The sequence below is a fragment of the Lemur catta genome, chromosome 16 (genome assembly GCF_020740605.2).
Source record: "Lemur catta isolate mLemCat1 chromosome 16, mLemCat1.pri, whole genome shotgun sequence".
NCBI classification, from domain to species: Eukaryota; Metazoa; Chordata; class Mammalia; order Primates; family Lemuridae; genus Lemur; species Lemur catta.
The window spans coordinates 1,819,967-1,958,259 of record NC_059143.1 but is presented as its reverse complement, the minus strand read 5'-3'; the positions used below and the strand labels follow the sequence as shown (position 1 = coordinate 1,958,259).

General features: G+C 52.8%; 5 protein-coding genes and 1 non-coding gene across 17 annotated transcripts; 2 read left to right on the top strand and 4 right to left on the bottom strand.

Annotated features, from left to right (window-relative positions):
• The first annotated feature begins 23,167 nt into the window (after positions 1 to 23,167).
• Positions 23,168 to 26,632, top strand: LTC4S (leukotriene C4 synthase). Of its 6 annotated transcripts, XM_045527735.1 has the most exons (5): positions 23,176 to 23,801; positions 25,257 to 25,356; positions 25,460 to 25,530; positions 25,607 to 25,688; positions 25,840 to 26,081. In XM_045527735.1, the coding sequence occupies exons 1-5, from the start codon at positions 23,744 to 23,746 to the stop codon at positions 25,967 to 25,969; spliced, it is 441 nt and encodes a 146-aa protein (XP_045383691.1). In that variant the 5' UTR covers positions 23,176 to 23,743; the 3' UTR covers positions 25,970 to 26,081. The 6 variants fall into 6 exon arrangements, with proteins under 6 accessions (XP_045383689.1, XP_045383688.1, XP_045383691.1 ...); XM_045527733.1 differs by having other exon boundaries at positions 23,168 to 23,801; positions 25,274 to 25,356; positions 25,460 to 25,688; XM_045527732.1 differs by having other exon boundaries at positions 23,170 to 23,801; positions 25,460 to 25,688.
• Positions 26,633 to 27,460: 828 nt separating this feature from the next.
• On the bottom strand, positions 27,461 to 37,705 carry MGAT4B (alpha-1,3-mannosyl-glycoprotein 4-beta-N-acetylglucosaminyltransferase B). The gene is made up of 15 exons (XM_045527726.1): positions 37,328 to 37,705; positions 31,628 to 31,813; positions 31,406 to 31,546; positions 31,184 to 31,317; positions 30,770 to 30,816; positions 30,443 to 30,556; positions 30,161 to 30,236; positions 29,884 to 29,998; positions 29,430 to 29,560; positions 29,130 to 29,237; positions 28,843 to 29,036; positions 28,395 to 28,473; positions 28,229 to 28,316; positions 28,015 to 28,127; positions 27,461 to 27,928 (listed from the first exon to the last, which is right to left on the bottom strand). Exons 1-15 carry the CDS (start codon positions 37,422 to 37,424, stop codon positions 27,905 to 27,907), a joined length of 1,647 nt encoding a protein of 548 aa, XP_045383682.1. The 5' UTR covers positions 37,425 to 37,705; the 3' UTR covers positions 27,461 to 27,904.
• Positions 37,706 to 44,057: 6,352 nt separating this feature from the next.
• Positions 44,058 to 44,161, bottom strand: LOC123622027. The gene has a single exon (XR_006729390.1). It is a non-coding gene; the product is annotated as a U6 spliceosomal RNA (small nuclear RNA).
• A 3,038-nt stretch (positions 44,162 to 47,199) lies between these two features.
• SQSTM1 (sequestosome 1) lies at positions 47,200 to 60,911 on the top strand. Its single transcript, XM_045527727.1, has 8 exons — positions 47,200 to 47,481; positions 49,743 to 49,838; positions 50,271 to 50,500; positions 50,592 to 50,733; positions 51,772 to 51,852; positions 58,048 to 58,262; positions 58,609 to 58,804; positions 60,050 to 60,911. Exons 1-8 carry the CDS (start codon positions 47,277 to 47,279, stop codon positions 60,205 to 60,207), a joined length of 1,323 nt encoding a protein of 440 aa, XP_045383683.1. The 5' UTR covers positions 47,200 to 47,276; the 3' UTR covers positions 60,208 to 60,911.
• LOC123621806 (MRN complex interacting protein) lies at positions 60,890 to 77,488 on the bottom strand. 2 transcript variants are annotated; one of them, XM_045527729.1, is made up of 8 exons: positions 77,391 to 77,409; positions 76,870 to 77,178; positions 74,362 to 74,421; positions 70,714 to 70,802; positions 64,964 to 65,039; positions 63,666 to 63,814; positions 62,911 to 62,995; positions 60,890 to 61,597 (listed from the first exon to the last, which is right to left on the bottom strand). In XM_045527729.1, exons 2-8 carry the CDS (start codon positions 76,906 to 76,908, stop codon positions 61,100 to 61,102), a joined length of 996 nt encoding a protein of 331 aa, XP_045383685.1. In that variant the 5' UTR covers positions 76,909 to 77,178; positions 77,391 to 77,409; the 3' UTR covers positions 60,890 to 61,099. The 2 variants fall into 2 exon arrangements, with proteins under 2 accessions (XP_045383685.1, XP_045383684.1); XM_045527728.1 differs by lacking the exon at positions 76,870 to 77,178 and having other exon boundaries at positions 77,391 to 77,488.
• A 5,241-nt stretch (positions 77,489 to 82,729) lies between these two features.
• TBC1D9B (TBC1 domain family member 9B) lies at positions 82,730 to 121,181 on the bottom strand. Of its 6 annotated transcripts, none has more exons than XM_045527724.1 (23): positions 121,006 to 121,174; positions 118,024 to 118,134; positions 113,363 to 113,481; positions 109,384 to 109,612; positions 108,250 to 108,508; positions 106,522 to 106,729; positions 101,427 to 101,639; positions 97,446 to 97,607; positions 96,872 to 97,022; positions 96,195 to 96,409; positions 94,585 to 94,702; positions 93,351 to 93,636; positions 91,769 to 91,898; positions 91,545 to 91,643; positions 90,688 to 90,756; positions 89,498 to 89,738; positions 89,077 to 89,142; positions 87,555 to 87,626; positions 87,254 to 87,304; positions 85,789 to 85,851; positions 85,147 to 85,253; positions 83,748 to 84,062; positions 83,356 to 83,635 (listed from the first exon to the last, which is right to left on the bottom strand). In XM_045527724.1, exons 1-23 carry the CDS (start codon positions 121,121 to 121,123, stop codon positions 83,498 to 83,500), a joined length of 3,540 nt encoding a protein of 1,179 aa, XP_045383680.1. In that variant the 5' UTR covers positions 121,124 to 121,174; the 3' UTR covers positions 83,356 to 83,497. The 6 variants fall into 6 exon arrangements, 5 of the variants coding, with proteins under 5 accessions (XP_045383676.1, XP_045383677.1, XP_045383678.1 ...); XM_045527725.1 differs by lacking the exon at positions 83,356 to 83,635 and adding an exon at positions 84,558 to 84,754 and having other exon boundaries at positions 83,977 to 84,062; XM_045527720.1 differs by having other exon boundaries at positions 82,730 to 84,062; positions 121,006 to 121,181.
• Between the last annotated feature and the right edge of the window lie 17,112 nt (positions 121,182 to 138,293).

Here is a 138,293-nt window from a genome sequence, read left to right as displayed (position 1 = left end):
ATTTAGTTTTCCAGCCTACTTAGTCTCCTCCAGTCTGGGACAGTTGTTCCTCAGGCCTTGTCACTTATGTCCTTGACATCAGCGACTCACACCTCCAGGAATGGACTTGTAGTCCAGGTGCGTGCTGACTGGTCCATGCTCCGAGGGCCTGCCCTCCCCCGGGGCTGAGGGGCCACTGCGCGGCCCGGGCACAGAGCAGCGGGACCACCGGCAGCTGCACCCTGAGGAGAGATGGAGATATATTGTTTGAGGGGACAGCTCAGGGGCTGCTCGGTGGTGAGACCCTGCGAGGACGAGGTGCCGTCCTCACACCCAATCCCACTGCCACGACACGGCCCTGCACGTCCAGGAGGTGCAGGACAGGGAGGGGAACCCGGGAATGGAGGCAGAGGGGGCTGTGCCGGCCGTCACCAGGACACCCACGGGGGCAGCCTGTGCTTATCCCTGCAACTTCAGGCTCTGTGGGTACGGAGGTCCTGGGTCTCAGAGGGAGAAGGTGTCCACCAGAGGTCAAAGTAAGACTCTCGCTAAGCTTTAAGGGACAGCTGCTGCCTGGTCCATTTGAGCTCCTCATGCCAAGAGTAAGGCAGCGAGTCAGCGGCCTGGCAGGAAGGACCGGCCCTGAGCGTGGGGGGAAGAATGTGCAGGGCCGGCACAGCCCCACCGCCACCCTCCTGGGGGCCGGCAGGGCCCAGGAGTTCAAGTGACATAAGACAGATCAACAGGAGAAAAGCACATAAACTTATTGCATGTACGTCGTACGTGGCACAAGAGCCCTCGCAAGGAAATGGAGACCCCAAGAAGCAGAGTTGCCACTCAGGTCCTGAACTGGAAAGAACAGCTCAGAAGGGAAATGTGCTGAGGCCGCGGGGCTTGGGCTGGGGCAGGTGACCGGTGGAGAAGTGACTAGGAAGGAGGGGCGGCGTAGCAGGATGTGTCTGTGCAGATTTCCCCGCTGTCAGCTTCTCACTGATGGTAAGAATGTAACTTTCCTTTGGGTGTCAGGAGGACATCTTTCACGTGGGAATTTCATCTGCTCTTAAGAAACAGAATGAAGGTCAGAGTGATCTTCCTGTACCTGCTGGTTTTGAAGTGCCTTTAATCCACGGTAGTATGCAGCATATTTGGGGTGGCAGATTCTTAACTTCTTCAAGTGCATCTGGCCCCAGGAGGTCCGCTGGGATGCCCCCTGGTACTCCCTTGCTCAGTTTTGAGAGTGAACAGCCAAGTGCAGCCTCCACGCGCGGACAGGGCGCTGGGATCAGGCTCAGACCCGCAGGTGCAGGGTCTGGGTGAGCGCGGCAAGCTGGGCGCTGGTGAGGAGGAGTCCAGACCGGGCGGTGCAGGGTGCAGACGGCGATGCCCGAGGCCGGTGGTGGTGGCCGGGCTGTGGTGCGTCCCACTGGCCTTCTGCTTTTGTTTCCCCGGGAAAAGAGACTAATCAGAGTCCTACTGTATGAAGCAAGTGGGTCCAGGCGGTGCAGGGCTGGGACTCTAGGAGGCGCTGGGGTGGGCTGCCCAGACCCGCTTCAGGTGGAGGCTCTCCTTCCCCAGCGGCCCTGAGTGTTGCTGGCTGAGGCCTCCCTGGTTCCCTGGGGTGGCCTGGCTGAGGGAGCTGCCTCACTCGAGTCGACCGCCCCTGCCCGGGGCAGCCACGTTCAGTGACTGCTCCTTGCAGGGCTGCAAAGGCTGGACCTGCTGCCTCAGTGTGGGACTCAGCTCTGAAGGCCGTCCGGCCGCAGGGCTCCCTCCGCGCCCGGCCGAGGCTCTGCTGCCACTCCCTGGCAGCTCAGTTCCTCCCTGGGCGAGTCCGGCTCACCTGAGCCATCTGCAGGTGTTCCCGCCCCCGCGGGCGTCCGCAGCCCTAGGGCGGGGCGAGGGAGAGCGGACTGCGTGGAGAGCTGCGGGACCGCCGGCGGGGCGAAGGAAGCAAAGCGCAAAGCAGTGTCTCGGTGCGCTGCCGTGTGCGTGGGAAAAGAAGGGGAAGTAAGATCCGTTACGTGTGTCTGTTCACGTGTGCAAAACGCAGCACGGGAAAGATGACCCGGAACCGGAGCCGGGAAGAGCGGGCCGCAGCACCGCTTTGAGGGACGCGTGGAGCCCTGTCAACGCCTGCATTCCCAGAAAAAGAAAACGAATAAAATCAAGAAGGACTAGAAGGGGGAAACCTAAAATTGAACATAAACAAACCAATCAACCACCCTGCATTGCACATAAATAGCAGGTGGACTACATGCGCTCAGGCTGAAGATAAAAGGAACTCTGAGCAAATGCTCAACTCCAGTGTGTAGGTTTCTGGAGGCCTGAGTTAGCAGTTCTTTTTTTTTTTCCCCCCCAGATGTCAAAATAGAGAAAAATTTTATTAATTCATTTAATGAGAAAACACCTTTTAAACTTTTGGACTATTGCTTAAAGAGTATTTACAGAACTATCTCACTTCAAAGCTTCTTTGCAAAGGTGAGAAGTAGCAATCCATACTCCAGAGATACACTTTAGGAATGAGCAAGTGATAAAAATATTTTTGACTTTCATAACATTTTCTTCAAGTCGTGATTTTCTGGAACGTTATACAGTCATGCACTGCTTCACAATGGGGATATGTTACAAGAAATCCATCAGTAGGCAATTTCGTCTGTGCAAACAGCACAGAGTGCACATACACAAACCTAGATGGCAGAGCTACTCCACACCGAGGCTGCCGTAGAGCCTGTTGCTCCCAGGCTGCAGACCTGCCCAGCACGTTGCCGTACGGAAGACTAGGCCAGTTAGCAGTTCTGAAACGCCTGTCCGTATGCCTGAGTCAGTAACGCTGCTGAAGATAAAGCTGGACCTTAGCTAAAGGCAGTGGAAACAAATTTTGTTCAGTAAGGGCTGCCGTAGGGGAAGGAACTGAGCTCCATTCTGTTTACAGAGGTCTTCAAGGGAAAGTGAGGGCATGGGAAGACAGGCAAGTGGAGCTCCCACTCGGTCTGACCACTGTGCCTGCCTCCCAGGGAGACTGGGGGACAAAGGCCCTGTCCTTCCTCCAGGTTACGTTCAAAGGACTGGGCTTGTCCTTGGAAAGACACTCCTGGGGTATAGAGGATCCATATACATCTCAAAGGCTTGGCTATTGCAAGCTTTTTAAATAATCCTCTAAGAAACAGAGGTCTAGGCCCGGCTACAACAGAAGGTGAGCGCTTTGTCAGCCTTGAGCTTTCCCAGACAGCAGCTCCAGCGGGGCTGGGTCAGCCCGCGGACAGACCTTCAGATGCTAGAAGCCATGCCCGGATTTGGTCACCTCTCAGTGCAGGGCTTGGATGTGGTCTTTCCCTGCTGAGAACCTCTGCAGTTCTCACCTTATGGTAGAGAAACTAGCAGACACCTTCTTAACGTCACAGTTAACATCAGCAGCAGCTGTGGGACAGAGTCACATCTGTGCTTCCTGACATAATGCACTGATCACCCCTCTGATATCTTGGTCAAATGTGCATAAATGGATTATAATCTGGCGGAAACCCCAGACAGCCCATATTGGTGGACTAATGCAAAACAGCGGCCCTGCACTCACGAAAGACAAGAAAGGCCCGTGAGCTCATGAACTTTCTCAGACTAAGGGAAACCAAGGAAGCTTGACAACTGAATACGATGTATAATCCTGGGGCTTCTTTTGCCATAAGGGCAGTATTGGGACAATTGGCAATATCTGATTAAGGTCTGTTGATTAGGTAATAGTATTTATTGTCTTAATATTAATTTGCTGATTTTGATGATTATAGTATAGCTATATACTAGAATGTCCTCATTTTTTAGGAAATACACACCACGGTATCTATGAATAAAGAGGTACTTTGCAAGTCACCCTCAAATGTGTGTGTGCATGTGTTTGTGTGTGCATCTGTGTGTGCATGTGTGTCTGTGTGTGCATGTGTGTTTGTGTGTGCATGTAGAGAGAGAGCGAAATCAAGTGTAGCAAAGTGATAGGTGAAAGGTTGGGAAACCTCACAAGGAGCTCACGGCGTGGGTTGGAGAAAGATTTTTCACACAGAGTTTAGGATAAAAGAAGTACAAAGTTTATTTATTTTCCCAAGAAAGAAAGAAGGAGAGGAGGAGTGAGTGGCCATAGCACATGAATTAAAGAACAAAAGTGCCGGGCAGTTGAGGAAAAGCTGTTTGGAGTTTTAAAAGGTAAAAATGGCTCTTTTTTCCCCTCTGCTTCAGTAGACTGAGAACAGAAGTGTCAGTGAAGTTGTTGCAGGTGTTCTTTATTTTTCTCTTTCTCTGTGAGGCTGGCTTGTCTGAGTCCTTGGAATCTGCTTTTTGGGAGGAACTGGGGCAGAGAGTTGGAGCAGCAGCTCGCACCCCTACTGTCTGCATGGGGCTCTTCAAGGTCGGGAGAGGACTCAGAGATAACAAGTTAGGCCACAGGTGTTTTAATTAAGCAAAGGGTAGTTGTGTTGTGAGTTTTCTTTTCAAAGGGGCAATTATGTGCTGTGAGTTTATTTCTCTTACTTTCTGTTAGTTTGTTTTCCTCTGTCAAGTTGTTAGTAAGGCCGCCTTTCAATAGGAGCCTTGGTGAAGTGTACATTGCAATTCTTTCTTGCAAATTTTCTTTTTTTTTTACCCCCTCACCAAGTCCCTGAAAATTTTCTTTAAGTATGAAATTGCTTCAAAAATTTTTTGAAAAAAATGCAACCCCAATTTGATGTCATAAGCAAATTAATTCCAAGTAGATTACAGATCTGAATGTGTAAGGCAAAGTTACCAAGCTTTATAAAAGAGTGTAGGAGAATATCTTGATGACCTCAGAGTTGGAAAGAATTTCTTAGAAAAGACACAAAAGAGCTAAACATAAATTAAAACATTGATTACCTTGTTACAGTCAACTTAAAGTCTTCTGTGCATCAAAAGACACCAGAAGGAGCCTAGAAACACAAGCCATTGGTCAAAGGGAGCCCCTCTCCTGGAGGCCAATTTTGGCCAATGTCAGGGACCAATGTCAGGGCCAATGTCAATGTACTGGAGCCACAGCCGTGGGTGACAACCCAGGAGCTTGTGTGTTCCACCCGGCTCCAGCCAGAGCGCCACTTCCACTGTGTGGTAGTGGACAGCTGCTAGGCAGGCCTCACTTTGCGACTTCTTGAATCCAACAGAACCAGCTCATGTGGCAGTCTGCTCTGGCCACATAATCACTTGGTGCCCCAATGTCCCAAGGTCGCGTTTTGTTTGTTGTATTTTGTTTTGGAATGATGTACACTGGGGAATCCACAGCCTCGCTCCAGGACCCTATGACTCTCTTACAGGGGCTTTTCCTGGAAATACTCATACCACATGGCCCTTTCTAGCACCAGGAGATCTGCTGGAGCTTGGGAACCATGCAAGAGGGCTGCCAGCCTTGCAGCCTGGCCCTGCCAAAAAGCCCTTTCTTGCTCTGGGCCCCACTCACAGCTGACAGTTTTCTGTGTCGCCTGGTAAATGGGTCATAGCAGGATTCCCAAATGTGGAATATGCAACCCCAAGAAGCCCGCCAAGTCTTGTGTTCCTTTTCCTGTGGTAAGAGGTCAACAGTGCTGTAACTTGAATTTACTTCCGAGGGGTGTCCGAGATGCTGCTGACTGAGGAGCTCACCGAGCATCAAGGCACCTGACTCTGAATGTTTGCAGAGTCCCCCACCGTCTGCAGCACATGGGTCTGACCAACACCTCCAAGGGACCTGGCACTTCAGTGAACATGACATCACTGAGATAGTAGCCCAGCGTGATGTCATAGGACATCCAGAGAGTCCAGTTTCCTCTGAAGTGGGACGAATTTAGATCATCCTGGGGCAAAACTATAAAACCGTAAGGCTGTCCATCCATGTGAACGTGAGCTGCTTCTAATCCCCTCTTCAGATGAGGATGGAAGGGGCGTTTGACGGCTGCACACGCTGTGCGCGAGTCTGTGTGAGTCGGCACAGCAGCGGCAGCGCGGGCTCTGCTGGGGGGCTGCAGTAGTCTGCTGCCCCTGCTAGGACCACCCACTTTTTTGAATGAACTGGGGATATGACAGGAACCACCACCGCGCATTCTTTCAGGATGGCGCTAATAATCTCTGTCTTTCCTCCCAGATGCGATATTGGTTTTGAATACACTCTCTCGGTGAGGGGGAGGGGGTGATGGTCTCAGGAGATTCCACTTGGCTTTTCCTACTCTGATACCTCTTGATCTATAGGTCAAAGAACCAATATGTGATTCTGCCTGTGCCGGAGGTCCCTGAGCCACCGAAGGCGCGAGGACTCCCTAGGAGGGCTCGCTGGGCTCAGCAGCGTTGTACTCGTGGCGGTGATTCATTATGACAGCAGGGTACAGAGCACAGTCGGCAAAGGGGGAAAGTCCGGGGCAAGCAGACTCGAGTTTCCAAGAGCCCCTTCCCTGTGGAGTCACACAGGACACCCTTAATCCCCCCAGCAATGAGCTGGGACAACACGTGTGAGTGTTGCCAAGCAGGGGTGTTACTGCTCACGTGGACACCCTCTGCCTGGGATGTACCGGAATTCCAGACTCCCAGAGGAAGCACGTGTTCTGTAGAAATCGGGCTGTCTGCCTGACCAGTTTAGGTGCAGTGAGCCATTCTCACCGGTTAATGGTGGGACCTTCCTGAAACCTAAGCTCCCAGTGCCAGCCAAGGGCCATCCTTGCAGGCAGGACTTTCCAAGGATAGCTGTCTCAGCCTGTCGTGTGGACTCCATTTTGCACCTTGCCTGCCAAGTATGACCATTTTAATGACACATCCAGGAACCAGGGAAATGACCCCAGGGGACTTGGACCCGTGGATTCCTTGTGGGATGGGGCTGGAACACACTTGGATTACCTGCCCCCCGAGTCTCCCTGCACCAGCAGGGACCTGTGATGGTGCTTTGGGTCCCTAAGTGTCAGCGTCAACTCGGTCTCTGTATGCGACACTCCTCAAAGATCTGGGTATTCTGCTTTCCCTAGTGCATGCCATTCACAGAGATGACGATGGGTGCTCTGGGGAGACGGGTGAGCATGGTTTAGAGCCCACAGTGGCCATCTCTGTGGTCTGGGATCCCCAGTGGGAGATACAGAACTGGGCTCCCTTGGAACAATGGGGGTGACAAGACCAGAAATAACAGGCTGGGGGCAGCACGGAACTGTCAGAGGCCAGGTGTCAATGAGGACCTTGATGGTTGGCAAGATCAGAATGGCAGGCTGTACAGGGGTGACCTGCAGAGCATGTGGTATTCCTTGGGACAAGACAGACGGGCAGCTGCAAGGGTGCACTGCCATTCCTACAGAACAGCCAAGAGTGGGGAAGCAGAAGGCCCGGTGAGCTGCCCGGGGACAGATGCATAATCACTTAGCCAGTTTCCAGACCGAGTAAGTTCTACAGCAAGTGCTTCCCCTGATCCTGCCCTATAGGGATCTACTCCCATTTACTCAGTTAACTGTTTTCTTACCATCAACTTTTTTTTTTTTTTGAGACAGGATCTTGCTTTATCTCCCTGACTAGAGTGTAGTGGTGTCATCACAGCTCACTGCAACCTCCAACTCCTGGGCTCCAGTGATCCTCCTGCCTCAGCCTCCCAAGTAGCTGGGACTACAGGTGTGTGCCACCACACCCAACTAACTTTTTAAAATTTTTTTGTAGAGACGGGGTCTCACAGTGTTGCCCAGGCTGGTCTCAAACTCCTGGCCTCAAGTGATCCTCCTGCCTTGGCCTCCCACAGTGCTGGGATTACAGGCATGAGCCACCTTCATACTAGCAAGTTTTGAGTTCTTTATATATTCTGGATACAAGTCTTTTATCAGATAGATGATTTGCCTATATTTTCTTCAAGTCTATGGCTTTCATTTTCTTAACAGTATACTTTGAGGAGCAAAAGTTTTAAATTTTGATAAAGTCCAATTTATTTTTTTCTTTACAGATTTTATCTTATCCAAGAAATCTTTGCCTAACCCAAGAGCAAAAAGACTCTTTCCAGAAGTTTTATAGTTTTAAGCTTTACATTGAGGTCAGCGATCTATTTGTAGATAATTTTGCATGTGTGAGATTTGTGTGTGTGGGTCCCAGTTCAGTTTTGGGCATACTCATGCCAACTGTCCTGGTACCACCTGTTGAAAAGGTTGGCCTTTCTCTACTACAGTCAAAATTCTCACCTTTGACAAAAATTAATTGTCCATGGGTTTGTTTCTGGACTCTATTCTATTCCACCGGTCTGTTGGGCTAATTTTTTAAATTTATTTTATTTTTATTTTTCATTTTTTATTTTTTTGAGACAGGGTCTCACTCTGTCACCCCAGGTAGAGTGCAGTGTATTGTAGCTCGCTGCAGCCTCCAACTGCTGGGTTCAAGTGATCCTCCTGCCTCCCCTCCTCCCCCCCACCCAGTAGCTGGGACTGCAGGTGGCGCCACCCGGCCTGGCTGATTTTTCTATTTTTAGTAGAGGTGGGTCTCACTCTTGCTCAGGCTGGTCTCGAACTCCTGTGCGGGGAGTCGGCTGCGCTCCCGCAAAGAGGTTTTTCCTTCCGATCAGGTCTCTCAGGCAAGGGTCATCGCAAAGGATGAAAAAATAGTAGGAAACAGAAATAAGAATAATAATACACAGAGCCAAAGACATAGTTTATAAAGGTTTATGAAAATAGATATAAGGAGGGTATCCAGATGGATATATTTCTTCCCGCCAAAAATATATCAAAGACTGAAACTCCACACAGGTGTTATATAGGGTAGATACAGGCTCCTGTTGCCCAGGGCAATGGGTTTACATACTAACAGGCAGTTTGCTTTAGGGTCAAAGTCTTCTAAAAGGCTACTACAGATCCTTTAATTAACTCTAGCTAGGGGAATAATGAGTTATAAAATCTTCTTGGGGCAAACTTCTAAGTTTTCTGATAAGGCTATTACTTTAGCAAAAAACAGAGACATCTTGGCTCCGGTGATTGTGTTCTTGGAGACAGAGATGATCTCAGAAGTCAACATGAGCTGTGCGTTCTGTTAATTACTTTAACTGCATGGTTCTGTCTGGGCCCGGCGTGGGCATTAGCATATCTCTCTGATCAGCTCTCATCTGGGGAGGGGGGGGGTCTTTGCAACCCATGGCCCTAGGCGAGGCCTGTCTTGTCTTTCAAAACAGGTGAGAACCATAGGCCCAGTTTACAGCTGTCTCTTTGAAGTGCAGCTGTTACTGACCAATGAGACGCCCTCCTGAGACGAGGCAGCTTTTGAACCAACACATTTATTTCTTCTTTAAGGCAAAGCCTTATTTGACTTCTGAAATCAAATCTTGTCTCCAGAAATACAGGGGGCATTTCTATAACTCAGTATTCTTAGGCTCAACACTCCTGAGCGATCTTCCCGCCTTGGCCTCCCAGAGTGCTAGGATTACAGGCGTGAGCCACCGCGCCCGGCCCTGTTTGCCTAATTTTACATCAATACCATGCTGTTTTGATTACCTTAGCTGTAACTAAGTCCTGTGCTAAGCAATGCTGTGCTGAGGGTGCATGGCACACCACGTGGTGTTTGGCTGGCCTGCTGGATGCACACACGGGACCCTGCTGTGCGGAGGCTGCAGCTGAGACCCGGAGGAGGGGAAGGACGCAGGGGAAGGACCAGGGCTGGCTCAGGACTTATGCACCAGGCATGGGGTGAATGCCAAAGGCACACTGTGCTGAGCATGATAGAGCCCAGCTCTCACGGTGCTGCCAGGCTAGTGGGAGTCCCTTAGCCCTCCCCTCCCTGTGACCTTGGGCACGAAGTTCCCATCTCTGAGCCTCAGCTGCTACATCTGCAAAACAGAGTTCCCGGTGAACACTCAGCAGGGCAGCGTGAAACGCCTGTGCGCTGCTCCCTGGCACAGCAACGCTTCACACGATGACTTTGTCGTTACCTTCGTCTCCACATCTTCTCTATGACAGACCCACGTTCTGGGCTCATCTGCTTTCTTACGGTGTTCCCTGTCCCACCCAACTTGCAGCAAACAGAAAGTTCCATCCAAAAGACCTCAGGGTGAGGAGGAGAACTTTCTGTGCTTTCCTCAGGGGGCAAGAAACCCCTGGTTGATGAGGGATCAGGTGGTGACGGCCTGTCCCCATCCCTCAGAAAGTGCCCTTTTGTTATGGCAAGTGTTATAGTGAACGGTCCCGAGGACAAATCGAGCAGTACACGGAGAGTCACAGAATCAAGGTTTATTTGCTGGTGGGCTCAGAGGGGTCTCGACACCAAATTCTGAGCCCCATCTACCCAATTTTTTCCATTTTTATTAAGTTGGGGTGATCCAAGGGGAAGGGTCTCAGATGACTAATGCCCGCCGGTTATAAGTTTAGTGTCTGCACCAGGCAATAGGATTAGTGTTATGTTGATGTGCCAGATGTTAGGTTAGTGATATGTTAATTAGTTTAGTAATATGTTAATGTGGGTTTTTTGTGAGGGGTGGGGGTCTCAGGCTGCTGCTGTGCTAAGTAATAGATGGGGGTTTTCCTTATCATTCTCCCCTTTGATGCACTTATATGTCTTATTACAGAGCATCATTTCCCAGTGGGGGATAGCCTTGTAAGGCCATTATGTGAGTTGTCATTCTCCAGGTTATAGTTGTTTTTATAAATTTAATAACTGTGTTGAGTATGTAGGGGCTTATAGTGAGAAGGAGAAGAATAGTTATTAGCAGCCCAGCCAGAGGTAGTAGCCATGAAGTTCATTGTTTTAAGTCAAAACCCCAGGTTTGTTTTAATTTTTTGTTTTTTTTCTGGATTTTTTTTTTAGCTCCCTGACTTTTGTGGTTATTACTCCTGTCTGGTTTATACAGTAGTAATACTCTTCCCCTAGGAATATATAGGTCCCCCCCTTTTTAGTAGTGAGTAAGTCTAAGGCCTGTCTGTTCTGTAAGGTCACTGTCGCTAGTGCATTTAGTTGATTCTGGAGGGACAGTAGGGAATTTGTTACTCGCTCTATGTCTTTATTTAGTTCTTGGGATAACTTGTGGTAGATGTTTAGGGATGTTTTTAGACCTCTTATTCCTGTTTTTATCCCAGCAGCAATTTCTCCCACTATGAGGACTGATGTTAGTAAGGCCTGCCTTTTCCGGGTGTTTGGGTGGGGGCTTAGTGCAGCTTCCAGTTGCTGGGTTTTAAAGATAGAAACATCTGGGGCGAGGAAGACCTGGGTATATGTCCCCGTCCAGTTTCCTGGGAGGCAGAGGTAGGCAATGTCTTTACAAAAAAAGAATATGTCATCCCGGGAGCAGGTGGCAGTGGCATTACTGGGTAAGGTTTGGTTATTTGTGTAGAGTTTACCCAGTATGAATTTTAATATTTTATCTTTTCTCGTGTTAGTAATGTAAGTGATATGTATGTGGGAAGTTATGGCTAAATGGACATTGTATGCTACGGGCCCATCAGGGATGTTTTGTTTGGGCCCAGGTTTAAGATACTGGAGTTCCAGCCCAGAGGCACAGGGATCCCAATATAGACTCGTTTCTGGAGGGGTAAACAGACCCAACATGAAGTATGGTTGGGTAGGGCCTGGATGGTCATATTGAGGAGCTGAGTTATTAGGGGAGAGGTTTCCAGGGGTTCAGTGATCTTTCGTATGCCGGTAGGATCTGGCCTTTTATAAGTTGCCTCTGTTACTGAGGCTATCTTAATTAGCTGAGTCCTTGTGTTTTTAACCTGTTGGATTTTAGCCTGCTCTTGGACTCCTCCCCCATCAGACATTTTTTAGTAGATGTAGTAAGTCTATTAAGTTGGTTTGCCCCTTGGGGCTATATAGGTTTGAGTATCACCTGTAATGGTGTCAGTCTAATATTTTTTTTCATTGTGGCACACCTGAGTCTCATTATAATATGTCTTTGGCATGTAGGTGTTAACTGTGAAATTTCCCGTGGTCCAGAAGCCTCGAGTAATTTCGTTAGTGGAGGGAATCTAAGTTTTAATATGATAAGTCTCAGGACAGGGTTTTTTTGTCATAGTTGTTAGAGTGAGTGCCTCAACCAGGAGGACTGTAGGGACTGAAGCACGAGCAGACATCTTATAATGAGCCAATATATCACAGCTAGAGATGTCCTCTGTAGTATAGTCTAATCTTCTGGAGTTATCGAGAAGAGTCTAATCTCCAGTACAGTCACTATAATCCCAATGAGGGTCAGGGCCAGTGGTCCCATTTATTCCTGTTTTGTCTCAGGTGTGGCTGTCCTTGTTGGCAGACGGTTAAGTTGGATTTTCAGTGGGTTCCGCTGGTCCTGATGTGCAGTCCAGAGATCAGTTTTGTTGTCTGGTTTGGCTTTTTTTACCCGGGAGTGGTGGATCCACGAAGTGATATCTGCAACTTGAATAGTAGTGGGAGTAACTAGTATCACAGTATGGGGACCCTTCCAGGTGGGCTCTAGGGGTATTTTTTTTTTTTAGTCCTTTATCTAGACTAGATCCCTAGGTTGGTGGGGGTGGACAGGGAGACTCAGGGCGATAGGGTATTTTTAGGAAAGTGTGGTGGATATGGCACATAGTTTTGGCTAAGGCTTGGAGGTATGTGTTTATATTTAATTTCCCTGGTTGTCTGATGTCTCCCCTTAATTGCTTGATGAGTGGGGGAGGTCTACCGAACAGGATTTTAAAGGGTGAATATCCTGTGGGCCCTGGTGTGCACCTGACTCTGAACAGGGCTAGGCTTAGCATGTCTACCCAGGATAATTGTGTTTTTTGACATAGCTTTGTTAGAGTGTTCTTGAGGCTCTGGTTTATGTGTTTTATTTTTCCTGAGTTCTGTGGCCTGTAGGCTGCATGTAGTTTTTATTTGATTTCTAGTGCCTTGGTGAGGGTCTGTATGACTTCCCCAGTGAAGCTTGGTCCGTTGTCACTGTCAAATGAGAGTGGTAGACCATACCGGGGGATGATTTTTCTCAGCAGAAACTTTGTCACTTCTCTAGTCTTTTCGGTCCGGGTAGGGACTGCCTCGACCCAGCCTTAGAAGGTGTATATTATTACCAGCAGGTATTTATAGTCCTGACATGGTTTTATTTTTGTGAAATTAACTTTCACATTCTCGAATGGAGAGGTTTTGGTGTATTGAATTCCTGGGGCGGGTCTCGGCCTGACCGCTGTATTGTTTTTAGCGCAGGTCTGGCAGCGGGCGCTGCCTATTGCCACAATGGATGGAAGTCTGGTGATGTGGTAGTACCGGGCGAGTAGTTGTGTTAGGGCTGTTTTTCCCAAGAGTCAGGGAACCCGGTCGGTCCTATTCTGAGTCGGCCCCAGTGAGACCGACGAGGTCCTGGGTCTCCGGCTCCTGCTGGAAGCCCCCGGGCAGGTTCCTGTTTGGCGGTGGGTGGATTTTTGTTGGGGCATTCATGCTTCCAGTGACCAAACTCTTTACAATAGGCGCACTGGTCAGGCTTCAGGGTCCCTGGTCTCCTGGGTCCTCCTTCCCGTGGTGGGCCAGGTCTCTTGGCTGGGTCAGGTCTTCTGAGGGCAGCGGCCAGGAGAGCGGCTTTTTGTTTTATTTTTCGGTCCTTCTCCCTCTGGGCGATCCGGTCTCGATTAACATAGACCTTCTGGGCCACTTCCGTCAGCTGCGTGATGTTCAGTCCTGCAAACCCGTCAAGTTTCTGGAGTTTCTGTCGGATGTCAGCGTAGGACTGTCCAACAAATGCAGCATTCACCAGCCGCTGATTTTCGGCCGCCTCTGGGTCGAAGGGTATATAGACTCGGTAGGCCTCACAAAGGCGCTCATGGAATTTGTTTGGTGATTTCTCTGGCTTCTGGGTGATCAGAGCAACTTTGTTCACGTTGGTTGGTTTTCTGGCTCCCTCCCGGACCCCGTGGAGGAGAGCTTCCCGATACCTTGCTAGTGCCTCTTGCCCACTCGGGGAGTTGAAATCCCAGTCCGGGTTGGTCTCGGGTGCTGCTCTCAGTGCCCACTGCTCCACGTCCAAGGTCCCTGCTGGAGCCTGGTCCTGGAGCCACTTCCGGGTCCCAGCTACAATCCGGCGTCATTCTTCCATGTTAGAAAGGGTCAGAAGGAGCAGTCTTCCCGAGTGGGACGGTGGGTCTGAAAGATGGATTCCAGGAGGTCAATGAGGGCCTGAGGTTTTTGGAGTAAGGCTGGTGTGGTGCTTCCAGTTCAGAAGGTCAGAGGTGGAGAAGGGCTGGTAGTACAGGGCTGGCTGCCCTGGCTGAACGGTCCCATCGTCTGTAACCTGCATCGGACCTCGCACCTCACGCAGGGGCATCTGGAGGCTGAAGTTGGGGCCTGAGCTGACCGTAGCCGGCGGGTGATGGGAGTGTCGGCACCTGGTTGGTCTGGAACTGGCGGCGGGGAGACTGACAGTGGTGGGCTGTCTTGGTGGATTTGGGGGCACTTCAGGAGGTGTCACCGTAGGGTTGTAGGGTGGTGGTGGTGGCTCCTCTTCAGGAGCTTCCTGATGGATGGGTTTGGACAGTTTGGAGCCTCTGGTCCTTTGGGCCACAAAAATCCTGCTCTGTCCCTTATTAGCACAGAACCGGACCCAAGGGGGCAGGGTCTGAGCAATCTCTAGCCATGAGTCTATGTGAGGAAACCGGTCGGGAGTCCCGGTCACAACTCTCCAAACTGCTCGCACTGGGGGAGGTCTAGGGTTCCTGTCGCAGGCCAGTCAACCCCGAATGCCGGCCATTCGTGTTCACAGAGGGCCCTAAGTCTGCTGGGACTCAGTGTGACTCCGTAATCTCCCATGAAACCCTTCTTAAAGTTCTTTAACATGCATTTAAGGACCGTAGGCTTAGACTCTACGCTACCCATCCTAGACCCTTGAATGGCGTCCTAGTTTAACAGACAAAAGGTGGGGGGTTCTCTCAGGTGTCCGCCTGGCTGCGTCCCCTGCGGGAACTTAGGCGCGTCTTGGCTAAGGTGTGTCCGTATAAACCCCGGGCCTGGTGGCTCCTTTTAGGGGAGTGAATCACCGTAAGCCGTAGGACGCCACACAGAACCGCAGGTGAGGACCACTCAGGTTCCGTAGCCGCAGCCGTGGGACCACAGACAGTCACTCTTCACGCACTCACTCAGACAGGCCGAGGTCACGCGTTCCCGCCCCGGGACTTCCCTGCACTCAGGAGGTGACCAAGCTCCTCTTCCGTCGTCTGAGGGGCCTGACTCGGACGGGTCCGGGACCTTAGCTGGTCCGCTGCCCCCAGCCCTGGCTTGACTTGTCCCTCTCTCCGGCGTGTCCGGGCGCGTTCGGGACCCCGCGGCCGGCAGCTCCCGAGGAGCGAAGATACTCCGCAGAAAGGCGGCTGGCTTCGAGGGGCCAGCGCGGTGGGTTTGCCTGGTCAGGGAACCAAAATGTTACGGCAAGTGTTCCAGCGGGTGTCCCCACGACAAACCGAGCGGCACACGGAGAGTCGGAGAATCAAGGTTTATTTGCCGGCGGGCTCAGAGGGGTCTCGCCACCAAATTCTGAGCCCCGTCCACAATTTTTTCCATTTTTATTAAATTGGGGTAATCTAAGGGGAGGGGTCTCAGGTGACTAATGCCCGCCAGGTAATAAGTTTAATGTCTACACCAGGCAATAAAATTAATGTCATGTTAATATATCAGATATTAAGTTAATAATATGTTAGTATACCAAGTGTTAAATTAATAATATATTAATATAAGTCTTTGTGAGGGGTGGAGTCTCAAGTGGCTACTATACTAAATAATAAATAAAAATTTTCCTTATCACTTTCACCCTGCACCTGCGGTTTTAAAGCTGTCAGTGATTAATGTCTAAGCCTAGGATGTCACCACAGGTTGCAAAATGGACGTTTTTAAATTCTTCATTCCTTCTTCATGTATCATCTAGAATTCTACAAAGAAAACATCTTTCCTTATCTATTATTTGTTTAACCTGACATACAGCACAGCAGGATAAGTATTTCTTTTCCTTTACTTGTCAACTTTCAGAAAGATGAGCTAGTCCTTTAGCAGCCTCCAAAGGTGTTCACAGAGGTTTTTAAGTAACATTATGAATTGATGAATGTCTGTATATTTAATGTTTCAATAAATCACAGTCATTCTTTATTGACACACTAAACAATATCCCTTCTATTCTCTGTTTTTAACAGCAACAACAACAAAGTCACAGGCTTTAAGCCCAGGGCAAATAAGAATGTCTAGCCAGAATTCAATTACATTGTTTTGTTTTCTACTTATCACAAATAATATTGATTTTATTTTAATGGTAGTGATATAGACTTTCTTTTAAAGGTTTAGAGAAAAATGTTCATAGTCCTCAACAAAGGCCACCAAATTGAACCCAGCAGTATAAAAAGGATGATACATCATGACCAAGTGAGAATTACACCAGGAATGCAAAGTTGGTTTAACATTCAAAAATCAATAATATAATAAACAATATTAATAGAATAAAGGAATAAAACCACATGATCATCCGAACAAAAGCATTTAACAAAACCCTACACCAGCGGGCACAGTGGCACCTGTCTTGGGAGGCTGAGGTGGGAGGGTTGCTCGAGCTCAGGAGTTCAAGGCTGCAGTGAGCTATGATGACACCAGTGCACCCCAGCCTGGGTGACAGAGTGGGACCCTATTTCTAAACATTAAAAAAAAATCCAACACCCTTTTATGATAAAACATAGTCAATGAACTAGGATTAGAAAGAACTTACTCTACAAAAGAACATTTTGTAGATAAAGGACATCTACAAAAACCTATAGCAAACATCATACTTAACAGTGAGAAGCTGAAAGCTTTCCCCCAAGATCAGGAACAAGACAAGGCTGTCACTTCTGCCACTTCAGGGTAGGGCACTCAAGCAGGAAAATGAGCAGATGTGAAAGGAAGAGGTAAAACTATTGGTAAATGACACAGTCTTGTGTATGGAAAATAAAAAGAAATCTGAAAAACTGTTAGAACTAATAAACAAGGTCAGTGAAAGGATACAAAAGCAACTCACAAAAATAAGTTATATTTTTACACATTTTCAGTGAATAATCTGAGAATTAAATTAAGAAAATAATTCCATTTACAACAGCATCAACAAGAATATAATTATTTAGAAATAAACATAAAAGGCCCGGCGTGGTGGCTCACACCTGTAATCCTAGCACTCTGGGAGGCTGAGGCGGGAGGATTGCTTGAGCTCAGGAGTTTGAGACCAGCCTGAGCAAGAGCGAGACCCTCATCTCTACTAAAAATAGAAAAATTAGCCAGGTGTGGCAGCACATGCCTGCAGTCCCAGCTACTCAGGAGGCCTTGGCAGGAAGATCGCTTTGAGCCCCCAGGAGTTCAAAGCTGCAATGAACTGTGATGAGAACACTGTACTCTAGTCCAGTGACAAAGCGAGACCCTGTCTCCAAAAAAAAAGAAAAAAGAAAAAGAAAAGAAAGAAAGAAAGAAATATAACAAAAGAAACGCAAAACTTATACTCTGAAACTACAAAACATTGTTGAAAAAAATTAAAGAAGATCTAAATAAGTGGAAAGACATCCCATGTGCACAGATCACGGATTTAATATCGTTAAGATGGCAATACTTCCCAAATTAACATGCAGATTTAACACAGTCCCTATCAAAGTCCCAGCTGGCTTCTTTAGAGAAATGGATAATGTGATCTGGAAATTCAAGGAATACAGAGCCAAAACAATCTTCAGAAAGAAAAACAAATTTGGAGGACCCACACATTCTGATTTCAAAACTTACTAAAAAGCTACATTCAAAACTCTGATGAAAGAAATCAAATGGAGAAATATTCTATGTTACTGGAAAGGAAGACCAAGTATTGTCAAGATGTTGGTTCTTCCCAATTTGATCTCTAGAGTCAATGCAATCCCAATCAAAATCCCTGCAAGTTATTTTGTGGATATCGACATCTGTAATCCCAGCCACTAGGGAGGCTTAGGTGGGAGGATTGCTTGAGGCTAGGAGTTCAAGACCAGCCTGGGCAACATAGTGACACCTTGCCTCCATAAAAAATAAAAAAATAAAAAAACAAAAAAATTATCCAGGCGTGGTGGCTCATACCTGTGGTCCCAACTACTTGGAAGGCTGAAGCAGGAGGATCGCTGGAGCCCAGAAGTTCCAGGCTGCAGTGAGCTACGATCACACTACTGCACTCCAGCCTGGGTAATACAGCGAGACTCTGTCTCTATAAAAATTTAAAAAATAAAAAATAAGTAAATAAAGTTTCTCTGGAGAAGCAGAAGACTCAGAATAGCCAGCTTGGTATTAAAGGAGAAGAACAAAGTTGGAGGGCTGACGTTATCAACTTCAAGACCTACTACAAAGCTGTAGTAATCAAGACATTGTGATATTGGTGAAAGAATAGACTATTTGTCTATGAATGGAACACAATAGAGCCCAGAAATCAACCCACATAATTATATTCAACTGATCTTTGACAAAGTTTCCAAGGCAATATGATGGAGAAAAGATAGTCTTTTCAACAAATGGTATCGGAACCACAGGATAGCCACATGCAAAAAAAGAGTCTAGACACAGACCTTCCACTCATCACAAAAATTAACTCAGAATGGACCACAGACCTGAATGTAAAAAGCAAAACTATAAAACTACTAAAAGATAACACAGGAGAAAATCTAGGTGACCTTAGATATGGCCATGACCTTTTAGATACACCACCAAAGGCACAATCCATGAAAGAAAAAATTGATAAGCTGAACTACATTGAAATTAAAAACTGCTGCTCTACAAAAGATACTACCAAGAGAAGACAAGTCACAGACTGGGAGAAAATAGCTGCAAAAGACATATCTAATAAAGGACTGTTATCTAAAATATAGAAAGAACTTTTAGAAGTCAACAATGAGAAAACAGACAATCTGATTAAAAAATGTGCAATAAACCTGAAACACATTTCGCTAAAGAGGATATGGAGAGGGCAAATGCGCCCATGAAGAGACGTTCCACACCACATGTCATCAGGGAGGTGCAAATGAAACAACGAAGAGATGCCACAACACACATGTGAGAATGGCCAAAATGCAGAAACTGACGACACCAAATGCTGGGAGGAAGTGGAGCAGAAGAACTCTCTTCACTGCTGGTGGGAATGCAAAATGGTACGGCTACTTTGGAAGAGAGTTTGGCAGTTTCTTACAAAATTAATTATACTTTTACCATATGATCCAGGAATCTTGCTCTTTTTTACTCAAATGGTTTAAAAATATACACCTACACAAAAACCTGCACACAGATGTTTATAACAGTTTTATTCATAAATGCCAAAACTTGCAAGCAGCCAAAATGTCCTTCAGTAGGTGAGTGGATAAATTGTGATGTATCCAGACAATGGAATATTATTCAGCACTAAAAAGAAGTGAGTGATTGAGCTATGAAAAGACATAAAGGAAACAAAAATGCACCCTGCTAAGTGAAAGAAGCCAGTCTGAAAAGGCTACGTACTGCATGATTCCAATCAGATGACGTTCTGGAAAAGACAAAACTACGGAGACAGTACAAAATTCAAGGATTGCTAAGGGAGGGGAAAGAAAAGAATGAGTAGGCAGCCCACAGAGGCGTTTCAGGGCAGTGAAACGATTCCATATGATGCTATGATTGTAGGAACTCGTCACTACAAATTTGTCCACACCCATAGAATGTACAACACCAAGAATGACCCCCTAATGTGAACTCTGGGATTCTGGTGATGATGCGTCAGCGTGGGTTCCTCAGTTGGAGCAAGTGCACCACTGGGCTGGGGGTGTCGCGAGTGGGGGAGGCCGTGCGTGTGGGGGGACAGAGAACATACGGGAACTCTCCATACTTTCTGTCCAACTTCGCTGTGAATCTAAAACTGCTCTAAAAACAAAGCCTATTTAAAAATAAAATAAATAACAAAAAACAAAAACATTGTCAAGTTTGTAAAACAAAGAACAACAACAAAAGCTACACTAACCAAGACAGTGTGACATAACATCAGTATAGACACATAGACCAATGGAATAGAATTTAAAGTTCAGAAATGAACCCTCACATTGATGGTGAATTGATTTCTGACAAGGGTATCAGGACCCCTCACTGGGGGAAAACAGTGTTTTCAACAAATGGTGTTACAACAGATGGATACCCACATGCAGACTAATGAGCTTGGACGCCACCTCACACCATACACAAACGTCAATTGTTAACACAAGCGGACATCAATGTCCCTTCTGATGTGAAGCACTGAGAAGGGCACATCATGTCTGGACATTCCTGCCAAAAAACGAATACCTCAGTCCAGTCGTGTGAAAACATCAGACAGAACCAGATTGAAAGCTGTTCTACAAAGGAACAGAAAGGAGTTCTTCAGGTGTCAAGATCACAAAAGGCGACAGACTGAGGACTGTGGGATTGTCCCAGATTGGAGGAAACTGAGGATGAATGACAACTAAATGCAACGTGGGACCCTGGCCCAGAAAAAGGACCCGATGGGATGATCACTGAAATGTGAGTAAGGTCTGTAGATTAGTTAGTACATGTTAACTTCCTCATTTTAATAATTACACTGTCATTATATAAGATGTGAACATTTGAGGAAGTTGGGTGAAAGGTATACAAGTATTCTTTGTGCTATTACATTAAATTAATTAATTATTTTATTTATTTTTGGAGAGTCTCCCTCTGTCACCCCAGCTAGAGTGCAGTGGCATCAGCAGAGATCACAGCAACCTCAACTCCTGGGCTCAAGCGACCCTCCTGCCTCAGCCCCCTGAGTAGCTGCGACTGCAGGTACGTGACACCAACAATTTTTCTATTTTTAGTAGAGACAGGGTCTCACTCTTGCTCAGGCTGGTCTCAAACTCTTGACCTTGAGCGATCCTCCCACCTCAGCCTCCCCAGGGTGCTGGGATTACAGGCGTGAGCCACTATGCCTGGACCCTTTGTGCTATTTTTAAAAACACCTTTATTGAGGTATAATTAATTTATATACGATAAAATGTGCCCATTTCAAGCATACAATTCAAAATTTTTAGTAAATGTACCAAGCTGAACACACATCACCACAAGCCAGTTTTCGAACGTTTCCATCACCCCAGTAAGATGTCTCGGGCCCCAGCCCCAGGCGACCACTGATCTGGTTTCTCTCTATAATAGATTTGCCTTTTTTAGCCATTTCAAGTAAATGGAATCATACAATATGTGGTCTTTCGTGTTAGGGACAGCATGATGTTTTTGAAGACTTTGTGCCGTTTTGGTGGGTCAGCTGGTGAGACTTGAATAAGATCTGGAGAACGCCTTGAGGGTATTGTATCGATGGTCCTCTCTTGTTTTACATAATGGAATTACTGTTGTATAAGACTTTAACATTGGAGGAAGCTGGGTGAAGGGTATATGGGGAGCGTGTACTGGTTTTGCAATGTTTTTGTGAGTCTAAAATAATTTCAAAATAAAATTTTTTTTCAAGCTCAGGGTCTGAGCTGTGCACTGCTTATGATGGTCCAGTGCCCAGAAGGTCCGACCTCTTTTCCAGGCGACGGCTCTGTTGACCGCTCTACCTTTCAGACGTCCTTGGTGAGTGGGCGTCTGGCCCTCTCAGGGCCTTGCGGGGGAGGGGGGGGGAGGGGGGGGGCGCGGCTGCAGTCACAAAGGGCACCCGCAGGGGCTGGGGAGGAGCTTTCACTTCCTTCCTGATTGTTGGTGCCTCCAGGCCTGGCCAGGAGGATGGAGGCTGGGTGGCCTGAGCCTGGAGGGCCTTGCCTGGCCCTTCTGTCCGCTGGAGCTGGCTCAAGCCCAAGCCCTGAGAGGCTGAGCAAGCTCAGAGGGAGGGAGGTGAGGACCCAGGGACCTGAGGAGGCTGCCGGGCCGAGACCCACTCCCTTGTCCTGGACATCTGCCCAGAGACTTCCTCAGAAGCTGCCAATGTCAGGCCTCAGCTTCCTGTTGCCAGCGCTGAGGGGACGAACTCAGTCTGGAGGATGTCCAGGCCTTGGAAAAAATGAGAGCTTGGCAGAGAGGAGGGCCTGGGCTCGAGCAAAGACACATGGACACACGGGCTGTGGACCAGCCCACGGCACTCGAGCACAGAGACACGCGTGGGTGTGTAACAGGGGACTGATCGGTACCCAGGGCACAGACATGCACGGCGCACGTGGACACTAATGCCCACGCCAGTGCCTGTGGCAGCCTGTGTCCCACCCTTCAGGCAGGGCTGGCTGGGGCAGCAGGGGCCGCAATCAGGGCAGGTTTCAGGGAGGAAGGTGACTCCATGCACACAGACAGGGCAGGAGGACGAGGATCGCTTTGCTCGCTGGCACTGTTGTCTCTGCGTCCCTGCTCCTAGGAGGCATTCGCTGCTTCAGCTCTTGGTCTCAAGTTGGGGCCAGGCATGGGCTCAACCCCTACCCTGAGGAGCTTGCAGGGTGCCCAGCAGGGAGCACGTGGTTTCCTGGGGGCAGTGGCCAGGTGGTGGCAGGGAAGGGTTGAGGGGAGCCCAGCAGGCAGCACACCCTCAGGCTGGGTGGCAAGGACAGAGCTCCCAAGGCCCCTGTGGCCCAGGACCCATCCCTGCCCCCAGCATCTGGCCTCGCCCGGGTATTGCCTGTGCACCTCTGTCAGTCTGGACTCTGCCAGCACCAACCAAAACCCACCTGAAGCTCACTCAAGCCAAAAGCAGAAGCGGGCATCTCACAACACTGGGAAGGCTGAGCTGCCCAGAGGAGTATCCAGGCCAGGGGGCCCAGGGCGTCATGACACGAGTCCTCAGCTGCCTCTCTCCTCTCCTCGCAGCCCAGCCCTATGTGGCTCCATCCTCCTAGGGTGGCCAGTGGCCAGCAGCCCTCAGTCTTCTCCCTCCCCACCCTGAGCTTCCTGTCCCTGAGTTTCCAGAACTGCACCTCGCTGTCCGGAGTCAGCCTTGGCTCACGTGTCCATCCCACAGGCCTGAATGTAGGGAGGGCTGGTGCCTCGGGAAGGCAGGGGGTAGCGGGTGTTACCCTGGGGGATGCTGGGCAGGCACAAATGGCAGGTGACTATTCTGGGGTCAGAGGCCCATCAGAGCGATGGCTTTGGCCATCCCAAGTGGGCTGATCCACTCTGCCAGCTGGGAGGCCCTGGGACCGGTGCCATTGCCATGGCAGGACAGCCTTTGTGCCTGGAGCCCGTGTGAATGTGAGACTGGGGGGCATCAGGTTTCCTGGAAGAAGCAAGAACTTGGTGGGGCCCAGTGTGGCTGGGGCGGGTGCGGTGGAGGGGGAGGGCTTAGACTCCATTCAAGGCCACAGGGATGGTTTGGGCAGGGAAGGACGCAGTCAGAGTTGCATGTGACAGAACAGCCCCGGTTGGGAGCGGGGACACAGATAAGTGTGTGGGGACACAGATAAGTGTGTGTGCACACGGGTGGGCGGAGGAGGCAGGGCTGGGAGTTGGTGAGCCTGGGGCCGGGAGTGGCCCCATGATGAAGGGGAGGTCTGAAGAGCCTGCTGGCACCTGCCAAGGGTGCAGAGCCTGTGAGACACTGGGCGTGGCTGCAGCTGGACTCACCCGGGGGTGGATGGCTTGGGCTCTGTCGGCACAGGGCTAGGCGTGGATGGGACAAGAACAATTGGGAGAAGTGGCCAGGCTGACCCCAGCTTACTGCTGTCCCACTCCCAGGCCTGGTTTCTGCTCTGCTGGCCTGGCTAGCTCCCCAGCTCCGTGTGGGCATGGTCCCCCCCGACTCCATGGAGACGGAGGCGGGGCAGGGAGAGTGCTGAGGCTATTCTTCCTCTCTTGGGCCAACCTCTAAGCAGCAGGAGATAAGAGCTCTCCAGCTAGCCCTTCCACACGCCAGCTTGGGCCTGCCAAAGCCACCGGCACCATGAAGGACGATGTGGCTCTTCTGGCCACCGTCACCCTCCTGGGAGTCCTGTTGCAAGGTGGGCTAGCTCCTGTCTGGGAGGTGGGTGGGTCTCAGACCCCTGTCGCTGGCCTTCTGCCCACCAGTCCCTGGGGAAGTGCTGGCCGGCCCGGGCCCAGGCAGAGGGCAGAGGTGGGGCCTCTAGCCCAGGCTCCAGTGCCAAGGCCCAAGCCCCTCAGAGCTCGGCCAGCACAAAGAAGCCTGGAGGAGGGCAGCGGCCCTCGGGGACCCGGGTGGGGCATGCGGCTGTGTGAGCTACAGGATGTGGGGAGCAGGAGGGTACCAGGAAGAATGGTCAGACAGCTATGGGCTTGGGGCAGCTGATCCCTGCCCTTTCCAGCTGTCCTCTCTCTGGGTGTCCCAGCAAGCAGCCTCCATCCCTCAGCCCTGCCTTCAAAGGCGCCCTCCCTGCCGGGACCATGTGGAGCTGGGCAGGGTTGGAACCCACTCTCCCAGCCCCACAAAAGGTGCCAGATCCGTGCCTTTCCCAGACTGAGCTAGAAGACATATTCCTGGACCAGACATCTCTGTGGCTTGGGGATGGCACTGCCCCACAGTGTGTGGGCTAGGATAAGGCGCAGCCTCCAGTGGGGGCCCTGAAGTGGCAGAACAGACAGGCCAACTTGACCACCAGCACTGTGCTGACCTAGCACTTGCAGTAGGATATGTCAGTAGAGAGCCTGGCACCAAAGGCACCAGGGCCACAGGACTCACTGGGAGATAGGCGGACACTCAGCACTGGGGCCGTGTGTGTGGGCCAGGGCCAAGAGACGGGCCCTTGCTCACAGAGAACCTTGAGGGCCAGCCTATCCCCTGCACCCACCCATGTTGGAGTGGAGGGCGGCAGAGCCCTGGGGTCCTGGAGTTAAGCTGGGAGAGTCCCAGCTGCAACCACCTGGCAGCAGGAGAGAGGGGATCTGTCAGATTTAGGCCTGGGTCCAGAATGCCTGAACAGAGAAACTGAGGCAGGTCCCCATGTCACAGTTTGGAGGCACAGGGACCCAAGCTTGAGTGACTTTGGCCTGGGTCCCTTCTGGTGGTCTCTGTAGGTGGGTGACCAGGGACCACAGTGTGTGTGTTTCCTTGCACCTTGAGCAATGCAGCCAGTTCTGTCCTCAGGCCCTGGTAGCACTTCCTGGTCAGGGACTCTGAAGCTGAGGCCTATGTCTAGAGAGCCAGAGCCGGGTATTTACCTGTGTTTTTCAAGTCAAATGATTCAGGGGCAAAGTCTCACGTGGCTCTTCCTGCGACAGGTGTCCCTGCGCCTGCATAACACCCCTCCCCCCGCGCACACTCACAGGGTGGGACAGGGCCTCTCTGCACCCCAGGCCTCAGCCCTGCCCTCCCCTGTAGAGTGCCCGCAGGGAGTTGGCGGGGAAGCAAGCAGGGGGGAAAGTGCAGGGCCAGGATGGAAAAGCCCTCCGGCCCCACAAGCTGCGGGGTGTCCAGACCTGACTCTCGCCCTCCGCCACAGCCTACTTCTCCCTGCAGGTGATCTCGGCGCGCAGGGCCTTCCGCGTGTCGCCGCCACTCACGACCGGCCCACCCGAGTTCGAGCGCGTCTACCGAGCCCAGTGAGGCGCGGCGGGATGGCGCGGGCGGGAGGGGAGGGCGCCGGGCGGTCAGGGTCCCGGGCCCGGCCCGCTAGGCGCCCTCACCCCACCCGCCCCGCCGCAGGGTGAACTGCAGCGAGTACTTCCCGCTGTTCCTCGCCACGCTCTGGGTCGCCGGCGTCTTCTTTCACGAAGGTCTGGGCGCGGGGCAGGGGCGCACGCACCGGAGCCCCCCGAGGCCCCGGGGCGTGCTCACCCGCGCCTCTCGCAGGGGCGGCGGCCCTGTGCGGCCTGGTCTACCTGTTCGCGCGCCTCCGCTACTTCCAGGGCTACGCGCGCTCGGCGCAGCTCAGGTGAGCACCGGGGCGGCCCGGGAAGGCCCGCGGGCCGGCTCCGCCGTTCGGGAGCGGGAGCGGGAGCGGGCGGGCCCCGGCGGCGGCCCTGGGGGTCCGGGCCGGGCTGGGGGCGGGCCGGGCCGCACCCCCCGCTGACCGCCGCCCGCAGGCTGGGCCCGCTGTACGCGAGCGCGCGCGCGCTCTGGCTGCTGGTGGCGCTGGCGGCGCTCGGCCTGCTCGTGCACTTCCTCCCCGCCGCGCCGCTCCGACGGCTTCGGACGCTGCTGCCCGGGGCCTGAGAAGACGGCGGCCGGCCCGGCGGCCGGAGGAGAAAAGCCGGCGCCTCCAGGAGCACGGGGAGGGCTGCTCGCCTCCCCTACCCAGTCTCTAATTAAAGTTGTCGCGACTGGCCCCCAGCTGCGTTCTCTGGGTCGGAGGGGTCGCGCGCTGAGGGTTGTGGAGCCCGGAGGGGCCCGGCTCCGGGCCGTGCCAGTCCGTGGGCACGCCGCAGGGGGCATGGGTGGGGTCGCGAAGGAAAGGGCCTCCCCCGGGGCCGGCTCCATCTGGTCTTCTGCCCTACACTCAACCTCTGCCGCAACACGCCCGGCCCGTGGCGCTTCTGCCCAGGGCACCGTTTCCTCCGGGGTCCCCCCACGGCTCCTCCTCCCCACGCTCAGGCTCCCTCCTCATCTCTCCCCTCCATCTGGCCCTCCCCTCCCCTGACCCGGGCAGGGACCTTTCCTGTCAGCACTGGTTCCCAGCGTAGGTGTTCGGGACAGCCCTCCGAGACCACTGTAGGAACGCAGTCAGTGACAGGTGCCCTCGAGAGAATGGCCAGGTGCCTTGGGGGACCAGACACAGTGAGGACTCGACCAAAGCATCTCTAAAGAAGTAACCTTCAGGCCAGGTGCAGTGACTTACACCTGTAATCCTAGCACTTTGGGAGGCCGAGACTGGAGGATTGCTTCAGATCAGGAGTTTGAGACTAGCCTGAGCAAGAGCCAGACCCTGTATCTATTGTACAAAAAATAGAAAAATCAGCCAGGCATGGTGGTGGCGCGTGCCTGTAGTCCCAGCTACTTGAGAGACTGAGGCGGAAGGATCGCTTGAGTCCAGGAGTTTGAGGTTGCTGTGAGCTATGATGATGCCACTGTGCTCTAGCCCAGGTGACAGAGCGAGACTCTGTCTCAATCAATTAGTCAATGTAAAGAAGTGACTTTCAGCAAGGCTGCGGAGGAACAGCTTCCCAAGCAGGGGCAACAGTGTGTGCAAAGGCCTGGGGTGGAGAGGAGACCCTAAAGGTGTCAGAGACCAGGGATCAGAGAAGAGCAGAGTCTTGGGGACCCAAGATGAGGACAGAGCTGAAACCCAGGAAGCAGGGGAACAAAGAGGTTGGGAAATGCCTTTGGCTTGAGGGGCAAAAGGAAGGCCTTGTCTCAAGCAGCTGGAACCAGTTGGAGCCAGATACTTGGGGCACCCACGGTGACATGGGAGAGAGCAGTGGGGGTTCCTGACAGGGCAGGGGCAGCTGTGGGTGCCTGGGCCCGGATTCTGGGTGGGCTCCACCCATGAGTTACTGACTGGCTGCCTCAGACCCTCCTGTGAAATGGGGGTGAAGTCAACAGAGATACTTGCTGGGAGCACTGGGACATGCCACCAGAAGTTGCAGCTGCTATGGGTGGGGTGGCCCGGCAAGGCTACTGGGCACAGGCCAGACACTTGAAGCGAAGCAAAGCAAAGCACAAAGGCAGAAGTGGAGTTGTCCAAAGCACTCGTGTTTGAGGCACACACTTCATTAATCCTTTATTACAAGTCACGCTCTTAAGAAGTATATGTGGACTTACGTGAAAAAATCAAATGTATCCAAGAATAAAAAACACAGCACAGAAAGTAGTATATGCATTCCAGTGTTCCCGCCAGAGACAGTGGGCGCCCAAGAAAAAGCTCTTCTAAAACGGCCTGACGGGAGCCAGCCGGGTGCGAACGGTTCCGGGTGGCGCGGGCCGGCCTCAGGCACAGTGTGGGGGCTGCCTGCCTCCTCCCCCGGCCCAGCGGGCTGGGCAGCACCAGCTCCTGGGGCCTCCGGGCCAGCGGGACCCCAGGCCGGCCCAAGCCCGCTCCAGGCACAATCCTGCGGCCGGGCGGCGTGCCTGGCCCTCCGGGGGCAGCAGCGACGACATCCCTGGAAACGTAGGCTCCAGGCTGACCCTCAGTGCACGCTCAGAAGACCTCCCTTAATCGGCCTTTTTCAGGAAGATCTAGAAGAGCCAGACTAAGGGTTAGTGGGGCCTGAGAGCTCTGCCAGGGCTTTGGGGTTGTGCCCTGTACGCTCCCTGCCCCTCACCTCACTCAGAATGACCCACACCGGCGAGTCGGTCTGGATGGAGAGACGCAGGGCTTCCAGGGGACCGAAGGCAGGGTCCACCTCACCCTCTGCCACACCCTTGTGGAAGGAGCCTGAGGGAGGGCAGTGCTGAGAGGGTATCCCCCAAACCCCAGCCCAGACGCTCAGGGCCTACACGCTCAGCCCAGCATCTGCTCTCCCCACCCCCACTCACCGATCTGGAGGTAGCCATCGGGGCTCCGTGGGTACCGGAGAGTGGCTGAGCGGCCTTCCTGCAGGGCTTCCTTGTCCGACTGGGGGTTCTGGGGACAAAAGGGGCTGAAGCAGGTGGCCATGGGGGGGCCCGACCGCAGTGCCCACCCGCACCCTTCCACACTCACATCAAAGGGCAGCACCTCCACAGAAGTGTTGAAGAGCTTGTCCTCTGGGTGCTCGATGTTCCCACTGCGGAAGAAGAACCTACGGCCAGGCAGGCCTGTGAGCTGCTGCAGGGCCGGCACTCCGGGCACACTGCCCAGGCCCCCGCGGAGCAAGGCCAGGCCCAGGCCAGGAGCACACCAGGTGGGCTCCAGGGCAGCCGTCAGGCTGTGCAAGGCAACCAGAGCCTCTCTCTGGGACCATGGTGATACGCAATGGCACTGTCTGATTTGTTATTTACAAGGTAGCTCCTCTCAGGAGCCCCAGTTTTCAGGCAAGTAAACTGAGGCATGGTGAGGATAAGTAATTTGCTGGGGGTCACCTAAAGACCTAGAAATTTGTGGTGAGGCCTATACCTGGTGGCCACCCAGCCCCCACCCCCAAAGCCAGCCTCTGGGTTCTGGCACTGACCGCTCCAGGCGCAGCGGCTGGAAGAAGCGGAAGCGGATGAAGTCCCCCGCAGCGGGGGTGAAGGCCCAGAAGAAGTCCTCGCGCAGGTAGGCCTTCTCCAGGGTGAAGTGCTGGTATGTCTTGAGGCTCGTGCTCACCTCCGCCGGCGGGTTCACGTGCTCCTTCCGCAGGGCCTGCTTCCCGAAGTCCTTGTCCTGCAGCCGCATAGGGACAGCGGTGCTGGCGTGGCCTCACCCCCACCCCACCCCAGCCAGCTCCACCCAGGGTGAGCGTGGGGCGCGGCCCACCTTCAGTTTCTGGATCTTGCCTGCCAGTGAGGAGTGTGTGCCCACATGCTGGAAGAGGGACGGCTTGAAGCGGATCCTCAGGTTGGCCTTCTGCCGGTCACAGTGCTTCTGCAGAGGGAGGGTGACACCCCAGGGCTCAGCTCGGCCTGGTCTCCCACAACTTGGCCTTGCCAAACAGCCACCAGGGCCCTCCCGTAGCCTGCAGTGCCCTCCGTGTCAGACACCGGGAACCAGTCCCTACTGGCCGCTGCGAGCCCCTGCCCTGTGCACCCTGCCTGCCTCTGCACAGGCCCCGCTCACCGCGTCCTTCTCGGGGTTGCAGACTTTCACCCACAGAATGTGGTCCAGGAGCCAGTCGATGGGCTTGTCCCGGTAGAACATGAGGATGAACTCCACAATCAGGCTCAGGTCCAGCGACTTAAACATCTTCCCTGGGAGTGGGACAGGGACAAGGGTGCTGGGTGGGCAGCGCTGCACTGCCCACTTCCTCTTAATCCCTGTGGGGGCCACTGGGAAGGTCCCACTCCCACAGCAAACCCCGTGGGTGGACTTCAGGTGGGCGTGGGCACAAGGGGGCAGGCAGGGACGGTGAACGGAGACACCCTCCATGCAGAGAGCAGATGGGAACAGGCCAGGCCAGGCCAGGCCCAGTCTGGGCAAAGGTTATCACAGCATGACACAGCATAGCACTGGGACCGGAGGATGGCAGAGAGGCAGAGCAGCTACACTGAAGGGCGTGGGGGGTGAGGCACACCAATAAAGCCCAGCTGGGAGAACTCCAGGATCATCCAGTCCTCCGAGGGCTGCTGAAGTGCGAAGTTCTTCATGGTGCTCAGGTAGTGAGGTTTGGCCACGATGTCATCCTCCAGCTGCACAGGCAGGCAGAGGGGCCAGGACTCAGGATGGGCGTGGTGGTAGGGACAGGCCATCACCCAGATCTGACCAGAGCTGGCCAGGTGCACTGCAGGACAGGGCTTAGTACCAAGGCCAATCAGGGACAGGGCAGTGGGGTAGCGGGTCCCAGGGCTGACCTGCACGTAGTAGACGCCCTTGGATTGCGCGTACATCATGAGGAAGCAGTAATCCAGGTTCTGTTTGGTCCTCCACCTGCGGGCCAGGGGCAGGGGCCTCAGGAGCTCAAACCCTCTACCTCCAGGGTGGCTGCTACAGAGATGCCACTGGTGGGCAGGCCTGTCCTCCCACCCTCAAGCAAGGGTCCTCCCAGGGAGAATCGGGAGTGCTGCAGGCAAGTGCCAATACACGGTTCTCAGCACAGGCGGGCAGGCTGCCGGGGTCTGGGGGAATGCTAATACCTGACTCTCTCCTTGGGGTCCCCAAAGGACTCGCGGAGGCGGGAGAAGTCAGGATAGAAGTGGGGGGAAGGGGAGATGACCTCTAGGAGTCCAGAATGGATCTCTGTGGCGAACCTGAGGGATGGGAAGGCCCAGTGGGTGTGCAGCCTCCAGGGGCTGAGGGACACTGAGCCAACCAAACCCTGTCCCCTTCTCCAGGCTCACCAGACACAAGCCCCCTCCCCCACAGAGGGAAGGCACTAGCATGTAGGGGAAGCAACACCTGCCTGCCCGACACCCCACAAAGACCCCTCCCGGCACCAGCTCTCTGGGGCGGCCAGTACTCACAGGGCCTTGATGTCCTCTGTCACTGCTGAAGTGTACTGTGGGTCAGTCTGTGGGGAGACCAAACACCCTCCTTTAGCTCAGCTGCCACCCCACATGGCCAGGAGGAAGGGGGGAGGGGCACAGGCTTCAGATGTGCCCACACGTGGAGGGAGTGAGCCCTGGTGCTGAGGGCCGAGGAAAAAGCCCTCGGGGGGACACAGGACCGTGGGCGGGGCATGCCGGTAACAGGCATCTCCACGAGGGGGCGCTAAAATGTTTCTTTCTTTTTAACTTTGTCTTGATAAATTGTGATGAAACTGACAATTGAACTTCTGATAGCTTTTTCCTCTGGGATGATGTTCTGTTTTTATTTCTCCTTCTTGTTATTTTGTGCCATGGTCTTCCTCTGAATGGCCCCTAGACCCGCGCACTCGCCTCGGCGACCAGCACCACGATGACGGAGTCCTCCTTCTCCTGCGGGCTCAGCTCGGAGATGAGCGAGTGCAGAGTGTCCGTCAGGTACGAGTGTACCTCACGCCGCACGCTCGGGATGCCCATCACCACCGACACTGCGGGGGCACGGAGGGGTGACACAGGGCAGGGCGCAGGGGACGGCCCCAGCACCTGCCTTGCACCCCTCCCTGGCCACGCCCCTACCTCCAGTGCGGCCCTGGCCCACGCGCACCGCCGGCTGCAGACTGCTCTCCTTGGCCAGCAGGTGCGGCAGGTGGTGGAAGACAGTGGGCAGGTGCAGCACGTGCCTGTGAGAGACGTTCCACGGCTTCAGTCGGGGGTCCTCTGGGTGGTCAAAAAGGGACAGGACAGATTAAGACAACGCAGCCAGCCTGGCCCCCCACCTTGTCCTGCCCTGGAGCTCACCTGTTAGGCGGCCCCAGGTGCGATTGCTGTCTCCGTCTCGCAGAGCCTGCCTCTCTGACACGGCCCTCTTGATCTCGTCCAGCACCAGGTTGAGCTCCTTGGAGCGCTTGAGGCTCTCCTGCTCAGCCGCGTGCAAACGCTCCCGCAGTGCCAGGAACTCCCGCTGGTAAATGTCTACCACGTCGCCTGCAGGCGGTATGCACGCCGTCACCAGGGGGCGGCCTAGAGCTGACCTACCGCCCACCCCTCGAGTGTGCCAGGGGGTGCATCTGGGCAATAGCCCATCTACTGTCTGTTCTCGTGCCTGCCACACAAGAACACCTGGAGTTACACAGGGCCACTCTAAAGTCGCACTGACACATGCTTGGGGGAGAAAAGCGTCCACCAGGGGGATTAGCACTCTTGCAGTACTCTCCCCGAGCCATCTGAGGCGGGAGCCACAGGACGGCTTCCAGCCCTAGGCAGGGCAATCCTAAGCAGGGGCCAGAACAGCCCAGACTGAGCCCTCTTTGCCCACTGGCTTCTAACCCCTCTTGCTTTTCACAGCACATGCTCCTTCCCGAAGTAGGGGGAGCGGATGCCCAAGGCCCCACCCAAGGCACGAGGATCACCCCTTCCTCAAGACTCCAGCCTTCCCCTCCCTCCCTTCAGCCCCTACCTCCCGGGATGATGTCACGGACAGTGAAAGGTGGCCTTGTTAATTAAGTAGCTAACAGAGGAAAATTAACTATCAAACAGAAGAGAAATAAACTCTCAGCATATCATTGCCCCTCTAAAGAAAGGGGCGTTTTCTAAAGAAAAACTCACTGCACAAGCGCCCCTTTGTTTTGTTTGATTAAACACCTGGGACCTCAATCGTTGTCTCTAAGAGTTTCCTGAAGAGGCCTAAGCGGACAGCAGGGGTGCGAGCCGCCTCCAGCTCTCTGCCTCAGTTCCTGTCAGGACTACATTTCAAGGACTTTGATAAGCTGGCCTCACAGCGAAGCACGCAACAGTTTCACAGCTGTTTTTGCTATCAGTTGGCCACAATTACTTTTTTCTTTCTCTTTGTTCCCAAATAACCTGAAACCTCCTATCCTCCCCACTTTCCTGTCGTGCCCTTCCCACCTTTGAGAAGTAAAATAAACTTTCTTTCCTAAAACTATTCTACTCCTTGCGTGAGAATTCTTTCTCCAGCCCACACCGTGAGCTCCTGGTGCATCCCCACCCTGAGACAGCAGCATCCCTTCGGCTCTCTGGGGACAGCCAACCTCCCTAGACTCCTACTCCCACCCTCCAAATAGACTGAGCCTGGGCACAGGGTCACTGTCCTCATGGCCATCGCTGGCTGCTCACTCGACCTGGCTCCGGGCTGGCAGCTGCAGTGGAGGGAGCCCACCCACCCCTTTGCTCCGAGGAGCAAACCAAGTTGAGAAACTAGCCCCGAGGTTGCTCAAGGAGAGTCAACAGCAGCAAAGGGACAAGCTCTGAATGCCCTGGTGCCTGTGTCTCTGGAGACCTGTGATGCACCTGGGCCACCTCAGAAAAGGATCCCCTTGCCAACCCCTGTCCCGCCAAGCCCACCCCCGGGGTGCCAAGCAACTGGCGGCACTGGTCTGGAGGGCCCGTGAGCCCGAGTCAGTAAACAACATCCCTGTGGTGGGCAGCCAGCAGTTCCTGCAGCCTCGCACTTGGCCTCACGCGTCTAGCCTTTGCCCTCCATCTGCCATTACATCGCCTCCTTTTCCGTGTCTAATGTCCACGCCTTCGCACATGCTGTTGCTTCGGCCAGAATCCCCTTTTGTCTCCGGGACCTAATGAAAACTACACAGTGTCTAGGGCCTGTTTCCAAGCTGTGGAGGAGTCTAGGAAGCCTTCCAGAACCACCCTGCCCCCAGGCAGCTCTTCCTTTCCTTGACCTCCTTGGGTTCACAGCCCCCAGTGTGCCCTGGGGTGCTGTTGGGCCCCCTATGCTCTGTGCACCAAAAGTCACAATCAAGGCAAAGTTCGGTCACTTCAGGACACACCTCCTTCCCAGCTGGGGCAAAGGTCTAAGTGCTAAGTCCCAGGGCAAGAGGTAGGGGAAGCCCAGAGGAGGGAGAGGCTTGGGGGGAGGGGAGCCAGGCAGATCCTCCCTACCCACACCCTGCCTAAAGGCCAAGGCAGAGCTGGGGGCAGCCCCTGGGGGAGGGAAGGGAGTCCGGTTACCAGATCTGTGGTCTGTGAGGCTGAAGCTGGGCTCCAGGCTGGGTTACCCTGGAAACCTGATCCCCAACCCTCACCAGTCCTCCTCTCTCAGTAACAGCCCACAGGGACACTGCTGACAGGACCAGGAGTACTGAAGGTGCTGAGGCCCTGGAGCCCTCAGGAGGGAGCTCAGAGCTCTGGACCTGCCTGGACAGCAAATCCCCACCCACCCACCTACGGCTTTGCCACCCACCCCCACGCAATGGAGCCACTGAGTCCTCTAAGGATTGTGGTTTGTGGATTGTGCCACGGGCCTGTCCAGAGCGGCCTCTGTGGTGGGACCACTCTGTGAAATGAGGGGAAGGGCAGAGGGCTCCCTGACCCCGGCCTTCTCTGTGCCTTACACAGCACAAGTCTGCTCAACATCAGCTCGTCCAGGTGGACAGGCCAGTAGGCAATGCTGCTCTGAACCACCCTGGGCACAGCCTGCTCCCCACTGTGGCCTCCCTTCCCCCGGGGGCCTCCCTTCCTGCCTAGGTCCTTTGTTTATCAGGAGGGGACCAGACCCCTGGGCTCCTGTCCATATCAGCCCTTTTGTCATTTCCTTGAACACTGAAGGCCCTGTCCCTGCGAGGCCCCCAGCTTGACCTTGATCCTGGCTTCCCTGATTGTGGGTCCACTCTGTCCTTGCCTGTCAAAGCCAGAAACTCAAGCTCTGTGACTGCTTCCCCGTGGGGTGGGCCTCATGCCAGGCTTTACCAGGCCACGCTGACACCCCATACCCTTCGTGAGCTGGGAAGGATGGCAAGTATTGCAAGTGGCAGCCCAGGAGCCCCTGGCCCTCTGGGCAGGTGGGCTGTGGCAGCAGTTCCTGGAAGCTGGGGCTGGAGGGACTTTGGCTTCTCCTTCCATCCACACCTCCCCACCCCAGGGAGCTGTGGCGGGGCTGACCCTGGGAAGGGCTGTAGCTGCAGTCAGCTACTGGGAGATGCCCTGCAGCAGTGAGGACTGGGGCCTTTATCACCCTCCTGCCCAGGGCAGGGTAATTGGGACACCCCCCGGCCCACAAACCACAATGTTTCCCACTGGTTCCCTGTTGCTGGGGGAGAGATTAAAGACCAAGTGGGGGCACAACCCTTGCACCCTGTTCTGAGCGAAAGGGAACAGACTCCGAGGGGCACAGGCAGGTGCCAGGCCCAGCCAACGGTCTGCCATTCACCTGCAGGTGGGTGGCAGGTGTTCGCCTTTTCTCTGGGCCTTGCACGCTCCTGGGGGTCACACAAGGCTGTCTATCATTGCTAAGGTGCAGGCCCAGGGTGGAGGACACTCTGGATACTGGGGAGGGCTGTGTGGCTGAGGCCTAGGGTTGCCCCCCAAGGGTCTGCCTCCCTGGGAGTGGTCCTCGGCAGGTGCTTGGACCAGGCCTACAGTTTGCACACTGGCAGAGCTGCTTCACAAACTTAGCAAAGCAAGGCAGGATGTGAAATTGGGCCCCAAATCCTCCTCTAAGGCCCATCTTGCCAAGGTCTAAGAGTCCTTCCTGGGCTTGACCCTGGGCTTCCAGGATGCCACCTGCTCCCGCTGAACCTTCCTCTCTGGTTCCTGCCCACCTCCTCCATTCTCCGAGAATTCTGGTTCCTTTGCCTTTCTAATAAGTACTGGGCCTGCTCCTGAGACCTCTACCCTCGGCAATCTGGATGCCAGGATCCCATCTGGCTTCAGACTGGCTTAGTCTGGCTCTGCCAGGGACCTGATACAGTTATGCACGTATAAGAATGAGATGGGTTCACATAATAGCCCAGACTTCTGGCTTCTCTTGAGGCCTCCAAAGACCTGGCCCTACTGGCCCCCACAGGAAGAGCAAGAGCCTTTCAAAAAGACAGGCCCAGATCACCCCTTCTCCATGCCTCCCTGGCTCGTGGGCTTCCATCCCCTAGGGGAAGGACCCTTGCACCTAAGCCCCTACCCACCTCTGGCTGGGGGTGCCCTCCTGCTCCCCAGGCCCTCAGAAGCCAGCCTCCTGATGCCTCCCCCAGCACAGTAGGCCCTAGATGGAGCCACTTGTAAACCCTCACTCTGCCGCTCCTTGAGACTGGCTCCCTATGGCCAGCTGGGCTTCCAGAGGAACACTGGTGGGGCCCCTGATACCAGCCTGAGGGCGTATAGCTGCTGCAGGAGGCCCAGGAGCTGTGGGACTGGGTGCAAGGGGTCACTACCCACCCACACGGATGGACGTGCCCCAGCTTTCAGATACGGCCCACCTGGGCCTCCGTTCCAGCCTGCTTTCATGGCCACTCTCCCAAGTGCTAGAATGCCCTCCTGCAGGTGAGACACTCTACCTGTAAAGAACTCTGTCCCAGCCATGCCCTTCCCTGTACCAGGCCCTAGCAGTTTCCCCGAGTTCCTGGGTTGTGGAGGCCCAAGGGATTCTACCCCAAGGACAAAGTGCAGTAGATTGGGCTGGGCTAGCATGAGCCCAGTGTGAGTAGCAGGGCTTGGGGGACCAGGAAGGCTCCCGGTCCTCCCACAGCCACATATGCTGTTAGGGAACAGGGAAGGAGTGGTTGGAGAGGGGCAGAGGGTCAGCTGGCCCAGCCTGATCCTGCTTAGGCCTCCAGCAGGAAGGCAGAGAGGCAGGAAGGAAGCAGCTCTTCCCTGCACCTCCTGTGCTTCAGGCTGGGTGGACAAGAGCCTCAGGCCCCACTCGGCCCAAACCACCCCTACCACCAGCAAGTGACTCCAGCCAATGCTGGGGGCTGCTGGTACCCTCCACCCTCAAGTGTGCCAGCCAACCCCAGAGGGCCTGGTGAGCCTGGGCAAGCTTCAGGGGCAGGGAGGAGTAGGAGTGGGGGTTGGCCCAGTGAGGCCATACAAAGTAAGTTTCGAGGGCAGGGGCTGGGCTGGCTGCTCAGGAGGCCTTCACTCATTCCACAGGCCGGAAGCCATAGGCTTCCTGGGCGCCCAGGCACCTGCTGAGGAGTCCTCTGGCCCGCTGACATGGAGGGGGCTGCAGGGGGCTCCGAGGAGCACCACAGGCAGGAGGAGCACCGCGGTGGACTCGGGCTGGGGTGGACAGGAGGAGTGCTGGACGGAGGGTAGTGCCTGGATGTCTGGCTGTCCCCTCACACCTGTGTAACACTGTACCTGCTCCTGCCCAGGTAACTGGAGCTGGCGCCCTGGGACTACCTGGTCACAGCTACCTCTGTGACCTTGTGTCTTGCCCCTCTCGGAAAACTCCGTGAGTCCTCAGCTCGTCAGTGGCAGCCACCACCCAGCATCGGGATAACTGTGCCCACGGAGGCCGGTCCCAAGCAGCCCACTTGGCGGGTTGGCCCAGTCGGGCCGGAGAATTTCGTTATTCCGGCAGCAAACAAGTGGGGGCGAGGATGGGAGGGGCATCTTCCCTCGCCGCCCGGCGGGGAGGGGGCGCCTGCGTCGGCTTCCGGCCGCCTCCCGCGGCCGCGGCCCAGGTGCGCCCAGGTGCGGGAGCGGGCGCGGGCGCGGGCCCGGGCGGCGGCGGGGGTGGGGGCTCACCTTTCTGGCCGCTGAGAGCTGCGTACCAGGAGAGCGAGAGGAAGGCGCACAGGCAGAAGAGCAGCAGCGTCAGGAAGGTGCCATTGCGGAGCCTCATCTCCTCCGGTGCGCGGCGGGCGCCGGCGGGGCCGAGGCCGCATGGCCCGGGGGACCGGGGCCCGGGCGCGGGGGCCAGGAGGCGACGGGGGCCCCGGCCCCGGGGCGCGGAGGGGCTGGGGGCCCGGGGCCGGGCGGGGATGCAGCCGGGCCGGGATGCGGACCGGGCCGGGGACCTCGCAGGCTGCTCCTCCCGGCGCGGGACACTGGCGGCCTCGCCTCCGCGGCCGGGCCGGGCTGAGCTGGGCTGGGCGGCGGGAGCCGCGGCCCGGCCTGGATCTGGGGCCGCCGCGGAGTCGACAGCGAAGGGCGGGGCGGCCCGGATTTAAAGGGGCCGCAGCACCCGCCGCCGCCACCATCGCCACGAGGGGGCGGGGCAGGGGACCGCGGCCCGCGATCCCGGTCGGCTGGCTGCGGATGGCGGCCCTCGCGTGGGCTCTTGTGACCCGGGCTGTGGGCCCACCCGGGCTCCAGCCTCAGGTAGGTCGAGGCTGGGGCCATCGCTAGTGCGGGTCTCTTGCAGTGGAGGCGGCGCACCCCGGGCCCCCCACACGCCTTCTCCGTAACATCCTCCTTGTGACGCCCCCCCCAGACCCGGGCCCCACTCCTCTTCTCCTGGGGACCTCAGGCCCTTCCCTAAGTCCGAGGGGGTCTAGGAGGTGGGAGGGGACAGATAATGGCAGGAACTGGTGTTGCCTCCGGCAGGGTCACTCCGCCGGGAGTGGCCGCTGCTTCCCCGACGCCCACGGGCACTCCCTGGACCTTTGTCTCGTCTCCGGGATGGAGGCGTGCTGGACCCCGGGTGGCGCTCCTGCGTACGTTAGGAACAATGGGCTGTGTTCAGGAGTAAAAGCCGGCTTGTGTCTGTGTAGAGCAGTGACCGGCCCCGGCCCCGGGTGGCTTCCCGGTGCCAGGCGCGGCGCGGGTGGGGCAGGCCGAGCCCCCTACGGTACCGCCGCCCCGCGCCGCGCTCCACTGATGGCCGCTCACGTCTTCACTCTTGTACTAACTGCAGGCTGTCCCCAGACCGTGTGGAACTGGGAAGGGGTCCAGCTCCGCCTCTGGGCAAGCATTTGGCGAGCGCCTCCCGGCCTCGCCGCCACCCCGGCAGCCCAGCCCGCACCTGGAGAGCAGGATGGAAGCCCAGGGCCAGGCTCGGGCTCCGTGGGGTCTGGACGTCACCCCTACAGAGACACTGTCGCTAGGAGCAGGGGCGCCTAGCCAGCGCCGAGGCAGGCTTTACCCTGGGGCCGTTAAGGCATAGGGCTCCATTCTTCAGAGCTCGGCACTGCTCTCTGTACTTGCTAAGGAACTTTCTGAGCTAGAGACCCGGCCTTGTTGAAGTCTTCTGGAGGAAACTGTACTATTTTGTGTTCCTGTGTTTTCACAGATGTCTTCTATTTGTGGCAAAGGATAATGGTTTTCATTTGGATTGTGATATAAAGGGTCTTGAAATTTTTTTAAATAAGTGTTTAACTTTAAAAGTGAGTTTATTTAAGGAAAAATATTAAAATTATTAAACCAGTAGACATGAAGGAGATGTTCTACCAGCGACCGAGTTTGGGAACCTCTTCTGGGTCCCCTCCTGCTCCACACTCAGTGGCTCTGGGGCAGGAGGAGCTGGGATGAGGGGTGGGGAGAGCCTGATGTCCCAGTGCCAGGGCCATTTACCCCGACCCTTACTCTAGCCCATTCATTCCCAACCGTCTCTCTTTGAAACAGAGGCAGCAGTTGTTTTCTGCTTCAGTAATTAATTCATCTGGGTCTGCCTGCAACCTAAACTCCCTGCACTTCCAGGCAGGTAAGCAATGCCTGTCACCTGTGCTAGGAGTGGGGCACTCCTGCACCTCAGGACAGCGACTCCTGCCTGCAGGCAAATGGGCACACAGAAGTCCTGTTTTCTCTCCAAACCCCAGCCTGTGGGCCTTTCCTTCTTTGTCCTTCCTGCTTCCCACACAGTGAAATGCCCTTTTGTGTTGGGATTACCTGCCAGCCCCCAGCCCACTTTGTCTTCCTGGAGATTTCCTGAGACAGCCCTTGGAGGGGCCGCTCTTTCTATCCTCCTTAACCTGTGGTCCAGGCACTGGGAATTGGGGCGGTCCAGGAGCTGAGGTGAGAAAAACCCCCATCCTTATTTTCACTAACCTAATTGAAACTTGTGTGAGTGAACAGCAAAGTCCAGCGGAATTAACAGTCCCCGTGACTGTCATGACAGATCACAGGGACTTCCATATATTGCTCTACAGGTGTTGCAGACACTTCAAAATAGTGGTTACATTCACAATAGTAACTTTGTTTCTGGTACTTATTAGTTCTGCCTCTAGATCTTATAATTTTATAAGTTAATAAAGAATCACAGATATTTATATATCACGAACATGTTTTTATATTTTGACATTTGCATTTCAGTTAAAAAAATTTTTTTGGTAATGCAATGCATTTCAAAACATGGTTCTGAGTCCTTCATCTTCTGCAGATACTAAGGGCATCCCTGGCACAGTGAGTTTGGCAGCCCTGCCCTGAAGCCTCACCTCATCGAGCTGATAGCCCTTTCCCTAGATGCCTCAGTCCCTTGTTCATTCATAACAGGTATTCTGTGTGTCCACCGTGTGCCCGACATGCTTGAGTCACTAGTGATACGCACAGTACAGACACACGTTCGCAGAAATCCACCTGGTCACTGCCTTCGCACAGTCTTGCCCACAGCCACTGCACCCAGTGCGGGAAAGGCCAGGTCCATGGGGCTCAGAAAGCTTGTCACAGGGACATCACCATGCCTGGACTGGCAGATGGCCTCCGGGGCAGTGAGGGTAGCAGTAAGACCCAGGGGAGAGGAGGAGGAGCTTTGGCATTGGCGGCCAGATGGCCCAGCATAAGCAAATGCCCTGTTAGAGGAGCCTGGCACGCGGGTGAGTGCTGGGAGAGAGGGCCCCTGGGGCAGACCAGGGCTGGCCAGGCCGCACTGCATGCAGGACTGTGCACACCTTGTCAAGGACCTGAGCTTTGACCTTTGGAGCTCTGCATAGGGTCCAAAGCCGGAAGAGGAGTGGGGGCTGGGACTGTACTTGCATTTTGAAATTATCCTTTGTAGGCCAGGAGAGGGCAGGTGAGAATAAGAGAGGAAACAAGGAGGACAGGGAGGGGCTGTTGTAGGTAAGTGAGTCCAAAATACACCACTGCAGCATAAAAATTATTTTGAGCTGAAAACATTTGAGAGTAGACTTTTTACCTGAACAACTTTATCTGCCTGAAAGTAAGGCCTCCCAAAAGAACTCAAGTGTCAAACCTCCTCCCTGGGAGCAGCCAGGGTAAGATTGACTCTTATCCCTGTAGAAGTCTGCCACCACATCCAAACAGACTGTCGCAAAACTATTGTTATCTTTCCGAAAGGTCATATATTTTCTCATAAGTGCCCTTCTCCCCTTCCTATTAAGTTGGTATATGAGTCCCCAAATTCTAACTACCTAGTAAATGAATAAAAATCCTGTCTTTTCTCTTTCTAATCTGTCTTTTGTCAGATCAATTCACAGGCCCCCATACCCGGAACCTGAGAGGGTAGGGGGAAAGTTTTTCCTCCCTGACATAAGAATCTAGGAGAAAGATGGTCTGGAATGGGGTGGTGGTGAGGGGGATTGGAGATGAAAAGTAGATGGACTCAGAACAATCTTTGAAGAATGTACATATCATTGAAGTCAAGAACATGTACTAGGGAAACAGCCCTTCTGGGTTCATTATTCGGCCTCTACCACTTAATAGTTTCATGACTTTAATACTTTTTGTGCCTATTTACCTGGGAGTAAAATAGGGCTAATAATGCGATAGGATAGGCTTGATTATGCCTAAATTTCACAACCCTAAATTTCTGTGATTAAAAAAAAAAATTGTTTTTTTTAAGAGACAGGGTCTTGCTCTGTCACCCAGGCTAGAGTGCAGTGGTGTGATCTTAGGTACACCAGCCTCAACTTCCTGGGCTCAAGTGATCTTCCTGCCTCAGTGCCCCGAATGGCTAGAGCTACAGGTGCACGCACCACCACGTCTGGCTAAATTTTTATTTTTTGTAGAGATAGAGTCTCCTTATGTTGCCCAGGCTGGTCTTGAATTCTTGGCCTCATGTGATCCTCCTGTCTTGGCCTCCCAAAGTGCTGGGACTATAGGCGTGAGCCACCACCTCCACCACTGCAATTTAATAAAGTTATGCTTAGGTGGTGTGACTGTGCCTGTATTCCCAGGTATTTGGGAGGCAGTGGTGGGATGATCACTTGAGCCCAGAAGTTTGAGACCAGCCTGAGCAACATAGCAAGACCCTTGTCTCTAAAAAAAAAAAAAAAAAGAAAAAAAGATATATGTACTTCTCAAAACTGTATATCCTTCAAGGGTCCTCTGGGGGCTGTGCTGTCCAGGCTAGAGGAATTACCAGGGCAGCATTTCAGGCTTCCCTGGCAAGCAGACAGAGAGTTCTGGAAGCTTTGGCGTTGGCAATAAATAAGCACTCTGGCCTGTGGGTGATACATGGCTCTTCTGTCTCAGGTCCTTGGCCAGAGCTAATCACATAGTCTTACCTCAAGGGAACAGGTGAGTTAATATATACAAAATATTCAGAATGTTTCCTGGCATGAATGATGTGCCACATGAGTGTTCTTGCTGTTATTACTATTAATATTAAGAAGTACAATCAACAGGAACTGCAGGTGGTTTGAGGGAGAGGGCATGGTCATAGCTGACTTCCAGGTTTCTGGCCTGTGTTGTGGTGACCATCACTGCCATTGGGAACAGGTATGAGGTGTGAGGAGGTGGTGGGTCAGTACTCTTGGATACAATCGACCAAAACCAAAATCAACAGGCCTAAGCCATCTCATGATCCACCACTAGGCTTGCCCGGGATCCATAGCTTGGATGCTGAGATCAAGCTTTGATCTCTTGCTCAGTGTGGCTCTAGCTTCCAGCCGGCCAGCTTTTAATCAGCTAGCTTGGGTCACAAGTCCACTCCCTACCCAGGGAGCTACAGTGCTCTGGTGGGCCAACCTTGGGTCACCCTACCCTCAATGGTAGGTCGTGGCCCAGCACGGGTAGGGATTGCGCTTTTACTACTTTTTTCCAAAGATTACCCCAGACTGAACTACTGCAGAGCATCGGGGCTACACGATGTGTGGATGTGCGGCACACACTGTGTCTGACCTTCACACTCGACAGCCACACGTCCCACAAATGCTACCTGAGCCCTGCCAGGCCAGGGACACCAGCAGAGCAAAGAGCGTGCTCACAGTGGGAACACAGGGACGCTGGTCAAGGGGGTTTGGCCCAGGGGGAAGTGGTGGGAACTGTGTGGGGTGCGGAGCCCAGAGCTGAGGTGGGGGATTGGTAAGCACCTGCGGCAGGCGGCAGGCGTGGGAGAGAGAAGACAGAGCCCCAGGGAGCAGGCTGTGCATGGAAACTTTAAGAGCAGGAAAGGGTTAGAACCTCAAAATCATATAACTTTTCCAGAGTTTTCGAAGGGGGTAGGCTGGGGAGGGAGAGGACCAGTGCACTTACTTAGAGTGCAGCCCCGACCTGGCCTGCAGCACCCCTCTCCAGGGGACCCCAAACCCCCGACCTGCTCTGGACAGGACTGGACAGGACTGAGGCTTCCTGGAGAAGGCCACACTGCCCTCTCCTGCGCCTGGTCTTCCCCACCTCTTTTTTTTTCTATATATTTTTAGTTGTCCAGCTAATTTCTTTCTATTTTTAGTAGAGATGGGGGGTCTCACTCTTGCTCAGGCTGGTCTCGAACTCCTGAGCTCAAACGATCCACCCACCTCTGCCTCCCAGAGTGCTAGGATCACAGGCGTGAGCTACCAGGCCCCGGCCTTCTCCACCTCTTGAACTGCTTTTCTCCATGGATCACTGTGTGGTGTCCTCAAGGCCCTCCTTCCGACTCCTCCTGGCTCCTCCTTTGCCTTTCCAGAACCTTCTCAGGCTGGCCCTCTGCTTGTGGGGCTAGGTCTCTGGCCACGGGGTGGTGAAGGGAGAGGCTGGTGACAGGCAAGGCCATCAGATCCTGGACCCTCTTTGGAGTCCCCTCCCTGCAGCTACAAGGCGCCCCAGACAACAAGGCAGGGATAGGTCCCACTCCATGCGGAGGGACATGCGGAGCCGTGGCCTGGACCACTTCTGACAGGTCTGAAGAGTGGCACCAGGTGGGCTCTCCGGGCGCTTCGGGGAGAGTGAAGCGCCTGTTGGCCTTCTTGGTGGGACGAGGAGTCCCACCCAGTGCCTGCCTCAGACAGGCCTGGCCGGCAGACACGCTTAGCCCAGCCTCCCCTGGGTGGCTCAGGCCCCCTTCCAGTGACTGCCCCCGGCCCTTGGCCTGAGCCCGCTGGAGAGGCCTCCCGGCGCCGCCGTCCCATCAGACGTGAGAGTTTCTGCCGGTGGGACCTCTGGCGCTGAGCTCCCTGACAGGTACTTGCTGACGCGGCCCAGCGGCAGGCCTCTGCCAGCCTGTCTTCTCCCCACTTGGCGCTGGTGAGAGAGCCGTCTCCACGGCCCTGCACACTGTCAGGCAGTGTCGGCTGCCCCTCAGTGAGCCTGGAGGGCCCAGGGGTCTTGTCCCCGCCCCGCGGCAGGGAGTATAACAATTTTTTCTTTCTTTTTCTTTTTTTTAAATATGGAACGCTTCACGAATTTGCGTGTCATCCTTGTGCAGGGGCCATGCTAATCTCTGTATCGTTCCAATTTTAGTATATGTGCTGCCAAAGCGAGCACAGGAGTGTAAGAATTTATTTGGAGAAATGCCCCCAGCACGGGCAGCCAACCCCCAGAACAGCTGCTCTGGCCTCCAGCGGCCGTGCCAGAGGGTTTCTGGTGCCCCCACTCCGCAATACCTTGGCATAGCTGAATTCTCTAACCACATCTCTCTCTGCCTTGAGCACCTTTTCCTTTAGAAAGATGTTTCCAAACCTCTTGTGGGCATACTCCCCCACTCCCTTGGCCCTTGACACCCCTTGCCTGGGCTGTGGGCTTCAGCAGGAAAGGGCTAAAAGGAGGCGATGTGCAGTGCTTAGGGATTTTTCCAAGAGGGAAGGTCAGGGAAGGCTCCACTGAGGAGGTCACATTTAGGGTAGGATGATGCTTTGCAGGGCAGGAGGGGAAAGGGTTTCAGATGAGAGCAAGAGCCTGGGAAAAGTCCCCAGGTGGAATGAGTTGGCATGATGAGGAACAGAGTAGGGGTGTGTCCCTGTGAGTGAGTGGAAGGCAGTGGCTGCACTGAGGGCCTGGAGGCCATTCTCCCATTGGGCCTACGGCTGGGTCTGGAGGGCCTTTGTCCCCTGTGGTCCTCAATCTCCTAAGGGATTGCCCAGAAAAGCTCAGCCCGAATCTCACAGCAGCCTTGTCTCTGGCTGCCCTGGGACCCACCTGGACACTTGACTTCACACCCGAAGAAAATGAACTTTGGAAAACCATTGCTAAGGGGCGGATTATTTAGGAAAGGGGAAGGGGAAAACTGAGGAAGTGGCTACAACACACCAGGTGGCAAAAACAGAATCAGCCATTCCACCCAACCCTGCTTGTCTCCCAGACCAGCTGGACTCAGGTCTATAATGGGTCCCTATTCTGTCCCCTCTGCAGTCTCCTCCCTGACTCCCAAATACAGCCCCAAATTTGGGCAGCCAAACAACCAGCACACTTATGGGGCCCCTCTCGAAAGGGCAACTCCAGTCGTCCCACTCCAGTGATGAGGAAACAGGCTGGTCACTTGCCCAAAGATGGCAAGTGGTCGATAGCAGGTCTCCTGACTTAGGTGCCAGGCTTTCCCTGAGTGTCGTGCCAGCTCTGGAGGGTGGGAACCGGGCCAGTGGACACAGGGAAGTGGAAGGACGGCAGACATCAGAAGAGGAGCAGGCTCTTAAGGCTCTTTTTGTGCAGGGTCCCGGAGAGACTCACGAAGGCCCTGGGTCCGCTCCCCACCCCTGCCGCCAAGTAAGAGCTCACCGAGATGGGTGGCAGCAGAGGGCCGGGGATCCCCCTGTTATGACAGCAGTCACGGGACGCTGACTCACTGCCGGCCAGACCACCTGACCGCGGAGGAGCGGGCCCTGCCAGGGGGTTCCCGGGCCACGGCCTTGTTTACCTCCCGCACTGGCGGGGGCAGGGCGGCGCGGCCGCAGGGCATGCCGGGAAGGGCCGGGCTCCCGGGGGGAGGGGGGAGGGGGGAGGGGCAGCGCCCCCGCTTCTTTTCTGCTCGACTCTCTCCGCCCTCCCCGAAACCCACCACGGTCCCAAACGGTCCCAAAAGGCCAAATGGTGAGAAAGCAAAGGAGTTCCTAGTGGCAGCTGCGTTACCACCGCTCGTTTGGGGGCGGGGGCCTGTCCTTGGGCACCTGACCCGCTCAGGCGGAGGCCGGGCTGGGTGGCTCTCAGGCCCCTGGGCTGCTGAGTCACGCTCGCAGCACCTGTCCCCAGGCCTTTGCCCAGCGCGCCCCATCCCTGGCTCCTGGTCCTGCCTACAGGGGAGTGGGTCGGGCAGGCTGAGGGTCACTTCCCAGGCTCACAGCTGGATGCAGGGACTGTGCTGAGAGGGGACTGTACCTGACTCTCTACCGGCCTTGCCCACTCTGGAGCCCTCTGGGAAGGCTCAGTCACACCTGTGGACAAGTCACACCTGCCCTGCTGTGCCCCACAGGCAAATCCCCTTCGCACCTGGCCAGGCTGACTAGCCAAAAGCCACCCAACACGCCCGTGGTCTCTGGGTCCCCACCCTGGAGATTCCCCTCCCACCAGCCCCACCCTGAAAGGACAAGCGTTTGACGCAGCAGGTCCCACCTCCTACTCACAGGACCCTGCCTGGGAGGCTCCATAGGATGACATGCCCTTCCTGACCAACTTCTTGCTCAGGCCTTGAGAACAGGTCACTTTGGTCACATAGCAGCAGTGTATCTTGGTTCCTAGCTGGAGGGATTTGGTGTGACCCCCTTGGCTTCCTGTGAGGCCAACAGGCCTGAGCCCCCCGCAGGCCCTTGGCCACCACCTGTTGAGCTGAACCCCAGTGCTGACAGGTGGTGTCTGGCCCCCATGAATCTCTTGGGCTGCAGTGAACACTTGGTGGCTCCTGCGCTCCAGAAAGGCTCAGTTGGCTCCTTGGCAGGGTGGGGACGGGAGCGCTCCCCAGCCTCTGCCCCTGTGCTCCTCCAGCACCTCTCGGCTGCACCCCTGTTAAACAGGGAGCTTCTGTGGTGCTTAGACCGGACTCAAGGTCTGTCCCTCAACCCGTTAGGGACCCATCGTGGAGATGCCATGGACAATGGAGAAGGCTGCCACTTGGGAGGCCGACCATGGCAGGGCGGGGACAGCACCCTAGGAGCCAGCTTGTTCTGGAAAGCGGTACCCACTGGACCGCTTAGGAGCCTCTTGGTATCAGGCCTCTCTGTGTCCCCTTCCACTGGGCATCGCCGGCAGCCTGGGGGCTCTAATGCTGAGTCACGGCGACCTGGGAACTATACTGCTGAGTCAGGAGCAGGCCCCAGTCTGGGAGGGGCGTGGGGCGGGACCCCTGCAGATCACCTTGCCCCAGGTGCAGAGGCTGGAGCCCAGGCCCGGATAAGTGTGGAGGCCGGCCTCTTGGGGTCCCCAGTGCACTGGGGGTAGTGAAGAGAGGGGTCGGCAATGAGGGTTCCGGGGACACCTGGAGGGGCGGCAGCGGGCAGGGGGGGCGGTCGCGGGGCCCAGACAAGGCGGCTCGCGCGCGGCTGCGGGGGCGGGGCGGGGCTGCGCGGGGCAGGCCACGCCCCCAGGAGGCCGGGCGGGGCGGGGCTTCCGCGCTCTCTACAAAAGGCGCGCGCCGGCGGCAGGCGTCGCGCGGCTGCTGCTCGGCCCGGAAGCCATGGCGTCGTTCACCGTGAAGGCGTACCTGCTGGGCAAGGAGGACGCGGCGCGCGAGATCCGCCGCTTCAGCTTCTGCTTCAGCCCAGAACCTGAGGCGGAAGCCGAGGCCGCAGCTGGGCCCGGGCCCTGCGAGCGGCTGCTGAGTCGGGTGGCTGCCCTGTTCCCCGCGCTCCGGCCCGGCGGCTTTCAGGCCCACTACCGCGGTGAGCGGGCCGAGGGGCGGTGACGCAGGCCGGGCCGGGCCGCCTGCGGCGGGGCCTGCGGGGCGGGGATGGTCGCCCCCTTCCTTCTCGGCGATGGCCGGTAGACCGTGAGTGGGGACTGCTGTGGCTTCTCACTACGCGGGCGGTGGCCGGCGTGGGCCCCAGTTCGGCCTCGGGTACCAGCCTGGTGACCAGGAGCGGTGACCGAGGCCCGGTCCCGACCCTGTTCTTGCTGCTCAGCGCTGTCCCTCTGGTGCCTGGGGCGGTCCGGCCTGGGGGCGTAAGATGCCACCCCTCCCCCTCCACGATGGTGCAGAGCTTGGCAAGGACGTCCAGGGCGTCCGCTCTGGCTCTCTGCGGGAACAGGGTGGTCAGGCGGGCACTCAGGTTACACTGGACATCTTGCTGCGCCAGGTGGTGGGTTCAGATAATGCCCCAGAAGAGCCCGGGCAGGGCAGCCCGGGAGGAAGGGCTGGCAGGGGAGAGGGAGTGACGTGGATAAACAAGCGCGGAGTGCGAGGGGACTCGGGGCGGTGTGGCCCGGCCTGGGAGCCCGGGACGCGCGGAGAACGCCGGAGGCCAGGCTGAGTTACAGACGGTATTCCACTGGTAGTGGAGCGACAGGATCACGACGTTCCTCAGAGGTGTTCGTGTGGGGACAGAAGTCCAGGAGCTAGTTCAGTTTCCTGCTGCACTGGTGTGACCAGTGGCTGCTGGGGGTGGGGCTGGGCGGTTGTGGTGGCAGGGAGGGAGGCAAGTGGCCAAGGCCGGCCCCTGGGAGGGAGCAGTGGTGGGACCTCCCTCTGGAATGCTGCCGGCCTGCCTGCTGCTCCTGTTCTTTAAAAAGATGAATTTTGTGACGACTTTATTGAGGTATAAGTCACATAGCATACAATTCACCCATTTGAAGTGAACAGTTCAGCGGTTTTTAGGATAGTGATAGGTTTGTAGACCATCATCACAATTTTAGAACCTTTGCATCCTTTATCTGTCCTCTCTCCATCCTCCCATCCCCCCAGCAACCACCGATCTGCTTTCTGTATCTGTTCATTTTCCTGGCTGGACGTTTCACATAAATGCAATCCTATAGTGTAGTCTCACAAGTAGTTTCTTTCACTTAGGCTAATGTGCTCACGGTTCACCTAGGTCACAGCACATACTGGTACTTCAGTTCTTTTTGTGGCTGAATAATATTCCATTGTATGGACAGGCCACAATTTGATTATTTGGTCATCACTTGAGAGACATTTGGGTTGTTTCCCTCTCTTGGTGCCCCTCCTGTTCTTGTGATAGATGTTGCCCCTGGTGGCCCACAGGCCTGGTCCAGCCTGCAGCTATGTGGTAGTGTGGCCTGCATGGTGGTATTTAAAACCATTTGAGCTAACATGTAAAAACTGGAGACTACGTATATTTTTTATTAGCTTTGTTCAAGCAGGCAGATGGGCTCATCTGTCTCTGTTTATTCCTAAACCACCAGAAGCCCAAGCCCTTATAAGAGGGCTGGGCCCCTTGGGAGCAAGGCACAGGCGGGGATCTCCCACAGCTGAAGATGGATCTGGGCCTGGCAGATGTGGACTGAGGGGACACCTTTCTGAAGGGGCAGCTGGCCCAGAGGCCGGGCAGCAGGCTGCCAGCTGTTGCTGCTGCCCGTGTGCACGCCCTCCGCCTCCTGCATGCAGCTGTGATCCAGGCCCCGGGTGGGGCGCTTGCCGTCCCGAGGTGCCAGACTGAAGGTGCAGTCTTGCCCCTCGCCCCTGCTTCCTCTTGGCTCAGGCAGGTGGGCTCAGTTTACAGCCTCGCAGGTGCCCTTTTAGTACTGACCTCAGCCATTTCAGCAGCGTGTGTCCAGCTGAGTCCCTGGGTACTCATGTGTTGTCTTTTATTTTTATTTATTTTTTAATATGAAGGGGGGCAGTGAGGAAGGGGGTTCAGTTTCCTTTTTTTTTTTTTGAAACAGAGTCTCACTCTCACCCTGGGTAGAGTGCAGTGGCATCATCACAGCTCACTGCAACTTCAAACTCCTGGGCTCAAGCGATCCTCTTGCCTCAGCCCCCCAAGTAGCTGGGACTTCAGGCATGTGTGACAATGCCCAGCTAATTTTTCTATTTTTAGTAGAGACAGGGTCTCACTCTTACTCAGGCTGGTTTCGAACTCCTGAGCTCAAGTGATCCTCCCTCCTGCCTCTGCCTCCCAGAGCGATAGGATTACAGGCGTGAACCATCTTGCCCAATCTCATATATGTCATCTTTTAAACAACTTAGATGAGGATGGGGACTTGGTTGCCTTTTCCAGTGATGAGGAACTGACAATGGCCATGTCCTACGTGAAGGATGACATCTTCCGAATCTACATTAAAGGTAAGGGCTGATCTGGGGTGCTTCGTGAAACTAGGTGCTTCCGGGTGAGCAAAAATAGGACTTTAATTTCTTCCAAAGAAGGGGTCAGGAGTCTGAGGGCTGTGTAAGACAGGGACATAACAAATACTGCACCTGGCCTGAGAAAGAGGAATCCATGATCACCATAGGGATGGGGCCTGGTGCCGTAGGACTGGGGACAACTTTGGGAGCCTTGGTAGGAGCAAGGCCCAAGGTGTACAGACCTGGCCCCCTGCTGCCTGTCTGCTGCCTGGGCCACAGGTGCCTGGTTAACAGGTGCTGGGACAGGGAACCTCCTCACAGGCTCTTGGTTGCTCTTTGCTGTCACCTGAGCAACTGAACTCTGTGTGGACTTGGTGAGGGGGAGGTCTCCAGGGGGCCTTGCCCTAATGGCTCTCTCCACCCTCCCTGCAGAGAAGAAGGAGTGCCGGCGGGACCACCGCCCCCTATATGCTCAGGAGGCACCCCGCAACATGGTGCACCCCAATGTAATCTGCGATGGTTGCAACGGGCCTGTGGTGGGAACCCGCTACAAGTGCAGCGTCTGCCCAGACTATGACCTCTGTGCTGCCTGTGAGGGGAAGGGCCTGCACAGGGCGCACACCAAGTTTGCGTTCCCCAGTCCCCCCGGGCACCTTTCTGAGGTGAGCAGGCCCTCCGTGCAGGCTGGGGGGACGCAGGGTGTCAGGAGCCCCTGCCCCTCACGGCCCTGCCCTCTGCTTACTCCTCCCCCAGGGCTTCTCTCACAGCCGCTGGCTCCGGAAGCTGAAACACGGGCACTTCGGGTGGCCAGGCTGGGAGATGGGCCCACCAGGGAACTGGAGCCCACGTCCTCCTCGAGCAGGGGATGCCCGCCCCAGCCCCCCCGCGGAATCAGGTGAGGCTTGTGTCTGAACTGGCTTCTGACTGGCGAGTCTCCAGGCAGCCCCGCGTGCAGGGCTGTGTGCCACGCCTTCCCACGTCCTGAATTCCCGCCACGCCCTGTCATCCTCACAAGAGCCCTGTACAGTGGGGAGTATTATCTCCACTTCACAAATGGGGCGACTGAGGTGCCTGAGTGCCTGAGGCTACTGCTCTTCTCACCTCACCAGGCTGCCCTGGAGGTGCCCCTGAGGTCCGGGCAGGGAGGCCCTTCCCCTAGATCTCTGCGGTGCACTCTGTTCTCTTTTGTGATAATTGTCAGGAAAATCAGAGCTAAAGTTGTTCAAGTCTATTTTTTTCTTTTAAGACAGTGTTTCACTCTGTCACCCGGGCTAGAGTGTGATGGTGTCATCATAGCTCACAGCAGCCTCAAACTCCTGGGCTCAAGTGATCCTCCTGCCTCAGCCTCCTGAGTAGCTGGGACTACAGGCATGTGCCACCACACCTGGCTAATTTTTCTATTTTTAGTAGAGACGTGGTCTCGCTCTTGCTAAGGCTGGTCTCAAACTCCTGAGCTCAAGCGATCCTCCTGCCTTAGTCTCCCAAAATGCTAGGATTACAGATGTGAGCCACCACACCTGGCCTTGCTCAAGTCTTTCAAAAACAGTCTCAAAGTTAAAAACTAACCCATGGCCTTGCATTCTAGATTTTTAGATTCTGATTTTATTCGGCTTACTGTGTCCTTTGATTCACCTCATCCTTTAGGACAAAGATGAGGATGTTTGTTTAACTTTGAGTTAGTAACATATCTAGGATGTGGTCGGTACTTCCCTGTCATGTGTACTGAGCCCCTGTGGGGTAACTGAGCACCAGGGTCACAGAAGAAGGTGGAGTGGCCCATGTAGAGGAGGGTGCACAATGGGAGGGAGGGGAGGAAGATGATGATGTTACTGGGGGGTGGAGGTCACCTGGGATGACAGGGACCTTGGCAGGAAGGTGATAGGTATCAAAGGCACTGAATTAAAGATACCTTTTTGTTTTTAAAAAATCAAAGCTTCTGGTCCATCTGAGGATCCCAGCGTGAGTTTCCTGAAGAATGTGGGAGAGAGTGTAGCAGCCGCCCTCGGCCCCCTGGGTGAGTGAGCCTCCTTGTCTGTCCCTCAAGGCCAGCTGAGGGCTGCGGTAACTCAGTGCGTACTGTCTGTAACTTTCACCTGGGATCCCTGCAGAGGGATGGGTAATTGACGTGCCCTTGACACTGTTGTGAGGTTTTCTTGCCTCAGATCAACCTTTGCCAAGTGCTGGACCACAGGCAATTCAAGGTAAATTCACTGACAAATTCTCGAGCTTTCCATGTGGACTCAAGTGGAATCAGCCAGCATTTGGCTGGGATAATCCCAGCAGGGAGACTGACTGGGTTATGGTTGTAGGGCTGGCCTGTCACCTTCTAACTGTCCTTTACTGAGGGAGTAACAGTTTGCATTTCCCCCTAAACTGAGCCTTGAGATTTGGACTCGAGGACTTGAGTAGTGGTTACCTGAGATGCCATTTATTTTTTCTTCCTTTTTGTTTCTAACCCAAAAACCATTCCTGGGTGCTTCTGAGTGCTGGGCCTGTGCCAGAGCTCGGGGGAAGGGAGCAGTGGAGGCAGGTGTTCTTCGTGACACAGTGCCTCAGACTGCAGACTAGGTCTGCTGGTGTGGGTGAACCCCAGCGGGCACCCCCAGAGTAGTGCCACCTGACCTCAGGTACAGGCTCTGAGATACACTCCTGTGGCTTTAGCAAGGGCCTGCTGCATTCATGCAAAGGCCTGGAGGTGGGTGCTGCAGGGTTAGGCTTGTGGCAGTAAGAATCAGCTCATGAAGGTGACTTCCAGTCCAAGGTTGTGAGAGAGCATGATTGCAGACTAGGAGAGAGAGCTCATCTTTGTGACTGCAGTGGCAGGTAGTGTCCACCTAGCCTGTCCAAAGGTTGTGTCCAATGTCCCTCAGGAATGCTGATGGGAGGGGTGCCCAGACCCCGCCTACCACCCCCTGCTGTGGCTACAGGGCATGACCGCCATCTGCTTCAACCCCACTTGTTCTGCTTTGAGGCAGCAGTGACATCTTGGCATTGCTGCTGCTAAATTAAACAGCTCAGACCACACATGGCTTCTGTACTGGAGTTAGAGGCTTTGAGAGAATGAGAAAAAACTTGCTATTCTTAATGCCTTCCAAGGAGGTGGAGCAGTGATCAGAGTGTAACTGTGAGATAGGCTGTGCCCAAACCCCATCTGCCATTCACTCGGGACATGGTAAAAGTCTGAAAGATTTTGCAGTTGAATTTTGAGGCCTATTTCTCCAGCTAATAGGCTGTTAGGGACCCTGAGCAGCTTGTCTGGAGGAAACAAATGAACAGTGATTCTCAAGCCTGGGTGAGCATCAGAATCACCAATGAAGGGTTTTTTGGGATATATATTTTGGCGTATGGAAACTTGATTAAAATTATTATGAAGAATAAAAGCCCTTCACTAAAAGAATGAAGGCGAGGTATGCTGGAAAGCCACAAAGCCAAGTCTGGTTCAGGCAGGGACTTTGAAACAGCACAGCCGCCAGCCCTGGCCTGCCTTGGTCTTGTAAGTGGGTGCGGATGGGGCCTGGGCCTTTTGCTTTGGAGCTTTCCCAGGTGGCTCTGGGTCTGGCGCCTGTGTTGGTGGAGTAGCTCAGAACTGACCTGGACTCCCCACTCAGGACACGGGCATTATTTTGGAAGTGCTTAGAGGCCTTTTGGGAGAAGGCTAAAGGCTTTAAAGTGGATGGGGTTGCTTTCTCCTAACTAGGGGGAGCCTGGAGCCCTACAAAACAAGGACTGTGTCAGTAAAACAGACTGGGTGGCTTCAGGGGGGGAGAGCCATTCGTGGAGTGGCTGAAACTCTGTTGTTAAAGTCACGGGTATTTTTCTTTCCTTTCTTTATGAGGAACTAAAAGCAGGATGACTCACATGGTAACTGCCTAGAAGGGACTGTTCCCAGAGCAGGGGCCCAGGGGGAACGAGTCAGTGGCAAGCTCCGGTGGCAGTGTGTGTGTGGAGGGAGCGGTGACTTTCAAGTTCAGAGCCAAGGCCTTTTTTGGTAGGTGCTACGAGAAGTAGCTGAGTGAGTCCACCACTGAGGCCCAGGGCTTTCTTGGCCTGGAGGTCACAGTCACTGACATCTAGGACATAAAGCAGCATGGCCCTTCATGGTCACAGTATCTTTGATCAACACACCCACACATAGAGGCTTTGGGGGCAGCAGGTCACAGGCCATTGTCCAGTGTTGTAAGCTCTGGGTTGAAATCTCAGGGTTTATTCAAGTTGGAGAAACTTTAATTCTACAGGGTGTCCCAAAAGTCTCCATACAAATGAAAAATTTTGTAAAATTTCATAATGACTATTTTGTAAACAAAGGTACATATGGCTTACAATTTCCCATTTTCCCTATGTATGGCGACTTTTTTTTTTTTGAGATAGAGTCTCGCTCTGTTGCCCTGGCTAGAGTGCTGTGGCGTCAGCCTAGCTCACAGCAACCTCAAACTCCTGGGCTCAAGCGATCCTCCTGCCTCAGCCTCCCGAGTAGCTGGGACTACAGGCTTGTGCCACCATGCCCGGCTAATTTCTTTCTATTTTTAGTAGAGACAGGGTCTGGCTCTTGTTCAGGCTGGTCTCGAACTCCTGACCTTGAGTGATCCTCCCGCCTCGGCCTCCCATAGTGCTAGGATTACAGGCGTGAGCCACCGTGCCTGGCCTGCATGGTGACTTTTGGGACACCCTGTATAATCTCTCTGCTCTGTTTACAGAAGTGTTCAATCACTCATCCATTTTTAAAAAATGTACTATTCTTTCAACTTTTGTTTGCTTCATAAAGAAAAGTTGGAAGGAAAAAAGAAAAACGATTTAAATACTACAGATGAAGGCAGCTGTAGTTAAGCCTGCTTTTACCTCTGCTCCCCCCTCAAACGCTACTAAAACAACAATAAAGGCTTAAACAAAGAGGTATAAAGCAACAAGGACAAGAAAAAGGGAAAGAGAGAGAGGAAAAGATAAGAAGATGTCATATTTTGGAAGACAGGAAATGAACGGGGTGGCAGGCAACTCCAGAGGTGTCGGAGACCTGCACGGGGCCCCTGTTGAAAGGCAAGAGCATTTGCTCAGGTGCCAGGAAAGGCAAGAGGTGGGACTGACACGGCCAGGCTATGAGGGGACAGGTTGAAAACCTCTAGTAAGGGTCACTAAGAGACTCCGAGGCCCCACTAAGCCAGGTAATGGCCCTTGCCACCCTTGCAGGAGACCTGATGTTTGATTCCAGGGGCACCTGACCCAGGGAAGCTTTGGCCGTGGGATACTGGGGACATAGCAGAATGCACCAGCCCAGACACTGGGCATCATGAGCGAGGAGTGGGCCTAGCAGCTGCTTCCTTGGCCAGACAGGAGATGGGGAGTCCCTGTTGAGGGAGGCTGAATGCCCCAGAAGAGTCTTACAGCACCCACCAGCTGGGCTGCAGTCACCCTACAGAGGGGAAGCTAAGGCTGGCCCTGGCCCCACAGAGAGGGCTTCCTGTTGGCCTCTTCTTAGTGCCTCACCAGGCTCAGACAGCCACAGTCACCAGCCATCCAAGGAGAACCTCTGCACATGGAAGAGAAGGCCTTACGGAGTGATAGTGTCCTGAATGAGATATAAAGGAGTATTTTATCCGTGAAAAGGAGTGGGATAATATAAAAAGGGGAACAAAGGGAACACAATAAGAAAGTTCTTGAAGGCCGGGCACGGTGGCTCATGCCTGTAATCCTAGCACTCTGGGAGGCTGAGGTGGGTGGATCGCTCGAGGTCAGGAGTTCGAGACCAGCCTGAGCAAGAGTGAGACCCCGTCCCAGCTACTCGGGAGGCTGAGGCAGAAGGATCGCTTAAGCCCAGGAGTTTGAGGTTGCTGTGAGCTGGGCTGACGCCATGGCACTCACTTTAGCCCGGGCAACAGAGCGAGACTCTGTCTAAAAAAAAAAAAAACAGCAGGAAAAAAAAAAACCTAAAAATTTAAGAAGGCTTAGATTCTAAAATTGTCTCAAGGAGCTATTCCAAAAGCAAAATAAATAGAAATAGGAGAGAAAAGATGAGAAAATTAGTAGAAGATTAATCCTAGAAGCCCAATATAGGATGAATAGGAATTCCAGAAAGAGAACAGAAAACTGAAATGAGGAAATGAACATGGAATGCAGAACAGTTTTTTGGCACTGTCGATAACCTCGAGGCTGAAAGGGGCACAGAATGACTGGAACAATGACTGAGAAAGGTCCCACAGCAAAGCTTACGGTTGTCAGACGCCAGAACCCTGCATATGAGGAGCTCCTGAAACTCTGCGGGTTACTGCAACGCTTGTGGGTACAAAGGGCAAGCATGGGAAGCCAGCAGACAGTGGAACAACTGGTGACTTCAAAAGTCAGTTAAAGAGGGTTTTCAGCCTAGAATTCTATACTCAGCTTTGATCAAACACGAGAGCAGAACCGTGTTAACCTTGGCTGGAACCAAACGAAGAAATGAACGCAGGATGAAGAACAGAGGTATCGGGAAACACGGGAGCTCACACAGGAGAGAGGGAAAGGGGGTTGCCAGGTGCAGGTGATGGCCACCTCCGCCACACAGCCAGGCGCCCGCCCGGGTGCTGCCGGCCCGGCTGCAGCAGGAGCCTGTGCGCTGCAGGGCACTCCAGGGAAAACACCGGAACTGATGGGGCCTCTGATCTGCTTTGCCCTTGTAGAAAATTGTAGAGACGCTGCTGGAGAAATGGGGAAAGTTAGCAAATGAAAAAAGAGGGCATTGTTAGTGGCAGGAAAACAAAAATCTATACGAGGGCATAGTCACATCCACTGCTTGGCCCAGCAAAGAACAACATTTTTTTTTTTTTTTTTTGAGACAGTGTCTCTGTTGTCTCAGGTAGAGTGCAGTGGTGTCATTACAGCTCACAGCAACCTCAAACTCCTGGACTCAAGCAATCCTCCTGCCTCAGCCTCCTGAGTAGCTGGGACTACAGGTGAATGCCACCGTGCCTGGCTAATTTTTCTATTTTTTTAGTAGAGATGGGGTCTCAGCCTTGCTCAGGCTGGTCTTGAACTTCTGAGCTCAAGGGATCTTACTGACTTGCCCTCCTGGGGTGCTAGGATTACAGGCGTGAGCCACCGTGTCTGGCCCAAAGAATATTTATGTAGTAGTACTTCATAAACACAGAATGTTGCTTTAACCGAAAAACTGAGTTTTATAAAAAGGATAGGGGAAGGGGAGGTAAATGTTGGTCTAGAGTAAGAAACAAACAGATGTAAACTGGAGCATCAGGTAAGAGCTGCGGGAGCCTAGGGAGCCACAGGGGAGCCCTAGGGTGCGGGCAGGGCATGGGGGAGTCAGGGCGTATGCACCGAAGCCTCCGGAAGCCTCTGGGAACTGTTGGTGCTAAGTTCTTGGATAAATCTGAATTTAAAAAACAGCACAGGTGATTCTCCCGGCGGTCCCTGGCGAGTGTGCAGGCTGCCCCGTGCCGCCAGCCTCAGGGCCGCGCTGTGCCGGCAGGGTCTGCCTGCTTCCCCGAGCGGCACGCTAGTGTTGGGACGTGTGCACCTGCCCTGTGGGGTACGAGGGTACACTGCTCGGGCGATCGGTACACTAAAAGCCTAGACATCACTATGCAATTCATCTCTGTAACCAAAAACTACTAGTATCCTTAAATCTGTTGAAATAAAAAGAAAGAAAACATACTTGGCATAGCACAAAGCCCTGTGTGCCAGTGTGGCGTGGCACTTGGTTTTCGCCGCAGCGGGGGCATCTGGCCACGTGTCGTGTGTGGTTCGCCCTGCTTACAGTGGTTGGCCCAGCCTCCTATGCAGCCTGCTCTGCGTGGGTCGGGCGAACAAGGCCTCTGTGGACTTTGTGGCTCAGAAGCTGCCCTTGGATGTCAGCTGAGGTTAATGTTTTACTAAATTGGAGGAAGAGACAGGTCCAACATGGTGGACATATTGGGACAGTGTTTGTAGAAGCCAAGGAGATTTGGGGCCAGGATATTGGGAGAGGCAGCCCCCGGGACCCTGAAAATCACAGGGGACCTTCTGCCTCACGGCTTTGTGTCTTGGCGGGTCCCACGCTGGCTGCCTGGCTCCAGGCCGAGCTCTGTGGTAGAGCCCAGCGTCTGTGTCCGTCTGGTGAGTACCACCTTCCCCACCCTCACAGGCTTGTGGGGATGAACAGGAGGCCTTGGTGAGCCTGCGGTCCCCACATGCCCCTGCCCTGCCTGCAGGCACATCTCTGGCTTTCTGTTTCTTCCCTGGCCTCTAGGCATTGAAGTGGATATTGACGTGGAACACGGAGGGAAAAGAAGCCGCCTGATGCCCATCTCTCCAGAGACTTCCAGCACAGAGGAGAAGAGCAGCTCCCAGCCAAGTAGCTGCTCTTCTGACCCCAGCAAGCCAGAGGGCAACGTCGAGAACACTGAGCAGTCTTTGGCAGAGCAAATGAAAAAGATCGAACTGGAGTCTGTGGGGCAGCCTGAGGCAAGCCTGTTCCCCTCCTGCCACCTGTCACTGCCTAGCGCTTTCTGCCCCCACTGCTGCCTCATCCCCAGCCTCTGTGGAGCCCCCCTTATGCAGCCCGAGGGTCCCTGGTGCTGTTGCAGAGTTGTTTGTGGCACTTAAGTCACTGTGAACCTTCTGCTAGGACTTTGTAAGGACAAATATACTTGGTGTTTGCGAGTGGCTCACCGTTGCTGTGCTCCTTGCCAGCCCTGCCTGCGTGCCCGGCGCACGTGCGTGCACACGCTGACGCTTCCAGGAACGGGTGCTGTGGTCAGGCTGGCCTGCCGCCACGTCCCTTGTGTGCTCATAGTGAGTTTTGTTCCAGGAACAGATGGAGTCTGACAACTGTTCTGGAGGAGATGATGACTGGACCCATTTGTCTTCAAAAGAAGTGGACCCGTCGACAGGTGAACTCCAGTCTCTACAGATGCCAGACTCCGAAGGGCCAAGCTCTTTGGACCCTTCCCAGGAAGGACCCACAGGGCTGAAGGAAGCTGCCCTGTACCCACATCTTCCACCAGGCAAGTGATGTGGGAGGTTTTGTATTCCTGCCTTTTTTCCAGCGCAGCCTGTCACCTTGTGGTTTCAGCAGCACAGATCAAAGGATCGGGTGTTCTCTGCTGCGGGGCTCGGCTGTCGACACAGGTTGGAAGTCGGCTTTGTCCTTAGAGTTTACACTGAGCGGTAGTAAATGAGCTCAGATTTAGACCAGGAATGAAGCAGGCACCACTGGGTTTGGCACTGGCTCCTGCTGGCACTGGACTCACGCCATCTTCACTTTCCGCACGGCAGGGGCTGACCTTAGAGCAGGGGTGTCACGGCCAAGATCCCTGTAGGAGCCAGGCAGGGAGCCACCATGTGAAGCGGGTGGTTTGGAAAGCAGCAGAGTGGGGTGGGGACTGGCAGTCAGTCACTCTGAATAAAAGAGACAGCTGACACCAGTTTGGGGTCCTTATTATCATGTGGCAGTGACATAAACAGTGTTGAGCAACTCTGTGAGCCAACCATTGGGCTACTGGTATGTATCTTCTCTGCCTCAGAGCAGGGGGTGGCAAACTATGGCCTGTGGGCCAAGAGGGATTCTTATTTTTTTTTTTTTTTGAGACAGAGTTTCACTTTGTTGCCTGGGCTAGAGTGAGTGCCGTGGCGTCAGCCTAGCTCACCGCAACCTCAGACTCCTGGGCTTAAGCGATCCTCCTGCCTCAGCCTCCCAAGTAGCTGGGACTACAGGCATGCGCCACCATGCCCGGCTAATTTTTTCTACATATATTTTTAGTTGTCCAGATAATTTATTTCTATTTTTAGTAGAGATGAGGTCTCGCTCAGGCTGGTCTCAAACTCCTGACCTCGAGTGATCCACCCGCCTCGGCCTCCTAGAGGGCTAGGATTACAGGCGTTAGCCACCGCGCCCGGCCTGATTCTTATATTTTTAAATCAAACGACGTGTGACAATTAGATGAAATTCAAATTTCAGTGTCCATAATTGAAGTTTTATTGGAACAAGCCATGCTCGCTTCCACACTGTGCGGCTGCTTTGGTGCTGTGGTGGCAGAGCCTGCACAGCCATTCAGGAGTCGTTACAGTCTGGCCCTTCCAGAAAACACTTGGCAGCCGCTGCCTCTGGGAGGGCTTGAGATCCTGGGGCAGGGCTGGCCCCTGGCGGGCACTGGGGACTCCTGGCCAAAGGCCGGGCTGTGCCGTCTGTGCCTTGGGTTGCACTTGGGGCTCTGCGATGCCTGCTCATGGCTTCTCACTGTTGCTGGCAGAGGCTGACCCGAGGCTGATCGAGTCCCTGTCCCAGATGCTGTCCATGGGGTTCTCCGACGAAGGTGGCTGGCTCACCAGGCTCCTCCAGACCAAGAATTACGACATTGGAGCTGCTCTGGACACCATCCAGTATTCAAAGCACCCACCGCCGTTGTGACCACTTCCGTTCACCTCTGTGTCCTCCTTTTTGGTCTCATAGTTGTGTTGAGCTAGTGTGACGCAGGCCTCTGCATGGGCCAGTTTCTCTGCCTTCTTCTTCCAGAATCGGGGGGTGGGGTGCATGAAGCCATTCAGGCAGCAGAGCAAGTGACACGAGGGGAGGGTCCGAGTGTGCGCACTGACGTCTGAGGAACGAGCCTGGCCTCCCTGGGTGCCCGGGGTCCTCGCAGCTTCCCGGGGCGCAGCAGGCCCCGGCCCTGGTCTCTGCGAGGCTGCCAGGCTCACCGCAGCGCACCCCTGCCCCCCCACCCCTGCCAGGGGTACACCTGCAGCCCAGAATGTCCTGCCTAATGGCCTTCTGATTTTTTTTCTTTTTTAAGTAACTAATAGTACTGAGCTGATTTTCCGCTAGAAACCTGATACATTCTGATTTTAGGTAAGGTACAGCCCACGTGCTATCGGGGAGTGGAGGCGAGCTGGGAGGTGGGGCAGCCCGTGCCGTGGGCGCCCACTGGGGAACCGGGAAGGGAAGGCCTCGCGCGATGCTGTGCACAAGCGCTGCTCCCGTCTCCTGACCCCACAATAGTTCAGTTCTCTCATTTCCAAACGCGTCAGCTGCTTTTAAAGTGAGAAGAGCTCTCTGTAGCCATCCTGTTTCCGTATTTGTAAACAACCTGTAATTAAATGGTATCAGCACTTTAATCAACAATGTTGTCCTTACTGTCAGTTGCAACAAGAGAAATGATTTGTTAGACAGTGATGTTTACTGTCGGTCCTTCTTGTGCATTATGCCTGTTAGCACCTGGGAGACCGTGTCCCTGGCAGAGAAGTCCAGTGGAAAGGGGCTCGAGTAGTACGTGCGTCTCAATTGGTAACATGCTAGTTTCAGTTCACAGATCATCAAAGTCCTCCCCAGTTGCAAAGAGGTCACATAGTCGCAGTGGTGGGGGCTTCTGTGCCTCTTGGACCAGGGACCCACTCTCTGCCCGAGGAGTCCCCATGCCCCACAGCTGCCCAGGGGCCTTCCTACAGGGCCTCTCAGATCCAGATGTGGGGGCGTGTGTGGCCCCAGGAGGCTGGACAGTAGTGGTGAGGCTCCTGAGGTGGCCTTCCCTTGGGGTCTGGGCCCTGCGGGTCCCTTGCTCAACCTGTGCCGGACCAGCTGGGCTGGGGCCCCTCTGTCGTGGTCTCTGCGGCTCTGTATCCACATGTGAGCTGTCCCCAGGCGACAGGAGAAATCGTGCCCACTCAGGTGGTGTGGTTTTGACGTGCTGGGCAGGACTCCGTAGTTCCCACGGACGAGCACCGGGCTCACTGGCGCTGCAGCCCACGGAGTGCTGGCGGCAGTGGCTGTCTTGTTCCACCTCCCCGATCAGGCCAGCATAGCCCTAAAAGAGAAATGGGAGAAGACCACACCCTCGTTAGTGAGAACATCTGTAAGTGCCCCCTGTGGCCACCTTGCCTTGCGCCTACTTCCGGGTCTGCAGGCTAACAGGTGGGGAACAGGCTTTGAGGGTCAGCAAAGCAAAGCGAATAAACGCTCTTCACCTCACCCCAGTGCCTCTGCTAAATCGCACAGCCTGGCTGTCCACAAAAAGACATTCTCCTGCCATCAGGTGGTCCATCTGGGGACCGTAGCATCAGGTCGGGTGGCCTGAGAGGAGGTGAGACCGGGGGAGCCCCGGAGACCATCTGCAGAGGGATGGGATGGCTCCGGGAATGGTGCTGAGCTCCCTGCGGGATAGGACGTAAGTGCAGGGCCCTGACTTCTGCCTCAGGAGCCAAAGGTCTGCTGAAGACTGGGTGTCGGGGCCGACAGCGGGACTGGAAGGCAGCGCGGAGGACGTCCCTGCAGCACTGCCCCCAGGCAACATGGCGGCTCTGCAGTGCTGACGCTTGCTGCTGGCTGTGCTTGTGCTGCACTTGCTGTGACCTCCCTCGACCCTCGCAAGCCTCTCAGTTCCTCACCGTTAAAACAAAGCAACAGGCTCGTGGGGACTGTGAAACGCCATGATGCAGCCCAGGGACTGGCACATGGTAAAGACTCGGTAACTGTGGTCATTCCTCTGTGATTTGGAGATTGAAGGCCACACACTTACCTGAGGTCACCCAGCTAGCTGGTGGCAACACCAAGGTTTGCACTCTGCCTCCTGGCTGTGAGCCAGCGCTCCCTGCACGGTCTGGGGCTGACCAAGGCAGACCTTGGCTGACAGTGACCGACGCCCAGCAGTGCCCCTGGCTCAGGCTGAATGTGCATGGGGCCTGCCAGGGTGGAAGCATCAGGAACAAGACATCCCAAGTGAAGAGGGTCTCATGTGCAAGAGTGCACCCCCGGGGAAGTGCAGGTGTGCAGGGAGCATTTTCCCAGAAATCCAGGGAGGGCCCTCTGACGGCCACTGAACAAAGGTGCCCCCTCCTGACTCAGAAAATCCCTGTTGGCCAACTTCAGTTGACTCCAAGGTGTCAGGGATGCCCTCTGGCCTTGAGTTAACATCACAGAGAGGATGGGAGGGAAATGGGGTACAGACCATAGAGGAGGTGGCTTTAAACAGAAAAGACAAGAACCTCAGGCGGGAAGTTGGGCTTTTGAGGGTATAAACCTTACACTCCACCAACTGTTGACAAAACAAGACAATAAAAAGTCCCATGGATGCTCAGTGGTCACTGGGACCACAGAGAAATACTGTCCTCCATCACCTACCTGGGGTTCCAAGGTGACCTGAGAGTCGCCCAAGCCCTGGACATCAAGGCTGCGTGGAGGCTGGACTGTGCTCTGGCTCCATTTCCTGGCAGAGGGACAGTGCTGTCAACAGTCCTGCTGTCAAATGGTGCCCCCAGAGCCTGACTCTATGGGCACCTGGCCCAACAGCTCAGGTGGGAGTCTTCTCTTGCCTCCAGCTTCCCAGCTGGCAAGTTCGGCTGTCCAACTGCAGCCCAGGCCAGCCCAGGCCTGGCCATCCATTTCTCGGCTCTGCAGCACGTAGTTGTGACAATGTTCTTATTTGAAACTAGAATGTACCTCCCAAAAGCACTACCCGAGAGCGCCGGAGATCCGTAGCCCAAGGCAATCTCTCCAGAAAACTCACTGAAATGCACAGAGGAAGTCCAGAGCAGAACTTTCCAGAAAGTGAGGTCTTTGCTAGGCTAAAAGTTCCCAGGTCCATCAGCTACCCTGGTCATGCTTCACTTTGTGAGCCCTGCCCTTGGATTCTTCCCTGAGGTCAGTCCGGTCTGAGACAGAACCACCTGGGCAGTGTAAAGGGGGCCCCAGCCTGTGCCCAGCCAGGCCAAGGGGCTGGCAGTGACAGTGGCTGCCCCAGTTTTCCTGCCTGCTGGCGCTCACCACCCAGGTCCCCCCCCCCGCCCCCGGCCGACAGCTAGCAGTGGCTCATCAGTCCCCGCTGCAGAAGGCAGCGTGGCACTGGACGAGGGGTGGATGGGAGGCACGCGTGGCACCTTTTTCTCGGCAGGTCTTGACTGAAGGGGCAGTCTGGCTCTGTTTTGGATAAGGGCTGTCTGTGGAAACACGCTCCTTCCAGCTCTGGCTCTTGGGAGTCCTTTTCCAGATACTTCAGCCAGCGGCTCTCCGAGGGCTGTGGTTTTTCCTACAGGATTGGGAAAGTTGATTGTCAGAGTTGGAAAGAGGCAGGTTTATTGAAAATCCCCAGCCCAACTCTTAGGTCTGAGGCTCTTAGGACCCATGGCTACCTTGACTTCAGGAAAGGCATCTGGCTGGAGGGTGGGGTCACAATCCTAGGACACAGGCCTTGGGAAGGCAGGACGGCACAACTTGTCAAGACCCTCATGAATGCCTGTGTTCCCTGACCCAGCAGCTCCACACTGAGATGCTAGTCCCAGTGCTATAAATAACAGCAAACGTATTCGTAAGAGCAAAAGTGTGGAAACAACCTAAATGCCTCATACTGAGGGGAATCAATATGGGTACATCCACTGTATTCTGGAAATGCTTTTAAAGAATGAAAATCATTAAAAACTATATAGCAACAAAGAATGATATATATAGGTGAAAACTTCAGGATACAAAGCATTTTTTATAATAAAAATGATGTAAAATTAAGCCTGTAAATGGACCAACCAGATTGGAAGCACAGACATAAAGATGCCAGAAGAGCACCTCCTTCTGTTTAGAATAAAAATACGAAGACTGGGTGTGAGGGGACATTGCCAGCAGGATCCCATGACCAGTGTGCGAGCAGGGCACTGCCCTCGGGGACGCGGGTGTCCCCACATCCCCGAGTCCTGGCAGGACACAGCGTTCCATACGCCCACAGCAGCCTGGCTGTCGTGAGGGCACCCCTCCCCACTGACGCCCTCACACGCTGGCCCCATCACTGCCAGCCTTCTTCCTGGGTGCTGGGGACAGAACACTGGCTGCGAGTCCCGCTCCCGAGGGGCTCGCAGTCTGGAGCGAGGGAAGATGGAGCCCCAGGCGTGAGTCACAGCCGCGCCTTCCCTCAGAGGTGCACCCAGAGTGCTGCGCCACCAAAGCTCGGGTGAAGTTCAGGGGTTCGCCAAGCAGACGGAAGAGGAAGTGCTTCCACAGAGAGCCGGAGTGGTTCGCACCCCTGGCTTCCTCCACCCTTACAAGGGGGACAGGTTTAGTCGCTTGTGGGTTCCCTGTTTAGGCCAAGTGCCTATCCTTCGGCAGCAACCGTGTGCTGCACGATGACTAGTGGATACATAAGTGGAACCCCGTCTGTCTCCCAGAGCCACCAGGTGTGCCGCGGGCTTACCTGCAGACTCAGGTTCTCAGCCTGCCGATGGCCCACAGTTTCTTCCTCACTGGCACCTACAGGTCCTTCCAGAGACCTTAGGGAAAGATATATATGTCCTTTGTAAATGACCAGGATGATGAGGCACAAGGAAGACGTGAAATCAGCAGGATGCAAGGACTTGATGATGGAGATCAAAGACTGTTTAGGGGACCCTGGGGACGGACATCTCTGTTGTCTTGATGCGAGCCAGTTGTCTTCTGGCAGTTCAGAAGGCCGGGCAGAGGGGCCATTCGCTTCCTCTTGCTGGGGCTGGTAATGGCCCGTCAGTAGGGAACATGACACGGACAGAGAGGCGGGCCCCTGACCTCGAGAGATGGGAGGTTTGCTTCCTGGCTGGGCCAGTGACTAGCTGTGTGGGACTGTGGGTACATCACCGTACCCCAGCTTCCTCATCCACACATGGGGCTGACACTGCATAGGTGACAGCAAAGATACACAAAACAATGTACAGGCATGTGCCCTGCGCAGGGCTGGAACAAACAGAGGAATGTCTCAACCACGACGAGAGAGAAGGAATTGTACTGAGCCTGCCCCATCACAGCGACTCCATCCAGCCTCCCAGGGCCAGCAGGGGAGGAGCCTCTGCGGTCCCAAGTTGGGCTGGACAGCCAGTGAGGACATTTACTGCAGGAGAACTGGGGGTGAGCGCCAAGGCCAGGTTCTCCCAGGTCAGACAGTGCTGTCACACGTCAGATTGGAACTCTCTCCAGTGAACCTCATGCTGTACACCACATGGGGGCACGTCTACCTCAGTTTCTTTGTGGAAAGAAGTAGGTGGTCCTCACAGGGCTACTACGAAGACGAAATGAGATCACACACGTGAAAACACCCACCCTGCCACATGGCCCATACGCAGGAGTTCAGGTGAGCAGTGTGGCCGGAACTCTGCTGACCTTGCTATGACTGAGAACGCAATCGCAGCTGGGTGTGGTGGCTCACGCCTGTGATCCTAGCACTCTGGGAGGCCGAGGCAGGAGGATCGTTTGAGGTCAGGAGTTTGAGACCAGCCTGAGCAAGAGTGAGACCTGTCTCTACTAAAAACAGAAAAATTATCCAGGAGTCATGGCACACACCTGTAGTCCTAACTACTTGGGAGGCTGAGGTAGGAGGATGGCTTGAGCCCAGGAGTTTAGGTCTCCGTGAGCTATGATGACACCACTGCACTCTAGCTAGGGCAACAGACCGAGACTGTGTCTCAATTAAAAAAAAACAAAACAAAACAGCTCCACAATCCCACTAACAGGAATCTCTCGGCACCCTGAAGACAGTCCGCTTGTTTCTGAAGTCACCACTGAGCAGCTGCTGTCTGTTTCCCTCTGTAGGTGAGCTCTCTTCTCTCTGGGGGCGTTTTAGCTCTTCCCTTTGTTTTCCGTGTTCTGCAAGTTCATTATGATGTTGTTAAAGGGCAGATCTTTTTTTACTCTTAAAATTAACTTATTGAGGTATGATTAACACATACTAAAATGTACCAATTTCTACATCAAAACAAAAATTTTTAAAAGTACCAATTTAAATCCATAGCTAGATGAGTTTTGACAAATACTTTTTAACTAGCACCTCAATCAAGATATTGAAAATTTTTATCACCCCCAACGGTTCCCCCAAGTACTTGTGCAGCGACTTCCTCCAGGCCCCAGGAGGCTGCAGGCGTGAGCTCTCCCCGTCTGGCTTCCTTCACTCAGCAGCGTTTTCCAGAGCCGCCCCCGCCCGTTGCTGCTCCGTGATGTTCTGTCGTCCGGCCGCACCACACCGAGCTCGTCCACTAGCCCGCTGACGCTATTCGTGTGTCCAGCCTCTCACCAATGTCACACTGCCTTGAGTACCGTAGCATTACAGTGAATCTTAAACTCCGGTTAAAGAAGTCATCCACCTTTGTTCTTCTTTATCAAAATTATTTTGGCAATTCGAGGTCCTTTGCATTTATATATAAATTTTAGAATCAGCATGTCGATTTATTAAAAAAAAAAAGCCTGCTGGAATTTTGGCTGGGATTAGGTTGACCCTATAGATCGGCACGAACTGACATCTTAACAATATTGAGTCTTCCAATCCATAAACATGTTATATCTCATTAACTGAAATCTTCTTTAATTTCTCTGAGCAATACTTTGTAGTTTTTAGTGAACAGATCTTTTACATTTTTAGTATATTTATCCCTACTTCATTAAAGAAATATACATATATATTACCTATCTCTTCAGTTTCTTGGAAGATGTAAGTATTTAATTTTTTGGTGCTATAATAAATGATATTTGATTTTTTAAATCATTTTTCCAATTTTCACTGCGTTTATATAGAAATACAATTTAATTTTGTATGTTAATCTTATGTCCTTCTGATCTTGCTAAATTATTAGTTCTAGTAGCTTTTTTGTAGATTCACTAGGATTTCCTACATACACAAATCATGCTATTTGCAAATAAAACAATGGTTTTATCCAGTTTGGGATTTATTGTGTCTCCTGAGTCTAAGAATGTTAAGTTTTTGATTCTGGAAAATGCTCCACTCTTCCCATATTGCCTTGGCCTCATTCTCTTAATTCTTTCTTGCTAGAACGCTTCTCTGTATTGTGAACTAAAATAAAATCAAAAAGTCCCATAACAACAAATGTTGGCATGGATGCAGAGAGACAGGAACACTCATACAGTGCTGGTGGGACTGCAAACTAGTACAACCTCTGTGGAAAGCAATACAGAGATACCTTAAACAGATACAAGTAGACCTACCATTTGATCCAGCAATCCCATTATTGGGCATCTACCCAAAAGAACAAAAGACATTCTATAATAAAGACATCTGCACCTGAATGTTTATAGCAGCACAATTCACAATTGCAAAGATGTGGAAACAACCCAAATGCCCATCAATACACGAGTGGATTGATAAAATGTGGTATATGTACACCATGGAGTACTACTCAGCTATAAGAAACAATGGGGATATAGCATCTCTTATGTTCTCCTGGATAGAGCTGGAACCCATTTTACTAAGTGAAGTATCCCAAGAATGGAAAAATAAGCACCACATGTACTCACCACCAAATTGGTTTCATTGATCATCACCTAAGTGCACATTCAGGAATAACATTAATCAGGTGTCGGGCAGATGTTGGGGGAGGGGATGGGCATATACTTACATAATGAGTACGATGCACACTGTCTAGGGGATGGACATGTTTGAAGCTCTGACTCGGGGAGGGGTGTGTGGGGGGGTCAAGGGCAATATACGTAACCTAAGCTTTTGTACCCCCACAATATGCTGAAATAATAATAATTAAAAAAAAAAAAGAAAAGAAAATCTTAAGGCTTCCCCACCACTGGCTGACTGAATGGACACCCCCACCCAAGGAGATATCCTAAAACTAAATTGCCTGCCACCAGGAGGGAGGTCAGACATGCCTCATTTTGCCCCCCTCCCTTCTTGGAGATATCCTTTGGTTTTGTTTTTTTTTTTTCAGACAGAATCTCACTCTGTTGCCCAGGCTAGAGTGCCGTGGTGTCAGCCTAGCTCACAGCAACCTCAAACTCCTGGGCTCAAGCAATCCTTCTGCCTCAGCCTCCCGAGTAGCTGGGACTACAGGCATGAGCCACCATGCCTGGCTAATTTTTTTCTCTATATATTTTTAGCTGTCCAGATCATTTCTTTCTATTAGAGACGGGGTCTCGCTCTTGCTCAGGCTGGTCTCGAACTCCTGACCTCGAGCGATCCTCCTGCTTCGGCCTCCCAGAATGCTAGGATTATAGGCGTGAGCCACCGTGCCCGGCTGAGATATCATTTGTAACTCATTAACAGGCCTAAGGCTATGCAAGACAAACCTGCAGGTCCTCAATTTACACAAATATGTCTAGTAGCTTGTCTCAGATTAACAGACTTACTTATCCTAAAACATTCGAGGCCTTTAGACAAAAGCTTCATGTCTTTAACCAATTACAAGTCAAAGAATCTTTAAACCTACCTATAACCTGTAAGCCCCTCCTTCAAGATGGCCCACCTTTTTGGGCCAAACCAATGTATGGCTTCCATGTATTGATTTATGACTTTACCTGTAACCCCTGTCTCCCTGAAATGTCTAAAACCAAACTGTAACCCAGCCACAAGTCCACTTGCTCAAGGCTTCTTGGGTGTGGCTCCAGGTCATGGTCCTCAAATCTGGCTCAAAATAAACCTCTTTAAATTATTTTACAGAGTTTGGCTTCTTTTCCATTGACAGTATCCTCTATGTCTCTCAACTTTCCTCATATTTTCCACTTTTTAATCTTTCTATACTGCATTGTGAATAATTTCTTCGGATTTATCTTCCATTTCATTAAGTCTCTCTTCAGCATTTAATTTACAGGGTGTCCCCAAAGTCACCATACATAGGGCAAAAGGGAAATTGTAGCTAAATGTACCTTTATTTACAAAATATTGATTACAAATTTTATAAAATTTTTCCTTTGTATGGAGACTTTTGGAACACTCTGTATTTAATCTATCCATTGAATTTTTCATTTCAATAATTGTTCTTTTAAATTCTATAAACTCTTTTTGGTTCCTTTTCAAATATATTTGGCTATTATATATTCACATTATATATTCATATATTATATATATATTCATATTATAAACCCCCCTTCCTTTTTTTTTTAGACAGGGTCTCACTCTGTCACCCAGGCTAGAATGCAGTGGCATCATCATAGCTCACTACAACCTGAAACTCCTGGGCTCAAGCAATCCTCCTGCCTCAGGCTCCTGAGTAGCTGGGACTACAGGTGCCCACCATCATGCCCAGCTAATTTTTCTATTTTTTTGTAGAGACAGGGTCTTGCTCTTGCTCAGGTCCTGGCCTCAAGCAATCCTCCTGCCTTGGCCTCCGAAAGTACTAGGATTATAGGTGTGAGCCACTGCACCTGACCTACAAACCCCTTTTTTTACTTTGTTAAATATATTAAACATGCATTATTATGTATTCTGAAGTCTATGCACATCTGACTTTTCTGATTATTGTTTCTACTGTCTTTTGCTCATGGTGACATGTTTCCTTGAGTGTTTAATGCTTTTTAACCCTTGAGTATATGTGACTTGGAACTTTATCTGTGGGAATTCTGTAAGGCCTGGGTTGAAGATGTGCTGCTTCAGAGAGCAGCTGCATTTACCTCTGCTTTCTGGGACAATTGAAAAATTCTCAGCTGAGGCTTTTTATACAGTGTGTGTAAAAGGCTAAAAAATCATGCAGCATCTTCCTTGTGCTTCCAAAATCTTGGAGAGGTATTTCCCCCTCTTTAGCCATAGCCAAGGTCAAAACAGGCAAACTACGTGTTGCAGGGTGGGTGTGTTTGTGCACTGAGGGTGCAGTCCTTTGGGGACGGTTTTGTGTAGAAGTCTCCAGCTGACCTCCCCACACTGACAGGCCCTAGGCCTTGTCTTTTGTCTCCCGCACCCTCCCAGCTGTCTACACGGAGCCTCCACTCACCGCAGTGGCTCAGGTGCTTCCTCTCTGGATTTTGGCTTTTACTTCATTTTTGACCTCGAGGGTTACTTTCCTATCTGTTCATCAGTGCATTGAGAACATTATAGCCAGCATTTTTCAGTTATTTTCAGTGGGAGGATTTCCCAGGGTGTTTAATTGCTACATGATAAGACATGGAAGTAAGGGACTTCATTGTATCCACCATTCAGCCAATATGAAAACGGGGCAAGAAAACCAGGCTCCTCTCAAATAACCATACCTGAGTGACAGTTCTGAAACCTGTCCCTGCAGTAGATTTAACTTTTGAACGTGACGTCTACAGTCAGCACCAGAGCCCTCACCGTAAGCCTGAGAAACAAAAAATATATTAAGTTTAAAAAGTGTTGGCAGAATGCTGAGAAACAGATCTACCTGAGATGCACCTCAGGGAAGACAAAGGTGCAAGGCCCAAAGATGCCTAAAGCAGCATGCAAGAATCCTCACGACTGACCACTATTTCTAGAATGATTTAAAAACTATCAGGCTCTGTAACTAAACGCTTAGGTCTATCTGGCTGCCCAACTGGTGCCCTGAACTCTACCTATCAAAGCCAAACTCAACTCAAAGCCTTACACAAAATGGTTAATGAACGTGAACAAAAACTACACAAGAAAGTAATGCATATTGCCAAGAAATGTATGAAATACTTAACCCTCACTGACAATCAAAAGAATACAAAATAAAATGAGATACTTTCTTCCACTTAGCAGTCACTAAGTCAGCCAATATTTAGTGAGCACGTATTATGTACCAGGCCCTGGTCTAGGTGTGGACAATACAGCAGAGGACAAAACTCCCTGTCATCACAGAGCTCACATCCCAGTGTGTGAGCAGGCACAGGCAATAATCAGATGGCGGTAAGTGCTCCCGAGAAAGACAAGGCAATGAAAAGGGGTAGGGTACAGCTGGGGACAGATTCACAATTTTACAGGGGCTGTTCAAAGTGGTCAAGGCACGGGTCATTGAGATGGTGACATCTGAGCACACACAGGAAGATACAGGGGAGCAAGCCACAGAGCTGTCTGGGGGGGAGAACATTCCCCCAGAAGCAATGACACGGAAAAGAATGCAAAGCCCCTGAGCCTGGCATTTTGGAGGAACAGTGAGGAGGCCAGTGTGGCTGGAGCTGAGTGGTGTTAGGGGAAGACAGGGAGAGCTGAAACTTGAGAGTGTGGGCCCTACCACAGGCAGAATCTGCGTCACGGGCCTGATACCTGCTCTGCTGTTGCCATCTTGAAATTCTTAATAATTTGATCTTTGAACCTGTGTTTTGTACGTGAAGAGTGATGGGACAAGGAACACATCTGTGAGCAGATACACACACTACACGTGTCTGCTGCTCCTCACCACCCCATCTGCAGAGAGCGTTCTTTATTAAAAAATTTTTTTTTAGAGATACGGTCTTGCTCTATCGCCCAGGCCAGAGTGCAGTGGTGTGATTACAGTTCATGGTAACCTCAAACTTCTGGGCTCAAGTGATCCTCCTGCCTCAGCCTCGCCACCAGCTGGGACTATAGGTGAGTGATACCATACCCCGATAATTTCAGAGAGTGTTCTAGATGCCTCATAAGCACAGAATTCCTGGGGACTCATGGTGCATAAGAGCCAATAAGTCAGGTGAGGACTGAGAACCAACCATCATTTTTAGCAGCCCGGAGATCACTGTCAACTTTGACATGAGCAATTTTAGTGGATGGGTGGGGAGCTGAGTGGGGAGCGTAGTCCTGTTTGGAGCACATTCAGGTGAATGGAGGAGAAGAACTGGAGAGGAGTGGCAAAGTTGAAAAAGACCGAAAACCTCGATCTGGCATGACCGGTAGGGGTGTGCTCTCCCAGAGGGCAGAACCGCTGGCTGAATACCGAAATGCATTCTCCCTGTGTGGGCACAAAACTAGACTTCGTTCTCCAGTCTGCCTGCCATCAGGGATGGCCATGAGACCAGGCTCTTTCCAGTGGAATGTTGTCTGCTTCCAGGCCTTGTCCTAAAAGCTTCTCAGGTAGCTCCTCCATGCTCTTGCCCCTTTTGGTGGCTGGGGCAGTTGCAGATGAGCCTCAGGGAATACAAGAGCCCCAGGATGACAGCAGCCTTGGTCCCTGAGATCCCACACCAAGGATAGCGCCCTACAGACCTTAATGTCCTCTCAGGACTGTTCTGAGAACAAGAGAAACACCTTCTGTTGTGTCAAGCCACTGCCATTTTGGTATGTGTTTGGCACTGCAGCCTCGTCAGCAGCAAGTCACGTGTCATGGCACAGGCATGGAGGCATGAGGGAAGGCAGACCTTCCTCCAGGAGAATTCAGAAATGCGCACGACATCTAAGACACGCTGCAGTGACTATGTGGAGCGTCTGCCTAGCTGACGAGCCAGTCCCTGTCTTCTGAGACCCAATCCCAGTTCACTGGACTAGAGCTTCTCCCAAGAGTTTATCACTGGGACTCAGCTATTCCAGGTGGCTTGAAATGAGACTCTATGAACCCAGCAGAAAATGTTACTGTGAACTGTCTAGGAAGAAACAGAAAGGGATGGAGAAGAGTAAAGGGAGGAAAGATACAGGGAGAAACTGGGTGAGGGGAGCAGAAGGGAAGGGAAAGCTGAGGCCTGGCTTGTTGGCAGCCGTTCAGTTCTCGGGGCCAGTTCTTTAAGGGGTCAGGGATAAATTTCTGCTCTTGTATTCTCTAAGATACTTCATTTCCTTGCCAGCACATTCTTTTTTTTTTTTTCTTTCCCCTTTGCTGAAGCCATTCTGAAGTGTTTCTGTCTGTGATTTGCAACTAACTAAAAGAAACTTGATTGAAAAACAGCAACTTAACTTCTAGGACTTTGTCCTAAGGAAACAGTAAATAGTTGGTCAAGTGAACTGAAAAGCTTCACTGCAGAGCTGTGTATAACAGTGAAAAGGAAAATCAAGGTAAATGCCTATCAGTGTGGCACTGACTACGTATTCATTCAACAAACACATATGGAACACTGGCTATGTGCCAGGCACTGTGCTGGGTGCTGCGGATGCATCAGTACATGAAATATGAAACGGCTCTGCTTTCACGGAGTGTGCAGTCTGAGGGACAATACTCACACGTCACACTGACACATAATTTCCCACAGGATACTTACAAGAGGGAGGGGAGCCCCAACAACGAACACAAAGGCCCCAGGAGGGAGAAAGAAAGCCACGGTGGCTGTAGGAGGAGAAAAAGGGAGGAGAGATGAGGCGGGAGATGCGGCATTGGGGCTGGAGCAGGTGAATAAAGGCAGGTCCAACAAAGCAGGACGTGGTACAGGTTGTGGGACTGAAGAGCTTAGTATGACACGACGGACAGACCTGAAAAGATGTGCTCAATGTCAAGTGGAAAAAGCAGGCTAGATAAGAGCATTTACAACATGTTTCCTGCCGGCCTGTGCTCCCTGACCACCTCCTCTTCCCAACCCACCCTCTCCCACACCCCCGGCTCTACCAACAGCCCACTGTCCACTCCTGCTGGGGCTGATTCTCCTGTTCTCTCTGACAGGCCCCGCCCGACCTTCCTGTTCATGGTGCTCGGTCTAGTTTTCACTTATGTTTCCTTTCTCTTCCCCTTCCACACAAGTGCATCTGCAAGGGCAAGAATGACAACGGTCTCACTTTCCATTGTTTCCCTGTGCCTGGCCCATAGGAAGTACTCAACAGACACTTGCTACATGAAGAAACATTTTTGACAGTGACTTTCCAGGTACTGCTCCACCCATTTTACTTCCTGAAGAACCGGAGCCCAGGAAGCAGGCGCTCTGTACCTGGTGAACTCTGCGAGAGAGGACATGGTGCCAGCTGCAGCTCCGCGGGCAGCCCCTTTGCAGGCTGGCCCCACCTGCTCTCTGTTTGTCAGGACTCACCTGCAGAAAGGACTGCTGCTTTCCACAAGCTTTGCATGTCCACTTCACACTCTTTTTCACCTATAATGAAATTTCAGAAATATAACTCAGCTAATTATTTAAAACAAAGTACAAATGGACTGGAAATCATTTAAAAAGATCAATGGAAAAGAGAGCCCAGAAATAAACCAACACGTATGTGTGTAAATTTAGTATATTATAAAGGTGGCATCTAAGCTTGAGGAAAGAACAGACTATTTAATTAGGGTGCTGAGAAAACTGGCTATCCATATGAAACAAAATCAAGTTGGGCTGGGCACACTGGTGCGGGCCTGTAGTCCCAGCTACTCGGGAGGCTGAGGTGGAAGGATCCCTTGAGCCCAGGAGTTCAAGGTTACGGTGAGCTATGATCATGCCACTGTACTCCAGCCTGGGTGACAGAACAGGCACCCTGTCTCTAAAAAAAATAAAAATAAAAAAATATAGCTTTTATAAAAGCAAATATCTAGATAATGGATGAAAAGAGTCCATTTGTAACAGCCACAAAGAAAATGTTACCAAGGGACACCAGTGAGATGTAATGAAATACCATGCTTACCATCAACAAACATGTCTAGGTTTATTCATAAAAATTAATATGATTAATATGATCCTAATACAAAAACCAGCAGGTTTTCTGTGGAGTACGCAAAGGACAAGCAGCATCTATTAAAAATTTAAGTGGCTATATCCTACGACATAGCAATTCTACTTCTCACCTTCTACTTTAAAACACCATAAAAATACTGTGCAAGTATGCAAGTAAGAAATGCATCTTTAAAACGTTTGGAAGGACATGCAGTAACTGGTAATAGATTAATTCTGGAAGCTGGTGAGAGATAAGTAATAGGATCTTTGCAATTGTACAGGCCTAGCTCTGCCATTTATTGATGGCATTTATTTTTTTATTTTTTTGATACAGAGTCTCACTCTGTTGCCCGGGCTAGAGTGAGTGCCGTGGCATCAGCCTAGCTCACAGCAACCTCAAACTCCTGGGCTCAAGTGATCCTCCTGCCTCAGCCTCCCGAGTAGCTGGGACTACAGGCATGAGCCACCATGCCCGGCTAATTTTTTCTATATATTTTTAGTTGTCCAGCTAATTTCTTTCTATTTTTAGTAGAGACGGGGTCTCACTCTTACTCAGGTTGGTCTCGAACTCCTGACTTCAAGCGATCCTCTTGCCTCGGCCTTCCGGAGTGCTAGGATTACATGTGTGAGCCACCATGCCTGGCCTGATGGCATTTATTAATGGTAGAAATCACTCGATTTCTCTGGATTTCAGTATTTGCCGCTCTATAAGATGGGAATGATACCTAATTCAGAGGTTGTTGAAATTAAATGAGATATGTAAAATGCCTCGTATGTAGCAGACTTGCTATTAAAGGCTTAACTTCCTCTTGGTTTTAAGTCACATTTCCTAGGGTTGAAAATGACTATTAGACATGTGTAGGAATTTTAAAATGTAAATGACTTCCATTTGTTTTCAACTCCTAGGACAGTCCAAAAAATCTGAGCCCCTAAAATAGCCCTTACAAAGTCTCAGTATTAAATGCAAGCTTTCAGATGCATACTCAACACCTTCCTGACTTTTTTTTTTAGAAAGTCTCGCTTTGTTGCCTGGGCTAGAGTGCTGTGGCATTAGCCTCGTTCACAGCAACCTCAAACTCCTGGCCTCAAGCAGTACTCCTGCCTCAGCCTCCCAGAGTGCTAGCATTATAGGCCTGAGCCACCGCGCCCAGCCCTTCCTGACTTTTTTTTGACACAGTGTCTCCCTCCCTAGTCCAGGGCTAGAAGGCAGAGATAAGTAATAGGATCTTTGTAATTGTACAGGCCTAGCTCTGCCATTTATTGATGGCATTTATTTTTTTATTTTTTATTTTTTTGAGACAGAGTCTCACTCTGTTGCCCAGGCTAGAGTGAGTGCCGTGGGGTCAGCCTAGCTCACTGCAACCTCCAACTCCTGGCCTCAAAGGATCCTCCTACCTTGGCCTCCCAAAGTTCTAGGATTACAGGCGTGAGCAACCTCGCCTGGCCCCTTCCTGACTTTTTAACAAACATTCTAAGTAAGTTTGATGCTATCCTTTCTCAAGCCATAGCAGATTAGCAGGTAACTAGCAGGAGGAACTATCAGAAGTGGATACGCTGACGGCAGTGTTAGGTGACATCAAGCAGGGAGACAGAGAACAATCTCTAGAACACTCTTTTCTGAAAGATTAGGTTAATGACATCCTCTATCTTTCATGTTGAAAGTCAGGGAAGCAAATACGTCTTAGAAATACAGACTATCCTGGTTAAAATACTCCAGGCAAGGCCCGTGGTGTGGTTCGCACCTGCAGTCCCTGCTACCCAGGAGGCGGAGGCAGGAGCATCTCTGGAGCCCAGGAGTCTGAGGTCGCAGTGAGCTGTGATCACACCACTGCACTCCAGCCTGGGCGACGGAGGGGCACCTTGTCTCTTAAAACCAAACCAAACCAAACCAAACCAAAACACCTGTAGGTGTCCGTGGTTTATTCTCGGGCCCGCAGGCATCAGGTCCGTCACGCCACGGGAATAAAGACGGAGGATAAGCCACGATGGACACCAGAGGGCGCCCAGGCGCCCACGAGGGACGCCTCAGTGGCACATCCGCGCGGTTTCTTCTCTAGTCCCAGTTCTAAAAACTGTCATCTCCTTTGTATTTAAACGGAGAAAGAGCCACTCTCGGTTCTGCACACGGGATGCCATCCTCAACCCGGGTCCCCCGACTATCTGGGATAATTCACGAGAGGTCGCCTCTACAGAAACCATTTCCTATGGTTCCTACAAGAACAAGCAAAAACACGAAAACGCAATGCTCAGCACGACGTCATGGGGAAGCGACGTCACTGAGACGCTGCCCTCACTGGGTAACAAGTGACTATCCCACGACCACCACTGCCTGGTTATTTGGGCTCCAGGCATATCCCACAGCCGCATGAGAAAGCGCCCACGGCTCCGACGCACCCCGTCTGCCATCCCTGCGCCCGCCCGACCTGGTGCGCCTGGAAGAGGCGGCAGCTGCAACACCGCAAGACCCGGGCCCGCTGAGGCGGCGCCATTGCGGACGCTGTAGCCGCCGCGCGGACGCGTGCGCACTGTGCTCCCTGACGCGCGCGTGCGCACTGTGCTCCCTGACGCGCGAGAGCGCCCAGCGCTCCGGCCCGCCGCGGGCCGCCCCTCCCCCGCGCGCTCGGGCCCCTCCCACTCCAGCGCCGCCCGACGTGCGCCTGCGCACAGTTCTTCGGCCCGCGCCGGCCCCGCCCCCCACGCACTCCGGGGCTCCCCCTTGTGGCCGGTTGGGACCTCCGAGGGGCTCTGGGCCTCCCGCCGCTGCGGGGTCCGATGTCCCCGCGGGCTTGGGCTCCCGCCTTGTCCTGAACCGCCGTCTCGTGGGCTTGCTGGGCAGCGGGCGCTCGGTCGGCCTTCCCGGCGCTGGGCGGGCCGGAGGGAGCCTGCGGGACGCCTGGGCACGGTGGGCGGGGCTCTGTGGGCCGGGCCCGGAGACGTCCCGGGAAACGGAGGCAGCTCGCCAGCCCCTTCCCGCAGAGGGAGGCGCCTGAAACTGCAAAGCGACCCCCGGGGACGCGGAGAGCGAGGCTGCTTGGAGGCATCGCGACCTCTTCCACTTCAGCCACACCGGGACCCAACGCCACATTCCAAGAAGAAATATGTGTACATGAATTTTTAAAGGATTGCAGACTTACTGCAGAAATGACGGAAAAAATACAGAAAAGTAGAAAAGCAATTTTTCCTAGTACTTAAGACGACTACTCATTATTTTGTTGTTTTTTTCTGGGCTGAGACGTTCATGCGTGCTTGACAACGTAAACCATCTTCTGAAAAAGAATTGTAACGCCCAACCCCGACAAGGATGTGCTCTTCTTAGAGTAGGCTGGTGGAACAGTAAAATGGAAAAACCATGAAAAGCAATCTGGCAGTTACTACTGCCGTAAGAAAATAATCCGTATCACCCAGACTGTTTATGCACTAGTGTTCGCTGAAGTATAAAATGGAAAAATTATAAAGAATGGCATAGATCATTATGCTGTTGTTACCGAACCCACAAGTGGGGTTCAATGTTGCCCGCTCACAGAAAGCCAATTATTGGGACAGAGGAGTGTCAGGAGGAAAGGATTTATTTCCGTGAACTTGTCAACAGGGCCGAGGAGGTATGAACTGCCTCAAATCCGCCTCCCCCAGCAGCAAGGTCGGGGTTTTCTGCAGGAGAAATGAATAATGCACCAGGGATGTGAGCATCACTGTGGGGGGGGGGGCGGAGTGCAGGGCACACAAGAGCAGTGAGAAATCATGCTAGTACATAGGTCCCATGATCAAAAAGTGGCAAAGTCCCTCCCAGGGTGGAGATTTTAGTGTTATAATTAACTAGGGGTTAACACTGGTCTGTCTTTCAGCCTTGTGTGCAGGCTCAGTGGGTCTCGCTTACCTTGTCTTCGCTGGACAAGCAGGGGGTGTGAGACTTTGCAGGAGGTTCTGCCTGTAAGGCTGGTGGCAGGTACCTCTCCCTTCCCTAATGAAAAAGAAGAAGTCCCTCCTATCCCTCAATACCCACCCCAAAGCTGAAACAAAGAAATTCCTCACTCCTGGCACCGACATCTCCTGACCGAAGAAGCTCCCATCCCCCAGCCCTAAGAACCTATATAAACCCACTCAGACTTCTGGGTGGGGTGGCCTCTCTGGTACCACTCCGTGGGTCCCGTGAGGCTCGCCCGGGTCCCTCTCTCGGGACTCGTTACCCCCACCTGGGAGCGCTCCGATAAAGCCTCTTTACTTATCCCTTTCAACTCTGCTCCTCTTTCTTTCTCTGGCGCCAGCTACTTCAAAGAAACCTTACACTACCATTCCTGGGAAAGAAACTCAAAAGAGAATGCATTAGTGCAACAGAAAGTTACAGGGTTCTGGTCAGCAAATTTTGCTAGAGTTCTCTATTTTCTGCCTAATTGAGACTGTAGCTGCTAAGTTACCAGGACTGAGATAAATCTCACTGTCAAGGCCACTTAGAGCTGCCAGCCCCAGCCACAATGTGAACACTGAAAACTCATTTGAAATATGAGGGAACTAAACTTTATTGAGAAAACATTTTCTTGCTTATAGAACTGGTTGCACTGTTCCATTACAGAGAGTTTGAGTTTGAAGTGAAAATGCTGGCACGGGCGTTGTTGGGAAGCAAGGAGGTTACAAGATGTACAGTACATGATTTCAATTACGTGACACCTGGCAGTATTTCCAGGTGTGTGTGTGTGTGTGTGTGTGTGTGTGTGTGTGTGTGTGTGTGTGTGTGTGGTTAGGGTTGGTGGTAGGTAATTTTAATTTTTTTTAATATTTTATTTTCCAAATTTTGTATCATAGACATATTTCAGAAAAAAATACTTTTAAAAATTGTGTTTGAGAGACTGAATACTAAACCTACCATGGCCAGTGTATGACAATAGAACTCTGACCAGCACCCTCTGCAGTAATTGGGCCCAAAAGCTAAACCAGGCCGGGCGCGGTGGCTCACACCTGTAATCCTAGCCCTCTGGGAGGCCGAGATGGGTGGATTGCTCGAGGTCAGGAGTTCGAGACCAGCCTGAGCAAGAGTGAAACCCCTGTCTCTACTAAAAATAGAAAGAAATTATCTGAGCAACTAAAAATATATAAAAAATTAGCTGGGCATGGTGGCTCATGCCTGTAGTCCCAGCTACTCGGGAGGCTGAGGCAGGAGGATTGCTTGAGCCCAGGAGTCTGAGGCTGCTGTGAGCTAGGCTGACGCCACGGCACTCACTCTAGCCTGGGCAACAGAGTGAGACTCTGTCTCAAAAAAAAAAAGAAGCTAAACCACAGCCTCTGCAGCAGTTGAGGGAGATGGGGAGGACTTGGTCACCATCCTCCTCCCATTTTTTTGTACCCTGCCCCCCAACCTGAGAACCAACCCTAGAAAGTCAAATATGCTCCCCAAATAACTCACATAAAACATTCTGCTTCTTGTTTGCTCACCTCCAGCTTTCAACAGCCTGCAATCAGAGCACACCAAAAGCCTTCCCGGTGCTCTGCCTGCCTTTGAGTCTGCCAAATACAAGCGGTGGCCGACTCCCTTGCTATATAGCAAGCTCTGAGTAGTCTTATTTCTCATTTGGGTGGTCTTCCTTTATTTCCACGTTTGATTTTTTGTGGGTGAGAAAAGGCGTCTGCAAAGAATGTTTTATGATTAATGAAAGGAGCAGAATAAAAAATTTCATATATAGTATCAGTTCATCTCTGAAAAAAAAAAAACACCAAAATACCAAATTATTACTAGTCTTAAGTACTAGGAAAAAGTGCTTTTCTACTTTTCTGTATTTTTTCCTCCTTTCTGCAATAAACCTGTAATCCTTTAAAAATTCATGTACATACGTTTTTCCTTGGAAATTATAAGAATGGTGAGTGGTTTGGTACAACTTAAAAGACAGGGTCTCTCTCTGTCACCCACGCCAGTGATCCTCCTACCTAAGCCTCCTGAGTAGCTAGGACTACAGGCTGGAGTCGCCGCACCTGGTAATTGTTTTACTTTTTGTATAGAGGTCTTCATATGTTGACCAGGCTGGTCTCCAACTCCTGGCATTAAATGATCCTCCCACCTCAGCCTCCCAGAGTGTTGGGATTACAGGTGTGAGCCACTGTGCCTGGCTAATAAGTGGTTTTAAAATACAGTCATTCATGTTTACTTATATAAAAATATATTTTAAATTTTTATGGGTATTATTCACATATTATTTGATGTTATTGTTCTGGTTGTTAAACATTTTGAATTATCTTCCCAGGTTGAATGATTGCTAGATAAAAGTACTGTTGTACGCTTTTGTATATTTTTATCATGCGAATAGGCTAGATTCCTCTTTTATATTCTTCCCTTTAATTTCTTTGGTGTTCACAAGTTTATTCTTCCACATGGTATATAAAACATTTATCCAAATTCCAAATTATTTAAATCTAATTGAATACAATCAAGTTAAGACTTTACACTGCCAAATGTCTGAGACTCTTACATATTTAAGAATTACATTACAGGCCAAGAACGGTCTTTTTGGTATGAATCCTTTGAAATTACTTTACAGAAGTTTGTGTAAACATTTAATACCAGACAAGAAATTATATTGCCTGATTTGTGACTTTTTTTTTTTAAAGAAAAAAACCCTAGCTCCATTTCCTGGATGTTGTTTTGCTGCATTTATTGAGAATATAACAGTTCTGTTCTATGTGACTAATGTAGCACTTGTGAATAAGGTAAAATCATGGAAAGCATCATTTTTAAGATCAGCTACAAAACCCCTAGAGACAGACAGTAGATGAGCAGTTGCCTGGGACTAGGGGTGGGAATGGGGATTGGCTACAAATGGGCCTGAGGGGTCTTTCTGGGGTGACGGAAATGTTCAAAACCTGCATTTGTGGAGATGGTTGTCCAACTCTACAAATTTACTAGAAATCACTGAATTGTAACTTAAAACAAGCAAATTTTACGGTATGTAAATTATACCTTAATAAAGCTACTAAATTAAAAAAAAACAAAAGCCAGCAGCCACAGAGATATGCAGTAGCCCCCATCTGAGGTTTCACTTAGTACAGTTTTTCTGTGGCTTCAGTCACCTGTAGCAACCACCCTCAGGAAAATAAGTGAGTACAGTACAGTGAGATGTTGAGAGAGAGACCACATTCACATAGCTTTTATCACAGTATATTCTCATAATTCTTCTATTTTTATTGTTGTTACTCTCTTACTGTGCCTAATTCACACATTAAACTTTATCCTAGGTATGCATGTATAGGAAAACATAGTATATATAGGGCTTGGTACTATCCAAGGTTTCAGGCCCCCACCCAGGGGACTTGGAACATACCCCTGCAGAAAGGGGGGCTGCAGCATCTTTTAGTAGAAGCAAGAGCAGCCCTGGGCACTGTACACAGTGGCCAGCTTTAGCTCTTGCTGCAAAGTGAGGGGTCCTTGTGATTCAGCGCTACGCTGGCTCAGCCCACCGGTTGCCTGTGCTCCACAGTCTGCTTCCTGAACCCCAGGCCAGATGGCTTTCTGCAGCCCAGCCCCAAGGACTCACTTCCTGTACCAGGACCCATAGCCTCCCACCCATGGAGATGGGCAGGGATCAAGGTACCTCCAACCGCAGCCCTGCCCAGCCTGCACCAGCACCTTCTGTGTCCCCATCCAACTCGACAGGCCTCACACTCCAGGGAGACCTAGTGTCCTGAACTTCCAGAGCACAGCCAGGGCCCTGCACCTGGCCCCAGGAGAAGCCAGGAAGCCTAAGCAATGGGCGAGGGCCACAGTAAGGCACTGTACACGGTGTGGGTTTCATTTCTTTCAGGGATTTATTAAGGCATTTGAGCACAGTGTCATTTTTAGCCAACTGAAATGAATCCAAGGAAATATATCAGGACCTGAGGGATGTGCTTTAAAGTTAATGGTAAGGATGATGAGCTGAGAGAGCGCGTAATGTCATGCCTGTGCGTGGCACCCGCCCTGTGATGCTTTCTGCCTGCTCCTTAGTCGGGAGGCTCAGGCTGGAAGGCTCCCGGAGAGTACCCTGAAGCTTCCATCACTTTGGTGCCCAACAAGCACATGACCCTGGACCATGCAGCTGCAGGAGAGCGGCCCATGGGTGGGGGACCAGCATGGGGCAGAGCAGCAGGAGGCAAGTCGGGCATATCTGAGAGCCCCTAACACTGTGCAGGGGCGGCTAGGTGCCAGGTGGGCTCCCACTGGGTGGAGGGGGGTGGGGACACCAGCCTCTTCCTGGACCTCGGGAGCAGCAGGAGATGCAGGCCTGGGGAATCCATCTAAGGCACCTGTGCCTGCATCAGCCTTCTTCCCACTCACAACTCATTGCTCCGGGGAGAAGAGGAAGGGCGTCTTGACAGAGAGAACAGAAAGGGAGGAAGGGCAGGAGGAGGCGAGGCCTCGGGCTGGGGCTGTGCAGCTACAGAGGTCAGCCCGAAACTCCAGGCTGCTCATGGTCACTGGAGGTGCTGAACTGTCGCTCCACTTTCTTTTGGTCCTTGATCTTGAGTCCAACATCCACCCTCTTCTCAAAGAAGTTCACCAGCACGGACTCTGTCAGGACAGAGGCCAGGATCTGCTCGAAGGAGATGCACCAGTCGGTGTCGACGGCGCCCCCGAGGCGTGCTGTGGGGCTGCGGGCCTCCCCGCCCACCAGCACCGTGTCATCTGCGAGGTCCTCACACTGCAGGGAGCCTGTGCTGACCACCGAGTAGGAGGACATGGACATGTCGTCTTTGGTGTCATCGTCGGACAGCAGCTGGGAGGGTGAGCCCTGCCCCTCGCCGCTGCCCCCCTCGACCACCACCTGGCTCTCCTGCAGCGCCTTCCCGGGGTGGGTGTCTCCACCAGCTTTGGCCCGGGGGTCCCCCACGGCTGGTGGCTGGGGCTCTTGGGCTGGGTCCTGATGGGACTCAGGTGCTGGTAGCTCAACCTCCGTGACAGCATCATGGTCCCCACTGTGGGCACCATCCCTGGGCTTCCTGCCCGAGAACTTCTTCCCCACCTCACCGATGCGGAGCAGGAGGCTGGCCACTGTGGCGATGGCGTGGTACAAGTCCTGCTCCATGGGGTCTTCACTGAACATGTTGTAAAGGGTCTTACACAGTTCGATAAATTGCTCCTTTTAAGGAAAAAAACAAAAAGAACAGGGAGATGTAAGAGTTGGGTCAGACTGCCCCCGTATTGGCCAGACTGGCCATTCTAAGAGTACTGGGTGTGGTCTTGTGAGTCATCTCCACAAACCCGTCCCCATCATTTCCTCTTCCACAGATTAGGATACAGGCTCAGAGAGGGAGAGTGACTTGACTAACGCCACACAGCTCTTCACAGGGCCTTCTTTTCCAGCGCCTTTTAGCACAGGGAGGATGTGGTTCTGACCTGGAGTCTCTCCCCTTAGCGGAGACAGACATATTTCTATCACGACTTTCTAAACCGTCACCACAAGGACTTCTTTGTCATGTCTTGGAATCACTTTTGGCTTTTTATATTTTTAATTAGAAGCAACTTCAACTCTGCCCTTTCAGGAGGCTCTTGGAGGGCGACAGCAAGGTGAGTACAGGCTGGGTTAGCTGAGGGCGGGTGGGGAGGGCAGGTCCTAGGTCCTTAAACCACATACCCAGGCCTCTGTGGCTGACAGTGGGGTGAAGCCTATTCCTCGGGGCTTGCGGGTGGGAGCGTGCTCAGACTGCAGGGTCCCCTTCTGGGCACAGCCAGGGCAGGGTCTGGCTTCAAGAACTGCCTTGGTTGGACGTCTGCAGTCTGAACCATGGGGCTGCCATTTCCGGGCTGCGAGACCCTTGCCAAGACGCCAGGCTGCAGGCAGAGAGCCCAGGGTGAGCAGTGGGCCTGCACCTGCTGGGCAGGGCCGGGGAGGGGCAGGGAGCGTGAATGCTTTCTTGCCAGAGGTGGCGTCTGAGTCTCTGGCTACTGGGGACTAACCTCCCCCAGTGCCTCTCTGGTTCAGGGACGCGGACTGAATCTGAGTGAGCTGTCACCATGGAAACACCACCTGTTCAATGCCTTGGAGCCACTGACCGCTTGTCTTTCCAGAATCATCACTGACTGCTGCCCAAGACTAACGGGCTCTGGAGGCAGGGAGGGAATTCCCACCCCACGGGAGATGGCAGGAGCGAGGATGGTGTGATGCTGCACTGTCGGGTCTCGGTGAGAATTCTCCACAAATGTCAGTCTTGAGGTCCAGCTACCTGGTTCATCTTGGGAAGATCCTTGATCGTCTCCTTCTGAGCCTCCTTCTCCTTGGCCCACATGCGAAGGTAGTGCCGGTAGTCCGGAGGGCTGGTTGCCTTCTCCTCTGTGAGTTAGAAGAAGAGATTAATCTTCATCTGTCAAATGAGAGGGAGAGGGCTGGGGGCTGGCGACAGGGAGCAGTGAGGTTGGATATTCTCTGGCATGGAGTTACCTGGGCTCTGTTACGAAACACCCTGGCATGTGGGTAGGCAGTGAGGGAGAAAGCACTCCAGAACACCCACACGTCTCCTCTAAATCTGCCAAAGTAGCTGGACCTCAGCTGATGAAATGGCCCTAGACGTGTGTTCCCCACGATGGTGACAGAACCACGTGCAGGCTGGAGAGAGGCTGGCATGAGAGGGAGGTGCTGGCCGGGCAGCCAGAGGGGACAGGCCTGGAGCTGGTGGAGGGGGCGCCCGTGGCAGCTGGTGGGCTGCCCATCCACCTCGAGGGTCAGTTCCTTTGTCAGGGCGCTTGTTTGCCATTTCCCTGGGAAAGGGGTCTCTCTGGCAGTGACTGGGGGCAGATGCAACAAGCAAGGGCACCCGAGCCCACGGACCCTGGGGTCGCTCACACCACCAGCGGAGCATGGCCTGTACCTCCTCTTTTTTCTCGGACATCCTCATTTCCACTCCCTTCTCGCTCTTCCGGCGGTAGTGCTTCTGGACAACCAGAAAGATAAAGGAACAAGAACATTTTTCTGTTAGGACCGCAAACCATGGGGACCTTGAGAGGCCGGATCTGTGGTTCTGCAGAACCAGCAGGGCCCAGGCTGGCCTCCTGCCTGGCCTGTCCCGCCCTGCCCTCCAGCACTGCAGCGAGGGAGGCCTGCTCATTTCTTCACTTGGGGATATTAAAACAAAAAGCCACCAAACCCGCACTTCCTCTTTTTCAAAGGAATGCAAGTCTCACCATGCTGTTTTTTAAGAGAACAATGATGAATGTTACAGACAAGTTCGAGAGTTCTACCTGTGCCTGCCATGCAGTTGGTGAGAGGTACTGTGGACACAGATTCTGTGCTCTGTACTGTTATTTCACGGAATACCCACTTGCTGGGGCTGGCATGCACCACACTCCCGTGTGTAAACAAGCACCTGCGGAGCGGCCCACCAGCTCTCCCGGGACTGCTCCCTGAGACAGTGTGGCCGGCAAGGGACCTCGGGTGGAGAGGCAGCGCCCCAGCTCCGAGGGGGCCACACCCACGGCGGTGTGGGGGGCCACAAAGGGCACATCTCCTTGGGCTCAGGTGGCTCATGCTGGAATGGAGACCTGCTGCCTGGGGGCCGAGTGGGGTCTGAGGACAGGGCTCTGCAGCACCAGGCCTCCCCAGAGCATGTGGGATAAGCCTGAAGCATCCCCGGCTTGCCCAGGTGCCAAGTATAGCACAAGGTCCACCTGCTTCTGTATATTTCTACGCTTGAAACCCGGGTCCTCAAGCTTCATGTTCAAATTCAAGGAAGCCTTTGGCACTGTCAACAGGGCTGCCACAGGCATCTTGACACACACTATTTTTTATTTTCCCTTCTGGGCTGGCTCCTTAGTGCGTGTTGTCCCCCATGTGAAGTTACAGGGTGAAGTTATGGCCAATTGCCAAATCCCAGGGCTCAGAATGCCCATCACTGTGGACTGGATGCTCCCAACAGACATGAAACAGCACAGGGCTGAGTTCTAACGGGTGCTTAACCGACGTGGAACAGGATGCTTTCCGAGGAAGGCATTCCCTCTGCCTCCACTTGTGTGCTGTTTCTCACGGCTGCAAGGACAGCTTTTATATTTCTTTCCTATGAACATGACAAAAAACCTTTTGCATGTAGCTGCAGAGGTGACAGCCTGCCTGCTCGATGCCCAGTGTGAACACCCAGAGCAAACACAGAAGGCTGCCCCTCTGTCATCAGTGAAGGAGGGGTGGCTGGGTTCCGGGTCCTTCTCAGGACTTATCCCCACAGCATGAGGTCCTGGAGGGGTCCCTCGGACAAAGAGCTTCCAGGCTCCCTGATCATGCAGGACAGTGACAGGGAGACAAAGCCCAGAGGCAAAGGTGGCCCCTGCCTTCCAGGGACTGACCTTGAGCCTCCCAGGGCAGGAAAAGATCCAGATCTGAGGCCAGAGGAGATGCTGGAGGGGACGGCAGAGGAGGAGCAGAGGGCAGAGGGAGGAGGAGCCAAGGTCCAGGGAGACAGACACACAAGAGAAACAGGAGTGAGAACATTCATGGGGGACGGCTCGGCCCCCAGAGCGTGGCAGGGCCCAGCCCATGTGGCCCCCCGGGGAGCACCCCGATGCAGCACGTCGGAGCCCAGGGCCCGAGGAGGCTGCGGTGGCTGCAGAGTCACGGCCAGGCCCTCAGGGGTCCCAGCCTGCTCACCTTCTGAGGAGCTGTCCTCTGTGAAATAGTGGGCCGCTTCCAGGGCTGACTCGGCTTCCTCAGGGCTCAGAGCTGTGCTCAGAGAGGAGAGAGGAGTGAGAGCAGGAGGAAACGAGGACTCTCCCTCCAGGCGGAGCCCCCCAGTCCGGGCTCAGGCCTAGAGCTCACCACCAGGTACCCTACCGGTCCCAGCACCCCTGATTATAACTCTTGGTAGCAGTTTTGATGAAGATGATTAGTTCTGATTGTTACTTTCCTGACTTTTTACATTGTGTTTGAAAACGAAAAACACATCCTGGGCAAAAATTCCATCAGTGTAATCAGGAGCCCAGGGCATGGCGGCCACGCTCTCCCCTCTCATCCCAGTGGCCCGCCGTCCGGGGGATGCTTTCAGGGTGCTCTGTGCGCCTCCCGGTGGCAGGGAGCCCAGCTGCGCACAAGCAACGTGCTGCTCTCACTTGACAGGGTGGAGGTCCCTCCGCACGGGCACTTACTGGCCTGTCCGACTGTGGTGGTGACTACGCGACGCCCAGGGCTGCAGACCCGCACGGGCCTGTGTGGGGCTCACCTCCCTGCTGTGAGGAGCAGGCGCAGCAAGAGGGACCCCACAGTGAACGTGGGGGACGGCAGGCTGTGGGCCGTGCGTCCCGTGCCTGGACAGGGCAGGGCGGGCCAAGGCGGCCCAAGAGTGTTGGGGCAGCCCTCACCTGTGGGACCCAGGCTCGGCAGGGTCTGTCCCGCCAAGGCCTCTCTGGTGGTAGTGCCAACCTTCCCAGAGGTGTTTAAGGGGGAAGCCAGGCCCAGGTGAGAACACCTGTGCCAAGAGCCTTTCCAGCTCTGGAGGCCCAGGGGGATGCCTGGGAGCTTCACACACAAAAGTCTGGGCCTGCACAGGCAATGAAGCGAGAATCTCTGGGGGTGAAGCCCGGCCCAGTATTCTAAAAACCACTCGGGCCAATTCTGAGGGCAGCTGCAGGAGGAGAGTGCCCTGAGCCACCATTTTCACCTGCCCGAGTCTGCTTCCTCTGGGGTGCTTAGAGAACTCTCCATGCAGCCGTCCTTGCTGTGCCAGGCGAGCTCCCGGCTTCTGTGAGCCCTCCCCCTGCCCACCCAGCCCCGCAGCAGATGTGCCCCCCACTGTGCCCCGTTAGGCTCCGGAGGGCTTGGAAGCCAGAGAGGAGTGGGCCTTCCTCATGGCCATGGGACGGGGTTCCCGCAGGATGACCCCCTTGAGAAACTTGACAGTCTCAGTTTCAAACTTGAGTCCTGTGCACGAACCCCTCATGGCTTTTGGGTGGATTGGCCCATTCGACGCGTGGAGTTCTGCTTCTAGGGACACCCAGGCACCCGTGGGACTCTCCTTCACATCCCTTCCCAGGCCGTGGCCCGGCTCCCTCTTCCCCCTCCTCCTCTGCCATGCTGAGCCCCCTGTGCCACCTCGAGGCCCCATGGAGGTCTATGCCTGCGCCTTGGGGTGCCGCATGCTGAACCCTGGCCAGGCTCAGGGCAGGGCGGTTCTCACCTGGGGGAAGGTGCAGCTTGTACAGCACCTTGAGCTTCTCTGTCAGGTCTCCGTGATACATCCCACCTGTGGGAAAGGCCAGGGAGGGGGCACGCTGGCAAGATGGCAGCCCCAGCTGCCTGACTCCCGCCTGGAGAGGTCACTGGAGCCAGCCCCAGGCCCCTGTTCTCCCTGGAGTGCAGCCAGGGACGCCCAGCCCTTCCCCAGGGCTGGCCCACCCAGCCTCTAGCTGCCCTGTGCTGCGTGAGGGAGGGAGCAAGGGCCGGGCGCCCACTGGACCCCACCATGTCTCCAGCAGGTAAGGGCCAAGGGCTCAAGGCTGCCTTCTGTTTGCTGCAGCAGGGACAGATGGGCTGGGGCTGGCATTTGGAAAGCTGCTTGGGAAACGGTGAGAGCTGGGTTAGGCCCCAGGGGCACTCACTCATCCCTGTCACGAATTCCTTGAAGTTGATCAGCAAGTCCTTGTTTTTGTCCAGAAGCCGGAACATGCGTCCCGCCAGCACAGGTGTATGGACGCCGCACCCCCAGGGCGTCAGGCTGGCAAAGAGATCCTGGAACTGGCTCGCGTCGATCCGGTACTGCTCCAGGTAGGGCAGGCTGGGGTCCCGGCGGACGGCAGCCATGCTGCTGCTCCCCCAGTACTGGCTCGCCAGGTGTTTGGCCTGCAGGGACACAGTCTGGTGAGACGGCCTTGCTGCTAAGCCCTGGGGCTGCTGGGACCACTGGACTGGCCAGGACGTCCACCCTCCCCCTCTGTCCAAGCCTGCAGAGCCCTGGCGAGGTGAATAACTCACAGAACCTCTCATGCTGCCACCATCCGCCCCTTGGCAACAGGTGGGGGTGTTGCTGAGAGACAGTGCCCTCGGCAGCCCACAAGGGGCAGACCTGGCTCAACTGTTGTGACCCTAAGGCCATGGCGTGTGGCCACCTTGGGAACTGGACCTGAGGCAGCTGGAGGAGGGTGGAGACGGGCAACGAGAACAGAAAGGGCTCCCGTTTCTGCCTCCTCTTCAGCACCTTTCCCTTCCCTTTGTTGGCAGCACCCAAAATCTTCTTGGAGAACCCCTCCTGTCTCACCTTCAGGTGACCAGCCCCATCTCCAGGGGTGACTCCAACATGGCTCATGCACCCACCCCATCCCGTAGCCACAGCACCTAACTCGAGTCATCCCAGTGATCAACTCTAGGTAGGCCTTTTGCTAAAACCACTTGGAAAGAAAAATTCTAAGAATTTGGAAGACAGGATAGCCCTGGAGCTGCTGACAACAGTCCTGCCACTCTGCAGGAAGAGCAGTCCAGAGGACATCAGAGGTGGGGAAGCTTGACAGCCCATTTGAGCACCTGGATCCAGCCATGCCTGAAGCTGCTCACTCTTACACTTTTCAGTTACATGCATTCCCTCTTCTGTGTAGGCTGACTTGAGTGGATTTTCTGACATTTAAAAGTGTCCCACTAAATTCCAGGAAGGATTAAATTCTACATGAGGTTTATGGTAGGTATATCTGAGGACGCTTTTACATCTATTTCTCTTCTGGCAGGAAGGTGCTGTGCTGAGGATATACTTAGGGGACTAGGATGGGGTACTGGTCCTGCCCTGGCTCTTGGCTGTCACCTTAAACACCATGTAGAGGTCCTCCAGCTCTTCAATTGAGAAGCCAATGTCCACTGGAATAGCTCGGACCTAGAAGGAAAGTGAAACAGGATGTACTAGTGTATTCTCAAGCTCCTGCTGTGGTGGAAATAAAATCTCTTGGAGAGGATCCTCTTGTATATGAGGGCAAAGGCAGGAACTGCCCTCTGGGTGTCACCAGCGGGCCCAGCACTCGAGGCCAGTCCATTCAGGAAAAAGGGCACTGCCCACACGCTCAGCCCTCGCCCTCATCAGCTCATACTCCCTGAGCTCCTTCCAGGGTGGGCACTGGGCAGCCTTTCTCCCCTGAACACCCAGTTGCAGGTCACAGGGTAGGGACGGTCACTGAGCTCCCATCGTCTGGATCCCTGGCCAGGCCGTGGTACTGGCTCTTTGTAAGGAGTCCCAGGACTCGTGGGCCAATTCTCCTTTTACTTTAATTAGCTGGAGTCAGTCAGATTCTGTTGCTTGTGACCAAGGTACCCTCACAGTGTCCTGCAGGCCCGAAGGAGGCTGGGAATATGAAGACAAAGTAAGAAGTCCCCGCCTTTGGGGGCAGAGGGCACGAGCAGGTCTTGCAGCTTGGGGTGGCAGGGATGGCCTAGCTTTTCCAGAGACGAGGACAAAGGCTTGCAGCAGGGACACGGGGCGTGTGGAGGAGCAGGGGCAGAGAAACTTCCCACTGACTCACCCATGAACAGAAAAAAATGACCGAGATTTCTCCCCACATCCCCCAATTTGCACCCCCACCCCTGGACTCCAGTCCCGCACAGCATCCTCCCACGACACGCGCACCAAGGCAGGACAGGGCCCGCGCCCTGCCCCCGCTGCCCGCCTACCACGCTCCTCTTGGCCGTGTCCTCCAGGGACTGGATCACTTTCAGCCTCTGTTTAAACCGCATCTGTTCAATGTCGTCAGCCCTCAGGCTGCTGAATTTCTACAAGCCAGAGGTGACTCAGTGAGATCAAGCTGAGCGCCAACAGAGGGCCACCACCCGCCGCGGCCGTCTGCACCCGCACGGCTGCATGGGAGGCCTGGCCAAACCAGCCTGGTGAGTGCTACCTCATAGGACACTTTCAGAAGCTCGAAGATGTCCACCTCTGCAGGAGGGTCATCCCCACTGGTCAGCAAGGCGTGGAGGTGTGGGATGGGAGGGGAGACGCTCTGCTTGTTGACCACGTTATCCAGGTACCTGCAAAGATTAGAGGACAAAGCCTAGGCCTTGCGCCCTGAGGCCTGAGCTCTGAGAGTACCAGGCTGTCTCCTGGAGGCCCCGTGGGCAGGAACCCTTCACAAGCCTGGACCTACCCAGTTGGAGGGACAACATGCTCTCTCTTTCTGGTGGGTCATTAGGCACGTGGGGACTCCCTGCCATGGCGAGGAAAATCAGGGACCGAAGGGCCGAGTCCCAGGAGAGAGCTGGGAGGAGGCCAGCTACGGCGGTGTTGGCAGGGGCCCAAGGAACTGGCCTCTCCAGGGACACATCCCTGAGGACAGGGCTCTCCTCTGGCCAGCTGACCTAGCCTAGCCAGGGCTCCAGGCCTGACACTCAGATGGTAGGGCGTGGCTGGCACCCCCACACCCCCTGGCCCTGGGCAGACCCCAGCTCCTGAGGAGAGGCCCTACCTGTCTGCTGTAGGAGGTGGGCAAGCAGGCCGGCCACACACTGGCTGTTGGCTCGTGTCTTGACATAAGTGTGGACCCAAAGTACCACAGCCCAGAGCAGGGAGGTAACAATCCTGCCAGGTCTGCAAGGTCCCAGTCGGCACCTGGGCTGGCTCAGCAGGCAAGGGCTCTGGGAGCTCTCTAGGCCAGGCTGCTACACCGGGTGGCGGGCAGGACCGCACAGAGCTCAGGGCACAGGCCAGAGTGAGACTGGGAGGGGGCCTGGGTTTGAAGGCCAGGCTGGGGGACTCAGACAGCAACTTTGGCCAGAGGACCAGCTGTGCTATAGGGAGTTCCCATGTCCCAGGGGAGGGACAGGGTCAGTTCTGATCAGAAAGAGTCCTGTGGGATGCTGGCTGGCGAGAGACTGACAAGGCCATGACGAACCAGGCACGGCCCAAGGAAGGGGTATTGTGGGCCTGGGCTGAGGCTGTGGGCTGGAGGGAAGGGGCTGGACCCAGAAAGAATCTGTGAGGGGGGGGATGGGGGATGGGGGAGGAGGAGGAGGAGACCTGCATGACCCTGGGCCTCAGGCATGACCAGCCAGGCATCAGCTTGTTCAGCTGTCACAGTGAGCCCAGAGCAGGCCTGCCAGGGCACGTGGGGGCAGCGATGATGCTGAGCTTGGGAAGGCAAGGGGCGCCTACCCTTTGCTCGAGGCTGGGCCCCGCTGTGCCAGCCATTTCCTGACCACTGACAGGAATCCTGGTCGTTGGACCTTGGCTCTGGGTATCCCCGTGGGAAGTGTCCTGACCCGCGTCTGAGCAGCAGCCCAGCCGGGGCGCCCTGCCTACCTCCCCGGCTTCGCCTCTGCAGTGCCCATCACTACCCAGGCGCTGCTTTGTCTCCCTCTAGAAAGGAAGCTCACTCCTGACCCCGGACAGCCCCAGGCCTGGCATGCGGTGGGCGTGGTGCCTGAATGCTGGTGGGGGTGGGCTCTGTGGTCGGCCCCTGGGAGGGGAGGCGCCTGGCACGTCACCTGCCCAGCACGGTCATAGCCTCGCCCTCGTCGCTGCAGCCCAGCAGCTGCTCCATGTTGGCATCCAGGATAGCCAGAGCCACCTGCAGGATCACCCTGATGCCCTCATAGAAGAAGCAGTCGACAATGACCACGGCGCTCTCGAAGGGCATGACGCTGAGGAAGAGGGTCAGGAACCACGACAGCGAGATGCTGGAGATCACCCCCAGGTCCTGCATCTTCTCTGAGAGCTGGGGCAGGAAGTCCCTTGTGAGCTCTTCGAAGATGCCCTGGTCCACCAGGGCTCCTGCAGAGGGGAAGGAGCAGGGGGTGGGCCCACACTGTGGCCCCAGGCACTCCGCGGGGACAGGCCTGGGGCACTGGGAGCCCCGTGGTCCCTGCCACCTGGCCCTGCCAGCTCCGTGCAGTGAGGCCTGAAGGGAGCGCGGGTGCGGGGAGGCTGCAGGGAAGGAGAGAGCTGCACGTGCTCCCTCTACAGCACCAAACCACGGTGTGGAAGGGCTGTTTCTTCCACTCTACTTAAATTTTCTTTCGGGGAAATACTAATCTCTCCCTGAAGGTGTCAGAGCAAGCAGTGGCCTCGGCGGCTTCTGTGTCTTGTTTTGGTGCCTGTGAACAGGTGCAACTCTGAAGGGCCCCAGAGTGGTAACTCCAAGCACCAAACAGTAGGGAAAGGGGACCTTGGAGTAACAGACTTAAATACATGTGCAATCAAATACATTTGTAAGCCCACTTCCATGTCATTTCCATTTCCACGTAGTAACACAGCCTTTATTGGATGTCAGTTGTGACAGCTGAAGTTGGGCAAAAGGTATGTGGGGGATATACATTATGCTTTAGTTTTGATGTTTGAAATTTTCTATAATAAAAAAGTTTAGGAAAAGTGAGAAGGATGGGCATTTAGGCTCCAGGAGGACTTCTGAAAACCATCAGATGTGTAATAGCCTCTAACTCTCACGGCCAGTAACTCTAGGGAACCCCCATGAAGTCTGGGCAGGCAGATGGCTGGGGCATCTGTGTCGGCTTGTCACTCTCTGGCTGTGTGACTGTTTCTCAGATTCCCATTCTGTAAGGCAGGGGCCATGCTTATGTGCAGCCTCAGGACAGCTGGGAGGCCTGTAGAGCTCACCTGTGGGGAGGGCTCAGCACAGAGCCTGGCCCAGGAAGGGCTGCTACCCCATGGCAGCCACTGGGCAACTGGAGACCGGGCAAGGGAGCACGCTGGGACACTTACCCACCACCCTGGTGTTGTAGTAGTCAGGCAGCATGCGCTCACAGAGGGCCACCAGGAGCCAGAAGGCCTCCTCCTCGCTGCCATAGAGCAGGAGCACCGAGGTCACGATGTTCATGGCCTGCCGGGCACAGAGACAGCCGGGGGAGGCTCACCCTGCTGGCCCCCAGATAAAACTGTCCCCTCCCCCACAAGCGTCCTGCACCGGCATCCTTCTCCAATCAAGTCTGCCCCTCAGGACAGCCTGGCATTTGGCAATGTGAAGCGGTCCCAGCCCAACTCTTGGATATTTGCCAAAAGGCAATTTGCAGGAAATCAATTTGACAGAGACAGTCATCCAACTCCTTCGAACTGGGTCAGAAGGCTCTGGGCAAATGGAGAAGGCGGACACGAGAACATCACACTTCCACGGAGTGGTGTCTGGCACTGGAGGCATGACATGGGGCTGAGCGGACATGGGAGTGAGTGCACGGCCAGTGCCCGCAGAAGCAGGAGACAGTGGGTGCCTGCCGGCTGCGGGGAGGCTGCGGCAGAACTGGGACCGCACAAGCCTTCGCTGTTAGTAAGACTTGCAGGGCAAACAGAAAGCCATTTGGCCCGGCCAGGGAAATGCCCACTAGATTTAAAATCAAAAGCTGCCAGAAATGCAAATCAAAAGCACAGTGGATACCTCCTCACATCCATTACTTTAAAAACAAGAAACCAATATCAGAATGTAACAAGCGTTGGAGAGGATATGGAGAAACCGGAACGCTTGTGAATTGCTGGTGGGGATATAAAATAGTGTAGCTGCTGTGGAGAGTCCTCAAAAAATTAAAAATAGAACTATTATACAATCTAGCAATTCTACTTCTGGATATACAGCCCCCAAAATTGGACGCAGGTATCAAACAGATCCTTGTGCGCCCATGTTCGTGGCAGCATCACTCACAACAGCCACGGGGTGGAACAGCCCAAGTTCATCAGTGGATGAGTGGATAAACCAAATGTGGTCTATTCATACCATGGGATATTATTCATCCTATAAAGGAAGGAAATGCTGACACACGCTACAACAGGGATGAACCCTGAGGACATTGTGCTAAGTAAGATAAGCCAGACACAAAAGGACAAATATCGTGTGATTTCACTCATACGAGGTACTTAGAGTAGTCAACTTCACAGAGACAAAGAGTGAAACAGTGGTTGGGGGTGGGGGAATGTTTAACGGGTACAGAGTGTCAATTTTGCAACATGGTAAGAGCTCTGGAGACGGATGGTGATGCCGGTTACACAACAATGTGAATGTATTAACACCAGCTGAACTGTACACTTAATGGTTTCGATGATAAATTTTACATTATGTGTATTTTACCACACACACAAAACAATCAAACGCTGCTGGGACCCAGACCAGAAGCACACAGACAACTTAATATACGGCATAGAGATGAGATGAACAATTAACACTGTTTCTAAATTATATCTTCTTCTGCAGATGGGCTCCTTCCTGGAGGCATGGTCAGGGTCTCGGGTGTGTGAGGCCCCCACATGGGCCCAGGGCCTCAGGGGCCTGCTCCTGTGAGCCTCTGGTGGGCAGATGCTGTCCCTAGGACCCTGCTAAGCCCCTTTACCTGGCAGTAGCCGATGGTGGGGTTCCGGAAAGCATAGGCAGTCAGCACCCGCCGGAGCGCGGCGATCCCCAGCTCATTCTGGAAGGCGGGGTGCTCAGGCATGGAGCGGTGGAGGTCTCGCTCGATCTCCTCCGTGGCCAGGCTGTACTTCCCTGTGGACTTCTCCACCAGCTCGGCGTAGTAGCCAGGGTGAGTCACCATCTCATTCCAAGCCCCTGGGGAGACACAGGAAGTAGCTGTCTCTCTCTTCCTCTCAGTACTTTGGGGGCAACAGCAGGGCAGGATGGAGGCATCAGTGCCCCACAGAGGAGCGAGGGACTCTGGGGTCGACTGGGAGGTGTGACACAAGGTTTCCCCAGAGACTGCTCCTGGGGCGCGGCTGACCTGCCCTCCTCCTGAGGTGCTCTGGGGGGGCGGGGGTGGTGGTGGTGGTCAGGGCTGTCTGAGCCTGTCCCAAGGAAAGCAGGCCTCAAGGGGGCCTGTCTGCCTCCCACTGCGGGTGGGAAGGCGCCACCTGGCCAGCAGAGTACCGGGCCCTGGCCTCGCCCCTCGGGATGCTGCCCGGCTTGGGCCCTGCACACAGCCCTGTGAAAGGGCTGCGGCCTCCTGCAGCCGTGGGAAGAGCCATGGGGCCTGGCTGGCTGAGCCAAGGCGAGGGGCGGCCGGACCCCACTCACCAGAGAAGAGGAGCCACAGCTCTCCCCGGAGGCTCTCGGGGATGCCCTTCAGGACCAGCTCCCGCGTCCTGGCAGTGCGGTACATGCACACGCCACGCCCATACTCAAAGAAGTGGATGTTCCACGACTCTTCTTTCATCTTCTCCTTGGCCTGAGGGGAAAGCAAACCAGGGAACTTGGGAGCTGAAGTGAGTCTCAGAGCTTGGAGGCCTGGGTGACAAAGCCCTCCTCCCCTTTCTTCTCTGAGCCACAGAAAGCCTGCTATGTAAAACATCTAGAAGATGGCAGCCAGCAAGCCCAGGCTGCAAAGCGGTGGCGGCAAAGATGCAGGCACAGCCAGGCGGAGCTGGACCAGGCCACCGCGCCAGTGCCAGGGTTGGCGACGCAGCAGCGGGCGGCCTTTTCCCTTCAGACGCCCAGAGCCCACGGCGACCAGCACCGGCAGGCAGGGCAGGGGGGCTCTCCCCAGGGCCCACCTGGTCCCTCTCTCACTGCTGAGTGCAGCCCCGGCAGGACACTGCCCGCCAGTGGGCCCCAGGAGCCCTGCGGCTGCAGCACTGTGCACAAGGCTCACCCCTTTGGCCCCGAGGTCCTCCACGGGCGAGCTTCCCTGGAAGAGCTGGAGCAGGCCCTGGGAAGCAGTCGGCACCGCCTGTGCACAGAAGCTCTGGTGGCTGCTGAGGGGAGAGGCCAGGCCGGTGGGCTGCTCTGACACCTCCTGAGGAGCTGGGGAAGACTAGAAAATAAAACAGGGAAGGGGAAGCCCTAACAATGGAGCTTCCCGGGGGCCTCTGCTGTGCACGTCCACCCACAGCTGGACGGCGATGCCTGTGAAGAAGGGTCGTGGAGCTGGGCACGAGGCCCCCTCTGGTGGGCTGGACACCTACCCACGTCCTCTTGTAAGCAAACCCACCATGCTGGTGAGTCGAGGGTCTCGGGAAAGTGGGTTCTGGGCTCATCCTGTCGGGCCCTTATCTCAGTGAGGTTGGTGCAAAGAGGAGGAAGAAACCCCATTTTTATCTGTGGGCACACCCCTCTCCACTGTCGGGCCCCATGCTTGGTGAGCTCCACTGAGGCCTGGGTGATGGCCCCTGTGACGTCGGTTTGGGCTCAGGGATGGGTTCAGGTGACTGTGTCAACCAGCTGCCACCAAGGAAATGCAGCGGGGCCTCTGCAAGGAGCGTTGGGGTGATGCAGGCAGGATACAGGTGTGCTGCCACCATCCTAGTGCCCCATGGGCCTGAGAAGGACGCTGTCGTGGCTGGAAGCAAAGCCCAGTGGGGAGGCCCCAGCTGGACAAGCTCTGTGGCCAGTCGGCTCTCGCGCTGGGCTCTGACCTAGGTGGGGCCCCTCTGCTCCCCACACCCTCCTGTCGGCTCTGGTCCACCCAGGGCCAGAGATTCTAGAACACTTCACCTTCTCTGTGATCCTTAAGAGAACCCTGACCTTGATTGTGGTGATAGTTTCATAGGGGTAGACCTATTAAAACTTAGCAAACTGTACTCTTTAAATATGTACAGTATATTATACATCAATTTTATCTCAAGCTGTTTTTATTGAAAGAGGAAAAAAGAGAAAAAGAGAGAACTCTGTTAGGTTCATACCCACAGTCTACCCCTCTACCCTTAGCTGGTGCTATAGAAATGGACTGTGTGTCCACTTAAATTTCTCTAACAGACCTCCCGAGCCCAGCAGGAAGGCCCCAGAACAGGCTGGCCGTGCCCTGACTCCGCCTGAGCTTCCCCACAGGGACCAGGACACAGATGGGCTCGCAGGCCACAGAGCGCCTCACAGAATCAAAAATCTCAGTGCCAGGAAAGGAGACAGACTCCAGGATGTGTCCTACACAACAGACACATGTTCCCGGAGAGATGGCCAGCACAGCCCCGAGCGCTGCTTCCGGCCGAGGCCAGGTCAGGTCACACCTTACGGTTCACACCTACACTCTCCCAGTTCAGTCTTGGTCCCTTCCCCCGGTAACCATCTCACACGTTTGTCCAGCACAAATCTCCAAAACCACCGGCCACCCTCGCCTCCTACTGAACCACACTTCCCATTTCTGTTTACGTGAATAGGCCCAAGCCAATGCAACCTGAGCCCCCCACCCCATGGCCCTGCATGCCGGGCCATTCTCTGGCGACCCTCCAACCCCAGCGTCACCTCCTTTCCTCTCCAGGATCTGCCCCCACAGCACAGTCCTGCTGCTCCAGACCCTCCCCCCACCGCAGGTACTGCTCACACGTGCTGCCTTTGATAAGATTCATCAAGGTATCCGCCATGGTACGTACCACTTAGTGGATCTATGTTATACTTCAATTAAAAAGCTAGCTCCCTGGCCGGGCACGGTGGCTCATGCCTGTAATCCTAGCACTCTGGGAGGCCGAGGTGGGTGGATCGCTCGAGGTCAGGAGTTCGAGACCAGCCTGAGCAAGAGTGAGACCCCGTCTCTACTAAAAATAGAAAGAAATTATCTGGACAGCTAAAAATCTATATAGAAAAAATTGGCCGGGCATGGTGGCGCATGCCTGTAGTCTCAGCTACTTGGGAGGCTGAGGCAGGAGGATCCCTTAAGCCCAGGAGTTTGAGGTTGCTGTGAGCTAGGCTGACGCCACGGCACTCACTCTAGCCAGGGCAACAAAGTGAGACTCTGTCTCAAAAAAAAAAAAAAAAAAAAAAGCTAGCTCCCAAAAGTAACCCCCACTATTCTGACCTTTATACGCAGTTTCTTCAGAGAGTTGCCTAATCTCACTGTATCCTTTCCCCCTGCAAGTGTTTTGCCCTATCTGTCAGAAAGTTTATGCTGCAATAGTTAGCTCTGTGCTATCATAATATCTTTATATAGTTCCCTTAGTGCCCCCTCTTTTTAAGATACTGTCAATTATCTACTATGGGCAATATTGAAATTACCTGGTAATCCTCTTTTTTCACCTCTCTTCCCTCTCCCTGCCGACATGTGACTTAAAGGATATACCTTCATTCTGAAGTAACAAAGCAACCAATGAGCTCAGTCTATATTCCACATCCCTTCTTATCGCACGCTTTCATTGTACTATCTCCACTGTCCCCTCTGTCCCCACTATCTGGCCTTATTTCTACAGTAAATACATTCAATGCTCCCACCAGTCCTTATGCCAAAGCTTATTCAATCATTTCTTGGTTGTCTGGAGTTTGTTCTCCAGTAGGTTCCCCAGAAGCTGGTGCAGTCACTGAATTCCTCTGCACATCTTTACAGGCTGTGGGCTCTATGGATGAAGGTCAGTTTGTCTGGGTATAAAAGCCTTGGGTCACAGCTTCTTGTATTGCATATCTTAAAAATGTTACTCTATTTTTATAAAATGTTACCACTGTATCAAAAAGTCTGATGACTCTCTGATATTTCCTTCATATGTAACTTGGTCTTTTGGTTGCCCCAAAGAAATTTTAATTGGATGGATGGATGGGTGGGTGGGCAGATCGATTGATTTACTTACATACACACACACACACACACACACACACACACACACACACTTACGTACACCCAAAGTCTCTGTCTGCTGCCCAGGCTGGAATGCAGTGGTGTCATTATAGCTCACTGCAACCTCCAACTCCTGGGCTCAAGTGATCCTCCAGCCTCAGCCTCTCAAAGTGCGAGGATTCCAGGCATGAACCACCGCGCTCGGCTTATTTATTTATTTAGTTTTGAGACATGGTCTTACTCTGTTGCTCCAGCTAGAGTACAGTGGCATCATCATGGTTCACTGCAACCTCCAACTCCTGGCCTCAAGTGATCCTCCTGCCTCAACCTTCTGAAGTGCTAGCATTACAGGTGTGAGCCACCATGTCCCTTGCTTCTCTCAAGTTTCTGTTCCAATGCCACCTAATCAGAGAGGCTGCCCATGAACACAAGACAAAATGGAGTCCTCCTTTACCCTGGCACTCCTGTTTGTTGTTATAATAATTATATTACTGTTGTCTTTCTTTTTTTTTTGGAGACAGAGTCTCACTCTGTTGCCCAGTCTGGAGTGCAGTGGTGTGATTATGGCTCACTGGCAGCCTCGAACTCCTGAGCTTAAGCAATCCTCCTGCCTCAGCCTCCTGAGTTGCTGAGATTACAGGCATGAGCCACTGCACCCAGCCAGGTAAGTCTTTAAAAGGGGTCTCTACCTGCAGGAACTTCAGACGGTAAGACTGCCAAGCGAAGGCCACGTGAACAAGCCTGAAGCGGACAGGCCTCCCCAGCGTCCCCGTTGCTCTCAGTGCAGCTGAAGCTCAGGGAGGATGGAGGAGGCTCCTCAGGGGAACTGGCCTTGGGGTAGGCTGGGCAAGAGAAGGACTCTGGGGTGCGGGTGGGGCTGCAGTGGTCACTAGGCAGTGGGGAATGTGGCTGGGACATCTGAGACCCTGGTGCGGGTCAAGCTGTCCATCTGTAACACAATGTGGTCTCTTTCCAGCTCCCACAAATTGCCCTCCCAGACTGAGCCCCACAGCGTGCACCATGGGGGCCAGGTGGTGGCCACCTCGGCTCTTCCCTGGCCCTAACCCCACCCTGCTGCTTCCAGGGGTCGTCTCTCACCTCTAGGCCTGGGTCAACAATGCTGGCTTTCCTCCCCTCGAAGCTGCTGCCTGGCTGCTTGGACGGCGTTTTCTGGAGGAAGTCAGAGATCCTTTGAACCAAGAAATCGCGGTCTTTCAGGTTGGCAAAGAGGAAGGTCATTTTACTTTTGGTGCTAATGGACAGAGGGCTGGGCAGGACACTGGAGCTGTCCGCTTTTTCAACAATGGTCACCTGAGAAGACAAAAGCACTCTCTTGGGCATTCCCATGTTAGGACCTGAAGCTGGGTGTGCTTTGTGAATGTGCGACGGCCACAGCAGTCCTGGGGTGTCCCTCCTGGGCGCAGTGTAGTGAGTGGCATGACTGGACTCATACTGACTTTGCCACTTGCTGGGTGTGGCCTTGGGCAAGTTGCTTGCACGTCTAAGTCTTGTTTTTCCTGTGTTGATGGGGGTGAGCAGGACCCTTCTGAGGGCGATGATAAAAATGGAAAGTGCCCGGCCCAGCTGCTGGTCCTGGCTGGCTGCTCAAGGGACGCCAGTCGCTTCTCTGCAGCAGGATGAGCACCCCTCACTGGCATGGCTGTCCCAAGCACTTGTTCCCAGCAGACTCTTCCTGACAGTGTGGGTCCTGGAGCTCGGCTCTGATGCCCTCTGGGTGTGGCTCTTGGGCTGTCAGTGGGTGCAGAGCCTGAGGCCCGCAGGGAGATGGACAAGGGAGCTGAAGGCCAGGAACGGGCAGCAGGCGTGAGTGCTGGCAAGGGGTGAGCGGGGAGCTTGTGCTGAGGACACCTCTGGGGAGCCGGTGACTGAGCTGGTCCCTGGTCCAGCGGGTGAGGCACTGGGGAACAGACGGGGCAGCGGGCCTGGAAACCACCTCGAGATGTGAGCGAGACTGGCTTGAGAGAGGCAGAGAAGGCCAGATAACTGGGTCAGAGTGACCAGGGTTGGGGTGCAGCGTATGTGTGTGGGGGGCACCGGAGAGGGGACAGAGGCTCACCCGAGGCCTCACAGGTCACAGGAGGCAGGCGGGGCTTCTTCTGACCACCAGAAGATGCTGGAGCAATGTAAGCAGGGCTCCAACATGCTCTGAGTGACATTTTAAATTTCACTGGCTGCTGCGGAAGGCTGTGTCATAAAAGGGGTTAGGTGTGGTCAGCACTCCAGTGGTACCCCAAAAGACAACAGCATCTTGGGTGGTGGCTGTGGAAAGGAAGCCCCAGGGGGAGAGGTGGGACGTGCTGTGGTTAGGATGTGGGGGTCAGGAGGAGGTGGGGGGTGCTGTGGTTAGGATGTGGGGATCAGGAAGAGGTAGGGGGTGCTGTGGTTAGGATGTGGGGATCAGGAGGAGGTGGGGGTGCTGTGGTAAGGATGTGGGGATCAGGAGGAGGTGGGGGGTGCTGTGGTTAGGATGTGGGGATCAGGAGCAGGTGGGGGTGCTATCATTAGGATGTGGGGATCAGGAGCAGGTGGGGGGTGCTGTGGTTAGGATGTGGGGATCAGGAGGTAGGGGGTGCTATCGTTAGGATGTGGGGATTAGGAGGAGGTAGGAGGTGCTATCGTTAGGATGTGGGGATCAGGAGCAGGTAGGGGGTGCTATCGTTAGGATGTGGGGATCAGAAGCAGGTGGGGGTGCTATCATTAGGATGTGGGGATCAGGAGGAGGTGGGGGGTGCTGTGGTTAGGATGTGGAGATCAGGAGGAGGTAGGGGGTGCTGTGGTTAGGATGTGGGGATCAGGAGCAGATAGGGGGTGCTGTGGTTAGGATGTGGGGCTCAGGAGCAGGTGGGGGGTGCTGTGGTTAGGATGTGGGGATCAGGAGCAGGTGGGGGGTGCTGTGGTTAGGATGTGGGGATCAGGAGCAGGTGGGGGGTGCTGTGGTTAGGATGTGGGGATCAGGAGGAGGTGGGGGTGCTGTGGTTAGGATGTGGGGATCAGGAGGAGGTGGGGGGTGCTGTGGTTAGGATGTGGGGATCAGGAGGAGGTGGGGGGTGCTGTGGTTAGGATGTGGGGATCAGGAGGAGGTGGGGGGTGCTGTGGTTAGGATGTGGGGATCAGGAGGAGGTGGGGGGTGCTGTGGTTAGGATGTGGGGATCAGGAGGAGGTGGGGGGTGCTGTGGTTAGGATGTGGGGATCAGGAGGAGGTGGGGGGTGCTGTGGTTAGGATGTGGGGATCAGAAGCAGGTGGGGGTGCTGTGGTTAGGATGTGGGGATCAGGAGCAGGTGGGGGGTGCTATCATTAGGATGTGGGGATCAGGAGGAGGTGGGGGGTGCTATCATTAGGATGTGGGGATCAGGAGGAGGTAGGGGGTGCTATCATTAGAATGTGGGGATCAGGAGGAGGTGGGGGGTGCTATCATTAGGATGTGGGGATCAGGAGGAGGTGGGGGTGCTGTCATTAGGATGTGGGGATCAGGAGCAGGTGGGGGTGCTGTCATTAGGATGTGGGGATCAGGAGCAGGTGGGGGCTGCTATCATTAGGATATGGGGATCAAGAGCAGGTGGGGGGTGCTGTGGTTAGGATGTGGGGATCAGGAGGAGGTGGGGGGTGCTGTGGTTAGGATGTGGGGATCAGGAGGAGGTGGGGGGTGCTGTGGTTAGGATGTGGGGATCAGGAGGAGGTGGGGGTGCTATCATTAGGATGTGGGGATCAGGAGCAGGTGCGGGGTGCTGTGGTTAGGATGTGGGGCTCAGGAGCAGGTGGGGGGTGCTGTGGTTAGGATGTGGGGATCAGGAGCAGGTGGGGGGTGCTGTGGTTAGGATGTGGGGATCAGGAGCAGGTGGGGGGTGCTGTGGTTAGGATGTGGGGATCAGGAGCAGGTGGGGGTGCTATCATTAGGATGTGGGGATCAGGAGGAGGTAGGGGGTGCTGTGGTTAGGATGTGGGGATCAGGAGGAGGTAGGGGGTACTATCATTAGGATGTGGGGATCAGAAGCAGGTAGGGGGTGCTGTGGTTAGGATGTGGGGATCAGGAGCAGGTGGGGGGTGCTGTGGTTAGGATGTGGGGATCAGGAGGAGGTGGGGGTGCTGTGGTTAGGATGTGGGGATCAGGAGCAGGTGGGGGTGCTGTGGTTAGGATGTGGGGATCAGGAGCAGGCGGGGGGTGCTGTGGTTAGGATGTGGGGATCAGGAGCAGGTGGGGGGTGCTGTGGTTAGGATGTGGGGATCAGAAGCAGGTAGGGGGTGCTATCGTTAGGATGTGGGGATCAGGAGCAGGTAGGGGGTGCTATCGTTAGGATGTGGGGATCATGAGCAGGTGGGGGGTGCTGTGGTTAGGATGTGGGGATCAGGAGGAGGTGGGGGTGCTGTGGTTAGGATGTGGGGATCAGGAGCAGGTGGGGGGTGCTGTGGTTAGGATGTGGGGATCAGGAGGCGGTGGGGGTGCTGTGGTTAGGATGTGGGGATCAGAAGCAGGTAGGGGGTGCTATCATTAGGATGTGGGGATCAGGAGCAGGTAGGGGGTGCTATCGTTAGGATGTGGGGATCATGAGCAGGTGGGGGGTGCTGTGGTTAGGATATGGGGATCAGGAGCAGGTGGGGGGTGCTGTGGTTAGGATGTGGGGATCAGGAGGAGGTGGGGGGTGCTGTGGTTAGGATATGGGGATCAGGAGCAGGTGGGGGGTGCTGTGGTTAGGATGTGGGGATCAGGAGGAGGTGGGGGGTGCTGTGGTTAGGATGTGGGGATCAGGAGGCTGACCACCTCAGCAAAGGATGGGAGGGGTCCCTTCCTGGGGGCAGCGTGGGAAGGGCACGGTTGGGAGGGACACTGAAGCATCCACCAGTCACACAGTGGAGCTGAGAATGGGTGCAGGAGCCCCTGTGCCCCGCTGGTCAGGACCCCGAGAGAAGGCGTGCTCAGGATGGTCAGCGCTGGCTGACGCACTGTTTTCCATGCTGTCCAGCTGCGGAGCTGTCACAAGAGCAGGGCTTGGCCCTGCAGTGTGAGCTGGTCCTGCTCCCCAGCTGGGCCAGAGCTCTCTGCCATGAGACGTGTCAAGGGCCTGGCAAGAAAAACGCATCTGGGGCCTCAGGTATGAGGACGACCCCACAGCCCACCCCGAGGCCTCGGGGCTGAGTCAGTACAGCACCCAGGACGGACTTATGGGGCCCTGGTGCCAAGAGAATGTGGGTCAGGGCCACATCTGAGCCTCTCAACCTGGAGATTTTGGAGCTATGGCTCTTTTAAGTCTTTTGCCTCTAACTTCCCTTGGGGAAACTGAGGCAGCATATTCTGCCACATCTATTTATAGCTACACCTGCAACTTGGGGGCTTTGTGCAAATGCCAGGGAGGTTTCACTGCTCTAGGTTTTTAATATAATCAAAATACTGTGGTTTAAGTTTTAACTTAAGAACCTCACTGTGCTTCATGCAATTAAAAACAGCCATTCAGTGTGATGTTGGTTGAGTAAATAAAAAAAAAAAAAAAAAAAAACCAGCCAGTGTTCTGCTGGGCCACGAGGAAAAGGAAGCCCTGGGACGTGTCAGGGCCTTTTGTCCGGGAGCACCCCTGGCTGTCCACACCTCTTCACTGCAGCTCAGGACAGACGGCCTTGTTTCCACCAGGATCACTGTGGCAGCCCAGGAAACCCAAGAAAGAGCATCCCTAACAGGTAAGAGCTGACCCCTGCAGCTCTGCTGGAGCCTGAGCCACAGACAGGGCAGCCACGTGGGAGGACTTGGTGAAGTGGCCTCTAAGTGACATGGTGGGAACATCGGAGGACTTGGTGAAGTGGCCTCTAAGTGACGTGGTGGGACTGGCTCAGGGACAGGATCCTCTAAGCCCAGTCAAGGAGCAGGAATTTGCCAGAATTCAATTGCAAGGCCTGGAGGGCAGGACAAATGGACGTTCAGCCATAGGAGGCCCTGGGCTCTGACCAGAGGAGCATGGATCCTACCTGAAGTTCCTCCCATCCCAGCAGGAGCTCTCCCGCAACACCACTGCTCTGTCTTTCTTCTAGGTGAGGGACCCCTGAGGGGGCAACCAGGGTACCCCCACACCCCTGTTATGGCTCCAGCCTCCAGCACAGGGCAGGTGCTTGGGGAGGGGCTCATTCGACCACAGACCTTCCCCGTGTCCTGTCACTGAGTGCCACGGGGCCGCCCAGGCTGCTCACCTCCCTCAGGGGTATGATGAGGTGGCACGCGTCCTCCTCCTTGCTGGCAAAGCAGATGTAGTTGTTGGAGATGAACATCTGGCCAGGGATGTGCAGCTTGTTAAACGGCGTCCACAGGGTGCAGCCTGTGTGGCCATCCAGCCGCTCGTCCCTGGGCAGCCGGAATGTGGCCCGGTAGCACTCGTTCTTGGCTCGGGCATCCAGGTCTCTGGGGAAACAGGTGGGGGGATGGAAGGAAAGGGGACAAGAGCCAGGGCCAGCACGCCCTCAAGGGGGTCTCAGGGCCTCCCCAGGCCTTGGTTTCCACATTAGATTCAGGAACTTTAGGGCTCTCCCATGAGCAGGTCATGCCCAGGGATCTTAAGAGTTCCACAAAAGACACATGTTCAATGACTAAGTAGGACATGGGATGTTCCCATGACCAGCAGAGAGGTAACTAGCAAACAGCGTGCCCTGGCGACCCGACTGCTCTAGACAGGCCTGGCGGCGGACCTAGGCAGCGTATGGCCCTTCCCTGGTACTGCAGGGCGGGCGGTGCCCAGAACCCCTGCCCCTGCCGGCTCAGACAGAGCACGCTGCAGGCCCCGGGCTGCTTCTCCACGGTGGGGGGCCCAGCACCACCCTGAAGCCTGCATAAGCCGCGCTCAATAGGGAGGTGAGGAGCGAAAACGAAAACACAGTGCCTGCTGCTCATGGAAATGTGCGTGCGGATGTCTGATGGCTGTGAAGGTGGCCTTGTGCCGCCCTTAATCTTTCAGTGCCTCTGTCCCCATAAACCTCTCCCAGCCCCCAAGGGAGCATCCCACCCACTTTGGGCGGCCGGCAGCCTGACCACCCACCCTGACCAACAGTGCCAGACACTGTCGCTTTCCAGCCCTGCTTGTTCTTCTGAAAGATGACAAGCCACCCTGTCACTGAAATCAAAAGGGTGATGTCCTTGCACAATGTTCTGGTCCTGAAGGTACACTGCAGAGTCCTGGCCCAGACCACAGCCTGTGGGTGGGTACAAGCCAGGAAATGCCTGGGGGCGGTGCAGTGAGGTCTCTGAACAGTGTGAATTTGGCAGTGCCCACCCTGGCTGAATGAGCCAGGAGCCCAGGGAACCTCTGAGACCTCAGCCAGCCTTGCAGGGTCCCATGAAGCTACAACCTAGGAGCTCAAACAGAAGTGATCTGGAGGTGCTGGGTACCACGATCCATTCCTGTCTACCAATCCTGAGGGACAGGGTGGTGGTGACCTCAGACCTGCACCTGCCTGGTCTCCCCTGCTGGCTTCAGGCCCCAGAGGCCTCTGAGGGCTCCTTGGCCAAGGGGTCTTGCAGAGAGCTGTCAGTTACAGTGGGGTGGAGGCCGTGCACCCCAAGCCCAGAGTACCCCGAGCGTGCCTGGTCAGGTGGTTATATCCCAGCTGCACTGTTCACCAGCTAAGGGACCTCACGCAAGTTACTTCACCTCTTGGTGCCTCAGCTTCTTTCCCAAGCACCTTCTCATCACAGGGCTGCGGGACATAAGGTGTAAAGAGTGTCCTCCACATTGGTGGCATGCCTATCACTAATGTCCCTTGCCTCCCCACACAGTGCTGCAGGCCCTGTTGACTGGGCCTCCTTCCCGAGTGGAAAGCCCGTGAGGCCTGAGTGTGGACGCCCTCTGGGTCTACACACCGGCCGTGGGCTGGGTCCTGGGCGGGCCGGTGGGTCTGGGGCTCCCCCACCTCCAGAGGGCAACACACCGCTTCAGAGCCGAGATGTTCCTGTGCGGCCGGATGGGCCTGGGCAGGGCCTTGTCCTCCAGGAAGCCCTCGCTGTCCAGCAGCTGCCGCATGGCCAGGTTGGCCAGCTGCTCCATGAGCTTGAAGGTCTCACCGATGTTGAGGAACATGGAGAAGAAGAGCTCCTGGTCACGGGTGTCCACACGGATGCTCTCGGGGAAGAGAAGGGTAGCATTCTTCTCCAGCCGCGTGACGTCCACCCACTGCACCACGAGGCTTACTGGGTGCCCACAGGAACAGACACGCCACTGATTAGAACAAGGCAAGGTGGGGCTCCCGGCCCGTCTGCACCCAGGACCACCCCAAGGGAGCCGCTCTCCAAGGCAGCATTTCCTGCATGCCCCTTGGGACCTGGGCCCGGCTATGCTGGGACACGAGCTCCATGAGAAGGGCATGGGCCATCGGGATGCCCACTGCCTCCCAGACCAACCACACTTGGTGAATGCCTGCCCCACACACGGCTGAAAGTGAAAGGAATGAATGTGCACAGGGGAACTGGTTGGGATGAGACCCAAGCAGCTCCACCAAGGGGAGCACACCAATGTGTGAACAGTCACAGCATGGGGTGACCAGCACTGAGGAGGCCAGCCCCTGCTGGGGGGAGGGGACTGATCACCAGCTTTGGCAGGTGAACGCCAAGGGCAGGAAGGGGCACGAGGAGGCTGTCTGCTGAGGGAGGCCAGTGGGAAGGCAGGCTTGCTGGGTTTGGGACCATGGTGCTGGCGGGCCGGGGCCCTTTCTGGGGTGAGGCTGTGACAGGAGCTGGCTCACACTCCGAGGGAGGGACCTATGGCAGGCAATGGGAGTGGCCCATGCCCAAGGCACCACACGACCTAGAATCAGGGCAGATGTGTGCCCTGAACACACCAGCTTAGAAGAGGGCAGGCCTGTAAAGAAGGTCACTGTAGGAAGAATCCCACCAGGGGACAGCGGACATAGTAAGGGCCCACCAGGAGCCGGTATACGCAGGGCCACGCATAGCTAAGTAGGTTCTGGGTTCCAGGGAGACCCCTCTGGAGGCCGTGGGGGGACAGGTGTCTGGGGACCAAAAGGGACTGGAGGGGCTGAGGGTGACAGTGGCCTGGAGGTCCTTACCTTCCTTCCCCAGCAGGAAGGAGTAGAAGCACAGGTGGTTGACTGTCAGGTAGAGCCAGCCCTGCCGGGGCACTCGGCCCTTCCAGAAGCTGCAGGAATAGTAGTTGACCAGCTTCTCGCCCTCGGGCATCCCAAACTGCTTCCGCATCTTTAGCTCCGCCTCCTTGAACTTCCCGGGGTCCTCGTCTCCCTGGGGCTGCAGGTTCTTGTTCTCTTCCGCAATGATGCCCTGGAGGAAGGCAAGAGGACCTGGCTTCCAGCGGGCGCCTGGCCAGGCCAAGGAGCAGGGCAGAGGGTCCCTTGGAGGGCTGACCCATGTCCTTTGTCCTGTCATTTCTCTTTAACGTGACTGTTCCTTTGTTAAAGTGCTATATCAACAACCCAAGTTCTAAACAAACCTTTGAGTGACTCATCCCTGAGTGTCTCCCAGGAATATATGAGACGCATGCGTTAATACATTTCTGTTTTTCTCTTGTCAATCTGTCTTTTGTTAACGGAGCCCCAGCCAGGAACCTAAACAGTCCTGAAGGAGAAAAGGTCTCTCTTTCCTTACACCAGCACCGGTGGGCTGCAATGTGAACACCTCCTCTCTCAAGCCGCCTCTGGGCCCCCTGGAACGCTCCTGCAGGAACTAGCTCTCTGCCTGGGAAAGGGCTCTGGCACCTTCCTCATCACTAAGCCCTGCCTTGGTTTTCTGCTGCCCCTGGTCCTACCGAGTCGGGAGGGTGGTGGAGAGCACAGGGCAGCCCTGGACAGCCATGGTAGGCCAGCCCTCTCTGCAGAAAGGTCCGAGCCCACAGCCATCACCACTGCCCTGCCTTCAGGCCGCCTTCCTGGTCTCAGCACCCTGCTGCTACCTTGCCCCCTCCAGCTGCACCTGGGAGACCCCCACACAGGGAGCAGAGGGGCTGAGAGAGGCTGCTCCACCCTTCCCTCTGCATTCGCCACTGGGGACTCCCCAGCCCACAGCCCTCGGCCACTTTCCAGCCTCTACCCAAGAGTGACATCCCTACCACTAGGGACTGACCGGCCTGGGTCACAGAGTTGGGATTTGCTATTTGTTGGTGGATAGAACCCACCCGTAAAAATCTCTGGGTAGAATTTTAATTACGGATTTAATTTCTTTAATAGTTTTAGGCATTTTTAGGTTTCCTGTTTCTTCCTGAGCCTGAGCCAGTTTCAGTAAGTTATATTATGTGGTAGGCCAAACAACGGCCCGCAAAGATGTCCCCATTCTAATTCCCAGAACCTGAGAGAATATGTTACCTTATTTAGCAAAAGGGGTTTTGCAGACGTGATTAGGGACTCTGCAGATGTGATGAAGGATTTCGAGAGGGGAAGATGATCCTGGATAATCTGGGTGAGCCCAGTGTAATCCCAAGGGTCCTTATAAAGAGGGAAGCGAGGGTCTGAGTCACGGAAAGGAGATGACAAGAGAGGGGAGACAGACAGAGGGAGAACGGGAGAGGCTGCAGATGCTACTGCTGGTGTAAAGATGAAGGAAGGGGCCAAGAAGCAAGGAGTACAAGCGCCTGGAAGTTGGAGAAGGCCAGGCAAGGACTCTGCCCTAGAGCCTCTGGAAGGAGCGCAGCCCTGCCCACACCTTGCTCTGCGCCCAGTGAGACCTACTCCAGACCCCCGCCCTCCAGAACTGTAAGGTAGTATTTCGTGTTCTTTTAAACCACTAAGTTTATGATAACTTATTACAGTAGCAATTGGAAACTAATACATATTATTCTAGTAAAGTGCCCATTTTGTCTAAATTCTTGAATTTACGGGCTTAAGGCTGTTTATGGTGTTCTCTCTCTCTGCGTAAAGCTCTGCCTCTCACGGGTGCTGCTCACGTTTCCAGCCCTGCGCAGCCGAGGTTCCTGCTCTGTCCCGCGGCAGAGCCTGGAATTAACTTCAGCCCACTGTGATTGTCTTCTGTCTACTTTCTTGGTTTCTCTGGAGTTATTTTTCTAACTTACTGAGTTTGACACTTGGCTCATTCATTTTGTTCATTCTTCTTCTATAAGATTTAAGGCTTTAAATTTCCTCTGTGTATCACTTTCACTGCATCCCACAAATTCTGACATGGAGTGGTACTTCAATTATTTTTCTGTTCTAAATGTTTTCTAATTTCCATTTCTTCTTTGACCCATGAGTCACTCAGGACTTTTCTGTTGCTGATTAGTTCATCTGGGTCTGGCCTATATCCAGGAGGCATTCAGTAGTTGCTGTTACTACTACTAGTGCCCAGCTCGTTCACCAGGAGAGGGGAGGCCTGCCCCATCCTCCCTGCCTGTGTTTCTCCAGAGACAGAGGCAGCACAGGTCCTGCCTTGAGCCCCAAAGTGCACACAGCAAAGCTGAGAAACTTGGTACCATCTGCCTAGGTCTGTGAAGTGCTGTATTATATAATGAATTCACAAGGGCCTACCCAAAGACAATCTGTATCACGAAACATTGACCTAGTAAGAGCCCTTCCAGGAATCTAACTTAAGGCATTAATCTAACAGAAAGAAACACACACAAACCTATACATTCAGATAAACACTCATATAGTGTTAATTACCTTTCAAAGAGGAACCAACCTCAGTGTCATCATGTTGTAAGCTTTTACACATTGCCATAATTCTCATAATCATTATTTTGATTGCTATAAAAATGCCATTAAGTATGCTATATACTACTTAACAAGTCCCCTGAATATAAAGCACTTAGCACAGTAAGCATACAGAAAGTACTGAATAAATGTGAGCAAGTATTATTTCTCTCATTTTGCAGGGGAGAGAACAGCTGCCTTTCCCCTCTTATCATGGGACTGGGAGACACTGTTTCCAGCTTTTTTGCTAATACAGTGTTGCTGGAAACATCTTGATACATGCGTCATTCTGCACATATGAATATACATGAACACCCTGGAGAGTAAATTCTAAGGAATGGAATTGCTGGGTAAAGGGTATGTGCCTTTTGGCCGGGCGCGGTAGCTCACGCCTGTAATCCTAGCACTCTGGGAGGCCGAGGCGGGTGGATTGCTCGAGGTCAGGAGTTCAAAACCAGCCTCAGCAAGAGCAAGACCCCGTCTCTACTAAAAATAGAAAGAAATTATCTGGCCAACTAAAAAATATATATAGAAAAAAATTAGCCGGGCACGGTGGCGCATGCCTGTAGTCCCAGCTACTCGGGAGGCTGAGGCAGTAGGATCGCTTAAGCCCAGGAGTTTGAGGTTGCTGTGAGCTAGGCTGATGCCACGGCACTCACTCTAGACCTGGCAACAGAGTGAGACTGTGTCTCAAAAAAAAAAAAAGAAGAAAAAAAAAAAAAAAGGGTATGTGCCTTTTAAAATGATGGTTTTTTTTTTTTTAAACAGGGTCTCAATACATTAACCAGACTGAAGTGCAGTGGCTATTCACAGGCGCAATCATAGTTCACTGCAGCCTTAAGCTCCTGGGCTCAAGTGATCATCCTGCCTCAGTCTCCCAAGTAGCTGGGACTACAGGTGCATGCCATCATGCCCAGCTAATTTTTAAATTTTTTATAGAGAAGATCTTGCTATGTTGCCCAGGCTGGTCTTGAGCTCTTGGGCTTAAGTGATCCTCCCACCTTCGCCTCCCAAAGTGTTGCAATTATAGGCATAGGCCATCTCGGCTGGCTTAGCATTAGTTTTATAATAAAAACATACCTCAAAATATCCTATCATTTCCAGCTTCTTCCTCTGTTAGCCAAAGGACTGGCAAACAGAGTTGTATGTCTGCATGTTTGTTCCAAGACACTTTACAAGAAAGAGAAACTCTAAGCCAAGCTTCAGTCAGACTCCAGCAGCCAGCCAGGGTAGAAAGGAGCCTTCAGGGCAATGAGTTCAACTGTGCCTTTCAACTCCAAAGAGTGGAGATAAAATCTACACTGTGCTGGCTGAAGATTAAATAAGGTAACATACGTGAACAATGCTAGCCAGAGAAGGGGAATGAGAACTGCTAGCTGAACGTGAACCTTACATGTATCTTGCCCTTGATGAAGGTGGTGATATCTTCCTCATTGTCAAAGATGGACAGCGTCTGGAGCAAGTTATTTTCCAGCCATTCCCAGTGTTTTGTGATCTCTTTGCGGGAAGAACCTAGCAGATGTTTGATGAAGAAAAGAAAAGAAAAATCATAAAATCACCAGGCCTTAAACACAAAGGAGAAAGATTAAAACGCACGACCCAATTTGCTATATTCAAGTGACTGGAAGCTTCAAGGTGCTTACTCTTTTCCTTCTTAACCTTTATGTACATGTCTATAACAAAAGTAATAAACGGTCCTGATAAAAAACAAAAAGTTGACAAATTCAGGCAGAATGGCAGTCATACGGGGGATGAAACCTCTGTCCCTGACACCAAGAGTGAGAGTCACCACTGGTTTCCTATGTGTCCTTGTAGAAATAGTCTATGCTTTGGCAAGTTTGAAGACTTTTCTTCTGGTTGAAAGAACTTAATGTGGCCTTCGATATCTATGTGATTAGTTAGACGCAGTCACACTGCGTGTGAGTGAGTTCAGCTCTTTCCTGAGCACTCAAGTGTCCACAGACGCCTGCTGGAGCTTCCTGCAGGACTCCAGGCCCCTGGCCAGCCGGGCTCACTCACCAGCTGCGCAGGTGAGTGTCTGCCCCACCTAGGAGGTGGTCCCTGTCTTCTGCAGATCCAGTGCAGATGGAAAAGAGTACAGAGGGCAGCACAATGCCATTCCCAAAGGGTGGGAGAACCGTTCACTCCCATCAGGGAATCAGGGAAGGGGTTCCTGGGCAAGAGTAAAGGGATGAGAAGAGGTTTCTGCCTAGCCTGGCTCCCCCTGCCCCTGTCACCCCACTTTCTGGGGTTCTGCATGTGCTTGGCATGGGGTTTGCACTCAAGAACTGTTTTTTGAATGAATGCACATAGAATAAGGAGAGGAGTGAACACTCTGCGTTGTTCTCAGCTGTCCTGGGGTGGGGCAGTCTACAGACCATGAGCCCCCAGGAGGCCCAGTGAGTCATGGGGCCCACCAGGCATGCAGGAAGCACCAGCCAGGACACAAGTCCAGTGTGCCTGTGTACTGGACGCCTTTCCTCGGGTGCCAGCGCCCGGCCACTCATCCTTCCCTACCTGACAACACTCTCCTGCAGCTCAAGACTCAGCCCTGACCCTGCCTGGCCAGGCCGCGCTGGGTCACCTGCTCACTGCTCTGTCACTGCTCTGCCCGGCCGGTCCTGGTGGGGGTTGATTTGTTTCTTTACGTGTCCTCAAGTGGGTCCCTAACCTGACAAGCAACTCCACAGGGAAGATTCTCCTCCGATGGGCCTGGGGAGGATGAAAGTGATTGAACCCAGAACTACACGACTTACAGTAAGTCACAACGGGCTACCAGAAGTACCCCTGGAAGCCCCTAAATCATCCCCAAATGAACTTTAACTTTTTTTTTTTCATTTTTCTTTGCACTTCTATTATGGCCTCCCTCCCTGGTGCACAGAGGCCAAAGTCTAGTTAGTAGGAGGAGGGACTTGCTTCTCTCTGTCTTTTTGCCAAGAACACATAGTTGAATTTGGAAGTTAAATTTACAAGTGATGCAATTCTACTGTATCATTTTCTTTTACGTACACATTCCTGGCAAACTAAAACAGAAGAAATCTTCCCCACACTGCTTGTGCAGACCTGTCTGTACTTTAATTATAAATGTTTACATATGTGCGTTTAAAAGAATTACAGTTAAAAGTAACTCAATCTTCATTTAATACTGAGGAAACTATACCATCTCTATGCTAGGTACTGGGGAAAAAAAGAATACAATAGCTAATTAGATTAAGTGCTATTTCTGTTTTCAGAATTTTCCATCAATTTCTCATTCTTAGAACACCTTGGAGACAGGTGCTATCATTTTCATTTTACAGGATGAAGCTGATGCACAGAGAGGTGAAGTTAGTTACCCGAGGCCACACAGCTGGGAGGTGACCAAACCAGAACCCTAACCCAGGCTGTCTGGTTGCAGAGCCTGCCCTGGCCCTCGGGAGCTCCCAGTCTAATGGGAAAGACTTCAGCGTAGAGACATGTCAAGTCCAGAGGAGTAAGAAGGAAGGATGGGCACACAGCTCTGGGGAGTCTGGGAAGGTGTTCCTAGGAGGTGATGTCCGAGCAAGTTCTCAACAGTATGGGAACAAAGGTTAGGTGGGCTTGGAGAGACACTGTGCATGGAGCCAGGAGGGGCACAGTCTAGTGGAGGGCCAGGGTGTGAACTGGGAAGAGGAGGCCAGAAATGGAGGCAGCAGACTCCTGGAGTCCTCAGACACTAGGCTCGAGGGTAAGCATTCACTGGGCAGGTGCTGGCAGGGCCACGTCTGGTTTTGGTGAGCTGCTTCTGGGGCCCAGCTTGGCTGGCAGGAGCAGGGGAGGTCAGGTGTGTGGCCAGGAGCCATGGACTGGTGCTCTGCAGTGTGGTTGTGGTCAGGCCTCCCCTAGCACCAGGCCTGCTGTGACCAAAGGGATTCCCACTCTGTACCACAAGTTCTTCCCTCCCCAGGGAGAGGCAGCTATTGCTGCCATCCTTCCCTGCCCCCTGCCCAGGAACCAGAGAACACTGCTGAGACAGAGATGCTGACCTCTAGGCACACACTGACCTCCTCAGCCTGTTCAGGGATGGCCCCACCCCACAGGAAGCCCCTCCTCCTGGGGGCAAATCCTTGCTGCCCAGCACCCACTCAGGTTCTGGAACTAGGAGATCAGGGGTTCTACTGGGCTTCCCCTTTTGGCCTTGGGCAAACTCCCCTTTCTGACCCTTATTAGGGTTACTGGACCCTACAGTGGGAGGAGGCATACTGCCGCTAGGGTGCCAGGACAGAGGTGGCTTCTTGGGGTCTGCCCGCCTGTGCCTTCACTCCCTTGGCCCCTCCCTTCCTGAGGCTGGGGTCTAGCTATGAGGTCTACAGACTTTTGAGTCTTGTCATCTTTTCCTAAGCCTCCAAGAAAGACATTATCCTGGAGGACAAGGACACTGTGGCTTCTAGTCCAGAGAAGTATTCAGCAACGCAGCTGGGAGCAGGTGCTCTGGGTCTAAACTGCAACTCTGTGTGACTTCGAGCCGGTTACTGAACCCCTCTGGGCCAGAGTTTCCTCATCTTCAAAATAGAGAAGACCAAAGTACATATGCCTTCAGGAGATGCCAGGAGGTGCAGATGGGCACCTGGCACATAAAAGTGCTATCTGAGCCTGTCATTTTATCAGAGCAACCTCAGCTCCGGAGCCTCTAAAAAGGGAATCTGGGGAAGAGTGGGTACATTTCCTCCAAGGAGGACTATAGGGGATTCTCATTATTCACGGTACTTATATTCTATAAAGTTCCCAGAACACTGAATTAGTGAATACTGAACCATTACTCCAGAGGAAACACAGGGTTAGGTTTCTGTAAGCCTTTGGTCACAACATTTTTGTCAACTGATCAGTACATAACTGTCCTACGTGTGTTTCTGTTTAAACACACCTTATTTTTTTTTGCTGTTAATTCAAGATGGATAAAAGACACCTTATTTAATATATATTATTCATTAGCATTGAACTCACAGTCAACAGCACTGTAACTCATGTCTGAATGCAGCTTATCAAACATGTATTTTCTCTGTAAAGCACAACACAGCCTTCTTGCACTTAGGAACAATAGCGCTTCGGCACTATGTTGGGGGCCCTTTTAAACAGTGAAATCACCAAGAAAAAGCTCACAAATATGAAAACCATGGCACTAAACAGACCATGAGAGGACACTTCCTTACAGCCTGAGAACTGACACAAGAGGGCAGAATGTAGCTCCTTCCACATCAGCTGGGGACGTTGGCATCGAGGGACTTAACTGTTCACTGCTCTGTGCATGCACATGTCCGCAAATGTTCCCAAACGACCACAAAAGCACTGGAAGTGCTGATTTGGGCGTTACAAATATATTTTAGTGAGTAGGTGAATTTGAAATTGGAATCCTTTTTTTTTTTTTTTTTTGAGACAGTCTTGCTCTGTTGCCTGGGCTAGAGTACCGTGGCGTGAGCCTAGCTCTCAGCAGCCTCACATTCCTGGGCTCAAGTGATCCTTTTGCCTCCTTCCCGAGTAGCTGAGACTACAGGCATGTGCCACCATGCTTGGCTAATTTTTTCTATATAGTTTTAGTTGTCCAGCTAATTTCTTCCTATTTTTTTAGTGGAGACGGGGTCTCGCTCTTGCTCAGGCTGGTCTCCAACTCCTAACCTCGAGCGATCCGCTCGCCTCGGCCTCCCACAGTGCTAGGATCACAGGCGTGAGCCACCGCGCCAGGCCTGAAATGTGGAATCCTTAAACAATGAGGCCTGACTGTACCTGCCTTGAGAAAAGGGGGGCATGAGAACACGGGCACTGGTGAACCCTGAGCCTGAGCCCTCAGAGGCACATGTGGCTCCATGGGGCTGCCCTCGCCTGCCCTGTCCCTGTGACCAGCAAAGCAGCCTTCCTAAGCCACGGCTCTTCTGCTTCCCTCTTGTCGGCCTGGGCCGTGCTGTCTGAACTGGGGGCAGCACCCACCAGGCCCTCAGCAGGCAACACTGCCCAGGAACACAGGCTACACGCCCCTCCCTTTTGGTGGTGGCCTCTCTGGGCAAGCCATGCCCAACCCCCCTCACTACTCAGGGCACCTACCACATGCCACGGTCCAGTAGACCTGTGAGTCCTGGGTCTGGTGCAGGATGCGGTAAGGGGCCACTCGAGCGCTGGAGTCCAGCACCACGTCCAGGGTACCCACGAGAAGACCTGGGAGCAGGGCAGAGACAGGTAGAGGGTGAGGGCAGGGCGGTGCTGAGGGGCCCCTGGGGGCTGAGCCTGGCTGGAGGCAACAGGGATGGTGACCAGCCCAGGAAGGAAAACACCTCGAGTCACCCCCATGGCCACAGGCCTTCAGCCAGTGTCTGATGCCTATCAAAAAAATCCCCTGCTACTTCTTCCCGAAGGCTGCTTCTACCCCGGCTCAGAAACACTTGCAGGCAGGGCTGAGGCAGGCCGTACAGAGTCAAAGCTTAAAGGGTTTCTGGGAGGACTTCTTTAAGAACAATTCAAAATTAGTTTCGAAAACAAGTATTTCTTTAGAATGAGAAAGTACAACAGTTACAAATTAAAACAAAAAAGGAATAGTACCACAAATATCACAAAATCCAGAAAAATAACACAACAATTTATTAACCACCAGACACATCTAAAATATGTCTTCCCCTGATATTTTTGGCCGTGTTCTCTGATTTCTTCTTCACAGGACAATGATTCTGTGGCATCATTTTCCATATCACGAACAGAAAGAGAATGTAGTCTTTCCTCTGCCAAGGGATCACAATTTTTTATTACTGAAAATTTAAGGTAGTTTTTTTCAGCCTCAAAAGTCATGACTCAAAGGACATAAATTTTCAGAATTGTCAAATTTGGGAAAATATTGATTTTTTTTTTTATTTCTGAATGGAAGCATTTTAGAGCATTTCGAGTTTTTCTTCTCATCACGGATACCCTTTGGATTGATGACAAGTACTGAGTTGTGGTCTGCTATCTTTGTCAATGTCACTACTTCCCCAGAAATCAGCACAAAATATATCTTTTACCATTGTTTGATTCACTTCTCATTAATTGAATTATCAAAAAATCTAAATACCTGTTTATTCTTCTTATTTTTTCTTCCTTTTAATGAAGTGCTGCTTTTGGTGTGATCTGAAAATATTTTGTTCCCATTTCCCTGTTGACATCAGAACAATTTCTATTGATTTTATTACTCAATTTTAACACTTGTTTCAAGTCCATTATTTAATCTGATTTTTTTCTCCAGTCTTTAGTAAATAAAATGAATGATTATTAAAGACGATACTCTTTACATATATCCAACTCAGAAGTTAGTAATATCTCACTTGTTTTACTGAAATGTTCTAAAATATCTCTCTAAGTTGTAGAAAAAAGGGCATACGTAAGCTCTATCAATGTTTGGAACAAACTTTTTTTCATTATTCATGTTGGAGTTTCTCTTCTGGTCTTGGAAATTTCATCGTCGAGTCTGTAAACTGTTGGCACATCCATGTCACAGGACCTGAAAGCTTTTTAATGAGCCAACCATCTCCTCACACTCAGACTCTTAATGAAAAGTCCAGACTGGCATGTTTTTGAAAGCTGGCGTGAATAAAACCACATCACTGACTGTTCCTCTCCTAGGGGGACAGTGCCCAGGAGGCCATTATGTCTATGATGGCACAAGGAAGGCCATGGCAGAGGCCACAGCAGAACATACCTGCTATGTGGAGGTTGAGGGAGCTGAGGGTTTTCAAGGAATGGTTCCCTGGGGGGACCCTAGGAGCTCAGTCTTGGGGGACAGAGATGAGTGAGGGGAAAGGAGAAGAGCCTGCAGGGGGGCCTTCTCGGCTCAGGAGAGGGACGTGAACAGCGGTGCACCCGCAGCTCCCCACCCGTGCACCGCGATGACCCACATAAACACGGCCCGCACAGCCCGGTGCTGGAAGCACACCAGCCAGATCTGACGCACCGGGACGCCAGTGTCAACAGGTGGTGCTGGCCACCCAGTGCCTGCCTCTCCTCAGTGGGCTTCCAGTAGCTTCCAAGTCGACCACAGAACTCCCCAAAGGGGCTGCTGTCTAACTCCCACTGAACAAGCTTGGTCCGGAAGGCAGGTCTCGCATGGATGCACGAGGCCCACTGGGAAGGAGTCTTAAGTGTTGAAGAGAACAGAGTTTTCTTGGAAATGGTACAGTCTCTCCCACATTAAGAGGTGTGGCCCAGAGGACTGGTGGCAGAAGTCACCCATGGGAAGCCTCTGTCTGCCTCTGGCAGGACAATACTAGCTGCTAACACTGACAATCAGGACATTTCACAGAAAATTCTCTTGATAAATTGGAAGATGTGAGCACACTGGGCCCACATTCCTGCAGGGAAACAACCAGTTCCCCCAGGAGCACACGCACCGTGTCTCCCCTCAGGGCCGGCCCTGAGCCGGGGCCAGCTGCGCTCCTGCCTGTCCACGCGGGCCGGAGCCCGTGACCACACCTGTGGTGGCATCCAGTGGCCTCCCCTGGATCTCACGTGCCACACAATTCCAGGGGTGCCTGTCCAGCCCCATCCTGTCGGCGGTGGGGCCCGGACGTGCAAAGGGGCGCCCCGGCCGGCTACCCAGCCCTGGGAACACGCCGTGCTGGTGACAAGGCCTGGGCTGGCAGCTCTGGGGACACCAGAGGCAGGAAAGGGGGGGAGGAGAGGCTGGAGGCCCGGGGGCTGCGGCGGCTCTGGGGACCTCTGAGCTTGCAATTCCTTGGGGAGCTGGGCATGAAGAAGGGGCAAGGAAAACATGTGCTTGTGTCACTTGGCCCGAGAGGCACTTGGGGAAACTGAGGCGGTGGGCGAGCTCGCGAACTCCGTCTGCGAGCCCCCACTGCAGGGCCGCACGCGCGGGGCAGGGCGCCCCCGCCCCCCGGCTGGCGCCCCCGCGCGGCCTCACGCCGCCCGCCCCGTCGTCACCGCCCCCGCCCGGCCCCGGGTCCCCGGCCTGGCGCCTGCGGGCCCCGCGCGCCGACCAGCGCGTCCGCGGCGACGCCCCGAGGCCCGGCCTGTCCCCGCCGGCCCGCCCGGCCCCGGCCCTCTCACCCGTGAGGCCGCCGCCCTTGCCGTGGCCCCGGCGCCGCTGCAGCACGAAGAAAGGGTTCGCCCGCTCCGTCACCCACAGCGCGTTGGCCACCAGCACCTCCTCCGGGCTCAGCCACATCGCGGGGCCGCTCGCACCCGCCGGGCCCGCGAGGCGGAAGCGCCGCCGCCGTCGCCGCGCCGGAGCCGAGCGGGTGGGGCGGGGCGAGCGGGCGGCGCCCCCTGGCGGCCCCGGCGCGCACTGCAGCCGGCCCGGGTCGGGCGTCCGCCTCGCTCCGCCGTCCGCGCGCGGCGGGTCCGCACAGCGGCGAGACGGTCGGGCAGAGCAGGGCCTCCGGCGTTTGCAAAATCTGTTCAGAGTTTGGGGAAGAATGACAGAAATAGGTGAACATGGCTGACAGCTGGAGTGATCCGCAGTGTTCTGAGAGGTCAACCTTCTAGATGCAGGGCCGCGCGCGGTGGCTCACGCCTGCAATCCTAGCTGTGGGAGGCCGAGGCGGGAGGATCGCTGGAGGTCAGGAGTTCGAGACCAGCCTGAGCGAGACCCCGTGTCTACTAAAAATAGAAAGAAATTAGCTGGACAGCTAAAAATATATATAGAAAAAATTAGCCGGGCGTGGTGGCGCATGCCTGTAGTCCCAGCTACTCGGGAGGCTGAGGCAGGAGGATCGCTTGAGCCCAGGAGTTTGAGGTTGCTGTGAGCGAGGCTGACGCCACGGCACTCACTCTAGCCGGGCAACAGAGCGAGACTGTGTCTCAAAAAAAAAAAAAAGTTGCAGGGCTGGTTCTCCTTCAAAGTTAGGAAGCTTAAACTGATCTTGTCATTATCTTGTCATTGTGCTCTCTACAGAGAGCCCTCAAGAATGTGGAAGTACTGTGCTTGTTCACAGCCCGAGAGGAGGAAAAGGGCTGTCTTGGTCCTTCACCCAGTTGCGTAGGATCACTTAGAGGCTGATTAAACACAGACCAGAAGATCTGATTTCTAACAAGTTACTCAGTGATGCTGACGCTGCTGACCTGGAGACCACCCTTTGAGAACTATTTTTCGTAAGAAGGGAAAGAACGAGCATTTATTGTGTACTTAGCGTGTGCTAAGCCTTTTATTTTCTGAGATATAATTCACATTCCATAAAATTCACCCTTTTAAAGTGCAAAATTTAGTAGTTTTTAGTATATTCATAAAGTTGTACAACTGTTACCACTAATTCCAGAACATTTTCATCACCTCAAAAAGAAACCCCTTAGCATTAGCTGTCACTCACCATTCCTCCTCCCCTCTGGCTCTGGCAACCACCCATGTATTTCGGTCTCTATAGATTTCGCCCATTCTGGACATTTCATACAAATGTATTATACAAAATGGATTATACAATATGAAGCCCTTTGTGTCTGGCGTCTTTCACTTACCATAAATGTGTTTAAGGTTCATCCGTGTTGTAGCATGTATCAGCACTTCACTCCTTTTTATGGCTGAACAATATTTTATGGTATGGATAGAGCACACTTGTTGATTCATTCATCATTTGATGGACATTTGGATTGTTTTCCCCTTTTGGCTGTTATGAACAATGCTGCCATGAATATTTGTGTACAGATTTTTGTGTTTTTAATTCTCTTGGGCATATCCCTAGGACTGACCTTGTTGAGTCATATGGTAAAGCTACGTTTAACTTTTTAAGCAACCATGAAACTTCTCCAAAGCAGCTGCACCACTTCACATTCCCACCGGCAATGTATGAGAGCTCCAATTTCTCCATATCTTGTCAACACTTGTTACTGTCTCTTTTTTTATGATAGCGATTTCTTAAGGGTGTGAAGTGGTACCTCACTGTGGTTTGGATTTGTATTTCCCTAGTGACAAATGATGTTGAGCATCTTTTCATGTTCTTGTTGGTCATTTGCATATTTTCTTTGGAGAAATGTCTATTCATATTCTTTGCCGATTTTAAAATTGGGTTGTCTTTTTATTGAGTTGTAAGAGTTCTTTATATACTCAGATACTAGATATATGCCATTAAGCCTATTTCTTATTTAATTATTTACAGAGTCTCACTCTGTTTCCCAGGCTAGCGTGCAGTGGTGTCAGCCTAGCTCACAGCAACCTCAAACTCCTGGGCTCAAGCGATCCTCCTGCCTCAGCCTCCCGAGTAGCTGGGACTACAGGTGCGCACCATGGCCCCAAATAATTTTTCTATTTTTAGTAGAGACGGGATCTCGCTCTTGCTCAGGCTGGTCTCCAACTCCTGAGCTCAAGCGATCCTCCTGCCTCGGCCTCCCAGAGTGCTAGGATTGCAGGCGTGAGGCACCGCACCCGGCCTCTTACATTATTTTAAATCTAATCCCCACATATCAACCCTGTTGAGGTAGGTATTTTATGATCCCTATTTCAAAGATAAAACTGAAATCCAAACAGGTGAAATGATTTGCCAGGTTCACACTAGTACGTGGCAAAGGTGGGACCAAGCTCTTTTCTACACATATTGGACATTTGCTGTTTTCACCCCCAGCATCCACTTCTCCTTTCCGCCCAGCACCGTTTCGCTGCGAGAACCATGCCTTCGAACGCTCAGCTCCTGCCTTTCAGGCGAGGCAGAATGCACTCCCGGCTGCAGGAGTGCAGCCCATCCAAACAAGCCAGTCAGGGCCAAGGAGATGCTTTCTGGTCTGCGCTACCTCCTGGGGAAGTAGGACAGCATTATGCTAACGGGGATATGGGGATATCCCCACCCCCAGCCTCACTAAGCCCAAGAATGGAGTTTACTCAGAGGAAGCAAAGTTGGCAAACGTATCCTGGTGTCAGTGTTTGAGGATGAAATCACATCATACCTGACACAGGCACACCCTTGGGCATTTTAACTTCTGGGAGCCGCTACATTCCCAGTAGTGGCTTTAGCTAGTTTTGGCTGGTTTTTCTGTCACTTGCAAACGAAAGAGTCCCTATGTTACCACCAAAAGTACTCCATTTGGCCAAATCACCTTTTTCAATAGGTTTTTATTGAAATGGTTATATTGGCAAATTTCGCACATACAGGTATACACTATTGGCATATAGGTATATACCATACAATTTCACGACTTAATTATACTTACACCAACCATGTGGACCCAGGAGTTGTGCAGTCCAGAACATTTCAAAGGGTTGATGAGATCTGATTGTCAAGAATCAGCTCATATTCTACTTGCAGGTGTTTTGTGTTCCAGACAAGGTAACTCCCCCTACAGTGAGCCCCAAAATTGAGATAAGAATCAATTTTGCTTTTTGAATATTTGATGTGTGTTCTTTCTGGCACAAACTGTCCAGTGGTGAATTAAAATTCAAGTGCATAGTTTCCCTGTCTTCCCTCAGGGTGGAAGATAAGTCATGTGCCACATTTCAGTATGTCCCAAGCTTCCCCTGCCCCAAATTACCTGTGCTATAGTTAGAAAAATAGTTTTCTATGCCATCTTCTAGATGTTGTGCATAGTTAGCAGGAACCCAGAGTAAGAGGGGTTCTTTGAATGATCCAGATGTGAAAGGGGTAACTTTAATATTTATGTGAGTATAAAAGCTACTGAGGGTGAAGATAGTCGTGACACATGCGGCTTAGGGTCTGGACCGACTCCTTCTCTTGCACAGGGACAGGATGCCTCTGTCAGGGGCTGGTGGCCTCCTCACTCCAAACACCATTCCTAGGCTGGAGTCTTTTCCTGCTTTTGTAATCACACTGGTCAAGGCTTCTTAGAGCTATTGCCAGGCTGCAGCAGCTCCTGCTTCCTGTTCTCAGCTTAAGACACCAGATTCTGGCCCCAAGCACCAGCCAAGGGAGCCCCAGCTCCAGCTGTCAGCAAGCCAGCCCGGGGCCGCCCTGGATAAGGGCCACCCTCCTTGCTTCTCTCCAGGACGGCAGGAGTCACCTAGGCCGGGCGTCTAGCAAGGTGCGGGGACCTGGGGCTGGAACAGCCGCCACTGCAGGAAGGAAAAGAACTGGCCTGGGTATTCCATGCTACCTAACCACCTCCCCCCTTTTTAAGCAAACATCTTGGTTCAACACCTCCCAGTCATTAGGAAAGTCCTGTAGTGTCACATAGTGTAAATATACTTGGACTTAATTGTGGATGAACGATAATTCCAAAAGCAAATTAGAATTCACTTTATATTGGGTTACATTTGTAAACAATAGCTCAAAACAATCACCTGTAACTCTGGAAAGGTGCCAGGAGCTGTGAAGAGGTGGATGGAAAAGGTGAGGGTGAGGGACAGCGGCCAGTCGGGCTGGCTGGGTGCCCACAGGCCCTCCCCAGAGGCCCGCCCAGCACAGGGGCCGAGTGACCGGTGAGAGAGGAGCCAGGAGGCTGCTCCAGGGGGCTGAGCGTCCACCGTGACAGGGAGAAGTAATGATGTCCTCCACCCTTGGCTCTTCCGCAGGAGAATGTGTGGCTTGCAAAGGTGCTTACCGCTGAGCCAGGCGCCACCGAGGGAGCTTTGGCAGCCGGCACAGTGATACCTTCCCAGGGCTTGCTGCCTCGGCTGCCCAGTGGGCTCTGTGCCTCCCGAAGCCTGTCTTTGTGGCACGTGCATGTGGGGCACCAGCAGGAGGAAGGACAAGGCCCAGGCAGCGGCACTGCATCCTTCTGCAAGTTTAAAACTCATGTTGCATGAAGTTCAACGTTTTTTTAAAATATCTTCCTTCTTCCCCAAGTCAGAGTAAAGAACACAGAAAAAATGGCTTGAGCCAAGGGTGAAATGCAGCAGGGAAAACCCCAGGTGAGTCCTAGGTGATGGGCTGGATGGCCAAGTCTTGGGCATAAAAGTGTCACCCTTTCAGCAGCCCAGCCTAATGGCACCTTCCCCTCCAAGGTCACTGAAGCAGGTGGGTCACAGCTGTGGAGATGCAGGTGACTGCTTTTATCCCATGTATGCTGGAGACCCCCACCCTCAGCCTCTCTTCTTCAAAGCTCAGTTTGCTGGGATCTTCTAGAACACCCGTAAGAAAGAGGGTGAACTTCCCAACTCCACCGGCGCCCTGGATGAGCCCCATGGCTACTCGGGGCCTCCTGACACCCGACCTCAGCCCCCTCGAGCGGGTCTCAGGAGGCAGGTGTGACCTGGGCACACAGAGCCCCAGCCAGTCAGGACATGACCTCTGCCAGAGAAACTCTCCCGGGGCCCAGGCTTAGCTCCACGCTTCGCTTTCCCTGTGGCTTCGCAGGACAGTAAGGAAAGAACAGTTCTAGGCAGCAAACATGGGCACCTAATCCTCTGTCAACTTCTTTCTGTACTTTCTCTGAAATTCTGAAACTTAGAACATACAAGGGTTTTCCCAGTCCTTGTGCAAGGGTCTTCACTGCACCCCGGGCTACCGTGTGAATATGTGCCCAACATGCATCCTTTTCCCAGTGGGCCAAGATGTGGACGTGTCAGAGCTTTGCAGTGATTTCCCAACAAGTCCAAAATAAAAGACAAAACTCCACGCACCTCTTTTGTAGCTGCCCTTAACAGGATCTGGCAAGGGAAGGCACTTGGGTTAAGCTGTGGATGTCCTAGCAGTCACCTCTGTGATGGGGACCCCTTACTCTTGCCTGCCACACCCCCTTAGCATGGGAGCCAATGCCGAGTTTCATCACATTGAACTGTTTCTGGGCGACACACAGCACAGGAGGGGGCGTGAGTGCCAGTCGACTGCTTTTCTTGAAGAGGGAAATCACACCCGGTAGTTTTCCAGACTGCCTGTAGCATTAACAGCTCCTTCTGTCCACGCCTTAGATGTCAGTGTCCCCAGGGCTGTACCCCAAGCCCTGCTCTCATGGCTTGGGGCAATTCCAGCCCCACTCTGACTTCCACCTTCATCTGAACGAAAGGAATACTGCACCGGCTGGACTTTCACTCCGGGACATTCTGAGTCCAGCGAGTGTACACCCGTGTGCCTCGTGCAGGCACATCCCTGTGTGGGGCAGCAGAGAGGGAGAGAACACTCGGGACGCCTGAGGTCCTGCGAGCACGTGGAGACTACCTCAGCAGGGCTAGGTGGCACGCACACTGCACACAGCTGCCCAGGAACTCTGACACCTTGCCCACCTTCCCTCACAAACCTCCACCTGAGATCCGGAGCTGCCCCTTCCTCTTCCCCTCTGGAGACCCTGCCAGCCCCAGACCTAACACAGGCTCCCTGGGTCCCTCCAGCACCCACCCCGCACCGAGACTGGACACTGGGCTTCTGCTCTCCCCCACCCCCGGCGCCCCTCCTTCCACAACCAGCCTCCCCTGCTGCCCCTGCCCTGGCCCTGTGGCAGGCCCCGCGCCAGCCAGGCCGCTGCAGTGCTGGCGCCCATGCCCCGGCACCCCTCCTTCCACACCGAGGCTGGGGTCGTCCTCCCTGCCCAGGGAGTGAGGCTCTTGCCACCTGGCCACGCAGCTCCTCCTCTGGGTCCTTGTCCCCGGCTTCTCTGTGGCTGCAATGCCACCCCCCACCGTGCCCTGGGAAGTCCTCCTCTCCCTGACTCACCCTGATTCCATTTGATCTCATGTCCCAGATGGTCATTAATGTGCCAGTTTTCTAGAATAGTCAAAATCCTAATGGTCACTGGACTCCCCTCAACTTCAAGTATGTGTGTTTGGCACATAGTGAGAATGTGATAAAGGTCTGTTGACAAAATTAACTTTGAACTCCTCCTTTTTGCTTTCTAAATTCTACTTCCTAACATCAGCGTTTTTGTTTCATGACATTTATGAGCAGCAACCACTTGTCAAGCACCATGTTGTTGCTTGTCAGTGGTTAATGTCAACCACTGACATTAATGTCACCTCCTTGTTTTCCTATGGCAGAGCCACTGCCTAGACAATACAAGTTAACAGCAGGAGAACACTCTAGTTTTTCTTCAGTTAGTCCCAGCTAGTTGGGGGGCTGAGGGTGCGGCACGCCAGGGTCACACCTGTGAACAATCACTGCACTCCAGCACGGCAACACGGTGGGAACCCATCTCTGAAAAAACCCCAAAAGAGTAAAAAAAAAAAAAAGCCAGTTTCATTTAGCACGTAGCTCAATGAAAGCACTGGATGTGCGGGTGATGAAAATATGAGAAGAGCTAACAAAGCCCACAGGAAATGTCAGGTTCGTAAAATTCAGTAGTCTCCTTTGTTTAATCCCCTTCGGCTCCCTGGCAGCCGGGCTGTCGCTGCGCCGGGATCCGCACCAGTGCTCAGGGCGAGGCCTCACGCTGCCCCTGGAGCCAGGAGCCAGACCCCGCCCTTGCAGCAGGGCTCAGCGCACCCTGCGGGCAGTCGCTGACTGTCGGGGTGGAGCCCGGCACCCGGGAGGAGGGCAGACGCAGGTGGCCCTGGGCAGACATGCTCACCACCGCCACTGGCGACCCCGAACCCAGCCCCCGTCTGGTGGACGTCCTGGCTGCTGTCTGCCAGCCTGCCCGCCCTCCCTCTGAAGTAACAGGGAAGACAGCAGTCCCCGCAGTCAGTCAACGGCAGTCCCCGCTCAGGGTGCTAAAACTCACCAGAGCTTACGCATTTGCCCTTCAACTGTCACAGCTGAATTCCCAGTTGATGCTTCTGGCTGCCCTGGGCCCCACTCCATGTGCATCCTGTGGCCCGTGCCAGTGGCTCTGGTGCCCGCTCGCCGGGGACGGGGTGAAGGTGGCAGGGGAGGAAGAGGCCGGAGACCGGAGGCGCAGAGGCCCGTGGCGTGAGCAGCTTGCTCCTCAGCCCTTGCTCTCCTCAAAGAGCACCACCCAGCCCGGAAACCGATCCGAGGTCACCGTACATGGCCTGAGGAACAGCCACTGCGGGTGGGAAGACTGGCAGCGACGGAGGTACGCGCTGCGCAAGAATCGCCTCTCTGTGCCCACCACGCCTGCCACGGCCAGGGCACTGTGCCCGCCGAGCTCCTCCGGGATCGCCGTGCTCGCGCGACCTGTCCCCCCACAGCCCTGGCCGCCTGCACCCTGCCAGGGTCCCCTCTGCACAGCTGCTAGTAAAGAGGCTGTTACTTGGGATAAAAAATGCCATCCTGTCTATACTCGAAGCATGACCTTGATGGAGAAGTTAGTGTCCCTCCTGACAAAGACAGGATATTCTATAGCTGAGCGGGAAAGCGCCCCGATTTTCAGGAAAATGGTCTTGAGCTGGAATCTGGAGCACTATTCTGAGCAAATCCCCATAAGAAACACCTCCTTGGTTATTCTACAGTGAATGTGTGCCCCAGATTGCCTGGAAATTCAAATGTAATACTAATAGATTTTAAGGGCCTTAATCTTTTATTTCTTCTCAAGTATTTTCATTCCTTTTCAGTAAAGAAACTGTCTCGAGTGGAATTTAATGTATGTTCCTTTCTAAGACCACACAAATCGGAAGAAGATGACACCCCTCGATCTGGGTGTTGGGGAGTTCTAGTCTCCCGGACACGCACTCTCCTACAAGAACCCAGTGCGGCAAACCTGCTTCTCTGAACCATGCTCTCTTGAAACTGCTTATTGAAAATATTTTTTTTATAATACAAAGACTTTAAAAATGAAAAAGAAAACAAAAGCTGCTAAAACCTTAAATCTGTACCATTCCTGCCTCAAATTATTAAAACCAAAATGCTGTTGGTCACTCTGCAGCACACTCCCGAAGGCTGTCACCGTCCCAGTTGTGTTTTGGGCACACCTGTGTCTGAGGCGTTTTTGCAACACATGACAAGAAAAGATGCTGACACAGAGGAGAAGCTGCACATGGAAAAATGGGAAGTGCTCATTTCAAACTTATGTTCTACAGAGTCAATAAAAACAGCAGGGTGGGATTCGCATGTCTGCTTGGTTTGCTGTCAGATCTAACCGTGGACATGTGGAGACAGAAGTTTCCACTCTCATAACAAGGAATTGCAGGCCTTTATGCCTCTATGTAGCTCATATTAATAAGGACAGTGTGTCCTTTCCCAAAAAGGATGCGTAGATTTGTTTTATAAATTTGCTCCTCACAGTTCCATGCTGAGATTACTCATAACATACAAGTTTCTTGACATGTTAACTTGATATCCTCCCAGGTGTGTGGGAAGAGCCCACGTGTCCCTGATGTTCACCACACTGGCCACCACGCCCTTTTCTGCAATCCTGGCTAACAATGCTCCTTGTGCCTTCTTCATGCCAAGGCTGAGGCCAGCGAGGGGACCTGAGTGGATGACAAACCTGGATGGGGGCTGCTCATCCGGTATCTGCAGCAGGAAGTGGGCTTGGTCTTCTTAACAAAACATTCCAGAATGTTCTGATTTTGACAACTGCTAGCCATGCCCCTGAGATCAGTGTGCCTGGAGAGGCTGCTGGGCATGCTTCCGGGTGCCACCCCCCCATATACACACCTTAGAGGTCACCAAGTAGACAAGTCCACAGGCTTCAGGGATAGAGGGGCCTTCAGTGTTTTTGTGGTGGCATAAACACTTGTCACCATACCTCATGCTCAACACGGAGGCTGGAGAATGATGATGGCGATGTCTGCCCATCCCCACATGCAGACCCTGGCCAGGGGTCGGTGCCTCCTGTGGCCAAGCTCTGGCAGGAAAGGGGTGGTCAGAGTCTTCGAGGAGGTACAAAAGGCAAGGCTTTCTCTCAACTCCTTTTAGCAAGCGGCCCTTTAACAAGAAGTAGAGCATAAGACAGAAGGGAATACAGAGCAGGGCAGGAGCAGCGACTTGTGTTCAGCATGGGTGAGACGTTTCACCTGCAGCTTTAGTGCACATTGTAAGTGGAGATCACAAAAATTAATTTTTAAAAAGCCCAACTCCACCAGACACAGCATAGCATGTCAGAGATGTGTCTGCAACACAACCTTAACCCCCAGGCTGCCTATGCTCTGGAAACAGCCAGGCTCGTGGGTAGGTTCAGTATCACGAGGCCCACCTGGGCAATAATGCTGTCCTCAAAGCCACACCTTGGGAAACTTTGCAAATTAACCCTGAACTCCAGCCGTGCTTGGAAAGCGCTGCCACTCTTCGGAAACAGACGCGGACAGGAGAATACAAAATAAAGGTGATCATAAATCAAATCACAAAAGATATGACCCCCAACAACCCATTTTTAAAAATCAGGTTTTGTTCTCATCATACATGTCCAAAGAAGGTTCGATTGTGGAGAATTCACTCTCATATACCAGGCTCCGAGGGGACAGAGAGTTTCGATGAAAGAAGTGACCACCTGAAAAGGAACAAGAGAAAAAGCTTAAGTCATTGGACCTACCTTTCCCATATGGCCTGGAGGAAAGAATGTGGACTGTTTTCGATGCATCACATTTTCTCAACCATCCCTCATTTTGGGCTCTTATTAGAGAGATGGGAAGGTGCAGGCACCCCTTACCTAAGCACACTTAAAACTTCTGAGTTCCAATGTTTGTATCCCTAAGAAACTGATCACTGGAGCTCTTCAAAGCAAAAGCTACCTGGTGTTCTTAAAAAGGTTCCACTTACAAATTTGAAGACTTCTTCCTAGGGACACAGATCCTATGGACACGTGCCCCAGCCCTCCCGTTGGAGGCCCTGTTCCAGGCTGATCCTGGGGCTGGGGTCTGCACGGAGCCCCTGCATCAGCTGGGTAGACAGGGGGTTGTGACCTTGAGGCTCTGACTCTGTTAATACATTTAATAAAGTTTTAAGTTATATTAAAGTTATACCTTCACATGGTTTAGTTAATTAATTCCACATGTAATGAACATGGAATGGGGGTGCTTATGTGCTACCTGCAGCACAGAGAGGGTTTGGTCTTCTCAGTGAAACATTTGAGATCATTCTGATTTTGACACTGCTCTTAAGACCAGTCAGTAATCTCCCCTTTCTCAGAGTCACTTTCAGCTGCTGCTTATAGTATTGACCTCCATGTCTCTAAAGCATACACCTATGTTGATCCTTCCTAATTTTTTCAGTCTTAGACTTTATCTACTGAATTCCCACTATGGAAGATGAGGATTTCCTCCCACCCCTTTCCTGTGTCTTTTGGTAATCCCTTTACCTTCTCTCTGCCCTAATTCTATCACCAGGTAAACAGATTAGTTTGCATCTTTCTAGAACTTTTTTTTTTTTTTTTGGAAACAGAGTCTTGCTCTGTTGCCTGGGCTAGAGTGCCGTGGCGTCAGCCTAGCTCACAGCAACCTCAAACTCCTGGGCTTAAGTGATCCTACTGCCTCAGGACTACAGGCATGCGCCACCATGCCCGGCTAATTTTTTCTATGTATTTTTAGTTGTCCAGCTAATTTCTTTCTATTTTTTTAGTAGAGACGGGGTCTTGCTCTTGCTCAGGCTGGTCTCGAACTCCTGACCTCGAGCGATCCACCCTCCTTGGCCTCCCAGAGTGCTAGGATTACAGGCGTGAGCCACCACACCTGGCCTAGAATTTTATATAAATGGAATCGCATAGTATGTACTCTTACAAACAAAGCTGCCATGAACATTTGTGTACAAGTCCGTGTGTGAACACCAGCTTTCACGTCTCTTGGGTAAATGGCTATGAGTGGAATGACTGGGTAGCGGTATGCTTAATTTTTAAGCAACTGCCAAATTGTTTTCTAAAATGGTGATACCATTTTACATTCCTGTCAGTGGTGTATGAAAATTCCAGTTCCTCTGCATCCTTACCAACACTTGATATGGCCAGGCTGTAAAAATTTTAGCTATTCTAGCAGGACTGTCGCAGTATTCCATTGTGGGTTTCATTTGTATTTCCCTGATGACTCATGACGTTGAGCGTCTCTTCAAGTGCTTATTGGCCAATTGTATACCTTCTTTTGTGAAGTGTTTTATTTTAATCTTTAGTCCATTAAAAACCTTTGGTTGTCTTTGTATTATCGAGTATAAAAGTTGTAAAAAACATTCTAGATATGTCATCTGTTAGACATACATTCTGCAAATATTTTCTCCCAGTCTGTGGCTTGCCCTTTCATTTTCATAGCAATATCTTTTGGAGAACAAAAGTTTCATAGTTTGATAAGATCTAATTTATTGATTTTTCCTTTTATAGTTTGTGCTTTTTGTACAACATTTAAGAAATCATTGTCAATCCCAAGGTTATTAAGATTTTCTCCTATGTGTTTATCTAGAAGTTTCATAGTTTCAGTTCTTACATTTATTTACATGATCCACTTGCATTTAGATGATCCACTAAATTTTTGAATATGGTGGAAAATAAGGGTTAAAGTTCATATGGATATCCACTTTTTTTGCATATGATATGCAATTGGTCCATCATCATTTCTTTAAAAGATTGTCCTTCCCCCATTGAATTGCCTTGGCACCTATGTTGAAAATCTACTGACTGTATACATACGGGTCTATTTCTGGGCACTATTGTGTTCCAGGAATCCATTTGTCTATCTTTACACTGCTAAATTAAGTTTAGCCTAAAGCTGCTTCCTTACATATTTTAAGTTCAGCTCAAAGGTTTTTCCATACATATCCCTGATGTGTCACTACCTGGATGTGTAAACAGACTGTAACCTCCCCTTGTACTAAGTAGCTCAGTCTCAGCCAATCATAGCAGCTGGGTTTTGGCCAATCACAGGCAGTCAACTGTTTAAACCATGTTCAAATAAGGCAAAGCTGAGCTGTAACCAATCTCCTTGTTTCTGTATCTCACGTCCTTTTATGCATGTCACTTTCACTTTTCTGTCCATAAATGCAACTTGACCACACGACAGCCTCAGAGTCACTTTGAACCTATTCTTGAATACTTCTTTGCTCAATTAAATTTAATTTCTCTAAAGTTTTTCTTTTAACAACACTAATATCACATTGTCTTGATTACTGTAGCTTTGTAAGTCTTGAAATTAGGTGTTATAAGTTCTGTAACTTTGTTCTCATTTTTCAAATGGTGTGGTGGACAGGTAGGAGAGGAAGGCTGCTACAGAGTACAGACAGGCATCAAGTAAAAGCATCTCACATACTGGTGTACGAGTGGTGGGACCAATTCTGTTTTCTAAACTTTTCTACATTAAAAAATATGCACTTAATAAATTGGAATAAAGATGGGCACGGCGGCACATGTTTGTAGTCCCAGCTAAAGGCAAGACGAGGCAGGAGGATTACTTGAACCCAGGAGTTTGAGACCAGCCTGGGCAATACAGTAAGACCCCTATCTCTAAAGATAAATAAATAATAAAAAATTGGGATGAATTCAAAGATGCTTCCTATCTGCACAAAGTAGTCCTCTAAGAATAAAGTCCTATGTGAAATATGGGATGTTTCACCTTTGATAATGGAGTTTCAGCCCCCAAAGGAATCTGCGTAATCTAATAGTGCTAAAGAGTGAAAGATTAAAAAAAGAAAAACAGATAACAATATGGAGGTTTCTACTCTGCAGGTTGAACTAAAGCCATCTGTGATAGTGTGAAATATATATTGGTCTTTATCCTTGATACACAACTCCTAAAATACTTGGAAACTCCACAGAGCTGTCTTTTGTATGCTAATGAGTTGATTGGTGGCTAGCAGCCTCTGGGCAGCTTCAGAATGGGGGATGGTCACCAAGACCAAGGCAGGTTCAGAGGGTTGGGACCTCCAGCCCCACCCCGCAACCTCAGGGAGGGCAGGGGCCGAAGGTTAGGTTGATGGCCAATGGCCAATGGTTTAATCAGTTGTGCCCATGTCACGAAGCCTCCATAAAAACCCAAAAGGACAGGCTTAGGAGAGCTTCCAGACAGCTGGACACGAGGAGGCCCCTGAGGGTGGTGCCTGCAGGGCTGCATGGAAGCTCCGCGCCCCTTCCCCGTACCTCGCCCTACGCGTCTCTTCGTCAGCCTCCTTTGTAATGCCCTTTATAATAAACCAGTAAACGTTAAGTAAGTGTTTCCCAGAGTTCTGTGAGCTGCTCCAGCAAATTAATCAAACCCAAGGAGGGCATTGTGGGAACCCCAATTCATAGCTGGTCGGTCGGAAGCACAGAGCAAATACCCTGGGACTTGCGATTGGTATCAAAATCGGGGGGTGGGGGCAGTCTCAGGGGACAAAGCCCTCGGCCTGTGGGATCTGATGCTTCCTCCAGGTAGAGAATGTCAAGATTGCATTGAACTGGGGACACCCAGCTGGTGTCGCTGTAGAACTGATTGCTTGCTTTGTGTGCAAGCCACCCACATTTGGTCACAGAAGTTTTCTGTGTAGATCATTGTGGAATCAGCCTGGGCAACACGGCAAGATCCCATCTCTACTAAAAATAGAAAAATTAGCCGGGCATGGTGAACATGCCTGTAGTCCCAGCTACTCTGGAGGCTGAGGCAGGAGGATCGCTTGAGCCCAGGAGTTTGAGGTTGCGTGAGCGATGATGATGTCACTGCACTCTAGTCCAGTGACAGAGCAAGACCCTGTCTCAAAAAAAAGAAAAAGAAAAAAGAAAAGTCTGACATTTATGTTGCGACATTCATCCCTATCACCGAATACAGCAGCAGCCCGCTCACTTCCGCTGCCGCATGCTATGCCATTGTGTGACCTACGCTTTACTGACAGACATCGGCATTGTTTCCATTTAGGGGCTCTTATGAGTGCTGCTGTTAGGAATATTCATTCTGTGTATATCTTCTGTACACGTGTGTGTGCAATTCTCTTGGGTAACGCCCAGGAGTGCAATGGCTGGGACGCTGGGCACGCATATGCTCAGCTTCGGCACACACCGGCAGGCTTCCCAGGTGTCTGTATCAACTGCTGCTCCACCGGCAGGTAAGAATTCTAATTGTTCTATTATCTGTGCTAATTCTTGATATTTTCTGTCTTTTTCACTTTAGTACTTATGGTGGGTGTGTAATGGCATTTTGCTGTGGTTCTAATTTATATTCCCCTGATGACTAAAAAGGATGAAAACTTTTCCTATGTTTTTAGGCTATCTGCATATCTGGTTCACGCTGAAATGTCCAATTATTTCTTTTGCTCATTTTTTCGTCAGGTTGTCAGTCTTTCTTCCTTACTCTGACTGTGGGTCCTTTGTGAGTTATAAGTATTGCAGGTATTCTCTTCCAAAGAGCGCACTTTGATGAACATACTTTCTTTCTTTCTTTTTTGAAACAGAGTCTCACTCTGTCACCTGGGCTGGAGTGCTGTGGTGTCAGCCTAGCTCACAGCAACCTCAAACTCCTGGGCTCAAGCGATCCTCCTGCCTCAGCCTCCCGAGTAGCTGGGGCTACAGGCAAGGGCCACCATGCCCGGCTAATTTTTCTATATATTTGTAGTTGTCCAGCTAATTTCTTTCTATTTTTAGTAGAGACGGGGTCTCACTCTTGCTGAGGCTGGTCTCGAACTCCTGACCTCGAGCGATCCACCTGCCTCGGCCTCCCAGAGTGCTAGGATTACAGGCGTGAGCCACCACACTCTACCAACACAATTTGTTCCTTTTGGTATGGACCAACTTATCTTTTATTTTATGGTTAGTGCTTTTCTGAGTCCTTTAAAAGAAATCTTTGCCTATCTAAGGTTTTGACAATATTCTGTTTTATCTTTTAGAAGCTTCATTGTTTTACCTTTTGCATTTAGGTCTATGCTCCATTTTAAGTTAATTTTTGAATGTGGTGTGAAGTAGGAAATTAAGATTCATTTTTTTCTATGTAGCCATTCAGTTGAGCCAGCACCACCTTGAACAGACCACCCCATCCCCACTGCTGCGCCTGCCACCTTTGTCACGCGCGTGTCGCTTCAGAACTGTATTCTGTCCTGTAAGCTCCTCGTTCATCCTGCATCAGCACCTCACTGTCTTAATTGCCATATTTTTATAAAAAGTCCTAACTTCCAGTTCTGTGAGCCTCTCCGCTTTATTGTTCTTCAAGATTGTCTCTCTCGTTACTCTTGGCCCTTTTCATTTCCGTACAGATTCTAGAATCCGTACATCAAGTTACTCCCCTGCACCGGGATGTGATGGAAATTGCGTCAATCTATAGATCACTTTGGGGAGAACCAATACCTTTACAATATTGAGTCTTCCATTCTGTCAACCTCTTACATTCGTTTATTTAGGTCTTTAATTTCTCTCAATAATGCACGCCATTTTCTATGTAAAAGCCTGCTCTTAGATGTACTCCTCAGTATGTTTATTTAATGCTCTCATAAATGGTATCTTTCTGAAAATTTCATTTTTAATTGATTATTGGTATAAATGACTGCCACATTTATTCATTTTAAGAGCTAATTTGTAGAATATACTGAATTTTCTACATATACTGCTGTGTTGTCTGTGAATAGTGACAGTTTTATTTCTTCCTTTCTAATCCTTACACCTTTTATTTAGTTTTCTTGCCTTATCATAATGGCTAACATTGCCAATGCAGTGTTGAAAGAGATTGTAACAGCTAGTGTCCTTATTTATTTAAAATCTTAGGGAAAAAATTTTCAATATTTCACCATGAAGTATGATGTTTGCTGTGGTTTTGAAAATACACATTAAAGAAGTCTCTGTTTTTCCTAGTTTGCTAAAAGTTCTTTTCTCTTAAAATCAAGAATGGCTATTTAATTTTAGCAAATGCTTTTTTCTGTATCTATTAAGGTGAAAACATGACTTTCCACTTTTATTCTATTAATGTGCTGAATCACACTTTCAATCTTGCATTTTAAAAAATAAATCCAACTTGATTGTAACATTTTTTCCTATTTATATATTGTCAGATTCATTTAGCTAATATTTTGTTTAAAACATTTACATCTATATTCATAAAAGAAATTAACCTGTAATTTACTTTCTTTTTTTTTTTTAAGATCCTACAATAAGCAGAATAATTTTCCTTTCTTGTAATGTCCTTGTAATGATTTGATATTAATGCTATGTTAGTCTCATAGAAGGACTTGGGAAGTTTTCTTCCTTTACTCCTCTCTGGACAAATTTGTGTAAGACTGGTGTTATTTTTTTCCTTAAATGTTGAAAGGAATTCATCAGTGAAATCATCCAGGCCTAGAGTTTTTCTTTGAGGGAAGGTTTTAAACTATGTATTCAATTTATGGCCTAGATGTAGGAGAATTCAGATTTCCTATTTCTTCCTATATCAATTTGTATTGTTTAAGACTTTGTCGACTTCATTTACTTTTCAGAATTTACTAACAAAGTTCTCCTAACACCGTTTTATTATTATTGTTTTCTTTATTGTCGTAAAAAGCACATAGCATACAATTTGCCATCTCAACCATTTCTAAGCATACACTTCAGTATGGCAAGTATATTCACATTATTGTGAAACAGATCGCCGACTTTTTCACCTTGCAAATCTGAAACTCTATACCTACTAAACAACTCCCTTTTTTCCCTCCCCACAAGCCCTCGTAACCACTCTTCTACTTTCTATGTGCTTTATTATTCTTATTCTTTTTAACATATGTAGG

What these genes read in the sequence shown, in the direction of transcription:
- LTC4S (XM_045527730.1), top strand. Translation starts at nt 24,880, where the DNA reads ATGCAGCCAGTTCTGTCCTCAGGCCCTGGTAGCACTTCCTGGTCAGGG. An exon ending in GAGCGCGTCTACCGAGCCCA is followed by an intron (nt 25,357 to 25,459) that starts GTGAGGCGCGGC and finishes GCCCCGCCGCAG; the next exon opens with GGTGAACTGCAGCGAGTACT. An exon ending in GCGCGCTCGGCGCAGCTCAG is followed by an intron (nt 25,689 to 25,839) that starts GTGAGCACCGGG and finishes CGCCGCCCGCAG; the next exon opens with GCTGGGCCCGCTGTACGCGA.
- MGAT4B (XM_045527726.1), bottom strand. Translation starts at nt 37,424, where the DNA reads ATGAGGCTCCGCAATGGCACCTTCCTGACGCTGCTGCTCTTCTGCCTG. An exon ending in GGGCCAGGGCCGCACTGGAG is followed by an intron (nt 31,318 to 31,405) that starts GTAGGGGCGTGG and finishes GTGCCCCCGCAG; the next exon opens with TGTCGGTGGTGATGGGCATC. An exon ending in CGATGGCTACCTCCAGATCG is followed by an intron (nt 28,128 to 28,228) that starts GTGAGTGGGGGT and finishes GCCCTCCCTCAG; the next exon opens with GCTCCTTCCACAAGGGTGTG.
- SQSTM1 (XM_045527727.1), top strand. Translation starts at nt 47,277, where the DNA reads ATGGCGTCGTTCACCGTGAAGGCGTACCTGCTGGGCAAGGAGGACGCG. An exon ending in CTTCCGAATCTACATTAAAG is followed by an intron (nt 49,839 to 50,270) that starts GTAAGGGCTGAT and finishes CCCTCCCTGCAG; the next exon opens with AGAAGAAGGAGTGCCGGCGG. An exon ending in CAGCCCCCCCGCGGAATCAG is followed by an intron (nt 50,734 to 51,771) that starts GTGAGGCTTGTG and finishes AAAAAATCAAAG; the next exon opens with CTTCTGGTCCATCTGAGGAT.
- LOC123621806 (XM_045527728.1), bottom strand. Translation starts at nt 77,456, where the DNA reads ATGGCGCCGCCTCAGCGGGCCCGGGTCTTGCGGTGTTGCAGCTGCCGC. An exon ending in AGCAGCAGTCCTTTCTGCAG is followed by an intron (nt 70,803 to 74,361) that starts GTGAGTCCTGAC and finishes TTTGTTTCTCAG; the next exon opens with GCTTACGGTGAGGGCTCTGG. An exon ending in AGGTCACCTTGGAACCCCAG is followed by an intron (nt 61,598 to 62,910) that starts GTAGGTGATGGA and finishes TTTCTCTTTTAG; the next exon opens with GGCTATGCTGGCCTGATCGG.
- TBC1D9B (XM_045527720.1), bottom strand. Translation starts at nt 121,123, where the DNA reads ATGTGGCTGAGCCCGGAGGAGGTGCTGGTGGCCAACGCGCTGTGGGTG. An exon ending in GCTGTGGCTCCTCTTCTCTG is followed by an intron (nt 96,410 to 96,871) that starts GTGAGTGGGGTC and finishes GTGTCTCCCCAG; the next exon opens with GGGCTTGGAATGAGATGGTG. An exon ending in AGAGGACAGCTCCTCAGAAG is followed by an intron (nt 87,305 to 87,554) that starts GTGAGCAGGCTG and finishes CGTCCCCTCCAG; the next exon opens with CATCTCCTCTGGCCTCAGAT.